At 39.4% G+C, this 144,179-nt stretch overlaps 2 protein-coding genes across 15 annotated transcripts; one reads left to right on the plus strand and one right to left on the minus strand.

Annotated features, from left to right (window-relative positions):
* Positions 1 to 9,639: 9,639 nt before the first annotated feature.
* On the plus strand, positions 9,640 to 111,686 carry LOC148803832 (fimbrin-2-like). 14 transcript variants are annotated; one of them, XM_088894236.1, is made up of 13 exons: positions 9,640 to 10,059; positions 10,181 to 10,354; positions 10,424 to 10,740; positions 10,842 to 11,009; positions 11,844 to 11,978; positions 12,697 to 12,813; positions 20,781 to 20,998; positions 106,403 to 106,534; positions 106,711 to 106,829; positions 109,931 to 110,028; positions 110,118 to 110,584; positions 110,667 to 110,748; positions 110,859 to 111,686. In XM_088894236.1, the coding sequence occupies exons 9-13, from the start codon at positions 106,823 to 106,825 to the stop codon at positions 110,901 to 110,903; spliced, it is 699 nt and encodes a 232-aa protein (XP_088750362.1). In that variant the 5' UTR covers positions 9,640 to 10,059; positions 10,181 to 10,354; positions 10,424 to 10,740; positions 10,842 to 11,009; positions 11,844 to 11,978; positions 12,697 to 12,813; positions 20,781 to 20,998; positions 106,403 to 106,534; positions 106,711 to 106,822; the 3' UTR covers positions 110,904 to 111,686. The 14 variants fall into 14 exon arrangements, with proteins under 14 accessions (XP_088750362.1, XP_088750358.1, XP_088750363.1 ...); XM_088894232.1 differs by lacking the exon at positions 11,844 to 11,978; XM_088894237.1 differs by lacking the exon at positions 11,844 to 11,978 and having other exon boundaries at positions 10,534 to 10,740.
* A 1,599-nt stretch (positions 111,687 to 113,285) lies between these two features.
* On the minus strand, positions 113,286 to 117,142 carry LOC148803833 (uncharacterized). The gene is made up of 7 exons (XM_088897992.1): positions 116,152 to 117,142; positions 115,816 to 115,840; positions 114,825 to 114,923; positions 114,634 to 114,707; positions 114,167 to 114,537; positions 113,832 to 114,077; positions 113,286 to 113,714 (listed from the first exon to the last, which is right to left on the minus strand). The coding sequence occupies exons 1-7, from the start codon at positions 117,140 to 117,142 to the stop codon at positions 113,286 to 113,288; spliced, it is 2,235 nt and encodes a 744-aa protein (XP_088754118.1).
* Between the last annotated feature and the right edge of the window lie 27,037 nt (positions 117,143 to 144,179).

Raw genomic sequence — 144,179 nt, forward strand, 5'->3', positions numbered from 1 at the left:
GCTTAGCCTTAATTCAAACTCGTTATTTCAGAAAAAATTAAAAAAAAATGAAACATATTAAAACAGGGCCCACATCTTTTTACCTCTGGTCCTAAATAAAAAAAATGTAAAAATAAAAATAAAAATACAACAGAAATTGCAATCAGCTCATTTGCACTCTCGCAACAAAAGAAAACCATTTGCATTCTCAGGTTTTGCACATTTATACTGCAAATAAATCATAGCCCTATGAATTTATAAATTTTTGTTGCTTAGGCTCAATTTGGTAGGAGTACTACAAATATATACTGTGCAAATACATACAAAATACATGGTTTTGCACTCTACAAATTTGTATTTATACTCCTTCCAAACTAAGCCTTAGCTTAAAAATTGATTTTTAAATGGTTTCAAATATTTTGCTTCAACATTTTTATGAAATCTATACTTATTATTTAACAAGAGACAAATAAATATCATCCTCATTTAAGCCTTGCCCAATTATATGGGATTGGCTACATCTACAAGAATCCTGTTTTGTCATTCATTTCTATCCATTTTAAATTATGCACCCAACTTAAATCATTTTGTATTACTTTCACTGATCAAGTTCTTCTCGCCCTGCCTCTAATTCTTCTACCCGTCAACTTGTAATATAGCACTTTTTTATTTAACAAGCTCTAAAGAATCAAGTAGATGAAATAGAACAAAATTAGGTAAGCACCATAGTTGTAATTGAAACTAAAGTCTTGATCCTTCTGTTAGTGGCTAAGCACCTTTATTTCCTAGGTTTCATAGAGTACTTATTATTCTCTACTGTCTATCACTGCCTTCCCTAATAGCTGCTAATAAAAATTTCATGACGCCCCACCCACCACTAATGGAATTTTACAGATTAATTAATAAAAATAACCCATCAAATAGTAGTTAGTGAAATGAAAACAAAAGGATAATTTATGATACCAGATTTGCTTATATAGCACAAAAAATACTAATGGTTATAAGATATTAATTCTAATAAAATTACAATATTTCTTTCAACAAATTAGAAAGTTCTAATGTAAATTAGTCCATAAGATAATTCGGAGAAGATAAGTTATTAGGGTTATTATCTAAAGCCCTACCTTTACATTTCTACCATTATCTTAAATTTACCCATACCTTCAAGGACTCCCCTCTTAGATATTTTTGTTTATAATATGCGTATCTTTGGTTAAGTCAATGTTGGTCATCATATCAAAAGTGGTCCGGATGTGCCATTATTTTTTTTAATGACAAAACTAACCTTAACTGATCAACAATTCAATTCAATTGAATGGATGAGCCTATTTTTATAATTTTGGTTCAGTTGAAAGTATTAAGGCCTCATTCACTTTTTGGTAAGTATATTTATTCAGATTAATGTTTCCTGGAATATACTATACTTGGGTAAGTGTATTTATCTATACTCTTTTATTTTCTAAATAAATAAAAATAGTCATTTTATCTATAAAAAGCTATTATTAAAAGAGGCAGTTTTGTCCCATCCATGTGTTGGCAACTTAATACAAGTGAAAGTTATTTACTCATTTGAGAGATGGGTGTGGACAAGTGATACCTAGGGGATATAAATTTTCCGTAGACCCTACATAAATCTAAAAAAAGAACATGAGTTTCTTGGTCAATGAGAACCAAATTCCCATTGACCAACTTTCTCCCCTCTTAAAATCCAAAATACAAACAGACCCTAAATGGAGGGACATCATTGAAATATTGGTGATGGTATTTTCTTCAAGCAAAAACACTGCTAACACTCTAGAGCACCTTATCTAAGCTGCACATCAGGAACATCTCCCCTTGAGTTTAACATACATTTATGAGAGATATTCTTATTGTGCAACTGGATGTCGTACTTTTAGAGTGTTGGCATGTATTTTCACTCTTTAGGTGATCAAAGCTCATAATATTGCAAACATTAATCCTTTTGTGACGATAAATGTTTGACATGGGGTTTTTGGAGGCACCAGTAAACTTGAAAAAGAAAGCTAGAAATGGAAAACAGAACATCAGATGATAACCCTCATAACTCATTGTAGTGATAATTATTCACTGTTGTACTAATCTTAGGGATGCAACATGGGTGGGCCCAACCCAAGCCCAGATCAATCCTGTTCGTAATTTTCCACAGGTTGTGCTTGAATTTTAGGGTCTCAGGCTGAGCCTGAGCCCAAAGTTTGGGTTTTTTATTTGTTGGACTGAGCCTGGGCCTAATTCTTAGATAGTCTAGATCAGGCCCGATCCAACCCTACATTATCATAACCTGAGCCCAATCCACCTATGTAATACAACTATATATATGCATTATTTTTTTATAAGCCATATGTGCATTCATGTATATGGATTGAAGCATAGATTCCTTCATTATTAATGAAACCATTCTCGCATTCATTGCTGCATTCTTTCCTTTGCATTCATGCATCCAACATCCATTCATTCATACATGCATTCATTCATATGGTTACATTCATGCATTCACCTTAATAAATGTATGCATAAATGTGAGAATGACAAGGAATGAATTAATTTTAACGAAGGAATTAAGGAATGATTCAATGTAGTACTAAATGAATGAAAAGTGAATTAATTAATTAAGTAAAGGCAAGAAGAAGAAAAATGACCTCAGGTTTCCTTGTTGATACAAATGACCTCAAGAAGAAGAAAAATGAATTAATTCATGTTTCCTTCTTTTGATACAAATCAGTCCATTAATTTCTCGTATTTCAACCCTACTTCGCCATAGCATTCGTTATGGCACCAGTATTCTCTTTAAAGCAACATGGGTCGGTTCGAATACCCCCTTTTTTGGTATAAACCAGTCAAAGTCTTCTACCTGCCCCTTCTATTCAATGGACTTTTGGGATATGATCATCCACCTCGGAACCTTTAATGCTCCCTTACTTCCTCCTTCCATCTCCTATACAATCGTCCACCGTCTTTATCCATCATATCCAAAATTCCAACCCCAGTGAACTATAATGTCCTAATTCCTCGCCAAAGGGTATGTTGGAAGCACCTTCGGGGTCCGACCACTTTTATCTTTCTCACTTTTTTTTCCATTTTATAATTCAGTTGCCTTGCCAATCCCTGAACTTTGGGTTCGATTACAAATCACTTTCTATCAACCACTTTACACCTCTTATTTCAACCATTTATACCCATAAACCTGTTAAATCAAAATGGAAAAACCTAAACACGAAAACTATTTGGAGAATAAAGCTAGCCTTGTGGTCTTAGGGATTTTGAGTCAGTTAAGTAAAAGTCAAATAATTTTTGGCACCATTATTTGGGTTATATGTCTTTTGAGTCCTTGAAGTAGTTGTTTGTAGATCTATTTAAGTCTGTGCGGCCAACGATCATCAACTTCCATTGGCCTCTAGGTTCCTCAGCTACTGTACAACCAAATGGATGATACAGTCCACCAGATCATGGACCCAAGCTGTAAGCGATGCCTTCTTACACCTTCGCCCCCTTCCTTTTTATGTTTCTCTGTGAGCACTTCCAATTGAACATCACTCCCCATCAGCTGTCCCAGTTGTCTATTAGTATGGCAACGCTCGAGGGTGACAGTTGTGAGGATGTCTCGCTCGACGTGTGTCATGAGAAGTATTGGCTCAACACCAAGAGGGAGAAGTGGTTTGGAGTCACCAAGATCGAACTGAAGTTTTCTTCGTTGGACGGTGTAGGAAGAACCGAAGTCGCCAAGAAGGAGAATCGGTTTGGAGTCCCCCTATACATAACCTTACCACACCATAACAAGTAGCCCGATGACCAAATGAGCAACACCAAATACCAAAGACAAAAATCAACAACTAAACATAAATGCTTATTGGTAAGCTCACACTTACCAATAAGCAAGGGGGTTAATAGCCCACCCAAATTAAAATTTTTTATGCATATAACCCGCCATGCACCCTAGCTACGGATAGGAACAATTCCCAGGCCTAATTAAGCATACACCCCAAGCCTGGAAACCAAATTATGGGAGACCACGAGGAGCCACAAGAACAAAAGCCCCATGGTGCCCCACACCAATCCACAGAACAAGTCCCTTACTCGGCTACAAACCTCCAAAATGAACCTGATGATGCAAATGCTTATCGATAAGTTCCCACTTACCAATAAGCAGGGGGCTAATTGTAGGTACATGTTGATCACCAAACTGCAATAGCGTAAAAGGTGCTAAACCAATGCTATTGAGACACCCGTGATGAGTTCACAACTCGACACAAAACTGCGATGAGCTCAAGAAAACCTACACAGACTTGAGATGAGCACAAAGCCCAAAATGAACTTGTAATGAGCTCACGGCCACCATGAACCTACAATAGACTCACAATTTTGATAACAACGACACTACCGAAGTCACCAAGGATCTGCGATGAGCACAAGACTATCGCAAGCCCACAATGAGCACAAAGCCATCAAACCTTGTACCAATGCCTCATACTTTGCGATGTTGTGTGAGCAAACAATTTGTAGTTCAAATGAGTAGGTTTAAGTCTCTCTAGCAGGCGAAGTCAATGTGACTGACTCGTATGGATGAGTTGGTGCTATTGCCATAAAATATTCGAATCCACTTTGCGTCATCTACTACTATGGTGAGGGGAAGTTCTCTGGGTATCTTTTCAGAGATGGGAAAATCATCACTAGTGGGGAAGACAACTAGGAGATTTGTGATTGCTTGGAATCTAATTGTCTTGGGTTGGGTGTACTCGATGCTATATTCGCTTAATTGCATCGTCCACTTTACCAATCTTCTAGAGAGTGGGGGTCTTCCGATGAAGTATTTGATTGGATCGCTTCTTGGGATCAATTTCACCTTCTACCCTATGATGTAGTCTGAATTTTTGTATAGCAGAGACTAGTGCCAAACACTGTTGTTCCATGTGTGAATAGTTTTTCTCTACCGGTTTCAGAGTTCTACTGGCGTAATAGATTGGACACTCAACTCCCTCATCATTCTCCTGGGCTAACAGACATCCTATGGCTTCTGAGTTGGATGCCATATATAACCTGAATTCTTGGCCATTCTTCAGATGGGACACGGTTGGGGATTAAACCAGTGTCTTCTTCAGTTGGTCGAAAGTTTGTTGATGTTGTGTCAACCATTTATACTCTGTGTGAGTAGGGAGGTGAGGCTACATATGGGGGTTTCCTTGAAGGACAAAGGAAAGTCGAGTGCAAGAGATTGACTAAAAGGCTAGGGAAAATGAGGTGTTACATTGATTATCTCGTTATGAGTCGGACCCCCATTTATAGGGAGAGACCCCGAGGTTCTAAAAGGAATGAGCCAAAAGTATTTGATTCCCATTAAGAAAGGGAATCTTGGATTCGACGTCAATTGTCAAGGAACACTACTAGGATTTCACCATCTGTCTTATGAGATATTTCAATGATGAACTTTCCTTTCGTCTAAGGATTCTCATAATACACATGTGCTACTTCCTTTTGTGATCCTTTTAAATTGACGTAGCGCGGGTGACGTCATTACTTAGGTCATGCATCATCGTTAGGCCCATGAAGCATCTTGTTATGCGCATTATTAATGATGCACATGCTTCTTTCATTTACTTTTGTCATGCGATGAGTTTGCACTCATCGCGGTTGTGTGATGGCTTTAAGCTCATCGCAAGTTCATGCGGGTCTAAAGTTCATTGTAACATGTTTCAGGTCATGAGCTCATCGTAGATGTGTGATGAGTTATGGACTCATCGTAGGCATTCGCGTAGTATTGGTTTGACACCTTCTATGTTCTAATGGTCTGAGTGACCATCATGTACCTACATTAGCCCCCTGCTTATTGGTAAATGGTAGCTTATTGATAAGAATTTTTGTTGTTAGTGTCACGGCACTTCGACCTTTTGCACTAGAAATATTGGGTCTAGTGATCATTCATGTTCTTGATGAGTGTGAACTTTTCGATAAGCATTTTTGCATTCGATTTAGTGATGTTATTTGGATGAGAGTCAGGAGCATTTGTTTTGGGCTAACTTTTCGTTCTCTTTGTGATTCAGCCCCCTTATCTTTTTACATGTTTCTTTTTGTCGAGGGCATCTCTGTGCTGAATTGATTGGCAGAAGTTCTCAACCAACCTGCAAATTGATAGAAAGCGACTTGTAAAAAGATAACTGCCATAGCTCAATTTGAGTATCTAGCACCCCCCCTTTAGTTAAGGGAAGTCTGTCAATTTTGATGTTTATCCCCCCTGTTTCATGATAGGGTAATGCTTTGCTAAAGATTAGATTTTCACCCCAAGCATCTAGTATTCTTAAACAAAAAAAAATGCATTAGAAATTAGGGTGCATCAATAATGTTTACATATACATGTAAAAAATTAACTTGGTTTTAGTTATCAATTCATGCATTTAGTTCATTTAATTCTAAAATAATCATAGTTCATCTCTAGGCATCACATCTGCGTATTAGGTATTTTTTAGAGTCATGTCCTACACATTTCATTAATTAATGTTGGTTTTGGCAATCACTCTTAGCACCATTATCCACTTTGTTAATTTAGTACTTTTTAATGTAGTTTTTCATTCAATATATTATTTTCTTTTCTTCTTTTTATTTTCATAATTTGATAGATTAGTTTTAGCTCCCTTACTCATTAGCTTTACCTCTTTTAATTAGTCTCATCTTTCATAATTACTTGTTCTTCAATTGAATTATTTGTTATGTTCGATCATTTACTTTTGCTCCTCTTAATTTTAATACAACTCATTAGCTCTTTTCTTGGTTCATTTGCCATGCTTAATACATGTTGCTTAAATAGATTTAAAGTCCTAAAATTATTAAATGTTCCTCGGAACTTTGGTAAAATAGAGGCCGGTTTAACCGGGCGAGTGTGGGGTGCCTAATACCTTCCCACACCGTACCTTGGTCCCTGGACCCTAAGAATCTCTATCCCATTAGGCAGCGAGTCACCAAGAAAATAAAATGTTTTTCTTGAAAAATCTTGGGTTTTCCTAAATTCCCAATCCCAAAAATTTAGGTGGCGAATTCAAACTCCATATCCAAATCCATCCCCCCCGGGTCGGGTAGCCACACGGGCCATATTGGAACTGCATGGCACTGCCTGCATGCGGATCACACAAAGAGTGGATTGTGTCGTGCTGGCCTGTGGGCCGAGCCAAATTGTGCTTCCATCCCTTGGGATAATTTGTGGGGTTGGCCCAACACGACCCACAATCCGAACCTGCATGGGCCCATGCCATGCCACGGGTCTGGGAAAAGCGAGCTACAGGTTGTATCGAGTGGGAATATGGGTCGAGCCTTGTGTCTGGGCCGAATCAGGCCAGAAAGGCCCATACTAATTTTCTATCCAAGTGGCTAGTGCTACCCTTGCTACTAAAGCTAAAGTCAATCCTACTTTTTTGGCAAATAGCTCTTTTTCCCTTCCCTTCAACTTTATCTATTTTAAATATTTGCTAAATTGGGCCAGTGAACTTAATGTTATGGAATTAGTTTGAGGAGGAGCCGACCATTTGTTTTTAATTTTAACAAATAAAAATTGATTTAATTGTAATTACTCGGATGATCTGATTACCAATTTAGAATTTCAACTTGATTTTAATGGTTGAAGTCTCAAAGCCTCATAAATTGCTAAGTGTATGACAATATGAGACAGTATGAGATGAGAGACTGAGAGTATGAGAATTGAGAAAAGAATTGCTGAATTGGTGTGATGAGAATAGTGGAGGATACGACTATTTATAAGAATTGAAAATAATTCAATTGCCCAAAATACCCTAAATACTAGCATTTTTTAGTTGCTGGGAGGGGTATTTTGGTTATTGTAAAGATATTTATCACTTTACCCAAATGCCCCCAATGTCCCAAACTAGTTGATATATAATTTATAGTTGTTGTTGATTGAGGTGGTGTGTTTGTAAAAAACCCCTGAAAATAGTTGAAGCTAGCTGTTTTTTGGGGGGGGGGGTCCCCTAAGGGCCTCAATGGCTAGTTTCTCGAACGGGCTACACTCGGCCCATTGCGGGTTCGTAGGTTGTGCTGTATAGGTCCATGGACTTGAAACCCCCAACCCAACACGATCCACATGTTGTGCCTGGCATGGCTTGCGTGCTGTCGTGTAGGGCTGGTCCAAAATCGTGTTATGGCTTGAAACAGCCCGATTTACACCTCTAATCATCTCCCTTGGAAAGATGGGTGTTCAAATTTGGATAAAAAACTGAAAACCGAACCAAACCAAACTGAATAAGCTAATTCAGGTATTGGTTTGGTTCGGTTTTTTATGTGTTAAAAATTTAATAGAACCAAATAGAAAACCAAACTACTATACTAAATATAATTATATATTATATAATTAATTATTTATATTAATTGTATTATGTTTTATTAATTTAAGGGCAAATTCTTGATTAATACCTTGTACTTTGGGCCTAGTGTCATTTTGGTCCCCAAACTTTAAAACGCGACAATTCAGTACCCAAACATTCAAAACGTGTCAATCCAATACCCACCATTAACCAGACATTAAGTGGCATTTAAAAAGACACAAATGCCCTTCGAGTGTCATCTAATTCTCTTTATCAACCATCCAAACGTTGATAAAAAATAAATAATGGCAAATCCTTGCCTTTTCTATTCAAAAAAGTTGGAGTCACTAATTGAGAATTTTTCCATAATTTTAATTATTGTTTTATATATTACTCTTTTTCTTAAATCTCCCTTTGGGCTTTGAGCCCAATCGAAATTTTTGTTAGTATCAATACTAAATGAGAACATTTATTTAAATTATTAGTATTTAGTAATTACTAGTAAGTGGGAAACACAAAAGACAATCACATTGGAGTTGCCGAGTTGGGTTAGGAGTCAAACTTTCAAAAGTAATTACTAAGTAGTATTTAGTAATTACTAACTCTTGTTTGATTTTTCCCTTTCTTTCCCTCTTTCTACTAACTCAGTTCTTTTATTTTTTAAATTCTTATGGATTGGTTCAGTTTTAAATGCTGTTTGGCTTGGTTCAGTTGAGGGATATGACCGATTTGAATGGTGGGTTAGGTCATCGGTTTAAACCGAATCAAACCGAATATACACCCCTACTTGTCATATAAATTAAACGGTTATGTAAGGGTCACTTTCGTCATATTCTGAATTCTCAAATCATACATTATATTCTGATAGAGTCCCTCTCTTATGTTCGAACGTTATCAAAATCCCCTCTCACCACTTTGTTCCGCAGTCAAAGGGCGCCAGTTTGTGGTGAGTGGCCAGCGGAATTCTTGGGTTGGGGCTCGAAGGAGATGAGAACAAGAGACAGGGAGGGGAGAGTTTGAATAACGTTAAAACTTTTGAAAGAAGCCCTGTTTTTAAGTTTTGTCTTTTTGCGGGTGGTTGAACCGACTACATCCATTAATATTAGTGTTTTTTCGAAATGCCGATGTGATCGCTTCTGGTTGGCAGGTTCACGTATCTAGTGAACCCACGGGTGCACAGAACGTGGAGTTTCACAATCCGGGCTCAGGGCCCAATTTTACACTATCTCGGACTTGAATTTCCGCCGGCCCATTATAATTTTGACAAAAGCCAAGCCCAAATCCGGCCCATGAACAGGTTTCGGACGTTCTGAAAATTCCCTCTCCCCACTCCGTTCTTTATTTCTGTTTGGCTGCTTATTCCCTTTTTTGATAACTAAGAATCTGGTTGCTTTGGATGGAGGTGAAGGACGTGGTAATTCTCGAAGGCCACCACCGCTCGATGATTTCTGTTAGAATTTTAAATATACGTTGTAAGAATCGTGGTAGTTAGTCTGTGATCTTTGATACCCTTTATCCTGTCATTTAAATTGATTTCGTAACGGTCTAAATCCTTACCAATCGACCTGAGAGCAAGAGATCATCGAGTAATTTCTATATAAGAGTTGGTGTTTTCCATTCAGAGAAGAGCTCGATATCATGCTTCTAGAAAAGAGAAAACAGAGAACAAAACCACTCGATTTTCTCAGACTTACCTGCGAATGGCGATCCATGGCTCCAGAGCCAGTTCATTCAGGTGGAGCTTCGCAGCTTGAATTCCTATGTAAGTAATCCTCAAAACCCTAAAACCCAAGTAGCTTTCTTGTTTGTGGGTTACTTCGATGTTTTGTCTGTTTTCTTGATCTTGCATTTGAACCTGCAACATTGGCGACTGATTTCTGCAGTTCCTCTCAATGAGGAGGGAGCTCGGGCAAGTGACAATCGGACACTTGTCTTCCAGGACGTCGAAGCTGAAAACCGTTGGAGAGTCTTTGACTGAGGAAGAGAGGGCTGCGTGTTTGCTCGAATCGTATCGGGACATGGACGAGGAGGTAGAGGATTTTGAAGTCTTCCTTCGGGTGAGTACTATTATAGGATCTGCAGTTTGAATGCGTAACCGTTGAATTTGAATTCATTTTTTTTTGCAGTTTATGGTTTTGGGTTGAGAAATTGGTACTGGGATTAAGGATTTTAAGTAGAGTGAGCAAATCATATCGTTACACGTCTATTTGAAACTGCAATCGCATGTTAATGCTAGAATTGGTAGCAGAGCAAAGATTTCGACTGCATTTCTGAAGGCTGCTACGATGACATTGATTCACACCATCAGTGGATCTGAGAAAACGTCCTATGTTTCTTATATAAACAACTACCTAGCAGAAGATCAGTTCTTGAAGAGATACCTTCCTATAGATCCTTCCACTAATGATCTCTTCGAGATTGTAAAGGGTGGCGTTCTTCTATGGTGATTTCTCTGTTAAGTCCTTTGCTTTAATTTGAATTTGGAGATGGTTTTCTTTCTTGGTTTTGGGGCTTTGTAATCTGAAGGCATATTCTTTGATGTAGTAAACTTATCAATGTGGCAGTCCCTGGGACCACTGATGAACGAGCAATCAATACAAAGAGGGTGCTGAACCCTTGGGAAAGGAATGAAAATCTTACACTATGCCTCGATTCTGCTAAGGCTATTGGGTGTACAGTAGTCAATATTGGCACGCAGGACTTCATTGAAGGGTAAGTATACATGCTGTTTCAGTCGTTAGTTCTTTTCAGTTTTCAAGAACATTTTGGTCCTGTCACTAGTTTTTTGATAGTTTTTTGAATATTCTGTTCCATGCCAATGTACAAAGAAGTAAAACCTTTAACCTAATATTCTATTAGGTTCTTTTCATATGAACCCTGAAGATTATCTAAAAGTTACATGATAGAAAGCCTGTAAACTTCAAACAAGATTGGAGTTTGCTATCTATGTTTATTTTATTATTCTGCCCTTGCTTGTACAATAGTTGATACCATATGCTTGGTAAGTACAATGTTAAGTTACATGTTTGGTGCTGTTGCAGTGCACATTCTTTTTTCTTTATTTGGTCCTTCTGACGACTTTGGTTGGATTTTTGTTATTTTCTTCCTCTATAATTATGTCGGCATATTGCAATCTATGAACAAATGTATATTTGTGATGGATTTTTGTTGCATCATGTTGATTTTGATTATATTCATCTTTTTCCTATACTAAGTTACGGAAGTTAGTAGGGTGCTCCTAAGTGCTTGCAGTTTCTAGTCAGTACGAATATTAATATTCTCTGTGTTTTTTATTTTTACTGTCATCTAGTGCTTGGGTTGATTTCTCAAATCATTAAGGTATGCTCTGGTTGTCATCTATAAATCACTATTATATGAATGAAAATTGAGCTTTGTTTAGACTTTAGAGTGTTAAGTCTTGATTCTGGACTATAATTGTTTGAAAGCCATTTTTCTATTTTGAGCACATGATGCTGATACAAACTGAAAATTATATAAGTAATATTTTCTGTAATTGAAACAATTACTTTGATGTTTTATCCTTAGATACAACTATGGGTGGACCTCAATTTGAAGAAAACACCTCAATTGGTGGAGTTAGTTGGTGATAGTAAGCATAGTTTTCAAGGCGCCAAGACGAGGCTAGGCGACAAGGGGGCGCCTTGTTGCCTAGTCGCCTAGGTGATGGATTTTTTTCAAGCAAAAATATGTATCCTAGGGTAGTTCCCTAGGTTCCATAATAATATTTCCTTAATAATTATCCATAATTTTCATGAGAAAAGTATAAACTTCATGTTAAAGTATAGAAAATCAACATATTCCACCATATTCATGAGAAAAAAAAAAGAAAAAAAATTTCAAAAAATATAAGGGCTGAACCCCTATTTCTGTTAAAGGAAAAGAAGAAAAGAAAAGGTGGAAGAAGAAAATTGGTATATAGTATAGACACACAAAATTAGTAAAGAAAAAGAAGTAAATGTGTTGATTAGACAACATTTTAAGTTCTTCCTTACTTATTGGTTCAGGTTTTGAAGTCTTTTAGGGTTCAATACAGCATTTAGCAATGTTTGTGTTGATTAAACCCTAACAAATAAGAAAATAATAAAAAGAAATTAGTATATAAACACACAAAATGAATATTTTAGTTTAAAAATGTCCATTTTAAAATTATAACCTCAAAAAAGTAAGAATATAAAAGTTTTGTCTAACACACTATAGAAAACTGCTTGGCGATTAGGCGAGGCGAGCCTCCAAGGGTGCCTTGTTGCCTAGGCGTCTCCTTCACAACTATTATGCGAAATAGGCTTTTTATAGAAGTTTTCTGCTTATTTGTGTTTTTTATGAAATGTTATTTGCTACTTTTTAGCTCATATGTTGTATTTTGTTCATAAATCATTAGGATGTGGAGGAGTAGATGAATCAACCACCTGAGAAGATCTTACTGAGATGGATGAACTTTCAACTGAAGAAAGCTGGCTACAAGAGAATAGTTACAAACTTATCATCTGATGTGAAGGTAAGTTAAAATTGCCTTAATATGTTCCCCTTCTCTTTATTTCATTTGTGTGTTCATAATTACTATAACCTACCTTTGACTTTCTCAGCAGCTTGAAAACTTAATATGGTAGTGTACTATCTCAATGTGGATATGAGATATCTGAAACAAGTGGTTGTTGATTCATTGAAATTTGAAATCCCATTTAGTTATATCTGGCAGTTAGAACTAAAAGATGCTTTATAACTCAATTTTATTTCGTCCCACTTGGTGCTTGAATCCCAAAACTAGAAACCAGAAACCAGGCTGAATGTTTCATTGAATTAATTGAAATCACTTAGCAGTAAGCACTTTCCAGTTTCCATACTTTGAACGCTGGAACAGGCCTCCTTTTCTGATCAGTAATTCGAAGGCCCTCTTCCTCCTCCTTGCACAAATATAACAAAAGCATGTGTGCAATTAGTGAGCATATTCAATTGCAACTTGTTTAAATCTCAACATTAGGACAAGCTCTTTGTAGTAACAGCATCAAATGCATCAAAGTTTAGTTTATGCTAATAAGTCATTTGCTCTAATTAACTTTAAAAATTCTGAAATCATTGCTGTCCAAAAGTGGTCTTTGGAAGATTTAAATAGCTGGTAAATTCTTGGGATCTCCAGAAAAGGCAAAGTGATATATTGTCTTCTATACCGAAAGTATTCATTTGGCAAGAGAGAAAAGCAAAGCGTTTTTAATAATAAGAAGATGCAAAGGGATGAAGTACTTAGGAATATCCTCCAATATCAGTGGTAGAGGCTTCATTGAAGCAGGTAAGGGATGATAGCACATGCAATCAAGGGATCGGATGTCTTGATGTGGAGGGCAGTGCTGTTCTTCAAAGGAACAACAATGTTTTCCAGTTGAGGAAGTATAATGAATCCTAGAGGATTAAGTAAATCTTATTTGGTGCATGTTACTAAGGTTTTTTTGTGGTTAAAAGAGGGACTTGCTGGGACTGGACCCAGTAATAGATATAAGAGAGTATTTTCAAGGAAGGTTGGTTCTAGAACTACGAATCATAAGGTTCTTATTGATATTAACTCCAGTGATCAAATTAACATTGATGACAGCTCTGAAGTTGGGGAGTTGAAGAAGATTGGGGTCCGTGAGGTGAAAGGAAAGGAGATGTGGGCAGAGCTTTGATAAATAATGGAGTTTTGAACTTAGATAGTGGGAAAAGGAAGAGTGGAGTGGACCTAAGGAAACTAGTGGAGAGGGATATTGAAGTTGGTAAATCTGTAGGCCTGTTCTTTTTGGGTGGTGAGGCTTTTGCTAGAAGGGCTTTTGAAAGAGTTTGAGAAAAAGAAAAGGCGAAGTGAAAGAGCAACACTCAAGAGGAAGGTGGAGAGGCATGAGATGAGGGAGAGGGTCAGGATTTCAGACGTGGAGGACTAAGTGCGATTGATGGGAGGAGTTGTGGAAGTTTGATCTGCTGGTTTTTAGAGGAGGCAGATGCTGTTGTTTGAAGTGTTCAAGAGGGTTGGTTGGAGATTTTCTCATCTTGATCTTTTGACTTTTAGGTAGTGAATGGGGTTCTTCCATTCTATCCTCTTCAGTGGTACTGGTCATTGATACTGGAAAAATTGTCTCCTTTCTTTTGTTCTAGCTCATAATCTGAACGAGTCGCACATACACCCTAGTACATGTTCCTCGGCGCTGAGGAAATCCCCGAAGGGTGGGGGATTTCGGGACATTTCTGATTGGCTGTCTTATGTTTCTAATAAGTTGTTTAATAGTTGGCATGCTGAATCGTATACAGAATGGGCTGGTTTAGATCTGCTGGTTTTTAGAGGAGGCAGATGCTGTTGTTTGAAGTGTTCAAGAGGGTTGGTTGGAGATTTTCTCATCTTGATCAGGGCTAGTGTTGCTTTGTTTAGTTCTTGGAAGATGGTTTTAGTTTGGTTTTGTGTGTTGACCCTGGATTTGTGCTGTAATTTTTTTTATATCTTTTGCTGTTTGCTGTTGTGGGAGTATTGTTTTTTCTTTAGGATGATGTTTTTTCACCTTTTAATTGTAATCCCTTGCTTTCTTTTTTAATGAAATTTACTCTTGAAAAAAAACTCCTTTGTTCTCTAAGCTCCTCATATGGTGTTAAATGATATGAGGACAATTTGTGGGGGTAGTTTTGTAGTGCCCTTGTCCACCTTACTTTTGTGTTTCTTCCATTTATTTTAAATACTTTCTCTTTTGTTTTTTTTTTGTACAGTTAATGTATAGGAGTTCCTCGAATTTGGAGTTTTTAATAGCTATTGCCCATATGCCTAATCCATTCTCAAATATATATGAAAGGCGATGTTTGCATGAATTGAAACTCAATATTTTAAAAAATGCCTTGTTTACATGGGTAATAGGAAGATAAAATTAGTTTGAGAGGAAAACTTTGTTAGCTCATTTTTTTTTTGAAGAATCAAGAAAAAGTTTATTAAAAATAAAAAGGAAAGAGGTACAATGGTAAGGTGATAAGATATCACCAGCAAAGAACACCCTCAGAGAGCCCATAAAATTGAACCCCATAGCTTACAAGCAAAGATTTACCCAATTAATTCCAAGCAAAGGACAAAGGAAAAGACCCAATGATGAACTTCTATGAATACAAAGGCCACCCACCCAACAATTAAACCAAAGGAAAAGCTCCTCTCTACAAACCACCTGAACTTTAATCTTCATCCGTGTGGATATCCTCATGGTGAGAGTCATCTTCATCCCATTCCTTGCTTCCTTCCTGAAGGATTTTATTCTTCAATTTCTCTATTTTTTTTTCTTCTTTCAAACTCCTCAAATGCCCTTCTAGCAAAGTCCTCACCACCCCAGAAACATAGACCTAGGCTTTTCCCAACCAAGACCTCTCTATCCACTAATTTCTGGAGAGACACCCCACCTGAACCTCCGTCAACACCCTCATTATTTCCTTCCAACCTGGTTGCACCAAAGCCAGATTCCATCCCACTCACTTTACTTTCTTATTGTCCCCTTATTGGAAGGGGAACAAATGACTGATCTTGCATCGTTGCCCCCTGTGTTCTGTACCGATTGTCTCATTGCCTCTTGTTTTTTCCTCCTGTACACCCATTTGAATCTTTTTGTAGTTGCAGCCCCTACCAGGCCGAGTTTTAGCCTTGAAAAGGCCTTTGTCACATGCACAACATTATGATTTCACAAATTATGCGATTTCTTGCTACTTATCCCATTCTTCTGTTCCTTCTCCTCTTATTCATGTTTGCTCTTTCGACCCAAGTCCACACTCAACCTCCACCTTTACTTCCTCAAAATGCAAACCATCCTCAAAACAACCTTCAGTGGATTTATCATCATTTGACACTTCCTTTCCTTCGGTCTCATCTTCATATTCCAACTCAAATTCTGTGCTATTATTTGCTTTCCCTTCTCCCTTCTCCCTTCTCCCTTCTCCCCCTTTTCCAGCCTCTCTGAATTGACAAAAGCACTCTCTTCCGAGGTTAACAAATCTTGGGCTCGATTTTGAATGGAAGATATTTTTTTGATGAACAACAGAAACTGATTTATTATAATAATAAAGAAAGTGTACAAAGGGGAATTCAATTATCAAAAAAAAAAAAGAAAAGAAAGTGTACAAAGGGGATAAAGGGAGTGATAAACTCTCTTAACTCTCCCTTACTATACAGCCCAAAATAAATGATCCCTTTCCACCCCCTACTTGCTAACGTACCAGAGAATGAATTAGTATTTCTTTTCACCCATTGCTCATTGATTTCTATTCCCCGAGACAACCAAGTACTCCTTTCCTAATTAGTATAGAACCACCATCCAGATTCCTCTTTCTTCTTCAACCACTCGAACTAAATTTGAGTCCCCCTCAATTACTAGCTTTTTCATTCTCTAACCCTTTGAAAACCTTCCATCACAGTCATTATTTCAGCCCTCAAAAAATCTCCAACATCCCTCAATCTCGAGTGGACAACAATGATTCTTCCTTCCTCGTTTTTAAAGACGCCCTCCCCCCCCCCTGTAGGGAATGAATATTGATTAAATTAAATAATGCCTGGTAAAAGAAATGTTGTAATGGGTAAGTTGGCCGAGGCTAGTTTAAAAGGGGTGCAAGCACATAGTGTTGTATCGATATACAAGGAACATAAGGGTTGTATCAATATTTATTCGTGTTCCCTTGAAAAGTATAAATTTCATTTGTTCGTGTTCCCTTGAAAAGAAAAGCCTATACCAATTGGCTTCTTAGACAAGTACATTCACATAATAAAATTGCAGATAAATAATGATAAAATAGTAAACAAACTAAATTAAATATAAAGCCCTTAAAATAAACTAGAATTTCAATAATGCCTTGCATAAGCCTGGAATTTATAGAAATGCACAAAGGTCCTCCAACAACACATTTAATTGTGATTAGAATTACTTGTCTGTTAATTAAAATCTCTTGGAGGGCCCATAATGCACATAATACGAAACCTTTCTTTTGTTGAATCACCAAAGGTTGATGGAATCAAGGAGTTACCATGAGCTTATTTTTGCAGACTAAAGAGAATATTGCCAACTCCTAGGTTGTTTCGAGAATGACCATACAATAATAAGGACCAATAGCCTAGTCAAGAGGAAGTGATCCCATAGTTTTATAAAAAGAATTGAGGAGAAAGGAATTGGGGGAGAGGAAAGAAAAAAGGGGGAAATGAAGGTCTTTTTATGAAAAAAAGGAAAACAAAGAAAGACAAAGAAGGTTGAAAAAAGGCTTAAATGTGGTTTAAGTCATGAGAAGGAGGATAGCAGGAGGAAGAAGAGTAGAAAAGGGGAGAGGTAAAAATAGGGTTTTTTGGGACTTATTGATTGTTGAAATGAAGATAATAAGCTGGAATGTCAAAGGGTTGGACAGTGAAAAGAAGAGGGGGGTTAATAATAAATATCTTGAGGAAAGAAAGACCAGATTTAGTTATGGTCCAGGAGACAAAACTAGTAGATATAGATAGAAAATGGATTAGGAGCATATAGGGAGGGAGTCAGCGGCCTTAGCTGGTCTTTGACTCCTTGGGGTGCATGAGGGGGAATTTTAACAATCTAGAAAAATGGGGAATTGGAGTTTGTAAAGGAACTAGTAGGGAATGGGCACTAATAGATGTTTATGGCCCCAACTCGTATAGAGATAAGCTCTATTTTGGGAGGAATTATCTACTATTAGAGTACTTTGGGATGACAATTGTTGTTTGGGGGGTGACTTCAATGTGACGAGGGTCTTGGGAGAAACAAATAATCCACACCAAGGTTTTATTACAAGCATGAGGAATCTTAACAATCTCATTGATACCTTGGAACTGAAAGAGCTTCCTCTTTTTGCAATCTGAGTTTACTTGGTCAAATTTCCAATCCTCCCAACTTTCTCTAAATTGGATAGGTTCCAAGCCTTTATTTTCTCTTTTAGATTCTTTAATTTCTTAAAAAATCTCCCTATTTTCTTTTTCCCTGGAACTCCAAATTCTTCCCACCATGTCTTTAACCTTTCCTTGAAGAATGAATTGTCGAACACTGTTTGAGGAGGAAAGGGAGGAAAGATAGAAATGGAAGGTTGAGCTGGAGGAGATAATAAGAAACGAGGAAACTTGTTGGAGATAGAAATCAAGGAGCAAATGGATAGTGGAAGGTGATGGTAACACCATAAAAAAAGTTATTAAAGTATCGAAACACCTAGTATGCCTGTTCGTGCGTATCGATACTTTGAACCTTGGATGATGCCATAAAGAAGGCTATAAGTATTTTTTATCAATAAATCAACATTTTATTAATTAAGATGAAGGATGGTACAATACATTAATTACAGTCAAACTGTGAGAGATAAAACCTCTTATCTCTCCCCCATACAATCAGATCCCTAATCCCTTACAATTATGCCCAGAAAAATGAATCTCTCTCCACCCCTTGTTTAGCTAAGGCATCTACTACAAGAAGGCTGTAAATATTTTTGTATAGGTGGTTTATAAGGGGTAGTTTTATTAAGAGTGAAGGACTAAAAAAGTAGTGTTTCATTTGATAGAAAGCATAAAATTTGAAGGGAAATTAAATACTTGATTTAAGGTGACATTCAGTCTAGGCATAAGGCTAGATATTTTTTGAGAAAAAGGGCAAATTTCATGTCAAAAGAAGGGGGAAAAGGATTCATACGAGGAGAACCGGAGATGTACATCAACGTCAAATATGACCAATGGCCAAAAACAAAAAGACCATCCTAGAATTTACGAAGGCTTTGAGGAGTCACTATGCAAAAAATCCCTTCCTTCCCCTGACTTGGACAAACCATCAACTTACACAATTCAATGCTCTGGAATCCATCTAAAATGAGAGATCAAGTTAAACTTGGTTTCCAAAATCTCGTTAAAAATGGAGCTGAATCTCCAAGAACCCTCATTGTTTTTTATCCAACTGGTTACATTCATGGAGTCACCTTCCACACCACCATATTAGTGATGTAAAGAGCCAACTCAGATCTGAAGCCCACCAACAAGGCACGTATTTCTGCTTGAGCAGGATCTGCTACACCAATAGGCCCACTAAATGCCCAGATCAGGTCCCGATTAGTCTTGATAATTTGACCCCCAATACTAGCTTGATCCCTGTGGTTCAATGCCCAGATAAGTTAACTTCTAATGGTAGTAACAACAGATTATGAGAAAAACGAGTTCACATCTGTGCCCCACAGCACATCCCCACCTTGTATTGGGAACATCTCCCGATGATGTCTCATCATCTCCCATACTTGTTACCGGGAGATGTTCCCAATACAAGGTGGGGATGTGCTGTGGGGCATTGTGGGGCGCCCCCTTGTGGGGTGCAGACGTGAACTCGAGAAAAACATCAGATTGCCAAGATATAGTCCTAGAGTTTTTCTAGGGTTTCTCCAAGAATCATTCTTAAAATTCTCCAAACCATTTCTAGATGACGTTGCATCACAAAATTTAAGAATAAGCAAGAGCTTTAAAAACTTGATTCATTTATTCTAAAATGTAAGACAATAGAACAATTTAGGGGGCGTTCTTTTTTTGGATTTTGAGAGGGGGGAAGTTGGTCAATGGGATTTTGGTTCCCATTGACCAAGAAATTCATGTTCTTTTTTTCCAGATTTATGTGGGGACCAGGGAATCTTTATTTTCCTGGGTATTAGTAAGTGATACCCATCTCCCAGGTAAACCTTATTTACCTGGGAAATAAAGGAACATGGGTAAATGCACTTACCCAGGTGTGTGACTTGCCAAAAAGTGAACGGGGCCATATAGGCAAGTGTCCAATGCAACAAAATATCATCTATTGGAACATATGGAAAGAAGGAAATAGAAGAATCTTTGAAGATAAGGAACGGAAGCTGGATAAATTAGTGGCAGCTGTGGGTAAATCCGTTGCAGATTGGGTCTTAATTTTGCTAGAGTTCTCTCAGCTTTAGAGAGAAGATTTGGGGGGAAGTTTATGGGAGGTGGAGGGGATTCAAAATTGTAATCTGGAAAATTAAATTTGTAATGTTTGTGTAAAGTTTTTTGGTTGTTTAGGTGCTATCTTGTCACCTATCCAGATTGTACTCTCTTTTATTTTAATGAAATTTTCTTTTTTTACTTTTCAAGCAAAAAAAAAGAAATTGTAGCTAGCAGCAAACAACCTTGCATAATTTTTCCCTTGGTAGAAAGACCAAAATGATAAAAAAATGGGTATGCAATGGTTTAGTTCCAGGTAGTTTTCTCTTTGTATTTTGGGTATCCCATGTTTTACAACTTGAAGCAAGGCTTTTTTTTTCTCTATTTCTGTTGATTTTTTTTATTGTCTCCAGATATGTGATAAATAACTATATGTTGATAATATTTGCAAACTGAATGTTAACAGTACATAATTTGTATGATGCTTTTGAATTTGTTAAAATAATTGCTAATTTAGCATGTTTGGTTGATCTCCTATTATAAACTTCCATTCTAATTTTGGCTGAAAATAGGAAATTATTTCACATCTTCCTCAAGCAATTCCTACTTGTATACAAGAATTGGGTGCCTGCATTTTCTCTCCAGTTGCCTGACATTGCTCTATCTACCTCTGGGGAGTATTCATCAAATTTTGATGATGTAATTGTTGGCTGCTCTGCTGGACATCCTACTGAAATAATTCTTATTCTAGCTCAAGAGATAGCACAATTAACTGCCCTTGTTGGCGAATGTAAGTTTGCACATCTTGTTCTTATAAAGATGTCTCTTTTCAGTTATAATTTTGATATTTATTGGCATATTTTACATTGAAGCGGCATGAAATAATACTTATTCTAGCTTAGGAGATAGGTCAATTATGATATTTGCTTCTTATGTGTAGAGAGTTTTATAATATCTTTTTAGAATGGCATGTTTTAAACATTTAGAAGTGTAAATGCTATGAAATATACTCTATAAGTGTCCATGCGGTTTCTGGTGTTCTATTGGGTAAAATATAGTGTCTGATTAGGTACACAATGCATGTATATATATCTAGGTAGCACAACTTATATTAATTGCTCTTGTTCCCTAGATCTTTGTGTTCTTCTTTTCTAGCAAATATTACTAGGAAATATCTCTAAATTCAGTGTTCAGACTTGCAAAGACAACTTTGGAGCATGCAATATCGACAGATGAGTCCCTTATACTATACGAGTAAATAATCAACTAGGAAAGGAGATACCCCACAAAAGTTGATTCCCCGAGGTTACTCTTCTTACAATGGTGTTAACTTGTGAGTTAGTGGATCAAGGAACCTAGTGGAAAGAGGGATTCACTTTGGATGCCAACTATCAAAGGTCACCAAGCTATGGTAAGTAGTGACTTCAGAGATCGAAATATGGTCTTAAATGTAGAGAAGGGAGACTGAAAGAAGGCTGTGATTCTGACATCAACCACAAAAGTAACAGATTGGGGAAGGGTCATGAAGGTGGTCACTGAGAATTTCAAATTGAAAGGTACTGTGAGAGTTAAACTCTTCGATGATTCTAAGGCAGATAAGGGTGGAGAAATGGTACGTGTCGTGCAACCAAAGGCTTATCACTGAAAGAGCTCTAGAGATTCAGCTTTTAGGGCTTCAGTTTAAGTACTGGGAGGAAGAAATCTTGTAAAACTTAATTCAATCCTTGGGTGGAGTTCTGGCAGCATGCAACCTCCATGACCTTCATGTAGCGATAAGAGAATAGAGGGCCTCAAACATGAAGAGGTTCCCAAATGCATAAAGATGCTGGTCGATGGTGTTTGGATTAAGGTGCGGATTCTTTTGGAAGTTGAATCGACTTGGTGGAGGAAGTGTTCCAAGGAAGAAGACGATGACATCATCCATGGCGGGGTTTCACGTAGAAGGGAAGGAAGCCAATTGACATCGGTTAGTGACTAGGAGTTGAAGGAAATTGAAGAGACTCCACGTAGGGTGTCTCAGTTGCTTTAGTGATATCTTATCACCTATTGCAGCACTTTTTCTTTTTCTATCAATACATTTCTTCCCTTGATTCTTCAAAAAAAAAAAAGAAAAAGAATCTGCAACAAAATAAGTATAAACAAACCCCATATCAAAAGATAGAAATCAACATATATATGAGAAGAAAAATAAGAAAGAAAGCATACAAAACATAAGGGCTGAGCCCTTGTTTTGGTCCTAGGAAGAACACATCGAACTTCACCCACTCTCCATTGTTGGATCCTCGTATCTCATTCTTCATCCTCAGATCAAAAGACTCCATTTTGGTTTATTGTAACAAAACAACATCAAGACTGTGTTTTCTCATAGTATTTATAACCACCTCTCTCCTCTCATCTCTCAATCCTCTTCACAGTCCTAGATATTAACTTCATCTTCTGATTCTCCCCTCCCCTCCCTTCAACAGCCCCTTATTCCTCTTCAAGTGGTCCTATTATCTTCCCTTCACCCTCCTCCCCCCTTCTTGATATTCTCCGCTATTGACCATTTTTTCTTGCTCTTCCCTTCTGTTCTGCTCGTACTGTTCTATAGCCTTTCCCATAACCTCTTCTCCTCCCAGGAAGAATAAGCCCAATGTCTTGACAACCTCTACCTGTCTTTCTATCAACTTGTCTATATCCACTTTCCTCCTCCTCAGTGGTGATTCTCTTCTATCTTCTTTCCCTTCACTTTCTTCTTGATTAAATCCTGTCTCCCCCCTTGTTTCCCCTCCTCAGTGGTCAAGGATCTATATCTTTGCCTTTTGGTCTTTCATTATTAAATGTTTTACATGTTCTAAAGTTGCCAATTAACCTGTTGTCCATTAGCAGTATTACACATGCCTTGAACTGTTCAGTAACTTTTCTTCCCCACTCTTGTGTTTTTTAGGATTTGGCCTCCGAGAAGATGATTGGTAGAGGGAATATGGCTGATGGCCTTGTAGTCTCCGGAGCTTTGAGTTAGTCAAGTAAGAGTCGAGTCATTTTGTGCTACCATCCTTTGGGCCATATGCCTTTTTAAATCCTTGAAGTACTTGTTTCTAGATTTGTTCAAGTCTGTGTCAGTCAGTGATTTTAAGTGTCAAGTGTATCAACTAAGCAAGCATTAGAACTTCATTTTCTTTACGTAATAAAAGATCAAATTTTCTTTTTCACATTGTGTTTTCTAATGTCTAGGAATAGATTAATATTCTAAATGAAAATGGCTACAAATATTTTATCTTTTTTATTAATGACTTCTCTCGATATACTCGAGTTTACCCTACGCACTCACGAGAAGAAGTCCCAAAACTTGTGAAAGATTTTCAAAGTATGGTCTGCACCCAATTTCAGACAGAGATTCAAGTTACCCTATGTGAGTGCATAGGGTAAAACCAAGTATATTGAAAGAAGTCATCAATAGGGGAGATAAAGTATTTGTAGCCATTTTCAATTGGAATATAAACCGGTTCCCAAACATAAAAAAACATAATGTGAGAAGGAAATATAAACCGGTTCTTCTTTTCTTCTTTTTGTTCCTTACCTAATTGATTCGTTCATTTCTACATTGAATTATTCCTAAATTCCTTTGTCTACATTAATTCGTTCATTCAATTATGCATTTATTCATTCCTTTGTGCATTCATGCATAGGTATTGATGCATAGGTTCATTCAATATTAATGAATTCAATCTCGCGATTATGCATGCATTCATGATTACATTCTTTCCTTAGAATTCATGCATCAGGCATCCATTCATTCATGCATGTATTCATTCATATGGTTCCATTCATGCATTCACCTTAATGAATGTTTGCATAAATGTGAGAATGATAAAGAATGAATTAATTTGGACGAAGGAATTGAGCAATGAATCAATGTAGAAATGAATGAAAGAATTCATTAGGTAAAGACAAGAAGAAGAAAAATGACCTCATCTTTCCTTGTTGAAACGTTCTCTTTTTTCTATTGATACAAATCAATCTAATAATTTCTCCTATTTCATCCCTACTTCCCATAACATTCGCTATGGCATTAGTGCTTTCTTTAAACCAACAAGGGTTGGGTCAAACGCCCTCTTTTTTGGTTTAAACCGGTCTAAGTCTTCTACCTGCCCCTCTTGTTCAAGAGACTTTTGGGATCTCATCATTCACCTCCGAACCGTCAATGCTCTCTTTTCTTCCTTCGTTCCATCTAAATCATCTTCCATCTCCTATACAACCACCCATCGTCTTTCTCCATCATTGTCGGAATTCCAACACCAGTGAACTACAACAGCCTAATCCCTCGCTAGAGGGTAAGTTGGCAGCCCTTTCAGGGTCCGACCACTTTCTCTTCCTCATTCTTTTCCCCTTTTCTGGATCAGCCGTCTAGCTAGTCTCTTAGACTTTGGGTCGTAGTACAGACCATCATTTGCGAACTGCCTGACACCTTGTATTTCAACCACTTAAAACATTAAACCTATTAAATTTGAATAGAAACACTAAACACAAGAACCACTTGGAACCTAATCCAACCCCATTCACCAAGACCTCTCTTTTGTTCTTATTTTTTGTTTTATTACTCTATTTCTTTCCTTCCTTCCTTCCTTCATTAATTCTTTCAATCCACCCCAATATTCTTCCCAATCTAGAGAGAAAATTGGGTTTTCTTGGAGGTTGGACCAAGTGAAATTGCTATGTAGTAATAGGATCTCTTTAAGTTGAAGGGTGTCCACCAAATTATTAAATCTCCTCAATCTAATTGTCAACCTTTGTCTAAAATCCATCCTCATATTCTTTGACTTCCAGATGTCTGCTTTCTTTGTCTTCTTCAATGGCTACCATTATTTTCCAATGCTTTTGCCAAAATGTTTTTATAAGAGTTCAATATTGAAACTAGTTTTGTTCAAGATATTGAGGTTTGTTTGCAAATCAATATTGCCAAGTATCACTGTATAAGTCCCATTTGACTATTCACTACACTCGTCATTTGAGCAGTCCCCATCATCTAAAAGCTTTAGGCCTTTTCGTTTTACACCTCTGTGGTTTCTTCTACTCGACAATTCCAGATTTGATTTCTTAACATGTACTATTTGAAGATAGCTATTTGAGGCAGAACCTATGGAGTGATCCGAAGCGTGTCGTTAACCACTTCGGAACACCAGTTTTAATATTTGTAAAACTCTTTTTGATTCTCAAACAATTACAAACATAGTAAAATGATGAGAATGGGTTGTATCCATAGGGAAGCGAGGGAAAAATTGTTATTTACTTAGACCCAGGAAAGAAAACACAATTGGGAGTTGCAGAAATACATAAATTAATTAATTAAACTAGAATAAAATAGAATTCAAACATTGCTGAAAATTAAAAGTGCAGAAAAATAAATAAATACAGAAATAAATAAACGAAAGAAACGAAATAAAGAATCTGTAATCCGATCAGAGGTAGCAGTCTCTGGATCTCTCCTTTGACCGTCGAACTTCTCGAGCTAGGCCTTCCGTCTTACCTGGCCAAATTCCAGATCTACAAACAAGTAAACAAAAATTAAACAAAATGAAAGAAAATTGCAGAAAGAAAGAAATGGAACTGGAAATGAAAGAACATAAATTAAAATTAAAGCTAATGGTTGGGATCCGAATCCAGAGGTGGCAGTAGTGGTTTTGGCAAACTGCAAGTAGGAACTCCTCTTGTCTAGGCAAACCTAGTTGTCGCCCCCTTCTTTCTCTCTAATCCCAGTTGTATCCACCCTTCTCTATAAAAAGGACCCAAGGGCTCCTGAGAAAGGGTTGGATTCTGCTCCAGGTAAGACGAAAGATGGGTGCCCTAGGGTTTCTAATGAAGGTTTGGATGGTTTTGGGTTGATCCTAAGGCTGAGAAGAAAAGAAGAGGGCACCCAATATTATGTAGGGCTGAGATTTGGGTGCCCAGAAATGGATGGTGAGGATTCAGGTGCCTAGGGTTGAAAGGTGGAGATTAGGAGTGGGTGGTGCCCTAGAGTGGATGGCTGAGATAGAGGATGGAATGGAGGGCTGAGATCTAGTGGTTAGGGGCTGAATGGTGAGGATTAGAAGTTAGGTGGCACCCTAGGGTTTAAAAGTTACAAAGAGAGTGCCCTAGAATGAATGGTGGAGATTGGAAGAGGTAGAGGGTGGAAATTAAACAGCTAAGGGCGGCTAGGGTTTGCTAAGGATGAAAAGAATGAGTTAAAAGGCGCTCTAGGGTTTGCTAAGGAGAGGGGAGCCTGCTAATACAGTAGGAGGTGCGCCATTCTGGGTTTAGCAGATTGGAGACGCCCTCCTGTTCTCAGTTTTTCACAAAAACACCCCCTCTCTCAGCTGGACTTGACACCAGCTTCCCAAAAACTGCAATTCAGCCATGAAACCTTCCTAGTTTTGCATAGAATTTGCACAGAGACCCTCAGAGGTCACAACATTGAAATTAGCTGGGAAAAGGACACAATTTGATTACTCTAAGGCCGAAAATACCCCTGAAATGATGCCCTTAAGGCATCAAAATGCAGAGTTATCAACCTACGCTTGAGTTGCAACTACTAGCTAAACAACTCGATGAAGACGATGATGGATGTTTTCTTTCATCTATCATACCTTTACTTTCCCCAAACACGTATATATTAAGTCACTCGTGTTTTTCCTTTATTAGCATCAATAAAAGGGCCTTTAGGCCATTTTAACTTCAGCTCTTTGGATAGTAGAGGTATTAGGCTTTGAGTGATCTACTAGCGCATTTAATCCCACTCGACTTACCTACATCCATACAAACTAACCCCATTTAAACATGCCCTCTATAGTTACCGTAGACCACACTGCTTTCTTGGGTTAGCTCACTTGACAATGAGGGGCTTGGCTTGCATAACAGAATGAGCGTCTGTTTTAACCCTTTGCCCTTCCTCGGCTTTAGAAGCTTGTATGGACTTAGTCTTTTTTTCCTTTACAAATAAGATTTCTATATTGAAACTAGGTTCATTCATCATATTGAAGTTTGTTTGCAAATCAACATTGGCTAGTATCACTATATCAATCCTGTTTGACTCTTCACTGCTATTATTGTTTGAGCAGTCCCCATCATTTATATACCTTGGGCCCCTTCGATTTACACTCCTTGGGTTTCTTCTATCCGACGATTCCCAATATGATTTCTTAACTTGTACCCACTGGAGATAGCTATTTAAGGGACAACCTATGCTTGAGTTGCAACTACGAGCTAAAGAGCTCGTTGAAGATGATGGTGGATGTTTTCTTCCATCTATCATACCTTTACTTTCCCCAAACATATGTATATTAAGTCACTCATGTGTCTCTCCTTTATTAGCATCAATAAAAGGGCCCCTTGGCCTTTTTAAATTGAAATCTTGGGATAGAAGAGGTATTGAGATTTGAGTGATCTACCGACGCATTTAATTACTGTGTTGGTACATGACCACTTAGACCAACATGCCTCGGTTCAAACCCCCTCTTTTTTGATTTGTACCTGTCTAATTGTTCCACCTGTCCCTCCTATTCAAGGGACTTTTGGGAGCTCAGCTTTCACCCCTGAACTGTCAGTACTCTCTTTTCTTCCTTCCTTCCATCTTCTAGAGAACCTCCCACCATCTTTTTGCTTCACTGCCAGAATTTCAACCCCAGTGAACTACAACAGCCCGATCCCTTGCCAGAATTCCATCTTTCTCGATCACTTCCTCTTATTTCAACCACTTAAACCCTAAACCTATTAAATATGAGATTCTGAATAGAAACTTGTAAACACAAGAACCACTTGGAAACTAAACCAACCCCATTCACCAGGACCTCTCTTCCATTCTTATCGTTTGTTTTATTATTCTATTTCTTTCCTTCTTTTTTTGATGAATGATTGAAAATTTATTCATGATAATCAGAATGATATTACAATACAGCCTGCCCAAAGGAGAGGCACGAGCTGGTACCTCTCCACAACAACAACAACAAATTACTACCTCAGACTAGGAAAAGAAAGTTTACAGTGCTGCCCAGAATAAATGTTCCCTTGATACCCCTTGTTTAGCTAACCCATCTGCTATGGTATTAGCTGTTCTACCCACCCACTGATAATTAACAGTCATGTTCCTTGAAAACCAATTAGCTTTCCTCATAAGCTCCCTGTAGCACCAAATAACTGAAGCTGGATTTTTTAACCAGCCAACAACAACTTTGGAGTCTCCTTCAATAAGCAAATTCTGTACTCCTAACTGGTCTGCAATATGAATACCTTGTATTGCCGCTAGAAGCTCAGCTCTAATAGAGTCTCCTATACCCACCTATTTCTTTCCTTCTTTCCTTCACTCGTTCATTCATTTCTATTCTTTTTATTTCTCACCTAATTGATTCATTCATTTCTACTTTGATTATTCCTTGATTTCATTAATTCATTCATTCACAGTAGTTCATTAATCCAATTTTGGTTTTATCCATTTTTTTGTGCATTTTTGCATCTGCATTGAAGCATTGATTCATTCATTATTCATGAATTCTCGTTTTTATGTATGCATTTGTTTCAACATTCTTGCATAAGCTTTCATGCATTCAAGCATTCATTCATTCATACATGCATTCATTCATATGGCTTCAATCATGCATTCACTTTAATGAATGCTTGCATAATTGCAAGAATGATAATGAATGAATTAATGTTAATGAAGGAATTGAGAATGAATCAATGTAGAAACGAATGCATTAATTTCGTAAAGAACAAGATGATAAATGACCTCATATTTCCTTGTTTAAATCTCATATTTTTTTCTTTTGATACGAAAGAGCCAATAATTTCTCCCATTTAATCCCTACCAAGCAGACGTTAGTTACTACATAGTTGCAACCTCACTAGCACATGAACTACTTCCATTAATGTAAACTATTTAAAGCAAAAGACATTGTGCTTAGCAAAACCTATTACGACCATACCATCTTTCCAACTCTACTAGAACCAAGTAAACCAATTTGAATGAATTCTATGCAAACTCACGTTGATTTATTTCAACCAAATCCATTTCACCATTGGGAGCCTATTCAAATGAAACCCACTCAGCTTACCTGTCTACACACATTAGCCCCATTTAAAGATCCTCTCTGTACTAACCCTAGACTGCATTGCTTTGTTGGGTTAGCTCTCTCGACGATGAGGGGTTTGGCTTGCACAACAGAATGAACGTCTGTTATAACCTCCTCCCTTCCTCGACTTTAGAAGCTTGTATGGCTTCACTTTTTTCTTCCTTTGCAAATAGGATTTCTATATTGAAACTAGGTTCGTCCATCATATTGATGTTTTCTTTTGCAAATCGAGATTGCCTAGTACCAATGTATCTGTCCCATTTGACTATTCACCACTATCGTTATCTAAGCAATCCCAACATCGAAAAACTTTGGGCTATTTGTTTTACACTATTCGGAATTCTTTTATTCGACAAATCCCAATCTGTTTTCTTAATATGTTCCCACTGGAAATAGCTATTTGAGGGTGAACCTATGCCTATGTTGCAACTACGAGCTAAAGATCTCAATGAAGACAATGATGAATGTTTTTTTCCATCTATCATACCTTTACATTCCTCAAACACGTATATATTAAGGGACTCACGTGCCTTCTTATATTAACATTAATAAAAGGGCACTAGGCATTTTAACATCAGCTCTCAGGACAAATAAGGTATTGGGCTTTGAGTGATCTACCAGCCCATTTAACATCAGCTCTATTTCTTTGCTTCCTTCTTTCAATGATTTATTCATTCTTCTTATTCTTCTTGTTTGTTACCTAATTGATTCATTTATTTCTACTTCAATTCATTCTTAAATTCTTTCATACATGAAAGCTAAGCTACTGTAGCCGAAGTAGCAGAAAGGAGAAGAAGAAGAGATGCTGGAATGTCGAACTGTACTAGCCAGTTGACCAGTCCTTTATTTATAGATGAATATAATACAAGGTACAAGAAATTACTGGGATGCCCCTGATTAGTGATGGGACACCCAGATGACTTAAATCATTAAACAGGATTAGGCCCATTAACACAGACCCAATTACAAGATATGTTAAACATAAGAATGGGCTAATAAGAACTCTTATCAGCCGAACATCACTCTAACATTCTAACACTCCCCCTCAAGCTAAGCATGGATATCAATCATGTTTAGCGTGCCAAGTATGTCCCTGAACTTTGTTGATGCCAGCCCTTTTGTTAATACATCTGCAATCTGCATCTCTGATGGAGTATAAGGCACATAGAGTTCTCCTGAAATAATTCTCTTTGACAAAGTGTCGATCAATTTCAATATGTTTTGTCCTGTCATGCTGCACGGGATTGTTGGCAATGTTGATAGCAGCTTTATTATCACAATACAGCTTGAGAGGACCCTCAGCCTTAATACCAAGCTCATTAAGAAGAGTTCTGAGCCATAAGAGTTCAGCTACCCCGTGTGCCATAGCTCGGTATTCTGCTTCTGCACTTGATCTAGCCACAACATTCTGCTTCTTACTGCGCCATGTGACCAGGTTCCCTCCCACAAATGTACAATATCCTGAAGTTGATTTTCTGTCGCCCACAGAACCAACCCAATTTGCATCAGTATAAGCTTCAATTTCAATTCTATTGTTTTTCCCGAAGAGAATTCCCTTTCCTGGGCAAGTCTTCAAGTACCTGAGAATCCTTTCAACTGCTTTCATATGAGGGATCTTTGGAGAGTGCATAAATTGACTGACAACATGCACAACATAAGCAATATCTGGCCGAGTGAGGGATAAGTATATCAGCTTCCCTACCAATTTTTGGTATCTCTCTCTATCACAGTAGTCCTCCCCTACTGATTCCTGTAGGCCATGATTCTGTTCTATTGGAGTATCTGCTGGCCTGCACCCCATATGCCTGTTTCCTCTAGGAGGTCAAGAACATACTTCCGCTGACATATGCAGATTCCCTCTCTTGACCTAGCAACCTCAATCCCAAGAAAATATCTCAAATGACCCAAGTCTTTGATCTCAAATTCAGAAGCTAGAAACTCCTTCAGTCTTTTTATCTCTTCCAAGTCATTCCCGGTAATTACCATATCATCCACATAAACAATGAGTGCAGTAAGTTTGCTATCTTGTTTCCTTATGAACAAGGTATGGTCTGCACCACTCTGAGTGTACCCCACTTTCTTCATGGCCCCACAGAGCCTCTCAAACCATGCACGGGGAGATTGCTTCAACCCATATAATGCTTTCCTCAGTTTGCACACCTTTCTACCAAAGTCATAGCCTGGTGGAGGTTCCATAAATACCTCTTCATGAAGGTCACCATTTAAGAAGGTATTCTTCACATCCAGCTGATGAAGTTCCCATGAAAAATTTGCTTCTAGTGACATTAGAACCCGAATTGTGTTGAGCTTTGCTACTGGGGCAAAGGTTTCTTTGTAGTCAATCCCTTCTTTCTGAGTAAACCCCTTTGCCACAAGTCTGGCCTTGTACCTTTCAATGGACCCGTCCTCCCTGTGCTTTACAGTAAACACCCACTTGCACCCAACAGTGGTCTTCCCCTCTGGCAGATCCACTAATTCCCAAGTTCTTGCTTTCATTAGGGCTTTCATCTCTTCATTCATAGCTTCTTTCCACCTTGGATCAGACATAGCCGCTGAGTACCTAGAAGGAACACACACAGAGGAAAGAGTAGACACAAAGGAGTGATAGGCAGGAGATAAATGTGAGTAAGAAACAAAATCAGCAATGGGGTGCCGGGTGGTGCAAGAGCGGATAGGCTTACGAAGAGCAATAGGAAGATCCAAATCGGAGTCCAACTGGTTGCTGTCATGAGGTTGAGGGTCCCTTTTTCTTCTGTTGTATGTAAGTATCTCTTTTTGTTGCCTACTGGAGCCTTCAGGAACATCTGCAACATCAGGAGAGGTAACCGGCACAGTGGGAGCCTCACTGGGTTGACCCGGAATGTCACAACAAGGAGTAGGAGGAGAAGATGGAAGACCCGAGGCAGATAGAGGAACAAACAAGGAGGGAGAATGAGAATCCTCTTCCGTCCCACTAGTCTCCTTCTGAAGAGGATTTTGAGAAGACTGAAAATAGGGTTGAGACTCAAAGAAGACCACATCTTTGGTGACATACTTTCTCTTGGAGACAGGGTCATAACACTTGTAACCCTTTTGTGTAGGAGAGTACCCCAAGAATATTCCCTTTGTAGCCTTAGGATCCAGCTTGGTCTTCTTTGGATCCTTCACATGTATGAAACATATACAACCAAAGATCCGAGGAGGAAGGGGAAAGTCTGGAAGAGTGGGGCACAAAACAGAGAAAGGGGTTTTCATACCCAACACCTTAGATGGCATCCGGTTTATCAGATATGATGCAGAAAGTACAGCTTGAGACCAGTATTGCTTGGGGACTTTGTGCTGGAATAGTAAGGCTCGAGCTGTCTCCAATAGATGTCTATTCTTGCGCTCAGCAACCCCATTCTGCTAAGGAGTATAAGCATAGGATGACTGATGTAGTATGCCAGCATCTTCCATGAATAGGTTCAAGGATTTTTCAAAGTATTCAGCAACATTGTCTGACCTGAATTGCTTAATCTTCTTATTAAACTGCGTTTCAATCATCTTGCAAAATGCCATGGTTATCCGTGGTACTTCATCCCGTCCTTTTAACAGGTAGATCCATGTGCAACGAGAGTAGTGGTCAATAAAACTGATAAAGTACCGGAAGCCATCAAAGGAAACAATGGGTGAAGGGCCCCAGACATTAGAATGAACCAAATCAAAAGGAGCACAAATTTCATTACTGGAAATTGGATACACAGTTCTACATTGTTTTGACATTTGACATACTTCACAGGTTAGACTCTGACTTGGAATGCCCTTAAACAATTCGGGAAACAACATTTCTAATGAAGAGAAAGACACATGACCTAGCCTAGCATGCCAAAGATGCAACTTAGCTCTTGATTCCACACTCTCCGGACTACTAGCAGCAGATGCTTGTAAGGCTGAACCGATGTCTGCATCAAGGTAGTAGAGGCCTCCATACTCGTGACCGCACCCAATCGTTCTCCTTGTCAATCTGTCCTGGAAGACACAATGAGTAGGAAAAAAGGTTATACTACCGTTCAAATTTTTGGTAAGTTTTGAAACAGACAAAAGATTGAGGTAAGACTTGGAACATGTAAAACTGATTTAAGAGAGAGGTCCTTGCTTAGGTCAACCATTCCCTTTCTAGAGATAGTGGAGAAAGACCCGTCAACAACTCTCATCTTATCCTGACCAGACAACAAATGATATGAAGAGAATAGGGAAGACATATGTGTCATGTGGTCAGTAGCAACGGAATCAATAAGTAGAGTCAATAGAGCCAGTGGCACTAAAGGTAGAGGCTGTACCTGATCTGGCAAGAGATGTAGAAGCAAAAGAATTGTTTCTTAGACGGGCTAATGCCCTGCTAAGGACCTCTACCTCACTAGCTGTGAAGCCCAAAGTACCAGTTCCAAAGGAATCAGCAACCTGTCCCATAGGAGAAGAAGACACTGTTGGTGTATTTTGCGAGTTGTCATCATTGTTGTTGGTGACAGAATTCCAACTTGCCGCAGGCCTGTTATCTCTAGAAGAAACATCTCTGGGTATTGAAGACATCTTGACTGCAGCCACTGTGCAGGCGACACTGATTAAGACTAGCCGAAGCAGTTCTGAAGGTTCTGAACCAGTTCTGTAGTAGATTTTGATTAGCCGAAATGATCACAGCAGGTTCTGACAGCACTCGACACAGTTTCAGACTTGCCGAGACTGTCACAGTTCTGAAACAGTTCAGTTACAACAGCAAGCAAGGAGTTCTGGGCTGGTAACGGACCTGAAGCTAAGGATTCTCAACTATTGTGCTATGCAGACTCCACTTGAACTTCGAGTACTGCAACTGTAAGGAGAGTGCCCCTCCTTGTGGCCAATACTAGGACTGCTGACATCAGTCCTCAACTAGGGTTCACAGTGCTGAACAACCGGGAGCTAGCAGCTCCCTAGGTAATCTCACAGCAGTGGTGAGGGGTTTCGGACTGATAACCAACCTGAACTTGGAGCTGTTTACCACTTTGCTATGCTGGTAGAAGTGTTCACAGTGCTGGTAGAACACTAGATAGACTTCACTTGGGCTGAACCGAAACTGCAACAGTTCGGGTACAGTAGCAAGTGAACAGTTCGAGGCTGCAACAGTAGCAAGTGAATGGTGGGCTCTGTAGAAGAAGCTAAGTCTGTGCGAGTCTTGCTGGAGCACCGAAGCTGCAACTGTAGAAGAAGCAAAGCCCCTTTCGGCTAGTGCTAGGACTGCTGAAATCAGTCCTCAACTAGGTCTGTCCTATACAGACCTCTCGTAGTAGCCAAATAGCTACTATTTGCTGGAAATAACCTAGTAGGACATCTACTTCTGGGTCTTACTTCCCTTGAGTCCTACAACCAAGAGAAACCCTAGGTTCGAACTTGCTTTACTCTCTTACACCCCTAGGTCTTCACTGTAGCAACCCAGAAAAGGAAGAGAGAAGATGAAAAGACAGAAAGAGAAGAGAGTGTGTGCCGGCTGAAACCAGGAAGAAGCTAATGCTCTGATACCATGAAAGCTAAGCTACTGTAGCCGAAGTAGCAGAAAGGAGAAGAAGAAGAAGAGATGCTGGAATGTCGAACTGTACTAGCCAGTCGACCTGTCCTTTATTTATAGATGAATATAGTACAAGGTACAAGAAATTACTGGGATGCCCCTGATTAGTGATGGAACACCCAGATGACTTAGATCATTAAACATGATTAGGCCCATTAACACAGGCCCAGTTACAAGATAAGTTAAACATAAGAATGGGCTAATAAGAACTCTATCAGCCGAACATCACTCTAACATTCTAACAATTCACAATAATTCATTCATGCAATTATGCATTTATCCATTTTCTTGTGCATTTGTCATCTGCATTTCAAGAATTGATTCATTTGTTATTCATGATTTCATTCTCACATTTATGCATGCATTCATTACATCATTCTTACTTCAGTATTAATGCATTCAAGCATCCATTCATTCTTACATGTATATTCATTCATATGACTCCAATCATGCATTCACGTTAGTGATTGTTAGACAGTGTATGCCGATAGCTCCAATCAGATTGATGTATAGATACATTTATTGTAAATGAATAAAAGTACATAATTGTTTTATGTTATGATTGGTTTATTTTTGTGCAATTACCCCTTAAAATAGACACTTATGAGACTCGTGTTAGTTAAGAATGTTCTCAGTTGTTGGATAGACTTGGGGAGTTTATCTTGCTAAGGCTGACACTAATGTGCTGCCAAGAAGGTTGGGGCAGCCTGTCTCAGCTGCCAGGGTTGGACCCGAAGCACATGTAGTGTGTGTTTGTTTGAAACACTAAACCTGAACCAATTTCTAGTTATGCCCTAGACCTTGGAGACTGATGGGCAAAACTGGAAAGTTACACAACCCCTAGACTCGATTATGGTTTTATATTGGGTGTCGGATTGGGTTGTCTTTGATATGCCAATTAGTGAGATCCTTTGGGGGTCAAAACTTAAGTTTGTTGGGGCAGTCTGAGAATTCACTCGAGTGGGTGATCATAGTGACAGGATCAACCCCTTTGTCAAACAAAGTGAATGATCGGGACTGCACTCTCTCTGATGGAAACCAAAACTGCCGACAGTCGATTTCAACCATGTTTGAGATTTGTTTTGCAAAATATGTTTATATGATAATATATATATATATATATTGTGTTTTTAAGAAAAATGTTTTAATTCCCAGGACCCATCCGAGCAGAGAGTGCAACACTGCACCTCATAGCCAGGGGAGAGGTCCTTCCCTGTCGAGCAGTGTTTGATCATTATGGGCTGAGAGGTTAAGTGTAAGAGACCATTAAGGGTTGTTTACCTGATGGGCTATATCTTACATAAGTCCATTGTCCTTGGGCCTTCATAGGATGGCTGGACTCAAGGATCATTTACTATAAATGTTGGGCCCATTAAGAGCCCATACTTGATGGACTTAGGGGTTCACTGTACTTGATAGTGAATTCGGCCAGGCCTTTTCACAAAGGCTGGGCCGAACCCTTATGGGCTTATGTAAGGTCATTGTTGGGATCCCACGCCATACAAAGTGAACCTAAATGGGCCAGAAACTACCTAGGGATGTGAGCCATTTGCTAAATGGGCCTAAAGCCCATGATTAATTGGATTAATCAAGATGTCACATGACATGCTTGTCATGTGACATGGTCGAATATGGGTTTAGATAAGGGTATGGAACAGCCATTAGGATAAGAAGATAAGTCTTATCCACTTAGAGAGTCCAAATCCAAATAAAGATTTGAATTAAGAACCTCCTAATTCGATTGAGTGGTGCTCCTTAAGGCTTATAAAATGGGAGGAGGCGAACTGCTTCAGATCATCTTCTTCTCTCAGTTCTCTCTCTCTGCTCTTGCCACTCAAACCCTAATTCGTTCTCTATCTTTGTGATTGATCTTGAACAGTTTTGATTTTTGATTTTTGCAACTGCCCACCGTCTCCTATACAATCGCTCACCGTCTTTCTCCATCATAGCCAAAATTCCAACCCTAATGAACTACAATATCCTAATCCCTCGCCAGAGGGTATGTAGGAAGTGCCTTCAGGGTCTGAACACTTTATCTTTCTCCTTTTTTTCCATTTCCTAATTCAACTGCCTAGCCAATCTCTTCACTTTGGGTTGTAGTGCTAACCACTTTCTATCAACCACTTTAGACCTCTTCTTTCAACCATTTAAACACCTAAACCTATTAAATCATAATGGAAACAACTAAACACAAGAACCACTTGGAGAATAAAGCTAGTCTTGTGGTCTCAGGGATTTTGAGTTAGTCAAGTAAGAGTCAAATAATTTTTGGCACCATTATTTGGGCCATATGTCTTTTGAGTCCTTGAAGTAGTTGTTTGCAGATATGTTCAAGTCTGTGTGGCAAGTGTGTTAATTAAGTAAAACATTGTAGATCTTCATTTCCTTTAGGTAATAAAATTCTAGATTTTCCTTTTCACATTTTGTTTTCTAATGTTTGGGGCCTGTTAATATTCCAACTGAGAATGTTTGCAGATACTTCTCTCGATATACTCGGGTTTACCCTATGCATTCACATAGGGTAACTTGAATCTCTATCTAAAATTGGGTGTAGACCATATGTTTTAAATCTTTCACAAGTTTTGGAACTTCTTCTCGTGTGTGCATTGGGTAAACCCAAGTATATCGAGAGGAGTCATAAATAAAGGATATGAACTATTTTTATCATTCTTAGTTGGAATATTAATTAGTTTCCAAACATCAGAAAATAGAATGTGAAAAGGGAAATCTATTTTTTTATTACATAAAAGAAATGAAGTTCTACAATGCTTGCTTAGTTGACACACGTGACAATCACTAACTGACACGAACCTAAATAATTATGGAAACAAGTACTTCAAGGACTTAGAAGACATATTACCCAAATGATGGTGTTACAAATGACTTGACTCTCACTTGATTTACTCAAAGGCCCTGAGACCGGAAATCCAATTATTCATCCAGGCTCTAGCACAAGTAAACCATGAACCATGCTCCCTCTACCAATTGTCCTCTCGGTGGCAAAATCCTAAAACACACGAGAATGAGGAAGAAAGCATATTGAACAATTCTAGGCAAGTCCAATATTGCTAATGTACAACGGGTTAATGGGAAACTTTGGAGCATGTAAAACAAATGGAGAAGAATTCATCAACTAACCACACTTTATCTTTGTTAGAGAAGGGTGCTAAGCTGAAAAACATGTTAACTTACTAGTCAAATGGTTGGAGGCACCGGATTCAATAATGCATAGGGATTCCAGGTATTAGTAGGTACATGTAAATTAGATGCTAAGTTATCTGAGGAAGAGACAAACGATGTAGAAGAGGTGGATTCAGAATCTACTTATCGGATAGCCCTACAATATTGCTCCAAATGTTCGCAGGAGTGTAGATAAACCACATTGAGGGTAATGAGTTGCAAGGTTGGCTGAGGTGAACTTTTGGTTTCGCTTCTTGCTCTGTTCTTGTGATTATTTCTTGCTTAATAATTGTGCCCACTTTAGTTTCCCGTGCAATTTCTAACATGTCTCAATGGTGTGTTTGGATTTTTGATAGTTAATACACTACAACTTTATCATCTACCCTTTTTTTGATTTCCCCTTTTTTGTTGAATTGGAGCCCTGGTGTTGCCCTCAGAAGGATTCATAGCAGATCTCCTACTCTCCGCAAATTAAATCAATACGTACACCTATTGGACAAAAGGGAGATCCTTGCTGCCCAAAATCTATACCCAAATGGGCTCTTACATGGGTTACGACCTTCTTTGAAAGCAAACACCTGTTGTTGGGAGACCAAATATTCAGTGTTTTGGTAGTAGTCCAACTCTTTCCAAACTAAGTTAGCGTGTAATAGTAAGCTGATTAGCTTCTTTCTCCTTGCTTACATGTTGACAGTTATGCCTGTAACTGATATATTCCAGCATAGTGCTTTGTTCTGGAATGCATAATATCAGCTTCCTTTCTGATTCTTATTAATGGTTCTCCTTCTAATGAGGTGAGAGCTAGTAGGGGAATCAGGCAAGGGGACCCCCTATCTCTGTATACCTATATGCTTTGTGCTAAAGCCCTCACTAATATGCTATTGAAAGAAGCCACGAGTGGGCATAAGCTTCTTGGTTGTAAGTCATCAAGAAACGACCCCACCATCCCCATTTTGTAATTTGCTGATGATTGTATGATTTTTGTGAAACTTCAAATAATGCTCGTCTTATGGTGAAAAATATCCTTGATGGTTTGCTTTGGCTTCTGGTCAGCTTCCAAACTACTCTAAGTCTTTTATTTCCTTTTCCAAGAATATTCCTGGTAGGCTTCAAAAGATTATGGCCAGAATTCTTAAAATTCCTTGGGAGAAAAAAGATAAAAGTTACTTGGGTGCTCCTGTTATTAATGGGAGAATGAAAAGAGGTATTTAGATCTCTTAGCGAGAAAATGGCTAGTAAACTTGCCGGATGGAAGAAAAATACTCTCTCCCTTGCTGGCAAGCTGACTCTGATCAATTCTGTTTCCTCTATGATCCCCTAATTTGCAATGCAATCCTTTAAAATCCCAAATAATGTCATTAGCGAGCTGGAAAAAGACTAAAGGGATTTTATTTGGTCCAATTCTAGAAGTCAAAATCCTATTCATCTTGTTAACTAGAAGAGAATGTGTATGGCCAAGAAAATGAGACGTCTAGGATTGAAAAACTTGAAATGGATTAACAAGGTCCTCCTTGCTAAACTAGGGTGCAAGATTATTACAAACAAAGATAATTTATGGGTTAAGGTGGTCAAAGCCAAGTATTTAAATAACTTAGACTTTATGGAGGTGGAGTCTTAGAGTGGTATCTCTTGGGCTTGGAGAGGTGTTCTTGCCTCCAGAGATCTTCATAGGAGTGGTATTTGGAAGATTGGTAATGGAAACTGTGTCAATTTCTGGACGGACACTTGGGCTGGTAACTCCCCTTTCCTTGAGATTGTAAATCCATAGGTTGTGTCAAATTTGGATTTTTGTGTTTCCAATGTTATTGACAATGATAAAAAGATTTGGGTTGAGGATCTTATTAAGACTCTTGTTCCTGATAGTGTTTGGCCTTGCATCAAACCAATCCTGATTCCCTCTAAGTTATCTGAGGATAGAATTGTTTGGAGACTCACTCTGGATGGAAATTTTTCTGTAAAATCGGACTACAATGAAGAGTGTAGTCGGAATAGTGAAAGTGGTTTGTTGCTAGTTGTCAAAGGTCTTTCTGGAATCTTAAGATTCCTCCAAAAATTATTCTTATTCCTCCTGTTCGATGACAAGCTTCCAACTAAAAGTAAGCTCATTTCTAGAGGCATGAATTTGAATCCCAAATGTGAATTCTGTAATGAAAATGAAACAACTGAGCATTTGTTTATTATGTGCCCCTTTACTAAGCGGATTTGGTTAAGGGTGGGATCCTTGCTGTCGATCCCAAGTTCTAATGATAATTCGATAAATGTCTAATGGTCCAATGCTTTGAGAAACCACGATTCTATTAGTGACCAGTTTGTTAAAGAAATGTTGGTAGTGTTGCTTTGGTTTATTTGGAAGAATAGAAATGACAAGTGCTTTAACAATAAATTTGCTCATCCCCAAATTATTGTAGAAAGGACTCTTGCTTACTGGGGAGAAATCAAATCTTGTTTTTCTTCTGGTCCCAATGAGATTTCTTTAGAATGGAATTTTATAAGATGGTGCAATCCCAATCCTAGGACTATCAAAGTTAATTTTGATGTGTCCTACAGGTCTGGTAGTTGGTGCTCCATAGTGTGCATTGCTAGGGACCATATGGGTTTTATTTTGGACCTCAAAGCCTATTGTATTGGGGTCTCTTACAATTAATCAGGCTGAGGCCTAGGCTGCTTGGGAGGCCATCAACATTACTTTGAGTTTTAGCTATTCCCCTATCATTATTGAAGGAGACTCGAAGCTCATGGTTGATTGCCTTAAGAAAAGAGTTAAGCCGCCGTGGAGATTGGAAAGCATCATCAGTGAGTGTCTCTTCTTGAAGACCGAGTTTAGTTCAAGCATATTGTTTCAGCATACCTATCGCGAGGCAAACTAGGCAATTGATTGGCTAGCGCGTAATGCCCTTCCTATCGTCCAGTTAGTTTAGGTTGAGTCCCAAAAGATCTTAGTCAGATTTGTTTTTTTGATTCCTGGGGAAGGGCTACCCCCGTCTTGGGTAGCCCCTCAACTTTTCCAATCAAAAAAAAAGAAAAAACTTTCATGTCTCTTCTTTATTAGCATCACCACCTGGTAACAACTTTAACTCTCGTCATAAAAGAGGTATTGGGGTGTGAGTGATCTACCAACTTCAATTCCCAAAATTCCAATTCTGGTGAATTATAACGGCCTAATCCCTCGCCAGAGGGTAGTACCCTTCGGTGTCCAACGACTTTCTCTTGCTCCTTTTCCTTTACCATTTCCAATTTAGGCACGTAACCAATCCCTCAGAATTCGAATCGGAGTACAAACCATCATCTGTCGACCGCTTTACACCTCTAAATTCACCCACTTAAACATTATAACTTATTAAATCTGAGTAAAAACAAATAACACAAGAACCACCTCGAACGTAATCGAACCCCATCCAACAAGTCCTCTCTTGCGTTCTTACGTTTTTTTTATTGCTTTGTTTCTTTCCTTGCTTCCTTCATTCTTCTTTTCTTCTTTTTGTACCTTATCTAATTGATTCATTCATTTCTTTTTCTACCTTGATTTATTCCTAAATTCCTTTATTTACATTAATCCTCTCATTCAATTATGCATTTATCAATTCCTTTTTGCATTCATGCATATGTATTGATGCGTAGATTCATTCAGTATTAGTGAATTCATTCTCGCGTTTATGCATGCATTCATGATTGTATTCTTGCCTTAGCATTCATGCATCAAGCATCAATGCACTAAGACCTAAACCTATTAAATCTAAAAAGAAACAACTAAACATAAGAACCGCTTGGAACCTGATCCAACCCCATTCACCAAGACCTATCTTCCGTCCTTTCTTCCTTCCTTCAATCATTCATTCATTCAATCCACCCCAATATTCTTTCCAATCCAGAGAGAATAGGAATCTATCGAATTTAGCGCAAATTGGGTTTGCTTGGATGTTGGACCAAGTTAAATTGCTATGCACTAATGGGCTCCCTTTAAGGTGAAGGGTGTCCACCAAATTATTAAATCTTCTCATACTAATTGCCACCCATTGTCTAGAATTCATCGTCATATGCTTTGACTTCTAGATGTCTCCTTTTTTTGTCTTCCTCTATGGTTACCTCTATTTTCCAATACTTTTGCCAAAATTTTATTATAAGAGTTCTATATTGAAACTTGTTTTGCTCAAAATATTGAGGTATGCTTGCAAATCAACATTGCCTAGTATCATTGTATCATCCCATTTGACTCTTCACTGCTCTCGTTATATGTGCATGAAAGCTGAAGTGTTGTAGCTAAAGCAGTAGAAGGAGAGGAGAAGACCAAGAGATGCTGAGAATGTCGAACTGTACTAACCCAGTCGGCAGTACTGTTATTTATATTAAAGTACAGTACAATGTTACATGAAATGACTGGGATGCCCCTGATTAGTGATGGGACACCCAGACAACTTAAAACACTAAACAAACTTAGGCCCATTAACACAAACCCAGTACATAACAACTTAAACTCAAATACAGACTAATAAGAACTCTTAACAGCCGAACCATCAATACATACAAAACCTTCAACATAACACTCCCCCTCAAGCTAAGCATGGATGTCAATCATGTTTAGCTTGCCAAGAAGGTCCATGAACTTTGCTACAACCAACCCTTTAGTCAATACATCTGCAATTTGCATCTCAAATGGAGTATAAGGAATGCAGAGTTCTCCCGAAGCTATTCTCTCTCTAACAAAATGTCGATCAATCTCAATATGTTTTGTCCTGTCATGTTGCACAGGATTATTTGCAATGTTGATGGCAGCCTTGTTGTCACAATACAGTCTGAGAGGACCCTCGGCTTTAATGCCAAGCTCATTAAGAAGGGTCCTGAGCCATAGGAGTTCAGCAACCTCGAGAGCCATAGCTCGATATTCTGCTTCCGCACTTGATCTAGCAACTACATTCTGCTTCTTACTGCGCCATGTGACCAGGTTCCCTCCCACAAATGTACAATATCCTGAAGTTGATTTTCTGTCTCCAACAGAACCAACCCAATCTGCATCAGTATAAGCTTCAATTTCCATTCTATTGTTTTTCCTGAATAGAATTCCATTTCTTAGGCAAATCTTCAAGTACTTGAGAATCCTTTCAACTACTTTCATACGAGGGACCTTTGGAGAGTGCATGAATTGACTGACAACATGTACAGCATAAGCAATATCTGGCCGAGTAAGAGATAAGTATATTAGCTTCCCTACCAGTTTTTGGTATCTCTCTCTATCACAGTAGTCCTCCCCTACTGATTCTTGTAGGCCATGATTCTGTTCTATTGGAGTATCTGCTGGCCTACACCCTATCATGCCTGTTTCCTCTAGGAGATCAAGAACATACTTCCGCTGACATATGTAGATTCCTTCTCTTGACTTAGCAACTTCAATCCCAAGAAAATATCTCAAATGGCCCAAGTCTTTGATCTCAAATTCCGAAGATAAAAACTCCTTCAGTCTTTTTATCTCTTCCAAGTCATTCCCGGTAATCACCATATCACCATTCCCACTTTTTTCATAGCCCCACAAAGCCTCTCAAACCATGCACAAGGAGACTGCTTCAAACCATATAATGCTTTCCTCAGTTTACACACCTTTTTACCAAAGTCATAATCTGGTGGAGGTTCCATAAATACCTCTTCATGAAGATCACCATTTAAGAAGGCATTTCACATCCAGCTGATGAAGTTCCCATGAAAAATTTGCTGCTAGTGACAATAGAACCCGAATTGTGTTGAGCTTTACTACTGGGGCAAAGGTTTCTTTGTAGTCAATTCCTTCTTTTTGAGTAAACCCCTTTGCCACAAGTCTGGCCTTGTACTTTTCAATGGACCCGTCCTCCCTGTGCTTTACAGTAAACGCCCACTTGCACCCAACAGTGGTCTTCCCCTCTGGCAGATCCACTAATTCCCAAGTTCTTGCTTTCATTAGGGCTTTCATCTCTTCATTCATAGCTTCTTTCCACCTTGGATCAAACATTGCCTCTTGAGTACCTAGAAGGAACACGTACAGAGGAAAGAGCAGACACAAAGGAGTGATAGATAGGCAGGAGATAAATGTGATTAAGAAACAAAATCAGCAATGGGGTGCAGGGTGGTACAAGAATGGATAGGCTTACGGAGAGCAATAGGAAGATCCAAATCAGAAATATGTAAGTCAGAATTACCTTGGATTGCAGAGACAGATTGATCTGAGTCCAACTGGTTGCTGTCATGAGGTTGAGGGCCCTTTTTTCTTCTGTTGTATGTGTGTATCTCTTTCTGTTGCCTACTGGAGCCTTTAGGGACATCTGCAGCTTCAGGAGAAGTAACCGACACAGTGGGAGCCTCACTAGGTTGACTTGGAATGCCACAAGTAGGAGTAGTAGAAGAGGATGGAAGGCCCGAGGCAGATAAAGGAACAAAAAAGGAGGGAGAATGAGAATCCTCTTCCATCCCACTAGTCTCCCCTTGAAGAGGATTCTGAGAAGACTGAAAATAGGGTTGAGACTCAAAAAAATCCACATCTCTGGTGACATACTTTCTCTTGGAGACAGGATCATAACACTTGTACCTCTTCTGTGTAGGAGAGTACCCCAAAATTATTCCCTTCGTAGCCTTAGGATCCAGCTTGGTCTTCTTTGGATCCTTCACATGTATGAAACATATACAACCAAAGACCCGTGGAGGGAGAGGAAAGTGTGGAAGAGTGGGACACAAAACAGAGAAAAGGGGTTTTCATACCCAATACCTTAGATGGCATCCGATTTATCAGATATGATGCAGTAAGTACAGCTTGAGACCAGTATTGCTTGGGAACTTTGTGCTGGAATAGTAAGGTTTGAGCTGTCTCCAATAGATGTCTGTTCTTGCGCTTAGCAACCCCATTCTGCTGACGGGTATTAGCATAGGATGATTGATGTAACATGCCAGCATCTTCAATAAGTTCAAGGATTTTTCAAAATATTCAGCATCATTATCTGACCAGAATTGCTTAATCTTCTTATCAAACTATGTTTCAATCATCTTGCAAAAAGCCATAGTTATCCGTGGTACTTCATCCCGTCCTTTTTACAGATAGATCCATGTGGTGGTCAATAAAACTGATAAAGTAACGGAAGCCATCAATGGAAATAACCCCAAACATCAGAATGAACCAAATCAAAAGGAGCTCGAATTTCATTACTGGAAATTGGATAAACAGTTCTACATTGTTTTGACATTTGACATATTTCACAAATTAAACTCTGACTTGAAATGCCCTTAAACAATTCAGGAAACAACATTTCTAATGAAGTAGAAAGCTTGCTGAATTAAAAATATGAAATAAAAGGACAACTATGCCTTTATATTAAAAATAATATAGTAGTATAAAGACAACTATGCCTTTATAGGGCGGCAAGACATAAAACAACATATATAAGACACAAAAACATAATAAAATTTGGACTCACATAACTACTGTGGTCCCCACCTCGTATATAACAACTAACATAAAACATCTATTCATAAAAAACATCATAAAACTAATTAATCTTCAACACTCCCCCTCAAGTTGGGAGTAAATGTCACACATTTCCAACTTGCGTAAATCTTGTTCAAGCTTGTTCTTTGCCACCCCTTTAGTGAGAACATTAGCCAGCTGCAACTCTAAAGAGACATAAGGCAAACAGACTTCTCCAGTTGTTACCCTTTTTCTTATAAAGTGTCTATCAATTTCAATGTGTTTTGTCCTATCATGCTGAATTGGATTGTGGGCAATATTGATTGCAGCCTGATTGTCACAGTATAACACCATAGGTTCCTCTGCTTTCACCCCAATCTCACTCAAAAGAGATCTAACCCAAAGAAGTTCTGAGACACCATGAGTCATGGATCTATACTCAACCTCTGCACTTGACCTTGCCACAACCGCTTGCTTCTTACTCTTCCAGGAGATCAAGTTTCCACCTACAAAGGTACACCATGAGTCATGGAACATAATCGAACCCCACTCAACAAGACCTCTCTTGTGTTCTTATTTTTTTCTTTTATTGTTTTGTTTCTTTCCTTGCTTCCTTGCTTCCATCCCACATTCATTCATTCTTCTTTTCTTTCTTTTGTTCCTTACCTAATTGATTCATTCATTTCTACATTGATTCATTCCTAAATTCCTTTGTTCACATTAATTCATTCATTAAATTATGCATTCATCCATTCCTTTGTGCATTCATTCATTTGGATTGATGCATAAATTCATTCATTATTAATGAATTCATTCGCGCATTTATGATTGCATTCATTGCTGCATTCTTTTCTTTGCATTCATGCATCAAGCATCCATTCATTCATACATGCATTCATTCATATAGTTACATTCATGCATTCACCTTAATAAATGTATGCATAAATGTGAGAATGACAAGGAATGAATTAATTTTAACAAAGGAATTAGGGGATGAATCAATGTAGTACTGAATCAAAGAAAAATTAATTAATTAAGGCAAGAAGAAAAATGACCTCATGTTTCCTTGTTGAAACCTTATCTTTTTTCTTTTGATACAAACCAGTCCAGTAATTTCTCTTATTTCATCCCTACTTCACCATAGCATTCGTTATGGCGCCAGTATTCTCTTTAAAGCAACATGTGTCGGTTCAAACACCCTCTTTCTTGGTATAAACCAGTCAAAGTCTTCTTCCTGTCCCTTCTATTCAATGGACTTTTGGGAGCTGATCATTCACCTCCAAACCTTTAATGCTCCCTTTCTTCCTCCTTTCCATCTAAATCACCTTCCATCTCCTATACAATCGCCCACCATCTTTCTTCATTGGGTTGGAGTACAAACCACTTTCTATCAACCGCCTTACACCTCTTATTTCAACCATTTAAACCCCTAAACCTGCTACTAAATCAGAATGGGAACAACTAAACACAAGAACCACTTGGAGAATAAAGCTAGCCTTGTGGTCTGAGGGATTTTGAGTTAGTCAAATAAGAGTCAAATAATTTTTGGCACCATTATTTGGGCCATATGTCTTTTGAGTCTCTGAAGTAGTTGTTTGTAGATCTGTTTAAGTCTATGTGGCAAGTGTGTCAATTAAGTAAACATTGTAGAACTTCATTTCCTTCAGGTAATAAAAGACTAGATTTTCCTTTTCACATTTTGTTTTCTGATGTTTGGGGACTGACTAAAATTCCAATTGAGAATGACTATAAATACTTTATCTCCTTTATTGATGACTTCTCTCGATATACTTGGGTTTACCTTATGCACTCACATAGGGTAACTTGAATCTCTGTCTAAAATTGGGTGTAGATCATATGTTGAAAATCTTTCACAAGTTTTGGAAATTCTTCTCGTGCATGCATAGGGTAAACCCATGTATATCGAGAGGAGTCATTAATAAAGGATATGAACTATTTTTACCATTCTTAGTTGCAATAGTAATCAGTTCCCAAACTTCAGAAAACAGAATGTGAATAGGAAAATCTAATTTTTTATTACATAATAGAAATGAAGTTCTACAATGCTTGCTTAGTTAATACACGTGAGAATCACTGACTGACACAAACCTAAATAATTATGGAAACAAGTACTTCATAGACTCAGAAGACATTATCAGGCTCCAGCACAAATAGACCATCAACCATGCTCCCTCTATCAATTGTCTTCTCGATGGAAAAATCCTAAAACACACAAGAATGAGGAAGAAAGCATACTGAACAATTCTAGGCATGCCCAATACTGCTAATGTACAACAAGTTAATGGGCAACTGAGCATGTAAAACAAATGGAGAAGAATTCATCAACTAACCAAACTTTATCTTTGTTAGAGATGGGTGTTAGATTGGAAAAAACGTTAACTTCTCAAATGGTTGGAGGCACCAGAATCAATAATTTACGGGGATTCCAGGGTATCGGAAGGTACGCGTAAATTAGAGGCTAAGTTATCTGAGGAAGAGGCAAACGATGTAGAAGAGGTGGATTCAGAATCTGCCCGTCGGATAGCCCTATATTAGAGGCTAAGTTATTTTTACCACTTTGAGGGTAATGAGTTGCAAGGTTGGCTGAGGTGAACTTTTTGTTTGGCTTCTTGCTCTATTCTTGTGATTATTTCTTGCTTAATTCTTGTGCCCACTTTAGTTTCCCATGCAATTTCCAACATGTGTCACAGGTGTGTTTGGACTTTTGATAGTTAATACACGACTTTATCATCTACCTTTTTCTGATTTCCCCTTTTTTGTTGAATTGGAGCCATGGTGTTGCCCTTAGAAGGATTCATAGCAGATCTCCTACTCTCCCCAAATTAAATCAATGCATACCCCTCTTGGACAAAAGGGAGATCCTTGCTGCCCAAAATCTATACCCAAATGGGCTCATACATGGGTTAAGGCCTAGTATGAAAGCAAACACCCATTGTTGGGAGACCAAATATTCAATGTTTTGGTAGTAGTCCAACTCTTTCCAAACTAAGTTAGCGCATAATAGTAAGCTGATAAGCTTCTTTGTCCTTGCTTACATGCTGACGATTATGCCTGTAACTTAAATTCCTGCATAGTGTTTTGTTCTAGAATGCATAAAATCCGCTTCCTTTCAGCTTCTTATTAATGGTTTTCCTTCTAGTGAGGTGGGAGCCAATAGGGGAATCGGGCAAGGGGACCCCCTATCTCCGTACATCTTTATGCTTTGTGCTAAATGAAGGGATGAGAGATCCATCATATGGATGGCCGAACCATGCAAGAAGGTTGGGCGAAATTTCAAAAATTTCTCTCTCTCCCATCTGGAAATCACATTCCCTATTTTAGGAAACTGCATTTTCAAGGATCGTTCTTGAATCCAAAACCGGACCATATCTGAAACCAAAAGAGATTAGAGGGATATACCTGATATGAAGGTGTTCATGCCCAAGGAGAATACCAAAACCCGCTTCCACCGAAGATGACAGTGTGTAATGAAGTAGGATCAGCAGGATGGCTCTTCAGTAAGAACCAGGATCCTTCAGCAAGAATCGAACAGGGACTGGTGAGCACGACTTCAGATGCAAGATTAGCCCATCAGGTATTACCCTCAATGGTCTTACACTTAACCTCTCTCAGCCTATAATGATCAAACACTGCCCGACAAGAGAGGACCTCTCCCTCGGCTGCAAGGAACAATGTTACACTCTCTACTCACATGGATCCCGGGAATGAAAACCTTTTGCAAACATTTTGAAACCATAATATATATAAGTATATCTCTATATAAATATATTTTGCAAAAACAAATTTCAATGGTTGAAATCAACTGCCGACAGTTTAGGTTTCCATCAGAGGGAGTGCATTCCCTGATCATTCACTTTATCTGACAAAGGGGATGATCCTGTCACTATGTTCACCCACTCAGATGAATTCTCAGACTGTCCTAACATACCTAGGTTTTGACCCCCTCTAAGGATCTCACTGATTGACATATCAAAGACAGCCTAATCTGACACCTAGTGTAATACCATAATCGAGTCTAGGGGTCAGGTGTAACATTCCAGTTTTGCCCATCTATCTCCAAGGTCTAGGGCAATACTGGAATTTGGTCTGGTTCAGGGTGTCAAGAAAACCCACACTGCATGTACTTCAGGTCTCACCCTAGCAGCTGAGACAAGCCACTCCAACCAACTTAGCGGCACATCAGTGTCAACCTTGACAGGATAAATCTCCCCAAATTTATCCAATGGCTGTGAAGATTCTAAATTAACACTGGTGTCATAAATGTCCAGTTTAAGGGTATTACACAGAAACACACCAAATCACATGAATCAATTATGCACTATATTCATTTACAATAAATGACATAATGTACATCAATCTGATTGGAGCTAAGGGCATACACTGTCTAACAATATAGAGCCATGGCACATGGGGTGGCTGAAGTTCTTTGGCTGAAAGACCTTTTAGGAGAACTTGGGGTTACTGTCCACAACCCTATGTCCCTCTACAGTGACAATAAGGCCATTAACATTGCTAGTAATCCAATCCTACATGATAGGACCAAACACATTGAGGTAGACAAGCACTTCATAAGAGAAAAGTTGGAAAAGGGAGAAATGCACTTCATAGGAGAAAAGTTGGAAAATGGAGAAATTTGCACCCCTTATGTCAAATCCAAGGAGCAACTTGCTAATGTTCTCACAGAAGGGCTTCCACACTTGCGGCACAATGAGCTGTGTGATAAGTTGGGTATGATAGATATATTCAACCCAACTTGAGGGGGAGTGTTGTTAGATTTAAATAGTTATTTCTTTATTTATGCTGTTACAATGTTGTCAGCATGTTCTTTTCTTTGTATTAGGGTGAGCCCCATGGGCCTAATTGCAATTTCTTATATTTGTTATAATTTATAATATTTTAAATAAAAGAGGAGTTGTTGCCGCTAGCTCCGAGATTTTGACTCCCACATTCTTTCTCTTCTTCTTCTCCTCCTCTCTTCTCTCTCCTCTCTTCTTCCTGTTTTCTCGTATGTTTACAAGTGAGATATATAGCCCATCGGGTAAAACAACCCTAAATGGTCTCTTACACTTAACCTCTCAGCCCTTAATGATCAAACACTACCCGAAAGGGAAGGACCTCTTCCTTGGCTGCAAGGTGTAGTGTTGCACTCTCTGCTCGGATGGGTCCCAAGAATTAAACCTTTTGCAAAACAAATCTCAAACAAGTTTGATATCAACTACCGGTAATTTTGGTTTCCATTAAAGAGAGTGCAGTCCCAATCATTCACTTTGTCCAACAAAGGGGATGATCTTGTCACTATGATCACCCACTCGAGTGAATTCTTAGACTACCCCAACATACTCAGGTTTTGACCCCAAAGGATCTCACTGATTGGCATATCAAAGACAACCCAATCCGACACCCAGTGTAGTACCATAATCGAGTTTAGGGGTTATGTGTAACTTTTCAGTTTTTGCCCAACAGTCTCCAAGGTCTAGGGCATAACTAGAAATTGGTCCGGGTTCAATATTTCTAATAAACACACATTGCATGTGCTTTGGGTCCAACATTGGTAATTGAGACAGGCTACACCAACCTTCTTGGCTGCACATCAGTGTCAGCCTTGGCAGGATAAACTTGACGACTAAGAACATTCTAAATTAACACAAGTCTCATAAGTGTCAAGTTTAAGGGTAATTACACAGAAACACACCAATTATAACATAAATCAATTCTGTACTTTTATTCATTTAAAATAAATGGATATGTACATCAATTTGATTGGAGCTAAGGGCATACACTGTCTAACAGATGATGAGCCTGATATTCCCTGATTTTTTTTGCAAAAATTAGAGGAAAGCTGATCTAAATCAGTACTTGAAAGTTGATGTCCAACTGGTAAAAAACTAGAAGACAAAAGGGTGTAGAGAGAACAAAAAACTGCAAAAGTATGAAGTTGTCTTGGACTGGTCCACCCCCTCCTCTTTTAATCTCTTATGGAGCTATCTCCTCATCTAATTAGGAGATAATCCAGATCTAAATCATAGCTGGACTCTAATTAGGGATATACCTTATCTTCTTAGAAGATTAGGTACTCCTTACCTAGATCCAAACCCAGATTTGCCCCATGTCACATGACAACTTAAACTGTCATGTGACAGCTTAATTAATCATATAGCCTTAGGCCCCAGATATAAGGCTCACGACCCAAGAGTGTTGCATGAGCAACTTAGGCCTGGTTTGTATGGTGTGGAGCCCCATAATAACCTCACATAAGTCAACATGGGTTCGGCCCAGCCTCTATGAAAAGGCTTGTCCAAATTCATTGCTAAGCATAGTGAACCCCTGAGCACATCACTATGGGCCCAACATTTCCACTTAAACGATTCTTGAATTCAGCCATCTTATGGATGGCCGAACCCTGGAGGAAGGTTGGGCAAAATTTCAAAAATTTCTTTTTCCCCATCCGGGAATCGCATTCCCTATTTTAAAAAACTGCATTTTCAAGGATCAATCTTGAACCCAAAATCAAACCAGATCTGAAACCAAAAGGGAAGAGAGGGATATACCTGATACGAAGTAGTAGTAACTCCCAATGAAGGTGTTCACACACAAGGAGAAGACCAAAACCCGCTTCCACTGAAGATGACATAGTGTGTGATGAAGTAGGATCAGCAGGATGGCTCTTTAGTAAGAACTAGGATTATTCAACAAGAATTGAACAGGGGCTGGTGAGCACAAGTTCAAATTGTTTTTTCAGCCAAGAAATAATATCAAGAACCTTTCTTGATCCATTCCACAAGAGGAGATCGAATTGGGTAGGGATGGCAAGAATAGAAGAGAATTTTGCAGGTTGTTGTATGTTAAAACTAAGGAATTCTCCCCCTATTTATAGTCTTCTTTGGATCAGCCTCCTAATCTAATTAGGAGAGAGTTTCTTGATCCAAATCTGATAATTGGATCTAGACTCTTAAATGGATAAGACTTATCTTATCCTTTCAGCTAATCCTAATCAGATTATAAATCAGATCTTGCCTCCTTTTAATTAACTAATTTAAGCCCAGTTCAAATTGGGCTTTAGGGCCATTAAGTTTATATGCACAGTTACCCCTTAACCTGTTACCCAGTTGGCTCTCTTTGTATGGCGTGGGACCCAAACATTGATCTACACATCAGTCACATTGGTTCAGCTTAGCCTTTGTTACAAGGCTTGGCCGAATTCACTATAGGAGGCAGTGAACCCCCAAGTCCATCCCCATGGGTTCTTAATAGGCCCAACATTTACACTAAATGGTCATTGGGTCCAGCCAGCTTATTAAAACCCAAGGACTGTGGGCAGATGCAAGATTATCCCATCAGGTATTACTCTCAATGGTCTTACACTTAACCTCTCAACCCATAATGATCAAACACTGCCCGACAAGAGATGACCTCTCCCTCGGCTGCAAGGAACAGTGTTGCACTCTCTACTCACACGGATCCCGAGAATTAAAACCTTTTGCAAACATTTTGAAACCATAATATATATATATATATACTCTATATAAATATATTTTGCAAAAACAAATCTAAACGTTTAAATTAACTGCCAACAGTTTAGGTTTTCATCAGAGAGAGTGCATTCCCCGATCATTCACTTTATCTGACAAAGGGGCTGATCCTGTCACTATGATCACTCACTCAGGTGAATTCTCAGACCATCCCAACATACCCAGGTTTTGACCCCCTCTAAGGATCTCACTGATTGGCATATCAAAGATAGCCCAATCCAACACCTAGTGCAGTACCATAATCGAGTCTAGGGGTTAGGTGTAACATTTCAGTTTTGCCCATCTATCTCCAAGGTCCAGTGCAATATTGGAATTTGGTCCAGTTCAGGGTTTTAAGAAAACCCACACTGCATGTACCTCAGGTCTTACCCTGGCAGCTAAGACAAGCCACCCCAACCAACTTGGCGGCACATCAGTTTCAGCCTTGGCAGGATAAATCTGTGGCATCTGCCCAGATTTATCCAATGGCTATGAAGATTCTAAACTAACACGAGTCTCATATGTGTCCAGTTTAAGGGTATTACACAGAAACACACCACAATAACATGAATCAAATATGTACATTATTCATTTACAATAAATGTCATAATGTACATCATGTTGATTGGAGCTGTGAATAAACCCTAGATGATTCTAGGTCAAAGTAGAGAAGAAGGAAGAAGAAAGAAAAGATAAAGAAGGAGAAGAATGTTCGGCCAGACTAGAAGAGAGAATGTGAAAAATCACTCTCCTAGCCGACCCACTTGACTTTTATTCATAAAACTTAAGTTACAAGAAAGACAATTTTGTCCCTCATAGAAGATGGGACACATAACTTAAATTCAGATACAATAGACATTTCACTTTCAATAAGATACACCAGAATGACCAAAATACCCCTGACTCGAGCATTCTAACACTCCCCCTCAAGCTGGAGAGTATATATCATAAAGTCCTAGCTTGTTACAAATGTAATCTATTTTTCCCCGAGACAATCCTTTTGTGAAGAGATCTGCCCACTGATTTCTTGAGCTCACATGAGATGTAGTTATTACCCCACTTATCACTTTCTCTCTCACAAAGTGACAATCCACCTCAATATGTTTAGTTCTTTCATGGAAGACAGGATTGGATGAGATGTGAACAGCAGCTTGGTTATCACAGTATAGTTTCATGGGTTTGTCAATTGAGAAACCCATCTCCTGTTGTAGGTTCTTCAGCCATACTAGTCCACATGTGGTATGGGCCATAGCCCTGTATTCTGCTTCCGCACTACTTCTTGCCACTACTGTTTGCTTATTGCTCTTCCATGTTACAAGATTGCCACCCAGGAAGGTACAATACCCTGTGGTTGACCTCCTGTTTGATATAGAGCCAACCCAATCAGCATCTGTGTACCCTACTATCTCAAGAGTTCCTCCCTTTTGGTATAACAAACCACGACCTGGAGCACCCTTTAGGTACCTAACAATTCTCAGAACAACTTCCCAGTGAGGAACTCGGGGATGTTGCATAAACTGACTCACCACACTCACAGCAAATGATATATCTGGTCGGGTAATGGTCAGGTAGTTCAACTTTCCCACCAACCTTCTGTATCTTCCAGGATCATCAAATTCTTCACCTGCATCCACACTTAGCTTGGCATTGAGTTCCATAGGAGTCTCTGCTGGTTTAGCACCTAACAACCCTGTTTCTTCAAGTAGATCAAGAACATATTTCCTCTGACATAGGTTGATCCTTTGTTTTGACCTCGCAACTTCTATTCCTAAGAAATACTTTAGCTTCCCCAGATCTTTCGTATTGAAGTGGTCCTGTAAGAATTTTTTCAGCCTGTCAATTCCATTGCTGTCACTTCCAGTTATGACAATATCATCCACATACACGACTAGCAAGATTTTTCCATCTTTTGAGTTATAGCTAAACACAGAATGATCAACCTGACTCTGTTTCATACCAAAGGCCTTCACCACTTCACTGAACCTGCCGAACCATGCACGAGGAGATTGTTTCAGTCCATAGATTGCCTTTTTGAGCCTGCACACCTTACCAGCCTCCCCCTGAGCAACAAATCCTGGTGGTTGCTCCATATACACCTCCTCAACAAGATCACCATGTAAGAAGGCATTTTTTATGTCAAGTTGTAGGAGAGGCCAATCATACATAGTAGCCAATGAGATCAACACCCGAACTGAACCAATTTTAGCCATAGGAGAGAATGTCTCCATATAGTTCACACCATATAACTGAGAATAGCCCTTGGCCACTAACCGTGCCTTCAATCGTTCCACACTGCCATCAGGAAGATGCTTCACTGTATAGACCCATTTACACCCAACAGTGTGCTTACCAGGAGGAAGGGTGGTGAGTTCCCACGTGTGATTATGTTGTAGAGCAGAGAGTTCTTCCATGGCTTGCCGCCACCCTGGGGAGGTAAGGGCTTCCTGTACAGTCTTGGGAATGGGAATCAATGAGAGTAATAATATAAACTTGCAATGAGAAACAGAAAGGTGAGCAATGGAAACATAGTCTGAAATGGGATGAGAAGTACAAGCACGTTTACCTTTCCGCAAAGCAATAGGGAGATCAAGATCTAAGGGAGAAGGAGTAGTAGCAGGATCTGTCGACAGGTGCTGAAGTGGAGGAGGGGCTGAAGCACTTCTGCGGGTATACACTTGAGTAATTGGTGCCCTATTTGTAGTAACAGGCATATGATATGCATCTGCAGTAGGAATGGGAGCTATGGGAAGAGGGTCCACAACCGGTACAGGAAGAGGAACCACAGAGGGAGAAGAAGAGACTCCGACATCTGAGAAAAATGGAACTGATTCAAAGAAGGTGACATCAGAGCACACAAACGATTTATGAAATTTTGGTGACATCAGAACACCAAATTGAGTGTGTATTTTAGCATGAAATTTCTGAAAAATAGAGAACACTTCACTACGGTCTTTCATAAGGTAGATCCATGTCATCCTTGAAAAGTCATCAACAAAGATTACAAAGTACTTAAACCCATTGTATGACACAACTTTAACTGAACCCCATACATCAGAATGAACTAAAGCAAAGGGACTAGAGACACGACTATCAATTCTTGGACTAAATGAGACTCGATGATGTTTTTCCCAACTGACATGACTCACAATCTAACGATGAAAGATGACTCAAAGAAGGAACTAGCAGCTTCAAAGACTTGAGAGAGGGATGACCGAGTTTGCAGTGCCATTGGAGTGGAGTAAGAGATGATTGAAAAGCCACTGGGGGGCCACCACCATTAAGGTAATACAAACCACCTGCTTCATGCCCTCCACCATCTTTCTTCCCCGTTTTGAGATCCTAAAACACACAAGAAGAAGGATAGAAGGTTATAGAACAATTAAGAGACTTGGTTAATCTGCTAACAGACATAAGATTAAACGAGAATTTAGGAACATATAAAACAGATGCTAAAGACATGGAGGAGAAATCAACATCACCAACACCACAAATAGGAGATATAGAACCATTAGCAAGAGTAACTGACTGAGATGTGGAGGAGCGAGAAAGGGAAGAAAATACATCAAGAGTCCCAGACATATGGTCTGGGGCTCCAGAATCAATGATCCAGAGTGAGGCTTTGGAAGCTAAGCAAGCCATACCTGAATGGGCAAGTGTAGCTGTGTTCTGCTGAGACTTTTGAAGGAACTGCTCATACACTGCCCGTGGTACACTCACCATTTCCTGCCCGGAAGCACAAGCGGGTGTGGAGGGGGTTGGGACAGTTTGCTGGCTTTCCGTAATGGTGCTACTACTCTTAGATGTAGCATGGTTAGCCCAAGTGTTGGGCGGACCACGCAAATCATAGCAGAAATTAACTGTGTGCCTCTCTAATCCACAATTTGTACATTTTCTCTGAGCATTACTCCTTCCTCTTCCACGGCCTCCCCCTGACTCTCGGCCTCCAGTCCGGCCACTAGCCCGGTTAAACATGTGTCCACCACGGTTGCTTGGAGGGCCACTGCTGCCACCACCACTTCTACTTCCACGGCCACTCCCTTTAGTCACTACCAAACCAGATCTATCAGAGAAGGAAGAATGTTCCACCGGCTCAATGGATGCCCTTTTAAGACGGGCAAAAACTTCTTCAAGTGAAGGGAGAGCTGATCCCCCCAATATCTGTGCTCTGACAGGCTCATACTCAGCCTTCAAGCCCACAAGAAACCTAGTCACATCAAGCTGTTCACTTTGCTTTTGTTGGATGTGGACATCTGATGTTAGAGGGTGATACACATTTAGCTCATTGCGGATGTTCCTCAAACTTGCATAATACTCCTCTAAGCTTTGACTTCCTTGCTTCAAATTAAAGTACTCTTGGTATAACTGATATACCCTAGTTGTGTTGTCCTGTCCAGAGTACAACTTTTTAGCATGATCCCAGATCTCTTTGGCTGTATCTAGGAACATGAAGTTCACACTAATCTTTGGTTCCATGCTGTTCCAAAGCCATGTCATTATCTGTGCATCATTTTGTTCCCAATCACTGAACTCAGGAGAATTAGTGGAAGGTTTCTCCTCCCTCACATGTTTTACTTTCCTCTTGGCCTTCAAGAACACCTCCACAGATTTTGCCCATGGTACATAGTTCTCACCATTCAACTTGATGGATGTCATTTGAACACTTATATAATCTGAAGAAAGCATGATGCTGGTTTTGTTGTCATTCCCATCTACGGAAGGAGCCATCTCCATTATTTCACTTATAGCACCACCAACCCCAGCTTTAAATACACATTACACACCACACACTAAGGCTGAAATCACTCAGTCTTCACATCAAACACTTGGGCTGCACACTGCAAAACCATTCACCACCATACACTAAGACTGAAATCTCTCAGTCTTCACATCAAACACTTGGGCTGCACACTGCAGAACTGATTACACACAAGATCTAGGACACAACCACCACCACCACCAATCACCACGACACAACCACCACCAATCTACTGCTGTTGTGAACTTCAGCAGTCGACAACTCTTCTTTCAGCATACATATGAAGAGAAATGCAGAGGAATACGACTGAAATGCATATCAGTCACACCAAGCATCACCACAACCAACTTTTGAAGCAACAAGAAAACATTTACAGTCCCTTACTTGGACAAACAACAGTAGTGTTCATACCTGTCCACATTCAGCCCTCTTCGATATTGAATAGAGGGTTTAGTATACCACTTCAACGACCACCACAGCAACGACTGGAGGCATTTTCACCTCCAGACCCACAAAACGACAGCTCCTTTTCAGCCCCTTATCGAACCTTCACTCAAGTCAATCGAAAAAGAAGAAGACGACTGTGAAAGCTGGTGGCGAACCCAGAAAGAGAACAGCAACAAGAAAGAAATAAGGATACGACCTTACAGCTCTGATACCATGTGAATAAACCCTAGATGATTCTAGGTCAAAGTAGAGAAGAAGGAAGAAGAAAGAAAAGAGAAAGGAGAAGAATGTTCAGCCAGACTAGAAGAGAGAATGTGAAAAATCACTCTCCTAGCCGACCCACTTGACTTTTATTCAGAAAACTTAAGTTACAAGAAAGACAATTTTGTCCCTCATAGAAGATGGGACACATAACTTAAACTCAGATACAATAGACATTTCACTTTCAATAAGATACACCAGAATGACCAAAATACCCCTGACTCGAGCATTCTAACAGGAGCTAAGGGCATACACTGTCTAACACCTATCACTATGATCACCCACTCAGATGAATTCTGAAACTGCTCCAACATACCCAAGTTTTGACCCTTGATGAATCTCACTGATTGGCAAATCAAAGTTATCCCAATCCAACACCTAGTGTAGTACTATAATCAAGCTTAGTGGTTATTGAAGGGATGAGGGATCCATCATATGGATGGACGAACCTTGCAGGAAGGTAGGGAGAAATTTCAAAATTTCTCTCTCCCATTTGGGGATCGCATTCCCTGTTTTATAAAAACTGCATTTTTCAAGGATTAATCTTGAACCAAGAACCGAACCAGATCTGAAACCAAAAGGTAGGAGAGGGAGGTACCTAATACGAATAAATAATATCTCCCAATGAAGGTGTTCACGCCCAAGGAAAGTCCAAAGACTACTCCCACTGAAGATGACACAATGTAGGATAGAGCAGAATCAGCAGGTGGTTCTTCCCAAGAACTGAATCCTTCAACAAGAATTCAATGGAGGGTATGTGAGCACGACTTCATATCAGTTTTTCTCCAAAAACTGATATCAAGAACCCTTCTTGATCGGTCCTACAGTGGAGAACGAACTGGCAATGGCGGTAGCAGGAGGAGGGTGCGAGAGCAGAAGATGGTGCAGTCTTACTGTAGCTGTCTTCTCTCTTTCTGTGATCTGAGATCTGAATGTATTGTATGTTGTGAATGGTTCACCCCCTCCTTTTATAGCCTTAAAGAGATCAACCCCTAATCCCATTAGGAGTTTCCTGATTCAAATCCTTATTTGAATCTGGACTCTCTTTAAGAGATAAGGATAAACCCTTATCTTATTTGCAGATTAGATCAGCCCTCCTAATCTTATTAGGAGTTTCCAAATCCAAATTTGTATTTGGATCTGGACTCTCTGAGTGGATAAGGATAATCCCTTATTCTATCTGCTGATCCAAATCCCAGATCTGCCCCTCTTTAATTAATCTAATTAAACCAGTTCGAATTGGGCTTTAGGCCCATTAAGTCAATGTGCTCACTAACCTTCCAAACTGCTGCCCAGTTGGGTTTCCTTGTATGGCGTGGGACCCAAACATTGATCTACACATCAGCCACATGGGTTCAGCCTAGCCTCTGTTACAAGGTCTGGCCGAATACACTGTTATGGACAGTGAACCCATGAGCCCATCACCATGGGCTCTTTATAGACCCAACACTTACACTAAGTGGTCCCTGGGCCAAGCCACCTTATAAAAGCCTAGGGACTGTGGGCAGATGCAAGATTAGCCCATCAGGTATTACCCTCAATGGTCTTACACTTAACCTCTCAGCCCATAATGATCAAACACTGCCCGACAAGAGAGGACCTCTCCCTTGGCTGCAAGGAACAGTGTTGCACTCTCTACTCACATGGATCCCGGGAATTAAAACATTTTGCAAACATTTTGAAACCGTAATATATATGTATATCTTTATATAAATATATTTTGCAAAAACAAATTTCAACGATTGTAATCGGCTGCCGGCAGCTTTGGTTTCCATCAGATAGAGTGCATCCCCGATCATTACCTTTGTCCGACAAAGGGGCTGATCCTGTCACTATGATCACCCACTCAGATGAATTCTCGGACTGTCCCAACATACCCAGGTTTTGACCCCCTCTAAGGATCTCACTGATTGGCATATCAAAGACAGCCCAATCTGACACCTAGTGCAGTATCATAATCGAGTCTAGGGGTCAAGTGTAACATTCCAGTTTTGCCCACTAATCACCAAGTAAACCTGGTCCGGTTTAGGGTTTCAAGTAAACCTACACTGCATATACCTCGGGTCTCACCCTGGCAGCTAAGACAGGCTACCCCAACCAACTTGGCGGCACATCAGTGTCAGCCTTATCAGGATAGATCTCCCCCGATCGATCCATCGGCTGTGAACTTTCTAAACTAACACGAGTTTCATATGTGTCCAGTTTAAGGGTATTACACAGAAACACACCATAATAACATGAATCAAATATGTACTTTATTCATTTACAATAAATGTCATAATGTACATCATTTTGATTGGAGTTAAGGGCATACACTGTCTAACAGTTATGTGTAACTTTCCAGTTTTACCCACCAAACTCCAAGGTCCAGGGCTTAACTAGAAAATGGTTTGGGTTTACCGTTTCATCCAAACACACACTGCATGTGCTTCGGGTCTATCCATAGTAGTTGAGACAAGCTGCCCCAACTTCTTTGGAAGCACATCAGTGTCAACCTTGGAAAGATAAACTCCCCAAGTCTATCCAATGATTGAAAATATTCTAAACTAACATGAGTCTCATATGTGTCAAATTTAAGGGGTAATTACACAAAAATATACCAATATCAAAATGAAACAATAATGTACTTTTATTCATTATAATAAATGTATCTGTACATCAATCTAATTGGAGCTAAGGGCATATATTGTCTAACAATTGTTCCTTACCTAATTGATTAATTCTTTTCTACTTTGTTTCATTCCAAAATTTCTTCGTTAACAATAATTCATTCATTCAATTATGAATTTATCCATCCCAATTTAAGCATTGATTCATTTATTATTCATCAATTCATTCTTGCATTTATGCATGAATTCATAAGTGTGAGAATGATAATGAATGAATTAATGTGAATGAAGGAATTGAGAATGAGACAATGTTGAAATGGAGATAAATGACCTCGTTGGGTTAGCCTTCTCGACAATGAGGGTTTTGTCTTGTGCAACCGAATGAGCTTTTGTTTTAATTCCCTGCCCTTCCTCGACTTCAGAAGCTTGTTTTAGGCTTGTCTTCAAATCTACATTTCCTAGTATCACTATATCAGTCTTGTTTTGTTTTACACCCCCGGTGGTTTTCTATCCAATGAATCTTGATTTGATTCCTTAACATGTACCCACTAGAGATAGCTATTTGAGGGAGTATCTACGCTTGAGTTGTAAATACGAGATAAAGAGCTCGATGAAGGCGATGATGGATGTTTTCTTCCATTTATCATATCTTTACTTTTCTCAAACACATGTATATTAAGTCACTCTTGTGTCTTTCAATAAAAGGGCTCTGGGCCTTTTTAACTTCAACTCCTAGGATAGAAGAGGTATTGGGCTTTCTGTGATCTTCTAGTGCATTTAATTTCTGTGTTGGCACGTGATTAGTTAAAGCAACATGCCTCAATTCAAACACCCTTTTTTAGTTTAAAACTAGGATTTGATGGGGCAGGATGTACAATAATATACAAGTGGGTTTATAGAGGGGGAGAAGGTGCAAGACTAGTCACAGGCTCCCATAGTGTAGGAAAATCTTGTTAATAACAAGATTAGTGATATTGATTCTGATACTAGTGGAACCTAGATGCCATAGGAGAATGATAGTGGTAGAAAATACTCAAGTGATGTGACCTATCAAAAAATTAGTCGACAGAGAGGTTATGGTTGGGAAAAGCTTGGGTTTGTTTTTCTAGGTTGGTGATGAATTTTCAAGGGAGGCCTTTGAGAATTTTGAAAGAAGGAAAAGGGAAGAGAAAGAGAAAACAATGCAAGTACTAAGGGGAGCAAGGTTAACCTTTGTTTTCCACGTAGCTATTGATACCCGAGAATTCCCATGTATTATTGATTCCGATGTCTCCAACCATATGATTGGTAAGCCAACCTTTTTTAGCCTACACCTTTCCCTCTGGAAAAATAAAGTGAGGTTTGCTGGTGGATTTTTGTCTTCCATTGTTGGTCAAGGATCTATATCTTTGCCTTTCGGTCTTTCATTATCAATTGTTTTACATGTTCCAAAGTTGCCCATTTACAGTATTATACATTCCTTGAACTGTTTAGAAACCTTTCTTCCTTACTCTTGTATTTTTTAGGACTTTGCCTCCTAGAAGACAATTGGTAGAAGGATCTTGGTTGAAGGTCTATATGTGTTCGAGAATAAAGCTAGCCTTCTGGTCTTAAGATCTTTTAGTCAGTTAATCATATAGAATAAAGCTAGATGATTGGTAAAAGGATCATGATTCCTTGATCTGTGTCAGTCAGTGGTTTTAACTGTCAAGTGTGTCAACGAAGCGAGCATTGTAGAACTTCATTTTCACAATGTGTTTTTCAATGTTTGGGAACCAATTAATATTCAAACAGAGAATGACTACAAATACTTTATCTCCTTTGTTGATGACTTTGCTTGATATACTTGGGTTTACCCTATGCACTCACATAGGGTTTCTTGAATCTCTGTCTGAAATTGATTGTAAACCATATGTTGAAAATCTTTCACAAGTTTTGGCTCTTTTTCTTGTGAGTGCATACCCAAGTATATTGAGAGAAGTCACCAACAAAGGAGATAAAGTATTTGTAGCTATTTTCAATTGGAAAATTGACTAGTTCTTAGAGATCAAAAAACACAATGTTAAAAGGAAAAAAATGATCTTTTGTCACATAAAGGAAATGAAGTTCTACAATGCTTGCTTAGTTGACACATTTGTCACTTAAAATTATTGAATGACACGGACTTAAACAAATCTGGAGACAAGTATTTCAAGGACTCAAAAGACATAACCCAAATGGTGGTGCCACAGAATTACTTGAATCTTATCTGATTGACTTAAAGACCCTAAGACCGTAATGCTATGTTTATTCTCTATCATATATAGACCATCAACCATGCTCCCTCTACCAATTGTCTCCTGAAGGCCAAATCTTGAAAAACACAAGAGGAAGAAAGGTTTTTGAACAGTTCAAGGTTGACTTACTTATGAGGAAGAAAGGTTTCTGAATGGTTCAAGATCCATCAGCTATCTTCACTGTCTTTGTTTGAGAAAAGGGTGTTGGAATGAAAGAAAGTTAACTTACTAGTCATATGGTTATAGGCACCGGAATCACTAATCCACATGGATTTTAGGTTATCAATAGCTACATGGAAAGTTGACGCTATGTTACTTAAGGAAGAGGTAAACGATGTAGAAGGGGTGGATCTAGAATCTGCCTATCGGATAATCCAACCATATTGTTTCAAATGGTCAACGAAGGAGTTCATAATATTCTCCTTAAGATCAGAACCAGGGGGAATCCTGAGAGAAACTGGTAGTAGAGAAACCATCATGAGGCTCATGAGATGCATGGTTGATCGAGGTGAACATCTTCTGGTTTGGCTTTTTGCAATGAACCAATGCATATCTTGGACTGAAGGGAGATCCTTGATGCCCAAGATTTGTTCCCAAATGGGCTCATAAATGGGGTCAAGGCCTAGTAGGAAAGGAAACACATGTTGTTGGGAAACCAACTGTTTATAGGCTTTTGCATCTTTCTCACTCTCCCGTCCTATGCTTTGGTAGTAATCCAATTCTTTCCTAATTGAAGTGAAGCCAGAACGGTAAGCTAATAAGCTTCTTTCTCCTTGCTTACATGTTGATGAATAGGCTTGTAACTGATAAATTCTAGCATAGTGCCTTTATTTTGTGTATATTTCTTTTGCTTGTTCCCATATTTCTTTTGTTGTCTCTACCCACATAAAATTCTGCTTGGTTATTGGTAACAACTCTCGTCTCTCTTCCTTGTTAGAATCACGACAAGGGCCTTGAGCCTTTTTAACTTCAACTCTCGACATAGAATAAGTATTGGGCTATGTGTAATCTACCAACCCATTTAATTGCTATGTTGGCTCGTAATCACTTAGAGCAACATGCCTCGGTTGAAAGCCCCTCCTTTGTGATACAAACTAGTTTAAGTCTCTCACATGCCCATCCCATTTAAGGGACTTTTGGTAGTTCAACATTTACCTCCGAACCATCAATGTCCTCTCTTCTTCCTTCTGTCTTAACCACCTTCCATCCCTCATAGATCCACCCACCATCTTTCTCCATCACTGTCAAAATTCAAACTCCGATGAACTACAACATTCTGGTCCCTTGCCAAAAGGTATGTAGGCAGTCCTTCGGGGTCCGACCGCTTTCTTTTGATCCTTTTCTCTCTGCATTTCTGGTTCAACTGCCTAACCAATCCCTAAGAATTCAAATCAAAGTATAGATTACCATCTGTCAACTGCCTTACACCTGTTATTTCACCCACATAAACTCCAAAACCTACTAAATCTGTATAGAAGCAACTAAACACAAAATCCACCTGGAACATAATCGAATCCCGCTTAACAAGACCTCTCTTGCATTCTTATTTTTTTTCTTTTATTGCTTTGTTTTTTTCCTTGCTTCCATCTTTCATTCATTCTTCTTTTGTTCTTTTTGTTCCTTACCTAATTGATTCATTCATTTCTACATTAATTCATTCCTAAATTCCTTCATTTGCATTAATTCATTAATTAAATTATGCATTTATCCATTCCTTTGTGCATTCATGCATATGGATTGAAGCATAGATTTGTTCATTATTAATAAATTCAGTCTTGCATTTATTCATGCATTGAATGCTGCATTCTTTCCTTTGAATTCATGCATCAAGCATCCATTCATTCATACATGCATTCATTCATATGGTTACATTCATGCATTCACCTTGATAAATATATGCATAAATGTGAGAATGATAAGGAATGAATTAATTTTAACGAAGGAATTGAGGAATGAATAAATTAATTTGGTAAAGACAAGAAGAAGCAAAATGACCTCATCTTTCCTTGTTGAAACCTTATCTTTTTCTCTTTTGATATAAATCAGTCCAGCAATTTCTCCTATTTCATCCCTACTTCGCCATAGCATTTGTTATGGCGCCAATATTCTCTTTAAAGTAACATGGGTTGGTTCAAACACCCCATTTTTTGGTTTAGACCAGTCTTATTAAGTCTTCTACTTGCTCCTCCTGTTCAATAGACTTTTGGGAGCTGATCATTCACCTCCAAACTGTTAATGCTCTCTTTTCTTCCTGCCTTCCATCTCCTATACAACCGTCCATCGTTCTAATCCCTTCCCAAAAGGTTTTGTGGGAAGCCCCTTCAGGGTCCAACCACTTTCTCTTCCTCCTTTTTTTCCCGTTTTCTAATTCAACCACCTAGCCAATCCCTCAACTTTGGGTCGGAGTACAGATCACTTTCTGCCAACCACCTTACACTTCATATTTCAACCACTTAAACCCTTAAAACTATTAAATCTGAATGGAAACAAATAAACACAAGAACCACTTGGAGCCTAATCCAACCCATTCGCCAAAACCTCTTTATTTTTTGTTTTATTGCTTTGTATCTTTCCTTTCTTCCTTCAATCAATCAATCAATTATTCATTCATTCGTTCTTCTTTTTGTTTTTACTTAATTCATTCGTTCATTTCTATTTCGATTCATTCCTGAATTCCTTTGTTCACAATAAATCATTCATTTAATTATGGATTTATCCATTCTTTTGCACCTTTATGCATCTGCATTAAAGCATTCATTCATTCATTATTCCTGAATTCATGCTCGCATTTGTGCATTTCATTCATTACAACATTCTTGCCTCAGCATTAATGCATTCAGGCATCCATCCATTCAAACATGCATTCATTAATATGGCTTCAATCATGCATTCACATTAATGTATGCATGCATAAATGCGAGAACGATAATTAAAGAATTAATGTGAATGAAAGAATTGAGGAATGAATAAGTGTAGAAATGAATGAAAGAAAAATGAAAGAACTAATTAGGTAATGAACAAGAAGAAGATAAATGACCTCATCTTTCCTTGTTCAAACCTCATCTTTTTTTCTCTTGATACAAATCAGCCAACAATTTCTCCCATTTCATCCATACTTTGCCATAATATTCGTTCAACATAACAACATACCTAGGTTCTTTGAACCCACATGTGATTCCCTCCAAGTAGACATTAGTTACAATAGAGTTTAAACCTTACTAGCACATGAAATACCTCCATTAATCTAAACCCTTTAAAGCAAAAAGAGTTTGTAATCATCAACACCTATTAGGATCATACCATTTGTTCCAACTTTCCTAGATCCAACCAAACCAATCTGTACCAAATCTAAGCAATCTCACGTTGATCTTTTTCAACCAAATCCATTTTACCTTGGGAGCCTACTCAAATGAAACCCACTCAACTTACCTATGGCCTTACAAACCAACCCCATTTAAACATCCCCTGTATACCAACCTCGAGAGCACACTTCTTTGTTGGGTTGGCTCACTCGATGATGAGGGATTTGGCTTGCACAATAGAATGAGCATCTGTAAATATGAATAGAAACACGTAAACACAAGAACCACTTGTAACTAATCCAATCCCATTCACCAGGACCTCTCTTCCATTCTTATTTTTTGTTTTATTGCTCTGTTTGTTTCCTTTCTTCCTTCAATCCTTCATGCATTCATTCATTCTTGTTGTTATTATTTCTTACTTAATTGATTCATTCATTTCTATTTCGATTCATTCCTGAATTCCGTCGTTCACAAAAAATCATTCATTCAACTATGCATTTATCCATTCCTTTGTGCACTTATGCATCCGCATTGAAGCATTGATTCCTTCATTATTCTTGAATTTATGCTCGTATTTATGCTTTCATTCACTACAACATTCTTGCCTCAACATTCATTTATTTAAGCATCCATTCCTTTATACATTCATTCACATTCATTCATATGGCTTCAATCACGCGTTTGCAACATCGGGATTGTGTTTTTTCTCACAATATTTATAACTACCTCTCTCCTTCTTCTATCTCTCAACCTTCTCACATTCCAAGATATTAACTTCATCTTTTGATTCTTCTCCCCCCCCTTCAACAAACCCTCTATTTACCTTTAAGCAGTCCTATTATCTTCCCGTCACCTTCCTCCTCCATTCTTCATATTTTGTGTTATTAACACTTTTTTCTTGCGCTTCCTTTATGTTCTGCTCGTACTATTCTATAGCCTTTCGTTCCACCTTTTCTCCTCCTAGGACGAATAAACCAGTGTCTTGTTGACCTCTTCCTGTCTTTCTACCAACATGTCTATATCCACTTTCCTCCTCCCCAATGGTGGTTCTCTTCTATCTCCTTTCTCCTCACTTTCTTCCTGATTAAATCTTGCCTCCCCCTCTAATTTAATCCTTTCCAATCAAAATTCATCCTTATGCATCAATGTATATTGAGAAAATAAAGTGTTTCAATTCGACTTCTTTCTCAAATCTCAATGTGGTCTCTAAACCGTCTCATTCTAATCCTATAAATCATTCCTTAAATCTCAAGATAAGTTGTGGTGTACTAACTATTAAAAATACTGGCACCCCCACGAGACCGTTAGACAGTTTTGTATGCCTTTAGCTCCAATCTGTTTTGATGTACTTTTGACATTTAGTGTAAATAAATAAAGTACATGTTTGATTCATGTTGTGTGGTATATTTCTGTGTAAGACACTTAAACTGGACACTTAATGAGACTCATGTTAGTTCAGAACATTCATAGCCATTGGATAAGTCTGGGGAGATTTATCCTGCCAAGGCTGACACTGGTGTGCTGCCAAGTGTTGGGGTGACTTGTCTCAGTCGCCAGGGTGAGACTCAAGGCACATGTAGTGTAGGATTACTTGAATCCTTGAATCGGACTAGATTTCCAGTATTGCCCTGAACCTTGGAGATTGATGGGTAAAACTGGAAAATTGCACCTGACCCCTAGACTCGATTATGATACTGCACTAGGTGTCGGATTGGGCTGTCTTTGATATGCCAATCAGTGAGATCCTTAGCGGGGGTCAAAACCTAGGTATGTTGGGACAGTCTGAGAATTCATCTGAGTGGGTGATCATAGTGACAGGATCAGCCCCTTTGTCGGACAAAGGTAATGATCGGGGATGCACTCTCTCTGATGGAAACCAAACTGCCGACAGTTGATTTCAATAGTTGGAATTTTGTTTTGCAAATTTCATATATATGATATATATACATATACGGTTTCAAAATGTTTGCAAATGGTTTTAATTCCCGGGATCTATGTGAGCAGAGAGTGCAACATTGTTCCTTGCAACCGAGGGAGAGGTCCTCTCTTGTCGGGCAGTGTTTGATCATTATGGGCTGAGAGGTTAAGTGTAAGACCATTGAGGGTAATACCTGATGGGCTAATCTTGCATCTGCCCACAGTCCCTGGGTTTTTATAAGATGGCTTGGCCTAGGCACCACTTACTGCAAGTGTTAGGCCCATAGAGTCCATGTGATGGGCTCAAGGGGTTCATTGGGCTTTCCAGTGAATTCGGTTAGGCCTTGTAACAAAGGCTGGGCTGAACCCATGTGACTGATGTGTAGATCAATGCTTGGGTCCCACGCCATACAAAGAAGCCCAACTGGATAGCAGTTTGGACCTGGATCCCACGCCATACAAAGAAGCCCTTTTCGACCTGGGCTGATATGATCACCCACTTAAGGGGGCGTATCTGGGATTAGGGTTAGCTAAAGGATTAGGGTTCTAACCCTATCCACTCTTGGAGACCAAATTCAAATGTGATTTGAGTCTGGTAGTGGGCTGACCTAATCTGCAGATAGGGTTAAGATTATCCCCTATCCAAATGCTGATTTGGATTGGGATAACTCCTAATAGGATTAGGAGGTTTCTTAATCACTAAGAAATGAGGAAACTCTAATCTTGAATTACAAGAATTCGACCTAGGGTTTTGCAGTGACTTACCCTGCAAGTTTGAGATAGGATCTCATCTTCCTAAGCTGAAATCTGCATCCACGCCACTTTCAGCCGTAGGAACTCCTCTTGCCGCCACCACCTTACTGCTTGGTTCGAACTCCTCTGAAGGGATGATCAAGAAGCTAGTTCTTGACATCAGTCATTGCTGAAAGACTGATTTGGTTTGGTGCTCTAAGCCTCTATCGGATTCTTGCGAAGAGTTCGGTGCGTAGGACGCACACTGTTGGTTCTGCTCCACCGTCGCTGTCATTTTCAGCGGGAGCGGATCTTGGACCTCTCTTTGGGTGTGAACACCGACGTTGGGAGATCTTGATTCTCCATATCAGGTATAACCCTTCCCTTGATCTTTGGTTCAGATTTGGTTTGGTTTGGTTCGAGTAGGTCCTTGAATAATTGATTCTAAAATAAGAGTTCGGTTGGTTCTGCTCCACCGTCGCTGTCATTTTCAGCGGGAGCGGATCTTGGACCTCTCTTTGGGTGTGAACACCGACGTTGGGAGATCTTGATTCTCCGTATCAGGTATAACCCTTCCCTTGATCTTTGGTTCAGATTTGGTTTGGTTTGGTTCGAGTAGGTCCTTGAATAATTGATTCTAAAATAAGGGAATACGATTCCCAGTTGATTGAAGGGAGAAAAATTTTTGAAATTCGCCCACCTATTCCGCTTCTTTCTTGGCGTCCATACGATGGATTTCTCCCTCCTTTCAGAGACATGTTGGGAATTGCACGAAAATTGAAGTGGGCACAAGAACTAAGCAAAGCTTGAATCTCATGAGCCTCAGAGTAGTTTTCTACTATGGTTTCTTCTCAAAATTGCCCCCCATCCTTGGGTTCTGATCTCAAGGAGGATATTGTCAACTCCTTCTGTGACCATTTGGTGGAATATGGTAGGGCTATCCAATAGACAGAATCTGGATCCACCCCTTCTACATCGTTTACCTCTTCCTCAGGTAATTTAGCCTCTACTTTCCATGAGGCTATGGATACCGTAGAATCCATGTGGATTTTTTATTATGGCACCTCCAACCATATGATTGGCAAATCAACTTTTTTTTTTCATTCCAACAGCCTTCTCTCTGGCAAAGATAAAGCAAGGTTAGCTAATGGATCCTTTTCCTCCATTGTTTGTTAAGGATCTATATCTTTGCCTTTTGGTGTTTCATTATCAAATGTTTTACATGTTCCAAAGTTGCCCATTAACTTGTTGAAAATTAACAATATGATGCATGCTTTGAATTGTTTAGTAACCTTTCGTCCTCTTGTGTTTTTCAAGGTTTGGCCTCTGGGAAGACGATTAATAGAGGGAACATGGTTGATGGTCTATATGTCCTAGAGAATAAAGCTAGCCTTGTGTTCTCAAGGTCTTTGAGTCAGTTAAGTAAGAGTCAAATCAATTTTGTGGCACCATTGTTTGGGCCATATGTCTTTTGGGTTCTTGAAGTACTTGTTTCTACATTTGTTTAAGTCTGTGTCTCAAGTGTGTCAATTAAGTAAGCATGTTAGAACTTCATTTCATTTAGGTAATAAAAAAATCAAAATTTCCTTTTCACATTCTATTTCTAATGTTTGGGGACCGGTTAATATTCCGATTGAGGATGGCTATAAATACTTTATCTCCTTTATTGACGACTTCTCTTAACATACTTGGGTTTATCCTATGCACTCACATAGGGTAACTTGAATCTCTGTCTAAAATTGAGTGTAGACCATACGTTGAAAATCTTTCATAAGTTTTGGGACTTATTCTCGTGAGTGCATAGGTATATCGAGGGAAGTCATTAAGAAAGGAGATGAAGTATTTGTAGCCATTCTCAATTGGAATATTAAATTGATTCTTATTGAGTTTAGGCCGATTTTTAGGTATTCGGCCCAGATTTGTTTTATTTTTATTTAAGTTATTAAGTTAGGAAGCTATTGGGCATTAGGCCCATTAGTTTATGTTATTTTAAGTTGTGATTGTTCAGCTACTTAAAGTAGCCGCCCTACTAAGGGTATTTGTGTAATGTTTCATTCTTTTATTTTAAGTATATAAATCAAGAGGGGTTGGCGGTCAAACCTAATTCAATTCTTGCGACATCCCACTCTCTTTTCTTCTTTTATCTCTTTCTCTCTTGCTGAAACCTTTCAGTCTCTTCTACTTTTCTTTACAAAGCATACATCAGAATTAGTTTTTCAGCAATTTCTACCTGGTATCAGAGCAGGCCAAAGGTTTCTTGAGCTGCTCTATCATGCAACCCTAGATCGGCCAACTGCATGATGATATGAGAGGCTGATCGAAGACCCCAGGTAAGCCCAGCTTTTGGATTTTTTGGTGGATTTGTTTTGCCCTATAGCTAGTCTAGGGTTTCCCATCAAATTTAGGAAGAATTGGAGAAAGGGGGAGAGTCTTGTTTTTGTAAGACTTCAATTTTGACCCAGGAACCCTAATTTGGAGGCCTCTGGAGTTTTCTGAAGGGGGCGGTTCAAGTCCCACTTTTTTTGGAGGCCTCTGGAGGGAGTGGCTGCTTCTCTCTCTTCTCCCATCTCATGGAAAGGGAATCTTTTGTGGGAGGATCATCTAGGGTACCAGAAGGGTGTTTGTGGTACTTGAAGGGATTTATTTCATATTCTTTCATCTTAAAGTGATCTTCTACCCCTTTTTTGGGAATTATGGAGGGTAACATAGCTAAAAACAAACCGGGGAGTGAAATGGGACTAGTGAAAGGTGTCGGAGACCTTTTCGGGGCTAGGACCCTCACTATTAAGTTAGATGGTACAAACTATTTAGAATGGTCACAATCTGCAAAGATGGCCATTGGGGCTCATGGGAAGTTGGGGTATATCACTGGCGAGGAAGTGAAACCCGAGACTAATAGCTCCCAGTGGGTACAGGAAAATTATATGGTAATGACTTGGCTGTGCAATTCTATGCTGCCCCATATAAGTAAAAATTTTTTGTTGGAAAATACAACTAAGGGAATTTGGGATGGGGTTGCAGAAACTTGCTCACAGAGTGAAAATGTTACTAGAGCCTATCAGTTGAGGAACCGGGTTATTGCTACCAGACAGGGAGATAGACCTATTGCTGTTTATTTTTCATCCCTTAAAACCTTGTGACTGGAGATTGACCATTTGGAGACAGTGGTTTGGAAAACCACTAAGGATGCAGCTGCCTACCAGAAGCTCTTAGAGAAGAATAGAGTCTTTGAATTTCTTGTTGGTCTTAATCCCGAATATGACATTGCAAGGCAACATATCCTTTCTAGGGATAGTGTTACTCTCTCTCAGGGATATGTCTTTGTATCAGGGGAAGAGAGTAGGAGGAATGTGATGATGAGGAATTCAGGTCTTGAACAGTCAGCTATGGTTAGTACTGTGAAATGATCTGATCTGTGACTACTGTAAGAAGCCTAAACATACAAGAGATACATGTTGGAAGCTTCATCCTCACCTTGTGCCGAATAGACTCAAAAACAAGAAGGGAAATGTTAACATGGCAGTCACTGGTGACTTACCTAGCCCCCCTACTACAACTACTTTGGAGTCTGTTGCAATTGCTGCAGTAAGGGTCGAACTTAAGAGATATAGGCAGTTACTAAATCAGCAAGATACAGTCAGCCCTAATCTGTTACCAGGTGGACAGTTAGGTAGAAGTGGTTCTGGTGGTGGACATTCTACTTCCTTTGCTTATACAGGTAGTTCACATGCCACTACAAACTATGTTTCTACTATAGGTAAGGAGGGACCTCCTTGGATTATAGATTTTGGAGCCTCAGAGCATATGACCCATAGTTCCACTATTTTCTCTTCTTACTAACTCTGCTCTGGCAGAGACAGAGTTTCCACAGCCGATGGATCCCATGTTCCCATTGCTAGGAAGGGGTCTGTCAAGATTACTAATTCCATTTCCCCACCCTCTATCCTTCATGTACCCAGATTGAGTACTAACTTATTATTTGTTAGTAGTTTAACTAAGAACTTGAATTGCCCAGTGATTTTTCTCTCTTGGCCATTGTGTTTTGCAGGATCTGGTTTCAAAGAGGATGATTGGGAGTGGTCATGAGGTGAATGGAATCTACCTTCTGGATGCGCTTCCTCATCATCAGAGTCATCTTGTTAGCAGGGATTTTGAGTCATAGACTGTGGGTCAAATTATGCTTTGGCATAATTGTTTGAGGCATTTGTCTTCTCCTTTTCTGTGTTTCTTGTTTCCAAAGTTATTTGAGTCTGTTAATTTGTCTAGCTTAGAGTGTGAAAGCTGTCAGCTTGGAAAACATTGTAGACATTCGTTTAAAGCTAGAAATAAAAGGTGTTCATCTGCTTTTGATGTTATTCATACTGATATGCGGGGACCATACCATGTTTCTTCTATGGGTAGCTACCGATACTTTCTTTTATTTGTGGATGATTTTTCTCGGTATTCTTGGATTTACTTTGATGAGATCCCGTGATGAGGTACCGTCCTTGGTTCGACAGTTTCATCAGATGGTGCTAACACAGCTTGGGGTACGAGTGAAGGTGTTCAGATCAGACAATGCCAAAGAATATTTTGAGAAGAACCTTGCTTCGTATCTATTAGAGTATGGTGTAATTCATCAGAGCAGTTGTTCTTACAGTATACAGCAAGATGTAGTAGAAAGGAAGAACAAACACATTGTTGAGATTGCAAGGAGCATGATGATTGCTTCTACTGTTCCAGTTTGTTTTTGGGGTGATGCAGTTCTCACAGAAGTCTTCATGAGGGGGAGATGTTCCACATCCCTTTCAGGGTTTTTGGTTGTGTTTGCTTTGCTCATGTTCTTGGTCCTCACCGCTCGAAGCTTGATTCAAAGGCAAAGAAGTGTGTTTTTCTTGGGTATGCAAACAATCAGAAAGGGTATTGTTGCTATGACCCAGTCTCTAGGAGTCAGTATGTTACTATGGATGTCACCTTTTTTTGAGTCCACATCTTTTTTTCCGAAGGGTTCTTCTCAGGGGGAGTGTTTTGGGGAAGGAAGTGAGTAGTCTATTCTTCTTTTGATTCCCGTCCTTGTGTCCACTCCTATTGTTAGACAATGTATGCCCTTAGCTCCAATCAAATTGATGTACTGATACATTTATTGTAAATGAGTAAAAGTACATAATTGTTTCATGTTATGATTGGTGTGTTTCTATGTAATTACCCCTTAAACTGGATACTTATGAGACTCATATTAGTTTAAAATGTTCTCAGCCGTTGGATAGACTTTGGGAGTTTATCCTGCCAAGGCTGAAACTAATGTGCTGCCAAGAAGGTTGGGGCAGCCTGTCTCAGCTGCCAGGATTAGACCCGAAGCACATGTACTGTGTGTTTGTTTGAAACACTGAACCCAAACCAATTTCCAGTGATGCCCTGGACCTTGGTGACTGATGGGCAAAACTGGAAAGTTTTGCTGCCAAGGCTGACACTAATGTGCTACCAAGAAGGTTGGGGCCGCCTGTCTCAACTACCAGGGTTGGACCCGAAGCACATGTACTGTGTGTTTGTTTGAAACACTGAACGCGGACCAATTTCCAGTGATGCCCTGGACCTTGGCGACTGATGGGCAAAACTGGAAAGTTACACAACCCTAGACTTGATTATGGCACTGCATTGTTGGATCCGGTTTTCTTTGATATGCCAATCAGTCAGATCCTTTGGGGGTCAAAACCTGGGTATGTTGGGGCAGTTTGAGAATTCACTCTAGTGGGTAATCATAGTGATAGGATCAACCCCTTTGTCGGACAAAGTGAATGATCGGGATTGCACTCTCTTTGATGGAAACCAAAACTGTTGGCAGTCAATTTCAACCATGTTTGGGATTTGTTTTGCAAAATATATTTATATGATAATATATATATATATATATATATTATGTTTTAAGAAAAAGATTAGCAAAAGGTTTTAATTCCGGGACCCATTCGAGCAGAGAGTGCAACACTGCACCTTGCAGCCAAGGGAGAGGTCCTTCCCTGTCGGGCAGTGTTTGATCCTTATGGGCTGAGAGGTTAAGTGTAAGAGACCATTAAGGGTTGTTTACATGATGGGCTATATCTTACTTAAGTCCATTATCCTTGGGCCTTCATAGGATGGTTGGACTCAAGGATTATTTACTATAAATGTTGGGCCCATTAAGAGCCCATACTGATGACTCATGGATTCACTGTACTTGACAGTGAATTCGGCCAGGCCTTTTCATATAGGTTGGGCCGAACCTAGGTGGGCTTATGTAAGGTCATTGTTGGGGTTCCACACCATACAAATTGAACCTAAATGGGCTAGCAACTACTTAGGGACGTGAGCCATTTGCTAAATGGCCCTAAAGCCCATGATTAATTGGATTAATCAAGTGGTCACTTGGGCGAATATGGGTTTGGATAAGAGGATAAGTCTTATCCACTTAGAGAGTCCAAATCCAAATAAAGATTTGGATTAGGAACCTCCTAATTCGATTAGGAGTGGTGCTACTTAAGGCTTATAAAAGGAGAGATCGAACTGCTCCAGTTACATATATGCTCTTAGTTCTCTCTCTCTACTCTTGTTGCCCCAAAAACCCTAATTCGTTCTCTATCTCTGTGACTGGTCTTGATCAGTTCTGATTTCTGATTTTTGCAAGAAAATATCAGAATTATTTCGTGCTCACCTCCCTTGTATGATCCAAAGAGTTGGATTGCAGTTTTGTTGAAAACTACGTTGTTGAATCGGCTTCATTCCAAGCTGTGCCATCTTCAGTGGAGGCTGGTTTTGGGATTCAATTTGGGCATGAACTACCACTTCGGGAGCCACATTTGTGTAATCCGTGTTAGGTATACTTCTCCCTGTATTTTGGTTTCAAATTTGGTCTGGTTTTGGTACAAGAACGATCCTTGAAAAATGTAATTTTTCTAAAACTGGGAATACGATTCCCAGATGGTTGCAAGAAAATTTTTGAAATTTCACCCAACTATCTAGCATGGTTCGGCCATCGATATGATGGATTTAACCTTCGCCTGTGTTTGACCCTCTGATGTCACCTACCTTACCACCTCCCTCGCATCCTGTTTCTCAGTGCTACTCACGACAGCGCCTTCACAGGGAGGTTGATTCCACTACAAAAGATCCCACATCACTTCTTATCGGTTCCACGAAGACTCTGGATTCGGCTGGCACTGACTCAGGTATTCCTCTTGATCCCTCTGATGTTTCAGTTCCTATTGATTCCACTAACCCCATTACTGAAGGGATGGGATATCCATCACATGGACACCCAAGACTTGCGGAATGGATTGGGCGAATTTCAAAAATTTCTCCCATCTTTGCAGGGAATCGAATTCCCCATGTTTTTCAATGATCAATCTTGAATCAAAAACCAAACCAAATCTGAACCAAAGGGAGTAGGAGGGAGGATGTACCTGATACAGAGAAGCAATATCCCCCAATGGAGGTGTTCACGCCCAAGGAAGGATCCAAAATCTACTCCCACTGAAGATGGTGCAGTGCAGGATGGAGCAGAATCAGCAATGTTCTTCAAAAAGAACTTGACCCTTCGCAAGAATCAACTGGATGGCTTGTGAGTACAGCTCCAACCCATCTTTTCCCAAAAGATTGGAATCAAGATCAGATCTTGATTTCTCCCAAGAACTGGAGATCGAACTGAGGGTGATGGCGGCGGCAGGAAGGAGGCGGCAAGAGAGAATTCGCAGGGTGCAGATATCTCTCTTCTTGTGATTTTCAGCTCTGAAGAGAATTGAACATAAACCACTAACAGTTGCCGCCCCTTTCTTCTTTCATAATCTTAAAGGTATCAGCTCCTAATCCCATTAGGAGTTGCTAATCCAAATCATATTTGGATTAGAAGTCCCTTTAAATGATAAGGGATAACCCTTATCTTATCTGCAGATCAGATCAGTCATCTCCTAATCTAATTAGGAGGCTTCCAGATCTAAATCTCATTTAGATCTTGGACTCTCTAAGTGGATAGGGTCTAGCCCAATCCTATCAGCTGATCCATCTCAGAATTCACCCCCTTTAATTGACTGATCAAATCAGCCCAATTCGAAATGGGCTTAAGGCCCATTTAAGGTAATGTACTCACTTAGCCTTCCAAACTGCTGCCCAGTTGGGCTTCCTTGTATGGCGTGGGACCCAAACATTGATCTACACATCAGCCACATGGGTTCAGCCCAGCCTTTGTTACAAGGCCTAGCCGAATACATTGTTATGGACAGTGCACCCCCTGAAACCCATCTTATGGGCTCTATGGGCCCAACACTTACCCTAAGTGGTCCATGGGCCAAGCCACCTTGTAACACCCAGGGACTGTCGGCAGATGCAAGATTAGCCCATCAGGTATTATCCTCAATGGTCTTACACTTAACCTCTCAGCCCATAATGATCAAACACTGCCCGACAAGGGAGGACCTCTCCCTCGACTGCAAGGAACAATGTTGCACTCTCCGCTTACATGGATCCTGGGAATTAATACCTTTTACAAATCATTTCGAAACCATAACATATATACATATATATATCTTTATATAAATATATTTTGCAAAACAAAATCTCAACAATTGAAATCGGCTGCCGGCAGTCTTGGTTTCCATCAGAGAGAGTGCATCCCCGATCATTACCTTTGTCCGACAAAGGGGCTGATCCTGTCACTATGATCACCCACTCAGATGAATTCTCGGACTGTCCCAACATACCCAGGTTTTGACCCCTACCAAGGATCTCACTGATTGGTACATCAAAGACAGCCCAATCCGACACCTAGTGTAGTATCATAATCGAGTCTAGGGGTTAGGTGTAACTTTCCAGTTTTGCCCATCCATCTCCAAGGTCTAGGGCAATATTGGAAATCTGGTCCGGTTCAAAGGTTTTATTAATCCTACACTGCATGTGCTTCGGGTCTCACCCTGGTAGCTAAGACAAGCCACCCCAACAGTTGGCCGCACACCAGTGTCAGCCTTGGCAGGATAAATCTCCCCAGACTTATCCAATGGCTGTGAACATTCTAAACTAACACAAGTCTCATTAAGTGTCCAGTTTAAGGGTATTACACAGAAACACACCACAGGAACATGAATCAAATGAGTACTTTATTCATTTACAATAAATTCATAATGTACATAATTTTGATTGAAGCTAAGGGCATACAACTGTCTAACAGCTCCCACTTGCACTTAGGTCCCATACTTTCCATGTGTTTCTCAAACACTTTCTGTGTCAGTGGCTTAGTCAATGGGTATGCTACATTCTCCGCTGATGCTACCTTCTGAATTAAGATATCCCCTCTACCAACAATCTCACGGAGTACGTGGTACTTCCTCTCGATGTGCTTCGACTTCGAGTGGGCTCGTGACTCAGCTTGAGCAATCGCTCTATTGTTGTCACACAACAATGGGATGGGTGATGTGCTGGACAGAACTACTCCCAATTCGTGAACGAACTTCTTCATCCACACGGCTTCCTTGGCAACTTCACTTGCAGCAATGTATTCGGCTTCGGTTGTGGAGTTTGCTGTGGACCCCTGTTTGTTGCTTTTCCAGCAAACAGCACATGATCCTATCGTGAAAATATATCCAGATGTAGACTTTCTGTCATCCGGATCCGACTGGAAATCCGCATCTGTATACCCTTGGATCTGTAGTGAACTACCATCGAATACCAGACAAAACTCTTTTGTCCTTCGAAGGTACATTAGTATGCATTTCACAGCAGTCCAATGCTCCTGCCCTGGGTTGGCCTGGAATCTGCTTATTACACTCACTGCCTGGGCGATGTCAGGACGAGTGCACAGCATGGCATACATGATGCTCCCTACGGCTGAGGCATAGGGAACGTCTTTCATGCTCTCGATCTCCTCAGAGGTCTTTGGAGACGTCTTCTTGGAGAGATTGACTCCATGCCTGAAAGGAATATTTCCTTTCTTGGAGTTTTCCATGCTGTATCTCTTGACTATTTTGTCAATATTAGCAGATTGGGATAATCCTATTATCCGCTTCGATCTATCTCTATAGAGTCGAAGACCCAGTATATAGGAGGCTTCTCCAAGGTCTTTCATGGAGAATTGTTGTGATAGCCATACTTTTATCGTAGTTAACATTCCCACATCATTCCCAATGAGCAGAATGTCATCTACATACAGAACCAGAAACATAACCTTGTCACCACTGGTCTTCCTGTAAACACAGGGTTCATCCGGATTTTGCTCAAAATCAAACTTTTTGACTATAGAGTCAAATTGGATGTTCCAACATTTAGAAGCTTGCTTGAGTCCATATATGGATCTATTCAACTTACAGACCATGTGTTCCTGATCCGCAGCTACAAAACCTTGCGGTTGCTGCATATAGATATCTTCAACAAGATCTCCATTCAGGAACACAATTTTGGCATCCATCTGCTAAATCTCATAGTCATAGTAAGCTGCTACAGCTAGCAGGATCCTAATGGATTTAAGCATGGCCACGGGCGAAAAGGTTTCCTCATAATCGATGCCTTCTTTCTGAGTGTATCATTTCGCCACCAGACGAGCTTTGTAGGTCTCAACCCTGCCATCGGAGCCCTTCTTCCTCTTGTAGATCCATTTGCAACCAATTGCTTTTACCCCGGAGGGCGGATCCACTAGAGTCCAGACTCCATTGGTCTCCATTGAGTCCATCTCAGCTCTCATGGCATCTACCCATTTAAGGGAGTCTATGTCCATTATAGCTTTCGTATAAGTTACGGGATCCTCTTCACTAGTCAAGGTTTCGACCAGGTAACTATCCTGATTGTAATCAAAACGGACCGGTGCCCTGGACACCCGGGTAGATCTTCTTGGTTGGTCACTACCTGGAACTTGTGGGACACCTCCCACTGCATCTGAGCTCTCCTCATCAAGAACAATTTCCTGACGAAGATTGTCCAGAATGTAGTCATTTTCCAAGAATTGTGCATTCCGACTGCAGAACACCTTCTGCTCACTTGGATCATAGAATAGGTAGCCCACTGAGCCCTTTGGGTAGCCTACAAATAGGCAACGACTGGTCTTGGATTCCAATTTGTCCGGATTCGTTCTTTTAATGTGAGCAGAACAACCCCAAATCTTCAAGTGTCGTACGGTGCCTATTGCCGTAGCTGCAACGCTTGCAGAAGTCCCCAAGTAGAGCATCACTTCTCCATCATTCAGCATTCTGCTTACCTTGAACCCCTGCAGTGAGTTACACGCATGAGTTGAAGCCCCGGAGTCAATACACCAGGATGCAGAAGCCACCAATAAATTAGTTTCTATGACACAAGATTCGAAATTACCTTTCTTGGAATCCAGGTACTGAGGACAGTTCCTCTTCCAATGGCCGGTTTGTTTGTAGAAGTGACATGCATCTGCTATCCTGTCCTTCTTCTGCTTCTTGGGCTTGGTAGTCTTCTTCTGAGGCTTCTTTGCCTTCCTCTTTTCCTTGCTCGTTTTGTTAGCTTCAACAAGCATCACCACAGGCTCATCCTTCTTAAGCAAGTCCTCGGCCCTTTGCAACATATTGCTCAGCTCTTGGACGCTGACATTCAGCTTGTTCATATTGTAGTTTAATATGAACCCATTGAAGGAAGAGGGCAAGGAGTTCAGAATGGCATCTACTTGAGTGCCAAGATCTAGCCCAGATCCAAGGGCTTCCAGCTCGTTAATGTATCCCATCATCCGAAGACAATGGTCGTGAACTTTCTGCCCCTTGGACATCTGAGCGGTCATGAACATTTTCAAGACCTTCTGTCGAGTAGAATGGTTCTGCTCTTCGTACATTGTTTTCAGGCTGTCCAATATGTCCTTAGCGAGTTCGATCTGATCGAACTGCCTCTGTATTGAGTTGTCCAAAGAAGCAATGACATAGCAGCGGCTAGGGAGTTTTTATCCTCCCAATCTTGGAATTCTCTCCTACGGGCTTCAGAAGCCCCATCACCCGGACGTTCCAGGGCAGGAGACTTGACTACTTTGTCCAATTTTTCAGATGTTAAAACCAGCATTAGGTTACGGTACCAGTCGACATAGTTTGGGCCCTTAAGCTTGTTGTCGTCAAGAAGCTTTGCAAATATCATGTTTCTACTGTAGCTACAGTAGTCCGAACCAGTAAGGAGAAGAAGAAAGAGAAGGAGAAGAAGAAGAAGAGAAGAAGAAGATGAAAGAACTGTCGAACCTAATAGCTAAACCCTATCAGTCGACCTCCTAATAGTGATTAGGCTTCTAATTAAATGTACAAGGACTAAACGCCCCTACTTAAGTATGGGACAGAGAACCTCTAATAAGATTGCCTCATAAGCTCATAACTTAACCAAGGTGAGTTGACTAATCTACCCTTATTCGGCTAACTCTAACTCTCCCCCTCAAGCTGGTGAATATATGTCATATAATCCCAGCTTGTTACATATATAGTTCACTCTCCCTGAGGTTAAGGCTTTTGTAAACAAATCTGCCCATTGATCACCTGAGCTTACATGTTCTGTGCTTATCTCTCCAGTAAGAACCTTCTCCCTCACAAAGTGGCAATCAATCTCTATGTGCTTTGTTCTCTCATGAAAAACAGGGTTGGATGAGATATGGAACGCAGCTTGATTGTCACAGTACAACTTCATAGGTTTATCCATGTGGAACCCGATTTCTTGTAGGAGATTCCTCAACCGCACTAATTCACATGTAGTGTGTGCCATGGCTCTGTACTCGGCTTCAGCACTGCTTCTAGTCACAACCGTCTGCTTTTTACTCTTCCACGTCACAAGATTTCCTCCAGGAAATGTGCAGTAACCTGTAGTAGATCTTCTATCAGACATAGAGCCCGCCCAATCTGCATCCGTGTACCCAACTACTTCAAGTTTTCCTCCTAGTTTATACAATAGCTCACGGCCCGAAGCTCCCTTCAAATATCTTACAATTCTAAGAATTGCATCCCAGTGAAATATACGAGGGTTCTGCATAAATTAGCTCACCACACTGACTGCAAAGGAGATGTTTGGTCTCGTGATAGTCAAATAGTTCAGCTTCCCCACTAGTCGTCTATACCTTCCAGGATCGTCAAATATTTCCCCTTGTATCACTGCTCAACTTAACATTTGGTTCCATAGGAGTCTCAGTTGGTTTTGCTCCTAACAGTTCTGTTTCGTCCAATAGATCGAGAACATATTTTCTTTGGCACAGGTTTACACCTGAAATACTTCAATGTCCCAAGGTCTTTTGTTTGAAAATGATTTTGCAGAAAGACCTTGAGTTTGTCGATCCCCAATTTGTCACTGCTAGTTATGACAATATCATCCACATAGACCACTAATAAAATCTTTCCAGCTTTTGAGTCATAGCTGAACACTGAGTGATCAACCTGGCATTGTTTCATTCCAAAATTCTTCACCACTTCACTAAACTTCCCGAACCAAGCACGAGGCGATTGTTTCAACCCATAAATTGCCTTTTTCAGTCTGCACACCTTACCAGCCTCCCCCTGAGCAACAAACCCAGGTGGTTGCTCCATATATACTTCCTCTATAAGGTCACCATGAAGGAAGGCATTTTTTATGTCAAGTTGAAATAAGGGCCAATCATACATAACTGCCAGGGAAATTAACATACGGACAGAGCTAATCTTAGCCACTGGAGAGAAGGTCTCCATATAGTCCACTCCATACAACTGTGAATACCCTTTAGCAACAAGTCTGGCTTTCAGACGCTCTACACTACCATCTGGCAAGTATTTAACAGTATACACCCATTTACAACCCATAACATGCTTACCAGGAAGAAGAGTAGTGAGCTCCCACGTGTGAGTATGCTGAAGAGCAGAGAGTTCCTCCTCCATTGCCTGCTTCCACCCAGGTGAACTAAGAGCCTCTTGGACATTGTTAGGTATGGAAATAGATGACAATAGTGAAACAAACTAGCGATGTGAGGCGGAAAGGTGAGATACTGAAACAAAATTGGAAATGGGATGGAGAGTAGAACTACGTTTACCTTTCCGTAAGGCAATGGGTAGGTCAAGTCCTGAAGGTTCAGCAACAGGAGCTACGACAGGATCCGTGGACAAGGTAGAAGCTGGAGGAGGGGCCGGTGTCGTTCGATGTGTATACACTTGCCGAATTGGTGGTCGTTTAGTAGGGATCTGCACTGGATGAGGTGACGAGTCAACTCCAATAGGAACACCCGGAACGGGATCACTGATCGGAAGAGGAAGTAAAGGTGGAGACGAAGATGCTTCAGTTCCTGAGAAGAAGGGAACAGACTCAAAAAATGTGACATCAGGACAGATATAACACTTCCGAGTAATGGGATTGTAACACTTGTACCCTTTTTGAGTCCGAGAGTAGCCAAGAAAAACACACTTAATGGAACGTGCATCCAACTTGTCTATTCCAGGACTCAGATTATGAACAAAGCACACACATCCAAAGATACGAGGTGTTAATGGAAAGGGAGACAAGGTGGGGAACAAGATAGAGAAGGGAGACCGACCATGAAGAATAAAGGAGGACATCCAATTAATGAGGAAACACGCAGTAAGTACAGCATCACTCCAAAACCGTTTAGGAACACTCATATGATGAAGAATAGACCAAGTTGTTTCAAGGAGATGACGGTTCTTCCGTTCAGCCACCCCATTTTGTTGAGGAGTGGATGCACAAGAAGTTTGATGAATGATGCCATGCTGTTCTAAATACTGTTGAAAGGAAGTTAGAAAATATTCACGACCATTATCTGAACGAAGAACTTTGATTGGAACACCAAATTGTGTACGTATTTCAGCATGAAATTTTTGAAAAATGGAAAATAATTCACTCCTTTCTTTCATTAAATAAATCCATGTCATTCTTGAACAATCATCAATAAAAGTGACAAAATACTTGTAACCATTATAAGACTCTATTTTGATCGGGCCCCAAACATCTGAATGAACCAAAGCAAAATGACTCAACATACGACTTTCAACTCTAGGACTGAAGGAAACATGACGATGTTTCCCAAACTGACATGACTCACATTGTAACACTGACAAATGACTCAAAGACGGAACTAGCATCTTGAGTGCCTTGAGAGAAGGATGTCCCAGTCGACAATGCCACTGTAGAGGAGTGAGTGAAGTCTGAAGTGCAACTGACGATCCACCACCGTCAAGGTAATACAATCCACCAGCTTCATGCCCCCCACCAATCTTCTTCCCCGTCCTGAGATCCTGAAAAACACAAGAGGAAGGGAAAAAAGTAATAGGGCAGTTAAGAGTCTTGGTTAATTTACTAACAGACATAAGATTGAATGGAAACTTAGGGACATATAGAACAGATGATAAAGAAAGAGAAGCCATGTCAACATTGCCAACACCACAAATGGGAGAGGAGGAACCATTGGCAAGGGTAACAGTTTGAGATGTGGAAGTTTCAGAGAGAAAAGAGAACACACTTGGAGTCCCGGTCATGTGATCAGAGGCTCCAGAGTCAATAATCCAAGGAGAGGTTTTAGATGACAGGCAAGCTATACCTGAGTGGGCAAGAGTAGCAGTAGTGTGCTGTGAAGTGGACTGAAGGAACCGCTCATACTCATCACGCGGTACACTCACCATCTCCCTTCTGGAAACAGATGTAAATGTGGAAGGAGTTAGGTCTGCCTGTTGATTATCACTGACATCAACCCCACCAACAACAGCATGATTGGCCCATTTAGAGGGAGGGCGGCCATGAAGATCATAACAGAAATTTACGGAATGTCCTTCCCTGCCACAGTGGGTACACTTCCTTGTAGAGCTGGCTTTTTCTTTGTCACGGCCTCCTCCTGAGTCACGACCACCACCACGGCCAAATATGGAACCACCACGACCTCCTCGGGAGGCATGTCCTCCCCCTTCCGTACCACGTCCACCTCCTCTGGCTGTCACAAAAGCTGATCTATCAGACTGTGTGGGATTCTCTGTCTGTCCCAAAGAAATCCTGCGAAGCCGAGCAAACACTTCCTCAAGTGTAGGAAGTGTAGGAAGGGTAGAGCCGCCCAATATTTGGGCCCTAACTGGTTCATACTCTGATTTCAACCCCACTAAGAACCTTATGACATCTAGTTGTTCCCTCTGTTGTTGCTGAACCTTAACATCTGGAGTGAGAGGATGATAGACATTGAGTTCATTTCTGAGGTTCTTCATACTAGCATAGTACTCTTCTAGGGTTTTATTTCCTTGTTGCAGACCAAAGTACTCCTGATAGAGCTGATATACCCTTAGTATTATCTTGCCCAAAATACAGCTTCTTGGCATGTTCCCATATGTCCTTAGCTGTATCTAAGAACATGAAGTTGGCACTTATTTTGGGTTCCATACTGTTCCATAGCCATGTCATGATTTGAGCATCCTCCTGTTCCCAATCATCAAACCCTGGAGAGTCAGCCGGTGGTTTATCTTTTTTCGCATGCTTCACTTTTCTCTTTGCCTTGAGAAAAACTTCCACCGACTTGGCCCATGGAACATAGTTCTCACCAATCAGTTTAATTGTGGTCATCTATACACCTAGAAAGTCAGAGGAAACCACCACACTAGGTTTCTGATCACTACAACCATCTCCCATTGCTGCCATGATACTCTTTCAATGCTGCCTCTAATCTGAATTCCCAATCACCAACTAAGTGCTGCTGTCAAGATTTTGATGTTCCAGAACCTACAACAGTCCCTAAACACAATGATAGATACACACGCCTTTTTTCTTATCCACACCACTACTAATTTCACAAAAAAAAAAAAACACAAACTACACCGACATTAATTCAGCACTTACTAACCACATGCAAGCTCTCTTACAACTACTCAACAGAGTTTATGCATCACAAGCACCACCACACAGCCATAGCTGTCACACACAATACAGACTTGCTTTAACGCTTTTAAGAGGGCACCACAAGACCAACAAAAACTCAACTAGTACCATTGCATTACACCTTGCACCATTAGACCACCTACAGTAGCAGCCCTTACACCATTTGGTCACTGTAAACACAGCCTGTTCTTGGAATTTTTCCAAGAACCAGGGCAACAACCAACCTAGTTCTCTAGGTTCTGATCAGTCCTCTCAAGTTCTTGAAGATTTTCAACACAGAAATACCAACATCACACAGAGGAGAGATAACCAACCTTCGTTTGAGAGGTTCAACCAACCATTCACTGCTGAAGTTGTTTTCTTAGGAAAGGAGGTTCTGTGCACCAGAAAAAAGAAGAGCTGTGATGTTTCAGGCCTGGGACGAACCACTTTTCTCCATTGACAGCCCAGAGAAGAAAAGGAGAGAACTGAAGCACGAACTGAAACAGGTCACGAACTGAAGTTGTCACGCTCTGATACCATGTTTCTACTGTAGCTACAGTAGTCCGAACCAGTAAGGAGAAGAAGAAAGAGAAGGAGAAGAAGAAGAAGAAGAGAAGAAGAAGATGAAAGAACTGTCGAACCTAATAGCTAAACCCTATCAGTCGACCTCTTAATAGTGATTAGGCTTCTAATTAAATGTACATGGACTAAACTGCCCCTACTTAAGTATGGGACAGATAACCTCTAATAAGACTGCCACATAAGCTCATAACTTATGTGATAAAACAGCAAATATCAGTCCACAACCTTGATTCATGTTCAAATCATAGACATGGATTTTAATCTATGTTCCATTCCCATTTGTTCATCTCTGAGTTTTCCCTCCTGCTCAGGGACGGAGACAGCGACTTGTCTCTGGAAATGTGGGAAACCATGTAGGGTGCATGGAGCCAACTGTTTCAGCTGCAAAACCCCACCACCTTTCTGTGAATGATCATATCCACTCATCATATGAGTTTTCCCTTTGGCCTCTGTCAGACAAGGTTCAGAGCCGTTTTCAGGTAAACCTTTCTGTCCAGTGAGTGCTCACCCATCATATTTGTGAACGCCAAGGTACCGTGAGAGAGTTCCCATTTTCTGGTGAAGTCCCTCCCACATCGGTCTATGACGCCCCTATCATCTTATGAAACACTTAGACAAGCCCAACAGCAAATGGATAGCCCATTTTCTGGTGCGTTTCCTCATTACTGAAGGACCCATCCTCTTGCTAATGATGGAAGGCCTTTAGAGAGTTCATTACATGAATCTCCCTATCATGTGCACTCATATTTACTGGAGGGAACAAGAATTACGCCCTAGTTTATTTTAGGTCAAACCAAAGTGGCTCCCACTGACTTTCATAAAGCCAGATTTCGGTGGGCCTAAATCGGCTAGGGTTCCGCACGTAACCTCTTCAGGAGGTGTGGGGCCCACCATTGAGGGAGGTCATCCAATGACCAGGAGGGACACCATGGCAATGATGTGCATTCAGCCATGGTGTGCGCAAGAGCCACTATCGAATCTGCATGGGCCAAGCTCTTATGGCCCATGAACGTAGCACATCACACATCCATACATCACATGCAGGGAGGAATTGATCCAATCAATTAATTATCTGTAAAAGCCCATTTGAAGCCCATTTTAATCCATAATATTAACAATTAATATCATCTAGGTATATGGGCTGAATTAGGGTTACCCAGTTCGGCCCATATAGCTTGTTCTTTTGAAGTGGGCTTTTGGCAGTTTTAATCAATTTTAAAACTGGGCCTTACAGGTTGGGCCGAATTAAATATCCAATTAATTATCAATCCTTAGGCCCATTAAACAAAAATTAGGACTGATATACAACCTTAATCGAACCCCAGATTCGGTCCAAACAATTTGAACCAATCTTGGTTCTAATGGGTCTAGGGTTTGATTTTTAATTAAATCTTTAATTCAAGAAAATAATCTGAAATTAAAGAACTGATAAAAGAAAACAAGAATCAGTCAATCCAGGGCTGTTCGTACAATCCATCCTACAAAACAGAGGTTAGATCACAGAATGCAGTTTCATAAACTGCAAATCGCAGGTAGCGAATGTCCCATCTGCGAAATCTCCTTCCTTGCGCCGCCATCTTCGATCCAAAAATAAAATGAATAGAAAACCTAATTTCTATTTAGTCTAAAAATAAAAAAAAAAATTATTTACAGGCCAAATGTAATGAATAAATCAAGAAACTGCAAATCTTGCAGATTCCCTGCACAAACCAAGAATTCGATCTCCTCTTGTACGAACAGCCCATAAATCAAGAAAATCATAAAGAACTATTCTAAACAATAATCAGATTTATATAAAATTAATTTCAGATTATTCGCCCATTAATTTTGGGAACAAATTTCCCAAAACCCATATCTGCGCAAATCGGGTAGAACACCTTCTGCCCCTTTGCGCAGGTTCAGATGTGAATTAAATTGATTCAAGATTTGAACCATGGCTCTGATACCACTGAAGGGATGGGATATCCATCACATGGACGCCCAAGTCTTGCGGAATGGATTGGGCGAATTTCAAAAATTTCTCCCATCTTTGCGGGGAATCGAATTCCCCATGTTTTTCAAGGATCAATCTTGAATCAAGAACCAAACCAGATCTGAACCAAAGGGAGTAGGAGGGAGGATGTACCTGATACAGAGAAGCAATATCCCCCAATGGAGGTGTTCACGCCCAAGGAAGGTTCCAAAATTTGCTCCCATTGAAGATGGCGCAGTGCAGGATGGAGCAGAATCAGCAATGTTCTTCCAAAAGAACTTGACCCTTCGCAAGAATCAACTGGATGGCTTGTGAGTACAGCTCCAATCCATCTTTTCCCAAAAGATTGGAATCAAGATCAGATCTTGATTTCTCCCAAGAACTGGAGATCGAACTGAGGGTGATGGCGGCGGCAGGAAGGAGGCGGCAAGAGAGAATTCGTAGGGTGCTCTTCTTGTGATTTTCAACTCTGAAGAGAATTGAACATCAACCATTAACAGTTGCCGCCCCTTTCTTCTTTCATAATCTTAAAGGGATCAGCTCCTAATCCCATTGGATTAGAAGTCCCTTTAAGTGATAAGGGCAGATCAGATCAGTCATCTCCTAATCTAATTAGGAGGCTTCCATATCTAAATTTCATTTAGATCTTGGACTCTCTAAGTGGATAGGGTCTAGGCCCAATCCTATTAGCTGATCCATCTCAGAATTCGCCCCCTTTAATTGACTGATCAAATCAGCCCAGTTCGAAATGGGCTTAAGGCCCATTTAAGGTTATGTACTCACTTAGCCTTCCAAACTGCTTCCCAGTTGGGCTTCCTTGATCTACACATAAGCCACATGGGTTCAGCCCAGCCTTTGTTACAAGGCCTTGCCGAATACACTGTTATGGACAGTGCACCCCCTGAAACCCATCTTATGGGCTCTATGGGCCCAACACTTACCCTAAGTGGTCCCTGGGCCAAGCCACCTTGTAACACCCAGGGACTGTGGGCAGATGCAAGATTAGCCCATCAGGTATTATCCTCAATGGTCTTACACTTAACCTCTCAGCCCATAATGATCAAACACTGCCCGACAAGGGAGGACCTCTCCCTCGACTGCAAGGAACAGTGTTGCACTCTCCGCTTACATGGATCTCGGGAATTAAAACCTTTTGCAAATCATTTCGAAACCATAACATATATATATATATCTTTATATAAATATATTTTGCAAAACAAAATCTCAACAATTGAAATCGGCTGCCGGCAGTCTTGGTTTCCATCAGAGAGAGTGCATCCCCGATCATTACCTTTGTCCGACAAAGGGGCTGATCCTGTCACTATGATCACCCACTCAGATGAATTCTCGGATTGTCCCAACATACCCAGGTTTTGACCCCTACCAAGGATCTCACTGATTGGTACATCAAAGACAGCCCAATCCGACACTTAGTGTAGTATCATAATCGAGTCTAGGGGTTAGGTGTAACTTTCCAGTTTTGCCCATCTATCTCCAAGGTCCAGGGCAATATTAGAAATCTGGTCCAGTTCAAATGTTCTATTAATCCTACACTGCATGTGCTTCGGGTCTCACCCTGGTAGCTGAGACAAGCCACCCCAATAGTTGGCCACACACCAGTGTCAGCCTTGGCAAGATAAATCTCCCTAGACTTACGCAATGGCTGTGAACATTCTAAACTAACACAAGTCTCATTAAGTGTCTAGTTTAAGGGTATTACACAGAAACACACCACAGGAACATGAATCAAATGAGTACTTTATTCATTTACAATAAATTCATAATTTACATAATTTTGATTGAAGCTAAGGGCATACAACTGTCTAACAATTACAAATGAGTTGGACCTTCTCCTTCTTATACCCAAGTGTACTGCTCATTATATCTCACAGTATCTCCCATAAAGTGGACTTTTTCCTTCTTATACCCAAGGGTGTCAATGAGGCTCTTTCCAAACCTGAGTGGAAGATAGCTATGCAAGAAGAATTGGCAGAATTAAGAATTAGACATGGGAGATTGTGGATTTACCAGAGGGTGGGAGACTGTTGGATGCAGATGGGTTTATACAGTTAAATACAAGGCAGATGGAAGCATAGAAAGGTATAAGGCTAGACTGGTTGCAAAATGGTACACTCAAACCTATGGAATTGATTACTTAGAGACCTTTGCACCAGTTGCAAAAATGACTTCTGTTCGGATCCTTCTCTCTCTTGCTGCTACATACTCTTGGCCCCTTTTCCAACTTGATGTAAAAAATGCCTCCTTAATGGAGATCTACAAGAAGAAGTGTATATGGATCTTCTCGTTGGTTTCTACAGTGATGTTGAAAAGGGAAGGTATGCAGATTGAAGAAGTCTCTTTATGGTTTAAAATAGTCTCCCAGAGCATGGTTTGACAGGTTCAGGAAGGCCTTGATTGCTTTTGCCTATACTCAGTCTCAATCAGACCATACTTTGTTTGTGAAGCGAAGGGGGTCCTTGGTGTCATTTCTGATAATTTATGTGGATGACATTGTAGTTACAAGAAATGACCCGAGTGAGATTGACAGTTTGAAGAAGAATCTGCACAGAGAATTTAAAATGAAGGATCTTGGGGAGCTGAGGTATTTTTTGGGCATTGAGGTTGCAAGATCAAAGCATGAAATTTTCATTTCTCAGAGGAAGTATGTTCTGGACCAGGCGGCCAGTACTCCTATTGTTTAGAATCACGGAATTAATGCATCAGAAGGTGAGATGGTGAAGGACATTGGGAGATATCAAAGACTTGTGTGGCGGCTGCTATATTTGTGTATGACAAGATTAGACATATCTTATGCAGTGATTGTGGTGAGTCAATACATGCATGCCCCACGAGTCCAGCATTGGGAAGCTGTTGACAGGATTCTTGCCTATCTGAAGGGACACCCAGGCAGAGGCGTACTATTTGCTGACCATGGATAGTTGAAGCTAGAGGCTTACACAGATGCTGATTGGGTAGGATGCCTTAATGATAGGAGATCTACATCAGGAGTTTGCACTCTTGTTGGGGGCAATCTAGTTTCATGGAAAAGTAAGAAACAGACAATTGTGGCAAGGTCAAGTGCAGAAGCTAAGTACAGAGCCATGGCACATGTTGTTTCAAAACTTCTTTGGATTCGTTCCTTGTTAGGAGAAATTGGTATTGAGGCAGAAGAACCTATGATGTTGTACTGTGATAATTAGGCAGCAATTAACATTGCCCACAATCCAGTTCAACATGATAGGACAAAGCACATTGAAGTGGACAGACATTTCATAAGAGAAAGGGTGACTTCAGGGGAAGTTTGTCTCCCATACATTGCTTTTGATTTGCAGCTTGTTGATGTTCTTACAAAAGACGTTGCAAGAAACAAGTTGGAGCATGATCTACGCAAGTTGGGAATGTGTGACATTTACTCCCAACTTGAGGGGGAATGTTGCGTTTGGGCCGATTTTAAGTTATTCGGCCCAACTTTGTTTTATTTTTATTTAAGTTATTAAGTTAAGAAGTTATTGGGCCTTAGGCCCATTAATTTATGTTATTTTAAGTTGTAACTGTTCAGCTACTTAAAGTAGCCGCCCTACTAAGGGTAATTGTGTAATGTTTCATTCTTTTATTTTAAGTATATATATCAAGAGGGATTGGCAACCAGACCTAATTCAATTCTGGCGACATCCCACTCTCTTTTCTTCTTCTATATGTCTTTCTCTCTTGCTGAAACCTTTCAGTCTCTTCTACTTTTCTTCACAAAGAATACATCAGAAATTCAGAATTAGTTTTTCAACAATTTCTACTATTCCCAAACATCAAAATGTAAAAAAGGAAAATCTAATTTTTTATTACATAAAGGAAATGAAGTTTTACAATACTAGCTTAGTTGACATAGGCCTAAACAAATATGGAAACAAGTACTTAAAGGACTCGAAAGACATATGGCCCAAATGGTGTCACAAAAGACTTGACTCTTACTTGACTTACTCAAAGAGCCTAAGGCAAGAAGGCCAGTTATTTTCTAGCACAAATAGACCATCAACCATGTTCCCTATACCAATTGTCTTCTCAGAGGCCATATCCTAAAAAACACGAGAGGGAGGAAGAAAGCTTACTGAACAATTCAAGGAATGTATAATACTATTAATTGACAACAAGTTAAAGGATAACTTTGGAACATGTAAAATATTTGATAATTAAAAAGCAAAAGGCAAAGATATAGATCCTTAACCGCCAATGGAGGAGAAGGAACCATCAGCTAAACTTACTTTATCTTTACTAGAGATGAGTGTGTTGGACTGAAAAAAGGTTGACTTACCAGTCATATGGTTGGAGGCACTGGAATCAATTATCCACAGGGATTCCAGGGTATTAGTAAGTACATGTAAACCAAAGGCAAAATTTACTTAAGGAGAAGAGGCAAACAATGTAGAAGGTGTGGATTCAGAATCTACCTATCGGATAGTCCTACCATATTGCTCCAAATGTTCATAGAAAGAGTTGATAATATTCTCTTAGAGATCAAAATCGAGGGTTCAATCCTAAGAAGAACCCATAGTGGATAAACACCACTCTGAGGCTAATGAGATGCTAGATTGGCTGAGGTAAACTTCTTTTGGTTTGGCTTCTTGCTCTATTCCTGTGATGATTTCTTGCCTAATTCTTGTGCCCACTTTGGTTTCCCATACAATTCCCAACATGTCTCATGGGTGTGCTTGGATTTTTGACAGTTGGTACACCACAACTTATCTTATCATTTATCTTTTTTTTTATTTTATTTTCCTCATTTCTTGCTAAACTAGTGTTTCCTCTAATAGCTAAAGCCATGGTCTCCCCATTAGAAGGATTCATAATAAACCTCCTACTCTCCTCAAACTTAACCAATGCATACACCTCTTGGACAGAAAGGAGATCCTTGCTTCCCAAACTTTATACCCCGAATGTGCTCTCATAAATGGGGTTAAGGCCTAGTAGGAATGCAAACACCCGTTGTTGGGAGACTAACGGTTTATAAGCTTGAGCATCTTTCTCACTTCCCCATTTAATTCTTTGGTAGTAGTCCAACTCTTTCCAATCAAAAGTGAGGGCAGAATAGTAAGCTGATAAGCTTCTTTCTCCTTGCTTACATGTTGGCGATTCTGCTTATAACTGATAAATTCTAGCATAGTGCCTTTGTTCCGAGGATGTTGCCTTCGCTTATTATCATATTTCTTTTGTTGTCTCAGCCCACATAAAATTCAGCTTGATAGATGATAACAAGTTTGGGACTCCTCAATACTCTCGTGTCTCTTCTTTATTAGCATCACCACAAGGGCCTTGAGCCTTTTTAACTTTAACTCTCAGCATAGAAATGGTATTGGGCTTTGAGTGATCTCCCGACCCATGTACTTGCTGCGTTGGCCCATGATCACTTAAAGCAACACGCCCAGTTTAAAGCCCCTTCTTTCCGGTATAGACCGGTCTAAGTATTCGACTTGCCCATCCCATTCAAGGGACTTTTGGGAGTTCATCATTCACCTTTGATCCACCAGTGCTCTCTCTTCATCCTTCCTTCTATCTCAACCACCTTCCTTCCCTTATACAACCACCCAACATCTTTCTCCATCATTGTTGGAATTCCAATTTCGGTGAACTACAACGGCCTGATCCCTCATCAGAGGGTATGTAGGCAGCTCCTTCGTGGTCCGACCACTTCCTCATTCTCATTTTCTTTCCCTATTTCTGATGCAGCCCCCAAGTCAATCCCTCAGAATTCGGATCGGAGTACAGACCACCATCTGTCGATCACTTTGCACCTCTTATTTCACCCACTTAAACCCTAAAACCTATTAAATCTGAATAGAAACAACTAAACACTAGAACCACCTGGCATGTAATCAAATCCCATTCAACCAGATCTTCTTCCATTCTTATTTTTTCTTTTATTGCTTTATTTCTTTCTTTGCTTACTTGCTTCCTTCCTTCCTTCCTTCATTCTTCTCTTCTTCTTTTTGTTCCTTACCTAATTGATCCATTTGTTTCTACATTGATTCGTTCCTAAATTCCTTCATTCACATTAATTCATTCATTCAATTATGCATTTACCCATTTCTTTGTGCATTCATGTATTTGGATTGAAGCATTGATTCATTCATTATTAATGAATTCATTTTCGCATTTATGCATGCATTCATTACTGCAATCTTGCCTTAGCATTCATACATGCATTCATTCATATGGTTCCATTCATACATTCACTTTAATGAATTCATGCATAAATCCGAGAATGATAAGGAATGAATAAATGTGAAAGAAGGAATTGAGGAATGATTCAATGTAGAAATGAATGAAAGAAAAATGAATTAATTAATTAGTAAAGACAAGAAGAAAAATGTCCTCATCTTTCCTTGTTGAATCCATCTTTTTTCCATTGGTACGAATTATTCTAGCAATTTCACCTATTTCATGCCTACTTCGCCATAATATTTGTTATGGTGTCAGTGCTCTATTTAAAGCAACATGGGTTTGTTTAACCACCCTCTTTTTTGGTTTAGACCCGTTTAAGTCTTCCACCTGCCCCTCCTGTTCAAGGGACTTTTGGGAGCCATCATTCACCTCCGAACTAGCAATGCTCTCTCTTCTTCCTTCCTTCCATCTCCTATACAACCACCTACCATCTTTCTCCATCATTGTCGTAATTCGAACCCCGATGAACTATGGCAGCCTAATCCCTCACCAAAGGGTATGCAGGCAGCCCCTCCATGGTTCGACCACTCTCTTCCTCCTTTTTCTTCTCCTTTTCTGGTTCAGTTGCCTAGCCAATCCTTTAAACTTCGGGTCAGAGTACAGACCACCTTTACCTTACACCTCTTATTTTAACCACTTAAACCCCTAAACCTATTAAATAGATGTATTCTCCAAACATAGAGGACAACAAGATCTTAGAGAGGGAGACACCCAAGAGCCTACACAAGAGTCTCCCAAAGAAGAGAAGGGAAAGCTTAGAGAACCCCATGATGATTATTAGATGATTGAAGAAACCCCCTATGAGTGTAGAGATGATTTAGAGAAAAGCTTGTCTTGAAAAACACCTTGATTCGAGAAACAATCAAGCCCAAAAGCTGAAGTGATCCTGAAGTCAATCAAAAAGCTTTAGACATGATGAAAATGAAAATAGAGAATTCCGGCAAGCTTCCTTTCCTTTGGAGTACATAACTACAACCCATGATTTGCATTATCATTCATTTTCTGATTAGGAATATCATCGTTAGATAATTTCTACATGTTTTAATGCTTCGGTTAGCATAGTTATTGTTTGCAATTTAGTTTGTTATCTTACTCATTCATTTACCTTTTCAATCTCTAGGTCATTTTACACTTCGCTTTCTTGGTTGACTTTTGCATCACTTTCTAGAATGGTTACTTAACTATTTTTAAATTTTAATTGTTGAATCTCCAATTTAATTCTAAGATTTGATTTAATGGTCATTAGGTAGATCAGTTTTAGTTTAATCCTTCCATTTTGTTTGTTGAATTCCTTTTTTTTTTCTTCTCTTTACTCTAGAATTTTTATTTTAGTTCACTTTTAGTATCTTCATCTTTATTCCAGTATGAATAATATAACTTTCAAATTTAGTAGAATCAATTTCAAGGTGCCAACCAGCTGGTTGGTAAGGTCTCCTGCTGGTTGTAGTGGAGACTTGGGATCGAATCCTGCCTGCACCTGGGTTGGGGGATGGGCTATCTGTTGTTTAGCCCTTGCAGCAAAAAAAAAAAAGTAGAATCAATTTGGTTCAAGAATTCCCATTGCACTAGGATAGCTTAATCCAACACATTCTTTGCCATTAGAGGTAGTTATGGGGTCCTCATCTAGTTTAGCATTTCACTTCTTTACAGCTCCCCATTCATCATCTATCTTTCACTAATCAGTTTTATTTTCTCTTATTGTTTCTTTTATTCTCTTATTCTTAGAGAATTCAAGTTTTCTAACACGGGTTTGTTTACCCCTTTTGTTTTGATTAGTCATCCCAAAAAATGGTTGCATCATTAATTATTTCTTAGTCATCACTGTTCATTTTACTTATTATCATTTTTCCTAATCATTTCATCCTTTTCTCATTTATTCATTTAATCGCTTTGGCATTCCATGCCATTAGATTTCTTTTACTATTTCTGTAACTTTGTTCACTATTTCAGTAACTTTTGGCTTTCTACTTATAATTTCAGTTGGTTTTCTCCTTTAACGTTACATCGGTTCCTTTGATAATAGTATTAATTGTTGCTGTAGAGAAGATGGGCCGAATGGCCCATAGACTGTCATTTCATGTTATATTATGTTTCTCTCTGTTGTGGTTCTTATTCTGGGCCCATACTCTGTAATGTTCTGTTTTTTGTATTTTCCTGCCCACTCAAGGGCCTCTCTATAATTTGTCAAAGATTAACTTATTAATAAGATGTTTAGAGTGTTAGAGAGAGGTTATGTTCGAACCTCTTATTGTCTAACACTCATTGCCGCCAGCTCTCTCTTCTCTTCCTCTCTTGTTTGTTTATTTTTTGGTTTGCATCTAAATCTCAAACAGTTCCATACATCAAGTGGACTGTTTTTCAACTTGGTATCAGAGCGGGCCATTGCTTGGCGTGTCCCTCATGTGGTTCTAGTTTAGCCAACTACATGAGGAGGTTCTAGGGCTAAAAGTTTACATCATCCGCCTGGTTCTTGGAGGTCATTGGAGGGTGCCCAAGTTTCTATACACTTGGAGAAGGGTTCGGTGACCAGGAAGAATCAGGGAGCAAGTTGTTTGGCCTGATTTGAAATCAGAGAAAAAGAATTTCGAAGTTATCTCAGAGAACAAGTGTTCGGCCTGGTTTATAGTTCAAACCAGAGACTCTCTTACTGTAAGTTTTTTTCTCAGTCCTTTGCTGGGTTATTTTTTGTTGTTTGGGAGGACAATTAAAGCATTCAAAGCCCACCTCCATTCGGCCCACTGTTGTTGGACTGATTCTAATCAGAAATTTCTGGGTTGTTTTGGAAGTGCTATTCGGCTGATTATTGGACTGCCAAGCTGCTAAAACTGATATAAACTAAGTGATACTAGTCTCATCTTCATCCCAGCCTCTTCTTGGACCTATACTGAACACTTTGAAGTGGTTTCTTCTAGTTAATAGTAGGCTTTTAACTACTCCACACTGAGTTTTCGACAAAAGGTCTCTTAAGGACTATGGCCTTTTTTCTTCTCTTTGGGACAATGGCTATTGGGAACCTGAAATACCTTGTGATTGGAGGTTTGCTGGGTGTCCTTTGAAGGCTGAAACAGTATAGAAAGAACTACCATCGAACTGGACTGTCACAGTTATCAAGATTGAACTGATTCTGTGAGCTAGTTGTTGTTGCCTATTCAGCTCAAACTAAACTCATCAAGACCCCCAGTACTTTGGGAAACCTATTAAAAATCCTAATTGGAGCCTTTACATGATGGATTTCTCAAGCCTTGAAAACAAGGATGTTGCTTTTGGTTCTACTTCTTCAGAGTCTGTCAGTCAAATTATGTTGAGTCATTGTCGGTTGGGTCATTTACCTTTTTCTGCTTTAAGTCATTTGCTTCCCAAACTGTTTAAGGGAGTCAGTGTGTCCAGTCTCAATTGTGAGTCATGTCAGTTTGTCAAAGCATTGTAGAAAAAATTACCCTGTGAGCAATAAAAGATCTTCTTTTCCTTTTCATATTGTACACTCTGATGTGTGGGGGCCTTACCACTTATCCTCTATGGGGGGTTACAGATATTTTATCCTGTTTATTGATGACTTTTCTAGATTCACTTGGATATACTTAATGAAATCCCGAGATGAAGTCCCGAGACTTGTGAGGCAATTTCATGAGTTTGTTTTAACTCAATTTGATACCAGAATTAAGGTTTTCAGATCTGACAATGCAAAAGAGTTTTTTGAGAAGAGTTTATCCTTGTATCTCTCTGACATGGGGGTTATTCACCAAAGCTCCTGTGTTAGAACCCCTGAACAAAATGGAGTTGCTAAGAGGAAAAATAGACATATTGTTGAAGTTGCAAGGAGCCTTTTATTTGCCTCACATGTTCCCACAAGATTTTGGGGTGATGCTGTACTTACTGCTACCTATCTCATAAACCGTATGCCATCTAGGGTTTTAGGGTTTAAATCCCCCTTCAGTCTTCTTCATCCAGACAAGGATCTCTTCCCAATTCCTCTTCGTGTGTTTGGTTGTACCTGTTATGTTCACATTCCAAGTGTGCAGAGACATAAGTTTGAACCAAAAGCCCACAAATGCATCTTCCTTGGTTACTCCCCCACACAAAAGGGTTATTGTTGTTTTGATCCAAAGACTGGCACCCGACATGTCTCTATGGATGTTACCTTTGATGAACTTTCTCCTTTTTATGGTTCCTCTCAGGAAGGACATTGTCAACAGGAGGAGAGTCTGTCACAAGTTTTTGCTCTTCCCCTTCCTGTCCCAGTTGAGTCTCTTGACAAACCTGTATCCTCACCAAATGAATCAAAGGAGGATCAGCCACTTCATTCCTCTTGTCCTAGTGCTCCTATTTCTTTACCTCCTCGTCGTACCCATAATCCCAAAGTGTATCAAAGGCAGAGATCTAGGAATGAGCAAGTGGTTTCCCTTACAACAGATGAGGCTCATACACTCCCAATCACAGATGAGATAACAGGTACTGCTTTTGCTCCCTTGGAATCATCCTTCCCAGATCTTGATGTCCCCATTGCTGTTAGGAAAGGAAAGCGGAAGTGTACTGCACACTGCATTTCCAAACACCTTTCTTATGACCTACTTTCCCCTTCATACTGTGCCTACCTCTCTTCAGTTGCTTCTAACCCCATTCCTAGGTCTGTATCAGAAGCTCTTGGGATTCCAGAATGAAGAGATGCCATGCAGACTGAAATGGATGCTCTACATGAAAATGGTACTTGGGAGGTGGTGGATTTGCCTGAAGGGAAGGATCCAGTTGGGTGCAAGTGGGTTTTTACCATTAAATACAGGGCTGATGGGACTATTGAGAGGTACAAGTGTTAGACAGTTTTGTATGCCCTTAGCTTCAATCAAGAATGATGTACTTTATGAATTTATTGTAAATGAATAAAAGTACATATTTGATTCATGTTCCCTTGGTATGTTTCTGTGTAATGCCCTTAAACTAGACACTTAATGAGACTCATGTTAGTTTAGAATGTTCACAGCCAGTGGATCGGTCTGGGGAGACCTATCCTGACAAGGTTGACACTGTAGTGCCACCAAGTCGGTTGGGGTGGCCTGTCTCAGCTGCCAGGGTGAAACCCTAGGCACATACAGTGTAGGATTAATAGAACCTTTGAACCGGACCAGATTTCCAGTATTACCCTGGACCTTGGAGATAGATGGGCAAAACTGGAAAGTTACACATAACCCCTAGACTCGATTATGATACTACACTAGATGTCGGATTGGGCTGTCTTTGATGTACCAATCAGTGAGATCCTTAGCAAGGGTCAAAACCTGGGTATGTTGGGACAATCCGAGAATTCATCTGAGTGAGTGATCATAGTGAAAGGATCAACCCCTTTGTTGGACAAAGGTAATGATCGGGGATGCACTCTCTCTGATGGAAACCAAGACTGCCGGCAGCCGATTTCAACCGTTGAGATTTGTTTTTGCAAAGTATATTTTATATGAGATATAAAAGTATATATTATGGTTTCTAAAATGTTTGCAAAAGGTTTTAATTCCCGGGATCCATGTAAGCAGAGAGTGCAACACTGTTCCTTGCAGCCGAGGGAGAGGTCCTCTCTTGTCGGGCAGTGTATGATCATTATGGGCTGAGAGGTTAAGTGTAAGACCATTGAGGATAATACCTGATGGGCTAATCTTGCATCTGCCCACAGTCCCTGGGTGTTACAAGGTGGCTTGGCCCAGGGACCACTTAGGGTAAGTGTTGGGCCCATAGAGCCCATAAGATGGGATTCAGGGGGTGCATTGTCCATAACAGTGTATTCGGCCAGGCCTTGTAACAAAGGCTACGCTGAACCCATGTGTAGATCAATGTTTGGGTCCCACGCCATACAAGGAAGCCCAACTGAGCAGCAGTTTGGAAGGCAATTGAGTACATAACCTTAAATGGGCCTTAAGCCCATTTCGAACTGGGCTGATTTGATCAGTCAATTATATGGGGCGAATTCTGAGATAGATTAGCAGATAGGATAGGGTCTTAATCCTATCCACTCAGAGAGTCCAGATCTGAATGTGATTCAAATTTAGAAACCTCCTAATGAGATTAGGAGAAAGCTAATCTAATCTGCAGATAAGATAAGGGTTTATCCCTATCACCTAAAGAGAGATCTTATCCAAATATGATTTGGATAAGCAGCTCCTAATCCAATTAGGAGCTGATCTTTTAGGTTAACAAAAGAAGGGGGGCGGCAGCCTAAGAAACACACAGATCTGATTCTCTTCAGAGCTAAGAAAAATCACAGAAAGAGAGATTTCTGCACCCTGCGAACTCTCTCCTGCCGCCTCCTTCCTGCCGCCGCCATTGCCTTTGTTCGATCTCCAGTTCTTGGGAGAAATCAAGATCTGATCTTGATTCCAATCTTTTGGGGAAAAGATTGGTTGGAGCTGTACTCACAAGCCATCCAGTTGATTCTTGCGAAGGGTCAAGTTCTTTTGGAAGAACATTGCTGATTCTGCTCCATCCTACACTGCGCCATCTTTAGTGGGAGCAGATTTTGGATCCTTCCTTGGGCGTGAACACCTCCATTGGGAGATATTGATTCTCCGTATCAGGTATATCTTCCCTCCTACTTCTCTTGGTTCAGATCTGATTTGGTTCTTGATTCAAGATTGATCCTTGAAAATATGTTTTCTGAAATAGGGAATTCGATTCCCTGCAAAGATGGGAGAAATTTTTGAAATTCGCCCTATCCATTCCGCAAGATTTGGGCGTCCATGAGATGGATATCCCATCCCTTCAACAAGGTCAGACTTGTTGCAAAAGGCTACACACAGACATATGGGATTGACTATCTGGAGACTTTTGCCCCTATTGCTAAGATGACATCTGTGAGGGTTCTTTTATCTCTGGCAGCTCACTTTGATTGGCCTCTCTATTAGTTAGATGTAAAGAATGCATTTTTGAATGGTGACTTGCATGAGGAGGTCTACATGTGTCTTCTTCCAGGAATGTATGGGAAAGATATGCAAGGAAAGGTATGTAAACTGAAGAAATCTCTTTATAGCCTCAAACAATCTCCTAGAGCCTGGTTTGAGAGATTTAGATTTGCACTTGTTAAATTCGGCTATGTTCAAACATAGTCAGATCATACTCTTTTTGTGAAGAAAAGTGGATCTCTAGCAGTGTATCTCCTTGTGTATGTTGATGACATTATAGTGACTGGTGATGATGCCTCAGGCATTCTGGCCCTTAAGTCTTTCCTCCGTACAGAATTTGAGATTAAGGATCTGGGGGAGTTGAGATACTTCCTTGGCATAGAAGTTGCCAGATCCAGGGATGGGATTCTTATTTCCCAGAGGAATATGTCCTTGATTTGTTGTCTGAAACTGGAAAAATGGGTGCAAGACCAGCTGCAACTCCTATTGATATGATCACAAACTTTCAGTTTCGAATGGAACTTTGTTGGAAGATAAAGGGGTCTTTCAGAGACTTCTTGGGAAGCTTCTATACCTGTGCATGACTAGGCCAGATATTGCGTATGCTGTCAGTTGCATTAGCCAGTTCATGCATGCTCCTAGAGATACCCATATGGCAGCAGCAGAACGGATTTTGTGCTATCTGAAAGGCTCTCCAGGAAAATGAATTCTATTTACCAAGCATGGTCATCTGAAACTTGAAGCCTATACTGATGCTGATTGGGCTGGAAATATTGATGATAGAAGATCTACTTCAGGGTATTGCAGTCTGGTGGCTGGTAATGTTGTCTCTTGGAGGAGTAAGAACCAATCAGTTGTGGCTCGATCCTCCGCAGAAGCAGAATATAGAGCCATGGCACATGGAGTCTCAGAATTGTTGTGGCTCAGGTCCTTAATGGAAGAACTTGGGATTGATCATGACAAACCCATGAGTTTATTATGTGACCGGTTGAGCATGTACAGCCCTGTAATTGCCTTATTTCTGGTGGGACCTCTCCTGTTAGAGAGTTGTTTGAAAGATCAATTCCCCTAGTGTAGGTGAAGACTGCATCATATTGACGGAGTGTCCCTTTGTTTACCATATCGAGTTGCACTCCATTGTACATGAATGAGATGATGTAACCCATCAAGACCCCATCTTTAGGTCAACTCTTCAGCATCTTCAAATTGCCTAATCTCTCAAGGATGGGACCAAGGAGTTTGTTGTTTGAGAGATCCAAGACTTGCAGCTTCTGTAAGTTGTTTATTTCTTCTGGGATAAACCCATCAAAAGAGTTGACGCAAGCACAAGAATACAAAAATTAGGAAGATTAGGAAGCTCTCCGTTCAAGTTAGGAACCGTTCCTTCAAAGCCATCTTTGCCCAGGTTCAAGAACTCTGATCTCTCAATATTTTGAACAGATATTGGAAACAAACCAACAAGCATGTTATTTTTTAGTTGGAAGGAGTTCAGACCTTTGGACCATGTGAGCTGGTTTGGGATGCTTCCTCTGAGGTTGTTCACACCAAGGTTTAGAGAAACACAGATTTACAGTTTCCTAAATTGGAGGTGATCGATCCAGATAAACTATTGTTAGAGAGATCAAGGTTTTGCATAACAACACTACCTAGCAGACAGAAAGAACGTTGAATGGGACCTTTAATTTTGTTCCCAGAGAAGGACAAGAATCTTACATTATGTAGTTGTTCTCCAATCTGTGGTGGGATTTCTTCAGTGGATTTATCAGCTGAAAAATCAACAATTTCTATGGTTTCAGGCAAAAGAGGAATAGGGCCATGAAGCTTATCGCTTGCTAAATTCAGTATTGTGTGAAAGTAGTGAGGTTGAAGTTGAATAGTATGTGGGCAGAATTCATGGTGCTCATTGTATGACAGATCTAGGTAAGCAAGTTTGGGAAGTTTGAACAGCCAGAAAGGGATTGTTCCAGTGAGGCTGTTGTTAGCTAAATCTAAGAATGCAAGTTGGGTTAAATTAGAAATGAAATTTGGGATGCCACCCCCTAGGTTACATGACCGCGTATCTAATACCTTTGGTTGGAACTCAGATGGAAATGAGTGTTGGTCTATTTTGACAGTTAGCCCACTTGAGCCTAAACCTACTACAATTGGGTGAGATTTCCAGAACAAAGAATGAAATGAAGGAATGATTCCATCAAATTTGTTGTAAGACACATAGAAAACTCGGAGACTAGACAGCTGATCCATGCAATATGGAATTGTTCAATTGATGTTGTTGCTTTCCATGTGAAGGTATACTAATGATGAAATTTCAGACTGATTCGGGGATTGGCCCTTCCAATCTATTTGGAGAAAATATAGAGACTGGAGACCTTTAACATTGGAGATTGAATATGGAATTTGACGTTCTATGTTGTTGAAAGGGAGGTCACGAAATAACAAATTTGAAAGGTTAAAAAGTGAAGGAGGTATTGGTCCTTGTATTCCATAGAAGCAAAGAATTCAACCAAAGAACTGATGTTCCAAATCAAATTTGGAATTGATCCAATTACATTGGTTGATGAAATAGAAAACCTCTGCAAATGGGACCATGGTTTTGCAAACACTAAAGTCAGATCAATGGTGAGATTTTTAGTTTTCACCAACATACAGTTCTTGCAATTGAGGAAGGTAGGGGAATGAGTGTTGGAGACGAGAGCTTGTCAAATCCAGGACTGAGAGAGATGTCAAATTGACTAGCTCAGATGGGGAGGCAAGAAAATTGAAATCCATTTTCAGAGAACTAGGACGAGTTAGTTTAAGAAAATGGTCTATGGGAATGGGACCAGAAATTTTAAAATCAGGTTGATAAAGCAAACTAAGATCATAAAGATGTGAAATGGGTTCTGCCCAATTAGTTACCATTGATGCCTTAGACATATCAACACCACTCAATCTAAGTTCTCTAAGACTGTCCAACTCCTGCAACCAATTTAAATTTGTAATTGATAAGTAGCCACTGGAAATGTAAGTATACTGAGATTGGAGAGAGTTCTTCTTGGAAGATCGATTAAATGAAATGGTTGGCACATCGATTATTGGGAAAGAGCATGAAAGGTCAAGGTATTCTACGGAGGAGAGGTTGGTAAACTGGGATGTAGTGGAGTCATTCAAGTTGGAATTTGAGAGGTTGAGGCGAGACTTTTGAGACTAACAAACTCAAATGGGATCTTGGAAAACTGGAAATTATTGAAGGTAAGATCATGGTAGCAGAGACGGCCAAGTGTGAAAAGCGATGGCTCAATTGTACCACTGATGGCAATAGATTATGAAGCAAAGGTGAAAACCAGTTCAGAATTAGTATCAAGAATTGTTACTATCAGTATTGGGGTTTCAGAGGTCGATGGCTATGACATGGAAGTAGTCAGAACAATGGATTCCAGTCCAATTGCAGCAGTTTAAGCCTTGCCAAGAAGACAAACGAGAAGGGTCTCTGAGAAAAGATTTGAAATTTAAAAGAGCTGCTTGTTCACTGTCATGGCAGCCCATATGCCCTCATTTAATCCTCAAACATGTTGGAAAATCCAGTTACCATGTGATAAGCCACATGTTGATGGAAGATTGATTATCTCTGTGCTTCACTTTCACACATACACAACCAATATTTTTCCTTTGTCTTATATTATTTTTATTATTATCTTCTATAAAAATTTGGTTGTTTGCTTCCTTGAAAGTGATTTTTTTTTATGCACAAGAAGCCACTATTATTGGGTTACATTGGATCCTATTTCCAATTCTTACCAAGTCAATGGAAAACTATTTGGCTTGGTCTAGGTGGGATGATCAAGTGATGAGATCCTTGGTCAATGAGACACTTGTCTCAGTCCGGAGGGGCTTGAATTAGTCTGTTAAGTGTCTTGCTCCCAAGATACAAATCAGTAATGTTCCTTACCGATTGGATAGCCCAATTCAGATTAGATAGCTCTCTATTGGGTACTGCTTTATTATTAGACTGTGTTTAGGATCTTTCTTTGTTTTATTGCAGGTTAGAGTGTTCCAGTCATAGTCAACCTTCACAGGGAGTATCCAAATTTGATCGATCCAACATATATAATGCATTTGGTCAAGCACTTGGAAGAAAATTTCACTTTATAGATGTCAGATATGTTTCTGTTGATCAGGGCGTAATGCACTCCGTCTATTGATCATCTTCTATGCCCGAATCTGTTTGGCACACTACAAGAAAATTAACTTCTAGTAACAGACAACAAAATTCGATGCTAGAGGGTGGTTTGTAGAAACAGATTTATTTATCCGTTGGAATTGGTCCAACCTTTTAATTTAGGATATAGCCACGGATGCAAACTGTTGCTAAAAACCATAGAAATATGTTAACCACAAACAAACACCGTAGCTAAAACCGTTAATATGTCAGCTATGGTCATAAACTGGAGTTAGAAATACGATTCATTGACTGCCACTATATTAAATTCCAACTCCAGATCTCCTACCACGACAACTCCAGTTTATGACCCATCTCTCATCGCTTCAGCTCTAATTTGTAAGATATTCATTTTTCTTTGCAAAGGTAATGGATTAACCATTCTGAAGCGATGAGAGAATCAAAAAAAGTTTTATTTTTCCAACTAATCAAAAGGTACGTTTTTTTCCTTTTTTTTTCTTTGTTTCATTATTTTGTTCTTTCTGATGGTAAAAGTTTCGTTTTGGATTTTGTTTTGGTAGTCTGGACGAATTTTGAGAGGACCCTTTTTCAAACTTCATGTGTGGTGGACTGGGTAGAAAACTGGAACGCTAGTCTTTGAATTGGTTTGATCTAACCAGAGGTAGCTGACTAAAGGACTTCCAATAATAAATGTAATGGGAGATACTGTTTGATTTTGAATTCTTATTTCTATTATTGCTTGTTGAAATATTTGCCACTGCCCTCAAAGATTCAGCCACCTGGATGTCAAACTTCAGCCCCACTGTGGACTTCATATGATTTTTTATTAGGGCTCTCATTTGTTTATTAATTGTAGTTTTCCACTCAGGTTTGCTCAAGGCTTCGTAGACATCCTTCAAATTTTGGATATAGGACAATGAAGAAACAAAGGCTCAAATGGATGGCTATAAGACACTGTAGTTAAGACATTTTTCTATAAGATGGAAGGTATAAGTCTTTTCTCTTTATGATGATCAATTGATAAATCAAGATTAGATGAGGACATTGGATTACTTGGGATTACCTATGACCAAAAAATCCAACCAAATCGGTGCTTCTTGGTTATATTTGTAGTTCTTTTCTGCTTGCTACAAGTTTCAAAAGCTGGTAAGGACTCAAGTATATGAATGCTGATAGGATTAGGAAGAAGATTTCCAGATTAGGTTATTCTTTACAATTGTCATTCACCCATTGAAAAGAAAAAAAAAAAAACTTGTGGGTGGAGAGAAAAAATGAACAAACTCTCAAAACATAATATCTGCAGAGAGAAACTTTTTATTGTACACAGGATCATAAACATGATATCCCTTTCAAACATAGAATACCCAAGAAAAAACAAATCAGATTGCCCAAAGATCAAGTTGAATGTGACAGGCCCAAGACATGCAAAACAAACAAACCTAAATACTTTTGGGAGTAAGACAAAAGACATGAAAGTAGTTGGTGGGCCAAATAGCAAATAGATTGGAGCAAACCCAGAGGAATTTCTTATGGAGGGGGATGGGAGGAGGAAAAGAAGATCACTGTAAATTGGGAGCAAGTGTGTCACCCAAAGGAAGTTGGTGAGTTGGGAATAAGGAATTTGAAGAAATTTAATTCTGACCTTCTTAGTAAATGGTTATGGAGGTTTGCTTCTGAAAGAAATGCATGGTGGAGAAATCTTATTGCGGAAAAATATGGGGTGGAATGGGGGTAAGGTCTATTTGGGCAGGTATTTTGAAGATCAGATTTAAGGTGGGAAACGGGGAAGGAATTAAATTTTGGAAGGATTCTTAGTGTTCAGAAGTGTGTTTGAAAGAAGCTTTCCCTCTTCTGTTCCAAATCTCTGTAAATCAGGATTCTTCTATAGCTGAGAATTTTAATGTATCAGGCGACTCCATTATTTGGAATCCGCTATGTAGGAGGAGTTTGTTTGATTGGGAGGTAGAAGAGTATGTGGCTCTGTTGGGTTTGCTTCAAAATCAGATGATTGATTTAAATTTGGAGGACGAATGGAGTTGGAAATGGAAAGCAGATGGTTATTTCTCTGTTAAATCTATGTTTCTTAAGTTGGTCAGTCCAGGTCAGAAGAACATTCCCGCCATGCAGATTTGGAATTCAACTAGCCCCTCTAAGGTTAATTTTCTGGTTTGAACAATGGTTCTAGACAAATGTCTGACCAGAGTTAATCTAGAGAGACGTGGCATTCAGATTCTGGATATTTCGTGTGGCTTGTGTGGTACTCTTGTAGAATCTACTGAGCACCTGTGTATCATTGCCCAATTTCTTCTTATGTCTGGGGGCACTTCCTTAAGCCCTTGGAAATTAGTTGAGTAATGCCAAATTCAGTGAAGGAGCTGCTGAACTGTTGGAGAATTGAGGGTCTCAGCAAGAAAGGAAAATTGGTTTGGAACACCATTCCGGCAGCTGTACTTTGGGCTATTTGGACTGGGAGAAATAACAGAATTTTCTATGGTAAAGCTAAAAGTCCAGATGAAATAGTGCAGAGAGCTGTGGGCAAGTTATTGTCTTGGGTGCGGTGACGGAGGAATTTAAACATCAGAATTTGCGTCTTTTGTTTTGTTCTCAGTTTTGGATGAGATTGTAGTCTGAGGTGGTCCCAGGCAGCCTTTAATGGCCTGGGCTCTATTGTAATGTTTCTTTGATAAATAAATTACCTTACCTATTACAAAAAAAAAAAAACAAAAGACATGAAGGTAAAGACATAGAACCTAATAAGGAAACTAAGTGAAAACATGGAAGGGACGTCTGGTTGATAAAATAAGTTGCAGTGAGAAAAACTTCTGAAAAACATAAACATTTTGGAATATGAATACTGAAGAAAAGTTGTTGAACAACTTATTATAAATTCCAGTTCTTGCATTTGACAATACTATTCTGTTTTTGGGTAAGTATCATCTTTTGAAATTAATAGTTCCTTTTTTCAGGTATAGCAAAAAGAGAAACATCAACAATTATAACTTTATCATGTCCAGAAGAAATGGAATAGTAAGAGAAGAATGTCAAGTTACCTGTCATGTGATTTAAGGCCCTAGAATTAATGAACCAAGGGTTAGGCAGAGTGGGATGAGGTAGCATGATGAGCAAAGTAGATAACTGAATGAGAAAACTAGGTGGACAGGGCCACTGTTGCACTCTTGTCAATTTTGGTTAGCAATGCATGGAATTTCTCCAATTCCTCCAAAGAGATGGTTACTCTTTCATTAGAGAATGAAGATAGAGCAATGGGGGCACACTCACGAGTGGATTCACTTGAGGTTTCTTCTCTAATGGCATTATTAGCTTTCTTCTTCTACTTTCTACCACCCATGAAGATCCTAATATATACTCTTACTATGACTTTTCTGCCACACAGTAAATGGCATTCTACTTTTTTACTCCACTTCTTTGTTGAATTTTTGACTTTTGATAGATCTGGTGTGCAATTCTCTTGCATGACTATTTTCCCATTCTTGGAATGATAAACATGAGAATGCATGCTTGAGTCTTATAGCAGCCATTTTGTGGAAGAAAATGTTGAAGGTTAGGTCTACATCCAGGCCACCACACCCAAGATTTTGGATATTTAGAACCAACATTAGGTAATGTCCTTTATGAAAGAATTAGGTATTAGTAAGTGTATCATAGTGGTTAGATCCTTCCCTCAATGAGAGCAGATAGTGCCATTTGTTTTCAAAAAAAAGTAAAGTAATTTGTATTATCAACAAAGTAAACAAGTAACTCGTGTAAAACAAGAATCTGTACACCCAGCCACAATACTAGCTAAGAGCCCCCAAAAAACTCTATAGACAAAAAAGAATGACCTATCTCCCCACAAAAACTCCATGAATGGAGATCCAGTCCCTCAGAAAACAAACAATATTGAGTTGCTTTTACCCAATTTAATCAGTTCTAGAATTTGCATTAATCACACCTTATGAATTTCAACCATAGTTTCCTTGAATTAATATTGCTTCGTCATGATTTAGCTACTATAGGGGGTATAATACTCATAGGGATTGATGGCAATAATGGAATTTTTCCTATTGCATATTCTGTGGTGGAAGCAGAAAGCAGAGACAGTTGGATATGGTTCTTGGTTAAGTTAAGAGATGCTCTAAGTATTGATGACCTGTACAGCTGGACATTTATGTCGGATAGGCAGAAGGTATGCATATATTTGTTTGGTTGAGTTAATGCATAATTTCCTTTGTTTTGATTATAAATAGCACTAATAAATGTGTTGCTTGTTTGCAGGGCATTGTTGAAGCAGTATCATGTTGTATGCCTGGTGCAAATCATAGGTTCTGTCTACGGCATCTATATAGCAACTTTAAAAAGCTATTCAAGGGGAAGGAATTGAAGGATGTTGTATGGGTTGTTGGGAAATCATATACCCAGACTGACTTTGTTCGTTACATGGAAGTAATCAAAAGCATATCTAGAGATGCATTTGAATGGCTTAGTAGAATCCCCCCCGACACATGGTCCAAGCATGGGTTTGACCCATTAGTTAAGTCTAATGACATAATAAACAACTGGACAGAGTCATTTAATGCGTGGATTGGGGAGGCCAGAGCAATGCCGATTGTTGAGATGTTGAAGGACATAAGGAAAAGATGGATGCAAAAGATTTATTATAGACACAAGGCATCCATTGCACTTAGGTCTGATCTGTTGCCTAAGGTGCAAGCAATCATTGACAAGAGATCAAGGGAAGCTAGGTGATCTTTATTGCCCTATATTTCTTGTGTTTTTGGCTTGAGCAGTTCATTGTACATGTATTTACTTATTGTGTTTTAACAGGTCTGTTAGGGTTTTCCAATTAGGACAATATGAGTTTCAAACACTAAGAGCTGACTTTGTTGAAAATGTCATCAAGATGAATGTAATGTCATTGATGAGACAAAAAAGAACCCTATTTTTATCCCCTAATAATCACTCTTTTACATTTATTTAGCACTTAAATTGACTCATTACTCTTGTATTTCGCTTCAGGGCAATAAAGAAGGCAATTGGAAGAAAACAGGGCAAATCGAGTGATTTTGCACAGTTTTGGCGACAATCAGTAATCTGGGCATAACTCTCAATTCCGAACTCCGAACTGGACAATTCAAGAAGAACTAGAACGATGAAAGGAAAACCCACAACTTTTATGTTTTGGGTTTTTGCAGATTCGGTCCGCATCGAGTCCAAAACCGGGCCCGAAGTCGAAGCAAGTTCATAGTCGGACCCATTTCACAGCTGAAGCCCAACTCGCAAAAGAACATGGAAGCAGCCCAAGTTATCAGAGAAGCCCAACTCGAATGCGAGAGCCTAGAGTCCTAATTCGAATGTAACCTCCAAGGAGGGAAAGAGTCTTATTAGATCTAAATTCTGAATGTAATCCTATAAAGATAAAAAGGATGGGGATTAGATAAGAGATATGATAGGATTAGTTCAAAGAAGATCAGGACTCCCTTAAAATAAGATGATCTCCTAGAAGGAGTTGGAAAACAGCCCTCTCCTTTGGCTATATAAAGAGGGGGGCGGACCAGCTCTAGCATCACTCACTCCAATATCCAAGAGATCACCAAGCAACTCAAGAAACTCAAGAGAGCAGTTTGGCCATGGAGAAGCAGAGCATGGAGGTTTCGCAAATCATGAGCAGCTAAGCTTCTTTTTCTGGTTCAATGGGGGAGGTTCGATTGTGTCATTGTAAGGTTCTGTAGTTAATTTATTTTCTTGCTTTTTAATTCAAGTATTTATTGGTTATTGTGCACATTTTTATTGGATGTTAATGTTAATTAGTCTGACAAACTGAATTAATGTTGATTTTCCTACTGCTATCCATGATTTCGGTGATCCGTAATTGTCACGAATAGTGGCACAAGTAGCAATTAGGTTAATATTTTTTTGGGTCAATTGTTCGTAACAGCCTTTGACCAATGTATTGACATGGTTTAACCTAAAAGGAATCGATGGAACAAGATTCAATAATTGCATCTATCTCAATTATTGTTGTTTTGGTTTAACTGTTTTCACAAAGCTTAATGCTATCATTAATTAATATGGAGTGCTATCGTACTCAGTTGATTAAAGATAAGTGTTGATCGAATGCTGGGTTTGGTCAACTGATTTAGGAAAACACAAGGTTTATTATGGCTATCATAATAAATCTAAGGTTAAATGCTTGAATTGCAAGACTGTTGAATTTTACCTAGGATCGATGGCCAATTGATTCAACCCGAACCCTTGAACCAAAATTCGGTAAGATTGATTTTCTCTTATTTGTTTAGTTTGTTATTGCTTTCTTATTCTTTTAATTTTAGTTATTAAATTTTCCCACTCAATTATATTATCCATTCGGCTAAGAGATTATTGTCTAGCTCCTTGTGGGATTTGACCTAGTACCACTATTACTACAAAGATTTTATTGTGGGACTAGCATTAATTTTGAGGGCTTCGACAATCCGTCAGTCATACACATGTAAGGTTTGGGATATAAGTGGCCGCACATGGATTTGCAGTGCTTACCTTTACAAGAGGTAGGGTGGAGGACCTATGTGACAAGGCCTTCCAAGCAACATATGCAAAAGTGTACAGTCATTTTATTCATGCTCTCCCGATACGGAAATACTGACAACAAGTGTAACACCACCTAGTTAGACCTCCCATAGTGAGGAGGAGGCCAAGTCGACCCCCAACCATGAGAAAAAGAGAAGAGGATGAAGCAGCCCCATTAAATCGTGCCCCACTAGAATGGAAGACAGTCAGGTGTTCCATTTGTGGTATAACTGATCACAACAAAAGGAATTTCAAAGTCCCTATTCCGAATATGAACAGAGAAACTCCAGTGGTAAAAATCACTCAAGACAACACAAATGAACTTATGAATGATATTTCATTTGTGTATGTGATAGAACAAGAATTGGAAGAAATTGATGTCTTTCTATTGAGAAAGTAGTACAGATATATACAACCTTGTAGATACTAAAAAGGAAGAAAATCATACAGTCTTGCAAATACAAAAAAGGAAGAAAATCATACAGCCTAGCAGATACTAAAATAGGAAGAAAATCAAAGAAAGAATAATTCCTATAATCAAGCTATTCTTAATTAGGCTAATACTACATATTTACAGCCTATAATTTCGTAACACTCCCCCTCAAGATGGAGCATAGATGTCAATCATGCACAGTTTGTTACAAATATAATAAATCCGAGTTTCATTAAGAGCTTTTGTAAAGATATCTCCTAACTGCTCTCCAGTCTTCACATATGCTGTAGAGGTCAAGTTTTGTTGAATTTTCTCATGAACGAAATGACAGTCTATCTCAATATGTTTAGTTTGTTCATGAAAAACTGGATTCGAAGCAATATGAATCGCAGCTTGATTATCGCACAATAGCTTCGCTGGAACTGAGACTTTAAGACCGACCTCAGTTAAGAGTTGAGAAATCCACATAACCTCACACGAAGCTTGTGCCATTGCTCTATACTCAGATTCTGCACTAGATCGCAACACCACATTTTGCTTCTTACTCTTCCACGAAACCAGATTACCACCAACGAAAACACAATAGCCAGTAGTGAACATTTGATCAATCTTGGAACTTGCCCAATCCGCATAAAAAAAACACTCAATGTTACTGTGACCATGATTCCGATATAGTATCCCCTGTCTCCTTTCAAGTAACACAAGATTTGTTCTAAGGTTGCCCAATGATGCACTGTAGGAGATGACATAAATTGACTTACAATACTAACTGAGTAAGCAATGTCTGGACGAGTCACTGTAAGATATTTCAACTTTCCAACTAATCTTCTATATCGTTCAGGATCATCAAAAGCATCTCCATCCTTTGTGAGTTGCTAATTATGAAGCATTGGAGCATTGCATGGTTTGACTCCCAGTTTCCCAGTTTCTGTTAACAGGTCCAAAACATACTTTCTCTGAGACAGGAAAATGCCTCTTTTACTCCTTGCCACCTCAATCCCCAAGAAGTATTTTAGGTGCCCCAAATCTTTGGTATTGAGCTGGCTCTGCAAGAAGGATTTCAAGGATGAGATTCCCTTCGTGTCACTTCCAGTGATAACAATATCGTCTACATATACAACAAGTAGAATGATGCCAAATGTGAACTGCTTATAGAAAGCAGTATGGTCAGATTTGCACTTCCTCATCCCAAACCTCTCTACTACCTGACTGAATTTTCCAAACCAAGCTCGAGGACTCTGTTTTAGTCCATACAGCGATTTTCGAAGACGCAAACTTTCCCAGACTCCCCCTGAGCAACAAACCCAGGTGGTTGCTCCATATAAACCTCCTCCTGAAGAACTCCATGCATGAAAGCATTTTTAATATCAAGTTGGTAAAGTGGCCAATCATATGTAGCTACTAGAGAAATAAATAATCGAACTGAAGTCAATTTTGCCACAGGGGAGAAAGTATCAGAATAGTCCACTCCATATGTCTGTGCATAGCCTTTGGCCACCAGGCAAGCCTTTAGGCAAGCCACTAATCCATCAGAATTAAATTTGACTTCAAAGACCCACTTGCATCTAACCGCTTTCTTTCCAGCAGGTAAATCGACTAGATCCCAAGTACCATTCTCAGTCAAGGCATTCATTTCCTCAAGCATGGCATCACGCCACCCAGGATGGGATAAAGCTTGGTGAACAGTTTTGGGAATCCCTACAGAATCAAGAGAGGCAACAAACGAACAAGAAGTAGAGGACAAATGATCATAGGTAACATAAGAGGAAATTGGATAAGTACACTAACGTTTACCTTTCCGAAGAGCAATAGGTAGATCAATATCACTGGGCATTGGATCCGATGACGAAGAAGAGACCGGTGCTGGACTTGTCACATGAGGATTAGGTCATCGAGAATAGACTTGAGTAATAGGTAGTTTTGGTTAAGAAGGTGGTGGTGGGGGTATTGGAACAACACTAGCGTTTGGATCGGTGACATGATACACTAGTAGATCATTATCCTCTTGTGGACACACAGGTGTAGATGGAGCAGTAAAGAAAGGAAGATGTTCATGGAATGTAACATCAGCTAACACAAGATACCTATTCAAGAGAGTAGAAAAACACTTGTACCCTTTTTGGAGATGAGAGTATCCCAGGAAGACACATTTTAATGACTTGGGGTCCAATTTGGAAACCCGCGGACGAACATCACGAACAAAACAAGAACATCCAAAGATACGAGGTTCAACAGGAAACACAGATTTATTAGGAAACATAATCTTATAAGGGATTTGATCATTTAGAACAGTGGAAGGCATGCGATTAATCAAAAAACACGTTGTAGAAACAGCATCAACCCAAAATTGTTTAGGAACATGTGTTTGAAATAAAAGATCCCTAGCAGTTTCAAGAAGATGTCTATTTTTTCTCTCAGCCACTCCATTTTGAGATGGAGTATCAACACAAGATGATTGATGGAGAATTCCATTATGAGCCATGTAAGTCTAGAAGGAATTAGAGAAATATTCTTTGGCATTATCACTTCGTAATGTTTGTACAGACACATCAAACTGGGTTTTTATTTCAGCACAAAAGGTTTTAAAATGTGAAAGTAACTCAGAACGAGATTTCATTAAATAAAGCCAAGTCATACGAGAAAAATCATCCACAAAGGTAACAAAATATCGAAATACAGTCTTAGACATAATAGGACAAGGTCCCCAAACATCTGAATGTACTAACTCAAAAGCATAACTAGCCCTTTTATTAACTCGAGAAACAAACGATAGACGATGATGTTTTGCAAACTGACAAGACTCACAATCTAAAGAAGATATATCATGAAACTGAGGAGATAACTTCTTTAACAAAGGTAAAGATGGATGCCCCAACCGACAATGAGCTTCAAATGGAGATAAAGTACTGGAACAGGCAATGGTTTGAGGTTCCTGGGTATCCAAAATGTACAGACCTCCTGATTCTCATCCTTTACCAATAATCCTCTTCGTCATAAGATCCTGAAACAGACAATGATCAGGAAAAAATGACATACAACAGTTAAGAGTACGAGTGAGTTTGCTAACAAATACCAAATTAAAAGAAAATTTTGGTAAACTCAATACGAATGACAAAGAAAGTGTTGGTGTGGGATTGATAGTGCCAGAACCAATGATAGAAGAAATAGAACCATCTGCTAAGGTGACTGAAGAAGGAAAAGTGTGTGATTGAAAAGTGGAAAAGAGACTAGGATTACCTGTCATATGATCTGTTGCACCAGAATCAATGACCCACTGAGAGGAAGAAGAAAGAAGACATGTATTGGTTTTACCTGACTCAGCAAGGGTAGTGATGGACTGAGAGGAGTTCTTTAATGCCTCTTGATACTGGGTAAATTTCGCATACTCATCTACAGAAATTGTAATGGTCTGATTTGACGATGGATGAGGAGCATCACTCGTAGTTACAACATGAGATGACTGAGATCCAGAAGACTTCTGGTTTTTCTTTAGCAATTTCTGGCAAGTCCTTTTAGTGTGTCCTGGTTCATGACAATAGTAGCAAACTACTCCCCTTGTGGCCTGAGTTTCAGCATTCCAACCACTATTACTGCCACCTCTGCTACTTTTCTGAGAACGAGACCGGACAGTTGATCCACTATTCTGACTGACAAGTGCACTAGGTTGTTGTATAGGTGAGGTATAGGAACCAGTATCTGTACGAAGGACCCTAGTAAAGACCTCTTTTAAAGAGGTAATCTCAGGATTAGACAGAAACTGTGACTTAGCACCATCAAATTGAGGATTAAGGCCAGCCAGAAAACTCATAATAGTCATATGTTCACGTTGAGTCTGTTGAACTTTGATATCAGTACTGAAAGGTAACAAGGCGTTCAATTCCTCATAAGTGTGTTTGAAATTCATGAAATAGGTCTGAAGAGACCGATCCTGTTGTTCAGCCCGATAAAATGTCTTGCAAACATAAAAAATACGGGAAACATTTTCTTTACCAGAGAACAGAAAAGCCAAATATTCCATTAGTTCTTTTACAAACTCACAATGAGAGACATGACCGACGTACTCATTCTCAATAGAATTACAGATTTGCAAAAACAATTGAGCGTCAATCCTTAGCCATTCAGTGCGGTTGTCATCAGTAGGAGGGTCCTTAGTTAGATGGTTGTCCTTAGAGATACTCCATAAATACAAACGAAGATTCTTATTCCAGTCTAAATAATTAGTTCCGTTTAATTTTTGTTCAGTGATCTTAGACAGAATGGGAATAACACTAGGCATAGCCAAGTTCTTTTGTTCAACTGCCATCATAAGCACAGGAAAATAAACTTTTAACAACCAGCAAAGCCAATAAAACACACTTAAACAGAATCGGCAGCAGATGCAACACCCAAACAGCAAGAAACCACAACTGGCAGCACCAAAATATCAACTGTATAAAAAGAACAGAGAAGAAAGACTTTCCTGATGGGCAAACAAACACCACAGGAGTAACACCGAAGTTGCTGTGCTACTCTCTGACCTGTTGTAGACTTGAAAGCCCTCTCCCAATCGAAATGAAGAAGAGATGGGTGAAGGTGGGTAGGCCGATCTGGGATTCCACTTCCATTGGTAGGGACGGTGAGATGCAGATGTCACTCGGAATGGGTGACCTAGAGATCACAGCTGCTGCTCACTTGGGCAACGTAAAGAATTCAAAGCTGCTCAATTGGGCAGTAGAGGGAAGAAAACCAGAAATTAGTTTCAGACTCGAATTGGTGTCTCCAGCTCTGATACCATGTGATAGAACAAGAATTGGAAGAAATTGATGTCTTTCTATTGAGAAAGTAGTACATATATATACAGCCTTGTAGATACTAAAAAGGAAGAAAATCATACAGCCTTGCAGATACAAAAAATGAAGAAAATCATACAGCCTTGTAGATACTAAAATAGGAAGAAAATCAAAGAAAGAATAATTCCTATAATCAAGCTATTCCTAATTGGGCTAATACTACATATTTACAGCTTATAATTTCGTAACAATGTACTATGTACTAAGTAGGGTATTTGAATTGTAGGGTGGAGGGCCTGTTGCTGATCATGATCCTACTCAGACTGCAAGAAGGAAAGTCTTGCCACCTAGGAGAGGGGCTATTTCTACACAAGTTGTTGCTAGCTCATAATGCCCCATTACACTCCAACAATTTATCAAGTTGGGTCATCATCAAGAGCAGCAGGTGGTAGTGCAAGTGGAATGTCTAATAGGGGTGGTAGAACAAGGGGGAGGGGGGGGGGGGTTGTTAGGGGAGGTATAGGTGGTATAGCTGATATGGGGAACTTCCAACATCTAGACATTGCTTCACTAGGAAGATAGGTGATGACATTTTTGTTATCATAACAATTTAGTATTTCTCATAACAGTTTAGTATGTCAGTTGAAGTTTGTACTGACTTTCATTCTAATTGGTGTGTGTAGGCAGAGGAACTGAGTAGTCAGGATTTGAGATACTCCCAACCATGAGAGGGCCCATATAATGACATGGGTTATTTCAGACATATAACATTCAGTTGTATTATTTTTTGAACTTTGATATATTTTGACACATAGAACTTGTTAGTGATTATATTTTGAACTTTTAGTTGCTAGTGATTATAGGATAAGTACTTGTTAATAAATACTTATCCTACCAAGTGCTTAAGTGTTTGGTGAAAAAAAATGGTTCTTTTATGTTTGCTTCAGGAAACATATAGCTTCCTACTTATTGGAGCTGGTTTAAATTTATAATTCATTGGAATTCCTTAGATTTAATGCATATGGATCTTGTTAAAATGATGTAAGAGACAACACAACAGCTTCTGCATATCATCTTGTTGGGTTTGATGCAAGTGTTTGAAACTATCCTAGTGTGTCAATTGATACAGTATAGGGTGAAGTAAACAATTGATACAGTATAGGGTGTTCTCTTGTTGCTTTAAACTTGATCCAAGAAGAGAATGATAGGGTTTGAGCATGGCTTCTATTTGGGGGTACATGATAAATAAGGAAAAACAGAGCATAGAACCAGTACAAAACTAGCTAGTATAGACTAGTTCAGATGGTGGTTGTAGGGCCTTCATTTTGTAGTTGAGATTAATTGCATGTGTGTGTGTGTGTGTGTGTGGGGGGGGGGCATTTCGTCGAACAGATGACAGTCAATGATTGCATCTATTCGAAATCCCACTGTCGTTCTCCTCTCTCCTCCCCCACACCTAGTAGCAGTGGTGCAGTGCATTGGGGTCACCGCCATTATCCTCCCCCACACCGCAGTTCCAAAACATCACGGATTTTAAAACCCTCTTGGGGTTACCAACAACGGTGCCGGCGCTGCCGACACTGCAAGTTAAAACAGGTTTCAAAACCCTCCTTGGGGTCACCGTTCTATAAGAGGACTTCGGTGACAAGCCCTACTCTAAGAAAACGTCCACCGCACCGACGATGCTGATGCTGACAATCAATGGTCCAGTGCCGATGACTAGCAACAGGACGCCAGTGAGCCTTACACCGCAATCAATGGTTCAGTGCTGACATAGCCAGCGAGCCCAAACTAAAACCAAAAGGGTATTTTTTACCGTAAAAGGGTAGTTTGGGAATTATGGAAAATTATCAATCACGTGGTGTCACATGCAAACAGGACTTGACGGTCGAGTAACGGCAAGGGAGGATTTGGACAATTGTCAGAAAACTTAAGGGTACCACAAGACAATAGCTAAACAGTAGGAGTACCGCGTGTCATTACGCTAAACAATAGGGACAGTTTAAGAGATTTACCCAATTTAAAATTTAAAAAGTAGAAAAGTATGTTGAAGAGATGTATTGTATCAAAATATAGTGTGGAAATGTTGTGGATAGGCCACATTCATGAGATGCATGCGTGGCCAAGATTTTGGACTACGGACGGGGATAGTCCACAATATATTATGGACCAGTCCTGTCCATGACCAACTGGATAGTCCTATCCATGACCAACTGTCCAGTCCTGTTAGAGAGGACGGTTGGAGATGACACAATATCTTGATTTCACCATCGTGGCTGTTAGAGAGGACGATAATCAGGTAAGCTTGCTATCGCCCCCCAATGGATAGTGTTCTTTAATTTATTATTATTTTTTTTTTGTGTTTATTGCTTATCCTATATTTAGCCACTATTGTGACTTGAGAGAGAGTAGGAGAGCTGATGGAGCTGGTTCTCCACATCAACCTATGCCTGTCATTGTTTTCTTTGATAATTGTATAGATTTGGGTTCTAAAATCTCAACTGTTTAAACATTGAATCATGTTGTTATTCATTATTTTCCCATTTTTTAATTGATTTCTTTTTTTTTTTGTTCCAATGATTGTCGGGGTTAATTGTATAGATTTGGATTCCAATGATTGCTAGATTCTAAAATCCCAACTGTGTATAGTTGAATTTCAAATTATAAAGTTTTGATTGTTGGATTCTAAAGTTTCGATTATAATTGGATTGAGGGCGTCCTTTCTCTTTCTTCCATTGAATTGTCCAAATATCTCTGGAAGAGTACTTTGTTTTATTTTCTAAAGTTCTGATTAGGTGGTTCATAAACCTGGATCTGATTCAGGTAAGATTCAGTTTGCCAAGTCCACATATTTCACTCACACAAGTTCTGGAGTCAGATTTTGGTTTTACCATCTCAAACTGGGAGAAGCAATGTGATGGGGATCGGTCTATGCATTATAAGGCCTATTCTTGTAAGAAGGCCAACAAACAGGTTCTGATTTGGCATGGAGAAGACTCTTGGGACTTGGATTGATCTGGTCTGGGATATTTTTATCATTTTGACCAGCCCAATGTGGACTTGGGCTATAGAATTTTGTTCCTATAGCTTAGTAGTGCTTGTCTTTCAATTTTCAGTTTATTTGCATTAGTAGATAGAAAGTTATTGTGTTTCTTGTTGCACAAGACAAAGAGTGGCACTTTTTGTAATTATGGTGAACATTGTTCTGGGCCACACAAGTCACTCTATAAATAGATGTATTCTCTTCCTTTTGAGGCTAATGAATGAATGAAGATTTCTTAAGAGCTCTCTTGCTGTATGGAGTGATTCCTACAAACCCTAGAGTGATTTTAGGACCCCTTGGAGTGATTCCTTGGGATTTCTCTATTTTTTCTCTTTCTGTCTTGTGTTAGTTTGTTCCAACCCTACTGCATCAGTTTTGGTATCAGAGCATCATGATTCAAATGGCCCATTACCATGGTAGAAACATGAGAGGAAGATTAAGTGAACAAGCTAAAGAAGAGTTGTTGCTTGCACTTATTAATCGAGTGGACATCCTAGAAGCTCAAGTCAAAGTGTTGATGGAAGAACAAGAGAAAAAAAAAGCACTAATGTTCCACATGGAGGAACTGAAGCAAAGGGTTCTAACACCAATAACCCTACTGGTCCACATGTGAACCACCTACTAAGGAATGCCATGAAGCCCCTAAGGTCTCGAACTCTACAAACTCAAGGTACTTTAAATGATTTATATGATGAGTTGGTGGAGCATTCTAAGACTAATATAGATGACTATCGGGATGATATTACTAGTAAAGTGAAGATAGTTCCTAGTTTTAGAGGTGACATCAATCCACAAGTTTTCTCCAATTGGTTAGTAGAACTAGAGGAATACTTTGATTGGTTTGATATGTCAGATGAAAGATGGGTTAGATTTGCTAAACTTAAACTTGTAGACCATGCAAAAGTATGGTGGAGGAGTGTGGAGAATAGATTACAGAATATGGGTAAGAGTTCTATCACCCGTTGGGAAGATATGAAGCATTTCTTGGAAGAGAAATATTTGCCTAATGACTTCCAATATGCTCTTCATGATGAGATGATGACATTGAGGCAATGCAGCTTATCTATGTCTGAGTACATGCAGAAGTTTGATGAGCTTACTATTAGATGTCAGTCTACAGAAAGTGAGAAGAAAAAATTAGCCCGATTTCGGAATGGTTTAAGGGTTGATATTCAAAGGAAAATGATGACTGCACAATTTTATGATGTAGATGATGTTTTTCAGATGGCTCTTGAAGTGAATAGTAGGAGGTTTGGTATTCAAGCTGGGGAGGCAGTAGCACGTAAAAGTTTAGATGAGGGTAGAGTCACTAGACCTACATCATCTCATAATGTGGTTCCAGTAAGGTCTAATGGTTCCAAGTATCAGGGTGCTGATAACAAGGGGAAGAACATCATGATTGATGCTAATAAAAGGGGAACAATAGAAAATACTTGTTTCAAGTGTGGTGGAAAGGGCCACTATGCATTTCAATGCCCTAATAAAAGTCTACAGATAGGGTGTGAGAAGGAAGGACAAGTGGAAGATGATGAAGGAGGCATTGGTGAAGAGGGGTACATTGGGTCTGAACATGAAGAAGAAGATGACAGCAATCTTGTTGGAGTGTTAGACGCATTTTAGCATCCTCTAAAGAAGAAAAGAAAGAAGATTGGCTTCATACAGCGATCTTCCTCACCTTTGTCAAGAGCAGAGACAAGCTTTGCAAGCTAATAATTGATGGTGGTAATAGCATGAATGTGGTTTCTGCAGCAACTGTTGAAAGGCTCAATCTAGTTGCATAACCTCATCCTGAACCATACAAGATTGCTTGGTTAAACAAGATGACACTTCAGGTAGAACAAAGAACTCTTGTTTCTATTTCCTATGGGTCTTATGTTGATGATATTTGGTGTGATGTTGTTCCTATGAATGTTACACATATTTTATTAGGCCGACCATGGCTTTACAATAGGGATGTATACCATTGTGGAAAAGAGAATACATATTACTTTCTATTTAATGGGAAGAGAATTGTTATCAAACCTATGTCACCTGATGAGATCAAGAAGCGAACTAAGACCCCTCAAAAGAGAGCTCCAGCCCAAAAACCAGTAGTTGAACAAAAGAAGCAACCTTTCTTGTTGTCCAAGAAGCAATTTGAGGAGGAAAGCAAAGAATTAGGCCTTGTTTATGCCCTAATAGTGAAAGAAGTGAATAAACCAGCACATGCCCCTATTTCAAAGGTGCCAAAAGAGGTTGAAGACTTGCTGGCTGATTTTTCAGGTTTGATCCCAAAAGAGTTGTCTAATGAATTACCACCTCTACGTGATGTCCAACATGCAATAGACTTGATTCTCGAGTCTCAACTACCTAATTTGCCTGCACACCAGATTAATCCCATAGAACATGCTGAGTTGAAGAGGCAAGTGGATGATCTATTGAAGAAGGGCTTCATTAGAGAGAGTCTCAGCCCATGTGTTGTACCGGCTCTACTCACTCCTAAGAAGGATGGCTCATGGAGGATGTGCGTTGATAGCAGAGCGATCAATAAGATTACAATCAAGTGTCGGTTTCCTATTCCACGCTTAGATGACATGCTGGATATGATGAGCGGAGCTACAATATTCTCTAAGATTGATCTTAGAAGCGGATATCACCAAATTAAGATTCGACTTGGAGATGAATAGAAAACCGCTTTTAAGACAAAGAATGGCCTCTATGAGTGGTTGGTTATGCCTTTTGGCTTAACTAATACTCCTAGCACTTTCATGAGAGTTATGATTCAGGTATTTCATCCTTTTATTAGTCGTTTCTTGGTTGTTTACTTTGATGACATTCTTATATACAGTCATACTCCTGATGATCATCTTGACCATTTACATCAAGTGATGAGAGTTTTACGCCAGGAAAAGCTCTACATCAACTTAAAGAAGTGCTTGACACCTACTGTTATCGTTTTAGGATTTGTAATATCCTCTAAAGGTGTCAAGGCTGATCCTGACAAAGTGAAAGCTACACTTGATTGGCCCATTCCCACTAACATCCATGAAGTGAGAAGCTTTCATGGATTGGCTACTTTCTATAGGCGTTTCATAAGGAATTTCAGCACTATTATGGCACCAATTACAGAAGCTATGAAAAAGGGGGAATTTGTTTGGTCTAAGGCTGCAACTAAAGCCTTTGAGACTATCAAGCAATGACTAAGACCCCAGTGTTACATTTGCCCAACTTTTCAAAAATCTTTGAGGTGTTTTGTGATGCTTCCCAAGTTGGAATAGGTGGTGTGCTTATGCAAGAAGGACATCCTATAGCTTTTCACAGTGAAAAACTTAATGAAGCTAGACAAAAGTACTGTACATATGACAAAGAATTCTATGTTGTTGTGCAATGTCTTCGACATTGGCGTCATTATTTAATTTCCCAAGAGTTTGTTTTATATTCAAATCACGAGGCACTCAAATATCTCAAATCTCAGAAGCATCTTAGTAGTTGACATCAGAAATGGGTTGAATTTTTAGCAGAATATAACTTTGTCATTAAGCATATAGCTGGTGCCGAGAACCGAGTAGCCGATGCATTGAGCCGAGTGGTGTATATACTTCATTCTATGTCTGTACAGGTTGTGGGGTTCGATCATTTGAAGAAAGATTATGATGGTTGCAAGGATTTCAACATCATTTATAGTTCTTTACAAGCTGGACAGCACAACAATCTGAATATCCTGGCTTTTCTATCCATGATGGTTATTTGTTCAAAGGAACTTGCTTGTGTGTTCCTAACACTTCACTACGTGATTATGTTATATGAGAGTTACATGCAGGTGGAATTGCTGGGCATTTTGGTCGGGACAAGACCATTGCTATGGTAGAAGATCGCTTTTATTGGCCTAGCCTTAAGGTTGATGTTAATCATGTGATCAAACAGTGCAGAATTTGTCAATTGGCAAAAGGGAGAAAGAAAAATATAGGGTTGTACACTCCTTTACCAATTCCACATGAGCCTTGGCAAGATCTCTCTATGGATTTTGTCCTAGGTCTGCCCAAGACAATAAAGGGTCATGATTCAATTTATGTTGTGGTAGACAGGTTCTCAAAAATGATCCACTTTATTCCTTGCAATAAGACATCAGATGCCTTACATGTGGCAAGTCTATTCTTTAGGAAAATTGTTCGTTTACATGGTGTTCCTATTACTATTGTTTCTGATCGTGATGCTAAGTTTATGAGTTACTTTTGGAAGACACTTTGAAAACTCCTCAATACAAAGTTGAAGTTCTCATCTTCTTTCCATCCTCAGACTGATGGCCAAACTGAGATAGTTAATAGGAGCCTCGGTGATTTGCTACGTTACTTAGTTGGTGACCATACTTCCAGGTGGGATCTCATCCTACCTATGGCTGAATTTGCTTACAATAGTTCAAGTTAACAGGTCAACTAGAAGAAGTCCCTTTGAGATAGTTACTGGAATTCAGCCTAAGAGGCTTATTGATTTAGTGTCTTTGCCACAAGAAGCCAGGACTAGCATAGAGGATGAAGGCTTTGCTTGCCACATGAGAGAAATCCATGATAAAGTTAGACGCAAGATTGCTCTTAGCAATGATGCATACGAAGCCAAAGTTGATTTACATAGGTGCCTAGCTGATTTTCAAGAGGGTGATATGGTTATGGTGCGTATACGTCCTAGACGCTTTCCTAAGGGCTTTTATAAGAAGCTTCACTCCAAGAGTGCAGGTCCATATAAGATCACTAAGAAAATCAGTTCTAATGCTTATGTTCTAGAGCTGCCAAGCAAAATGGGAATTAGCCCAATCTTTAATGTTGAAGACCTAAGTGCATATCATGGCCATAGTAATTGTCCCATAGTCCCATTGCCTAAGCTACCTTAGGTTCCACCTACTAATGTGCCTGAAGACATCCTTGATGAGAAGTTGATTTCTACAGTAAGTGGGGGTTATCAAAAGTTTCTTGTAAAGTGGAAGAATCTACCTCTTTCAGAATGTTCATGGATTACAGCTGAAGATTTGTATCATCTTAATCCATAACTTTATGAGCAATATCATGCCTTTAACTCGCTAGGGTCGAGTTCTTTCAAGCCGGGGAGAGATGATGGGGACCGGTCTATGCATTATAAGGCCTATTCTCGTAAGAAGGCCAACAAACAGGTTCTGATTTGGCATGGAGAAGACTCTTGGGACTTGGACTGATCTGGTCAGGCGTATTTTCTTCATTTTGACCATCCCAATGTGGACTTGGGCTATAGCATCTTGTTCCTATATCTTAGTAGTGCTTGTCTTTCAATTTTTAGTTTATTTGCATTAGTAGATAGAAAGTTATTGTGTTTCTTGTTGCACAAGACAAAGAGTGGCACTTTTTGTAATTATGGTGAACAGTGTTCCGAGCCACACAAGTCACTCTATAAACAGATGTATTCTCTTCCTTTTGAGGCTAATGAATGAATGAAGATTTCTTAAGACCTCTCTTGCTGTATGGAGTGATTCCTACAAACCCTAGAATGATTTTAGGACCCCTTGGAGTGATTCCTTGGGATTTCTCTCTTTTTTCTCTTTCTCTACCCTTTCTACAAACCCTAGAGTGATTCTAGGACCCCTTGGAGTGATCCAGCCCTACTGCATCACAGTGCTAATGATTGAATTGGACAATACACAACTCATCTAAAACCAAATTGATTTGAGCCTCAGATTTTTATCATGATATCCATTGCACTTAGTTTATCAATCAAATTGGCTGTTTTGGTCATGTGCTTTTTAAGCTCATGTATTGTGTCTTACTCTTTAATTAGGAATAGGGGCTGTAGTTGTTTGGTATACTGAGTCACCACCATACATACTCCTTCAAATACTCTCTCTCTCTCTCTGCGCCTGCAGTACCAATGGAACATTCAAACACCCTTCTTATCAGGGGGCCTTGGTCTAGGAGTGTGGATCATATCTGCTGTACAAACAATCAGATCCGGACATGTATTACATTGAGGACACATGTGTGGCCTGGGCTGAGCTCTGTGAATGAGATTGGAGGGCATTTAGTAGGTCCTTTCCACATGTGTTTTGGAAACTTCAAAGGTAAATACTAAATAATATTATTTTTGAATATGGTAGAAACTTGATTCTTCAAATTAAAGGGTTATTACTTATTAGCTAGGAATAATTAGATGACCCTATGCCACATTTAACCAATCTCTCTCTTCTTCCTCTACATGCAAGTAGTTGTACGACTAAGGTACTAAGCTAGCTAGAATCGATCATATACAACCTTTATCTTTAAAGGATCATTAATTGAACTGGCACCGTTTCATCTGTTCTTTATTGATCAATTTATTCAAAAGTCCTACATATATATACAGGGTCCTTTGGAAGCATATGATCAGCAGAGAGATGGGTAATGGTGTTCTTCTCCCCCCTGCTTTCTCATTGACCTTTGTAAACTCTTAACAATTTTTTTTTTTTTTTGAAGCTCAATCAATGCATGCATCTTCTTTACCAAAAAATCAAGGATGGGTAGAAAGGTAATTTTGCATATTCAGTTTGTCAATTTTCCAGACTGTCTTGTAACTAGGGGACCCTTGGAGGCACTTAAAAGTTAGAAGAAACTTTTAAAGGTTGCAGATAAAGTCAAGAAAGACTTATTTTAGATTAATGTGGGATTTCCAAATTTTCACCAAACATAAGAGTTCACATCGACCGGCGCTGCACATCACAACTGTGTATTGGGAACATCTTTCAATGATAATATGGAAGATGTTTCCAATGTACGGTGAGGTGTGCATGTGGGGGATGTGATCTCCATACATAACTTATGGTTTTTTATGTGGGACCTATTTCAAGGGGCTGTCTGAAAGTCCTCCCAAAGAGACACTCAGTTCGGTTAATATTTGTTTCAGGTATGAATCTTATCATAAGAATCTCTCTCTCTATATATATATATATATTTTGTTTTTCTTGATATTCGGATGGACCAGGTCCAATCCAATCTAATCTAATACTCATTGTCCACATCACATTTTCCTTTTCTTAGCCAAGAAATCACTTCGTACACATCAGAAACCTAGCCACCTCTGTAATGAATTGGTCAAGGCCTGCAACTGGTTAATCTTATTGCATCAATCAAAGACAGCTTTACAACAGTAACACACACACCTGCTTGATATGAAAGTCAATTTATTGTCATGCCATGAGTAGAAACCTGCTGAATTAAAAAATATGAAAGAAAGTAGTTTTTTGAAGAGAGAAGGAAGAGAGAAGGAGAAGAAAAGAAGAAGAGAAGTTGAGAGAAAAGAGAGCAATAATTCTAGCCGCCCCCTTCACTTATTATTTATACTAAAATAATAGAACAGTACAAAGACAACTATGCCCTTATAGGGCGGCACAACATAAAACAGCATATATAACACTCAAAAAACATAATGAAATTTGGACTCACATAACTACTGTGGTCCCCACCTCCTATCTAAAACAGTATAGTATACTTGTCTGGAGTTTCCTGGTGACAATGATCTTGTGTGATTCTGTGCAGTTACTTTTCTCTCGAGAGTCATTCACAAAGACCAAGTTTGCAAAGGAGTATGTAATTGCAGGGTGGGTACCAAAGGTTAATGACAGTTGGAACTAGAAAGGGACATTAGGTCCTGCTTCTTATGTAGTTGTAGGGAATTGCTAGTGTTGTTGCTGCAATGAGCTAATCAAGATCTAGTTTACATCTAACCACTCCTCCCTCTTAGTGATCAAACCCTACTCTTAATGATTCAGGACCTTCTTAGGAACCAGTAGGCCATGTCTAGCTGTACTAATAGATATCACAGTGAACCAATTCTCTTACCTATCAAAATGATGACCAATTTACACAAAAAACATATCATATCGCTGTTATGGACCCGGGAATAGGATCTTGTCACGGGTCGGTCCACGGGGAAAACCTCTTGTTTTCCCTTGTTCCTTCCTGCTCTTGATGAACCTATCTTGGCACCTCTGGTGATTTGTCCAAGAGATCACCAGAGGCGCCAAGATAGGTTCATCAAGAGTAGGAAGGAACAAGGGAAAACATGAGGTTTTCCCCATGGACCGACCCATGACGAGATCCTATTCCCGAGCCCATAACAACTTGGTATCAGAGCCAACCGTCATGGGAGATCTGGAGTAGCTATCATCCAGGGTCCACGAACTGGAGCATAGGCTCATGGAAACCAGCGTGGAGGTTCGTGAGGTCAAAGACGATGTCCAGGAGTTGCGATGCTTGCTGGAATCGTATTTCTCTAACAAGGAGAGGAATCCAGAAGGGGCTGTAACCACAAACAGCCGCCGACCAGACTTGATGGAGTCGTCCGACGAACAGTAGGTCGTTGCCCTAGCGCAAGTTATCAACACCCAGAATGTTTCGATTAAACAGGAATCCGGTGTCCTCGAGGATTCCATCGACGAGAACTCAAAGAAGAATAAGAGCAACTACTCCAAGGTCGTCATCACTGGTGAGGGAGCTTGTATGCCTCATGTTGCGGCTGCAAATGTTGCAAAAGATTGTTAGATGCAGTCAGATCAGATCCTAGGGCTGCACATATCTGGGCGAATCTTGCTAATGCATACTATTTGGCTAGTGTTCATAGGAGTGCTGGAAAGTGCCTGGAGAAGGCAGCAAAACTGGAGCCTAATTGCATATCAAATCGATATGTTGTTACGCTTCATCGTATTAAGGATGCAGAAAGTTCTCAGGATCCCACTGAACAACTTTCATGGGCTGCGAATGAAATGGCTTCAATACTCAGAGAAGGGGACTCTACAACAATTGAGCTTCGGATAGCATGTGCAGGACTTGCCATGGTTAACAAGGCTCAACATGAAATTGCAGCAACGTTTGGCTGTGTTTCAAGACACCCATCCTGAATTCGAGCTTGAGGACAAGCTCGTAGTCCAGGAGGAGAGTAATGATGTGGATGCCGGTAGCAACAATTTAGTGCAGCAGCAGCAGTGATTCGGTGTTCTCATCCTATCCAATGCGACAACAACAATTCTTATCCATTCGACAGATTGGATTAGATTATCTTGTTATTCTTATCTTATCTTATTAGATTAGTAGATTAGATTATCTTATCTTAATAGATTAGGATTAAGAGAGACTTATCTTATCTTATCAGTCCTATCTTATCAAGATAGAGTAGTTATCAAGATAGAGTAGAAGGGGGGGTCTCCCTAATCAGCAAGGAGTCTCCCTAAGATTAGGACTCTTGTAATCTCCTATTTAAGGAGACACCCTTATTGAATGAAGATATCGAATATTCAGTTAAAGAAGTGAATTAGGAGAGTTGGTGATCTCTTGAACAAATCACCAAGGCGCCAAGATAGGTTCATCAAGAGCAGGAAGGAACAAGGGAAAACAGGAGGTTTTCCCCGTGGACTAACCCATGACGAGATCCTATTCCCGGGCCCATAACAATCGCCCTATTAGAATGGTCTGAGATCAGAATGGCTTAATGGCTATAGAACCAAAGAGGGGTTGCTTCACACTTCAAGGCAAGTATGAGTGTCGGTTAAATTCAAAGGTAAAAGGAGCAAAACAGGCCTAATGTTTGCCATCAATTGGGTGGAACAAAGGCCTAAACAAAGTCTACACCTGATTGCAAGTATGGATCAAGAAGGAACTAGAACAGAACATCATCATTGAGGGGACCAAGTGTGGTTACCTTTTGAGCACAGTATGAAGAGGATTTGAGTTGTCCTACTATGACATACAATAAAAAACAAAATTCTAACCCTGCAAAGAGAACTGGCAGGTATAACAGCTCTGAGTTTCTTAGTCATCTAACAAATCCCTTCCAAAGGTACCCATGCTAGGATCATTCATCTTTTTAGAAATGAAAACATAGCCTTTGCCCACTACCTTATAAACAGTAAAAACAAAAATAATCAGCAGTGAGTCCCTTATGGAAACATTCTTAATCATCAAACTCTTGAACCCTTGAACTACAATTATGAATCCTAGCCTTTTTTTGTGTATATGTCTGATATAACCAAGGTAGCAACCTGAAACTCTAAGAAAGTACAATGCATTCACAATAAATTTTCACATAAACTTTAGCACTTTTAAACCTTATCCCATTGCATACCTTGTCTTTCATCTAATTCCATTTTCAGTAGGCCAAAGCAGTTGTTGTAAGCAAAGACTCATGTAAAAAAGTAGGAGATATTGAATTGGGTCAAGATTTTTGGGAGGAATATGTTGAGATACAATTAATTCGTGAGGAGCCTTTAATAAGACCCCATGGACGTTATAAGACAATTGGAATATTTGTCGAAGCTACTATTGCATGGCCTTCATTTTTTGTAATATTACAAATTTACGTATCAGCCAAAAATGTCGTTAAAACATTTTAATTGAGATTTTTCCTTTTCTTAGATCCCTTTTAGTGACACATAAAATCACCGCAAAATCATTTAAAGGCATTCAAATGTGCCTCTAAATTGAACTTTCAGAGGCACTTGTAACTGCCTCTATATAGGACTTTTAGTGTTAGTGCAATAGAGGCAGTCATATGTGCCTCTAAAAGTCCAATTTAGAGGCAGATTATAAATCTGCCTCTAATGCTCAACCAAGCGCCTCTAAAACATTTAGGTTATGTTTGGTTTGAAGGAAAAGGTAGGGAAAGGAAGGGAAAGACAGGGAAACCAATACAATAGCCTTAGCGGCAGGGCTTTTAGAGGCACTCACTTGGCCACCTCCTATTTCTTTATAGGCATTTTTTAAGCTTTTAGAGGCAATTATGGCTGCCTCTATAGATGAATTTTTCAGTAGTGGCAGGGATTCGCGAGGGAAGACGGTGGAGCAGATGGGAGAAAGAGGATGTCTCTGTGGCAAAGAATGAAGTGGACGAACAACATGGTGAGGCTTCTCATCATGGTGGTTTTCTATGTCAGTGACGGTGGCTCTGAAGGCAACGACCCCTTCGGCGGGCTCCTGCAGAAGAAAGGCAAGTGGAAATCGGTGTTCAGGGCCATGATGGAGAAGGGTTTCTATGTTTCTCCGCAGTAGTGCGAGGACAAATTCAATGACCTAAGCAACAGGTATAAGAGAGTTACAGATATTTTGGGAAGAGGTACGGATTGCAAGGTTGTGGAGAACCAGAGCTTGCTGGACACAATGGACTAGCTCTTGCCTAAGACGAAGGAGGTCCAAAAGCTTCTCAATTCTAAGCATCTCTTCTTCAGGGAGATGTGTGCCTACCACAACAGCTGTGACAGTGGTGGTCTGGGAGGTGGAGCTGGCAGTGGCCACCATTCGTCGGAGGTGGCGACGGAATCGACAAATCATCAGCAGCAACAACATTGCTTCTATTCGTCTGAGGGTCCTTCTGTTATTAGCAACCCGAAAGGCTTAAGCAGGGGGGAGATCGAGGGGTTAAAGATGAGGATTGGAAGTGGCTGTGAAGAGGAGGATTGCAACGATGAAGATGACGATAATGATGATGACGAGGAATTTATGGAAAATGATGGAAGGGGCCATAGTAGTGAGCATGGAGGAGCAGAAGAAGGGGGTGGACGTGAGGACGAGGAAGACAACAAGAAGTTGGGTTCGAGGAAGAGGAAGAGGAATTCGTCGCCACCATTGATACAGTAGTTGGATAGTGAGATGATGAGCATGCTTCAGGATGGATAAAATGGTCTGTATATTTTTGTAAAGGTTAGTTTTGGTATTTCAAAAATATTTAACCCGCACCTGATATCACGTGATTCTTCTAACTAACGGTGAGTTAACGCTGGGTACTAAATTATCGCAAAATGAAAGTTCAGATACTAGATTGTCACGTTTTAAAGTTTGGGTACTAAATTGGCCCTTGGCCTAAAGTACAGGGTACCTATCGGGAATTTTCCCTATATATTATTATGGAATGGGTGTGTTCTCCTTACGCTAAATGGAGTCTACTCGTACGAGTAGATAAACACTTTCACATGCGAGTGATTTAAATGTGTCTCACCACCAATCTCGCGAACTCTCTTGGCTTCTCGAATGGGTTCTTTCCCCTTTGCTATGGTAGATTTGCATTTATTGCATGGGAGGACAAGATGAGTCGAGCTTGAATAGTCGTGAAAAGCTCGACTCGTGACCACTCCTAGTCGTGCTAGCTCACGGGCCACAGGCGGCACGGCATGGCAATGCGGGCCATGCCAGCCTGGCCTGCCAACCTAAAACCCCGAGCCTGGCACAGCTCGTAGACCATCGTGCAGGGTTGCGGGTGGCACGACCCGATTTACACCTTTACCCTCACTATCTCGAGCCAAAAAACCAAAAAAAAAACTTGCCTAGTTCAAAAAAAGCCCCATCCACATTCACTTGCAAAACACCCTAGGTTGAGGGAAGCCAAAAACTTTGGGTGTCATCTTTATTCCTCGAACTGGAATAGCTTGCCAATTCCAGAGGCAATAGCTGAAAAGTCTCCATTGTTAACCTGTTAATATCGTTAACAGAGGCAATCTAGCATTAGAATTTTCAAAATAAAATGCATTCCTATCTTTCCAAATCAACCACAGACAAATCACCATCCTAGCCCCAATCTTAGGATTAAATGAGCCATTTTGAGTGATAGATTCCAAGAACCAATTACCAAAACCTATGAATTGTGACACCAAGTCGGTTTTCAGGCCTAATCCTAACCTAAACCAAATGCACCTAGGCTTACAACATTGAACTAGAGCATGAAGAGAAGATTCACAATCTGCCACACATGTCACAGGCCTTGTTCATGTCCAACTTCACAACCATTAGACCCCTTATATATTTGGTGTGATTTATATAATGAATTAACTCATGTGCTAAGAGTATGTTGTTCCTATAATCTTGTAAACGGTGTTGCATGGACTGATGGGTTTGAATTGAAAGGGGGAATCTGGATTCTTGACCTTGGGGATTAGGGTGATAAAGGTCTAGTTAACTTTCTAGTTTAGTACTCTTTCATTGAAGAAAGTAAAATTTTCATTTATCACATCCTCCTTTATAATACCCCAATATTTTTTGAAAAAAATAAATAAATTTGAGCATCCATCCTGGGGCTTTTTTGGGAGCCATTTGGAAAAGAGCAGCTTCAATCTCATCTACTGAGATGGATTTCCGAAGGTTCTCATTATCCTCACTAATTCAAGACTGAACCTTTTCTAAGGTTGCCTCCATCTATAAGGGGTAAGAGGAGGAATAAATAGACTCAAAGTGATTAACCATTACTTTTTCAATCTGATCATGCCCTTCTACCCAATTCCCATCCTCATTTTTTATTTTGAGGATTCTGTTTTTGGCTCTCCTCATGATAGTGGCATTACGAAAAAATCTTGTATTTTTATCTCCTAGTTTTGGCCAATTAATTCTAGATTTTTTTGCCTACGAAGTTTCTTCTCTTTTCAAAAGGATGTCCAACTCCTTTTAAATGTCTTTAACCTTTTTGGCATCAAAGTTTGAACCCATTTTCCTTTTTCAAATTCTGCCTTTTTTTTTCTTTCTATATTCTCTTGGACTTTTCCAGATTTCTCCTTATTCCATTGCTTTAGGATCTGTTTCAGATTTTCACACTTGGTACTAACATCCCTTACCCTTCTATAGCTTGAACTTGCTTCCCAAGAGTTTTGGAGAACTATTTCACAACCCTCATGAGTCATCTACAACCCCTCAAAATGAAACATATTTTTCTTGATTTATGGTAAGGGAAAGAGGTTAAGGCAGATAGCTAGGTGGTTTGAATGATAGATTCCAAGAACCAATTACCAAAACCAATGAACTGTGACACCAAGTCGGTTTTCAGGCCTAACCCTAACCTAAGCCAAATGCACCTAGGCTTACAACATTGAACTAGAGCATGAAGAGAAGATTCACAATCTGCCATACATGTCATAGGCCTTGTTCATGTCCAACTTCACAACCATTAGACCCCTTATATATTTGGTGTGATTTATATAATGAATTAACTCATGTGCTAAGAGTATGTTGTCAGAGATTACTCTTCTCAAAAGGAAAGCACTCTGGTTTTTTGAGATAATTTTTTCCATGATTGGCTTGATTCTATTGGTTAGAACTTTTCCTATAATCTTGTAAACAGTGTTGCACAGACTGATGGGTTTGAATTGAGAGGGGGAATCTGGATTCTTGACCTTGGGGATTAGGGCGATAAAGGTCTAGTTAACTTTCTAGTTTAGTACTCTTTCATTGAAGAAAGTAAAATTTTCATTTATCACATCCTCCTTTGTAATACCCCAATATTTTTGAATAAAAACAAATTTGAGCATCCATCCTGGGGCTTTTTTGGGAGCCATTTGGAAAAGAGCAGCTTCAATCTCATCTACTGAGATGGATTTCCGAAGGTTCTCATTATCCTCACTAATTCAAGACTGAACCTTTTCTAAGGTTGCCTCCATCTGTAAGGGGTAAGAGGAGGAATAAATAGACTCAAAGTGATTAACCATTACTTTTTCAATCTGATTATGCCCTTCTACCCAATCCCCATCCTCATTTTTTATTTTGAGGATTCTGTTTTTGGCTCTCCTCATGATAGTGGCATTACGAAAAAACCTTGTATTTTTATCTCCTAGTTTTAGCCAATTAATTCTAGATTTTTTATCATACAAAATTTATTCTCTTTTCAAAAGGATGTCCAACTCCTTTTAAATGTCCTTAACCTTTTTGGCATCAAATATTGACACATTTGACCTAAAAATTGAACTATTGACCTAGACCAAATAGGAAATCAATTTCATTTTTTATTGGTTTTAAAATTTGTATTTCATTTGCATTATTAATTAAAATAATTCTTGCTTATGACACTTATTTTTTCATTAATATGATTAATATAAAATATTAGAGAAATGACCCATGTTATCTACATTTTTATTTAACTATGACATCATGGATTCACCCAATCGACCTAGATGGTTGGATTGGCTTACCCCCCACTTGGATGGAAGAATGTTTTTTTTTTTGGTTAATTTGAAAAAAAAGGATAAATTATTGAAACCTCCCCTAAGGTTTTTTACCTTTGCTAAAATCTCCTATGAAGTTTGGTAATTGCAATCGCTTCCCTTGAATTTTCTAATGCAGTTGCAAGTAGACCCCCTCTCTTAGAATCCTCTAAAAAGAGTTAAATAAATGTCCAAAAATACCCATGTGGTTACTATTGAGGCTAGATTTTGCATAAAAAACAATATTAACTTTAAACAACAAAAAGGTTGAAAATTGCAACTTTACCTTTGAGGTATTCATATGAAGGGAAAAGTTATAAAATAAATCAACTTCATAAAAGATTGGAAGGGTTCTGGGTAGTGATTGACATGAAGGAAAAACTAGGAAAATAAACATTTTAGTCAAAGTAACTACATGGTTATTTTTGACATTTTCATGCTTCTTATTAGAGGATTATAAGAGAAAGGTTCCACTTGCAACTATGTTAAAGTTCAAGGGAGATGATTGCAATTACCAAACTTCAGGGGAGGTTTTCAATAATGGTTAGAAATTTTAGGGGATGTTTTAGCATTTTACCCTTTAAAAACATGGGTTTCATATTGTTAAAAAATATTTATGTATTTGATAAATATCTAATTATTAGAATTATTAAATAAAAAATACCTTAAATACAAGATTTAATGTAAGAGAATGTGAGTTAATACCTTAAATATAAGACTTAATGAGAAGGAATTAAATAAGGTGAAAATTAGAAATGATATTACATTGTTAGCCCTTAGAATTAAAGAGGGATTAAATTTAAAAATAGGAGTAGTTTAGTAAAGCTCCACCCCTCATCGGTACTTTTAGTGGTATATAAATAAATATACTATATGTATGTATGCATGTGAACAAAAAATTTTGACTTCACGTGGATTCCATGTGGAAATTTTAAATTACAATAAAAAATTATTATTATTAAATTTTGTATTCCATTTTCATCATAAATAAAAATAAATTTATTTTAACAATTATTTTTATTTAATATGATGAATATATAACATTAGAAATGTTCCCAAATGTTTTAGACAAAATTCTATATTTTTTCATTTTTTGTATTTTATCTTTTTTTAATTATTTATTATTCAATTAGGACACCATGAGTTTATTTGAAAAGTTGGATAGCTGACACACCATCTAAATAGGAAAATAGATTTGCTTTTAAATCAGTTTTAAATTATATATTTCATCTACATTATATAAATATGTTTTACTTATTATACTTAATCTTTGTTTGATATAATTAATATATTAGAGATGTGTACAAATTTTTTATATATATTTGTTTGATATAATTAATTAATAGAATTTAATTATGAAAAAAATATATCTCAAATATAGGATTTAATGAGAAAATATAACTTAGATATGAAATTTAATGAGATAGAATAGGAAATTAGTTTTATTTCTAGTTGGTTTTAAATTTTATATTCAATTTCTATATTTAATAAAAATATTTCTTATTTATCATAATTATTATTGTTTAATAATAATTATTAAAATATTTCTTATTTATATGATATTAAAAATGTTTCTAAACTTTTCTTTAATTTCTATATATTTTCTTTTGCATTTTATCTATTTTTGAATTTTTTTTACTATTTAATTGTAGCAACATGAGTTGGCCCATTTGACCCAAAATGGTTTAATTTCTTACCACCACCTAGATGAAACACTATTCTATCAATGTAGATTTTAAAAGCATAAGTTTTTATGTTATTGGAATTATTAATTTATTATGTATGGATTTAATTAATATAATTTAGTGATAAGAATAAATAAAAGTGATTTAAATATATGATTCAATGAGGGTGAATGGGAGTTAATACCTTAAATGTGGGATTTAATGAGGGAATTGAATGCATTGAATAATAGTATTGAATTTATATTTTTACCCTTAAAATAAAGAAACCATATTTCAAAAAAGGGGTACTTTAGTCAAAAAACTTCCAGAAATTTTAGAGGTTATTTGTACTTTTTATCGTAGTATAGATATCTCTATCCTAGAATAAAGCCAATCCATCGGATAGGCTAATCACATCCACCCACAACAATTCCAAGAAAGAAGATTCCTAAACTTATTTTTATAGGCATTGAGAGAGAATTTTGTTTCACTTAGAAAGATTATACTAGGTTTCTCTTTTCTTAGGAACTCTTTTGTTGCTCAAACTATCTTGGGGGACCCTATCCATTGACAGTTCCAACACCAAATTTTCATTGGCACCAAGGGATAGAGGTGTAAATCAGGTTGTTCCGCCCATGGCCTGGCATGATTTTGAGTCGGCCCAACCCAATACGATTGTTTTACAGGCACGCCACAATTGTATAGGTTGTGTCGGGCTTGGGGTTTCACGTCCGCGGGCCAGGTCGGTACGACACGACTGAGCGGACTGTGTAGCCTACGACACGACCCATATTTATATATTTACATACATAATATTAATAAAATAATCAATTATATACATCAAAATTCATATAAAATAAAACTTTTAAGATTTTTTTTTCAATTTTTTAAATAAATAGCTTTGGCCACGGGAGGGAGGCACGACCCTGGATAGCCTGTGGACCAGCACTGCAAGACATGCACTTTGCGCGGGCCACACGCGGACCATGTCGTGACGGCCCAACACGACCCATTTTACAGCTCTACCAAGGGAGTGTTCAATGACAACTTCACAAGCCCATTCTTATTGACACTCAAACTGAAGATTTTAAGCAATAAACACAGTAAATCCACAATAGTTTCACTGGTTTCTACTCTTGGTAGCGGATGACTGAACACCAGAAGACTATTCATCTTAGGCTCAGACTCTTGTTTTACATTGGTATTAGGAAGAGAGTTGAACCTTTTGGGTTCTAGGCACTCAAGAAAGTACAATGAGTTCTTCATTAATTTTTTTTCTTTTCCATTTTCTCTTTTTTTGTTTCCTTTAGTTTGGACTTCTTTTTCGAGGGGCACCCTTCTTTTTCACCAATTGAACAATCAGGGTGAGGATGATGAGCACAGGGGATCTTAGGATTCTGAGGGACTTGGTAACAAATATTATCCAAAAAAAATATTATCAACTGAATGAAAATATTGCTACAAATTTCTAACAGAAAACAGTTTTGTACCTCCATTAGTCGTTTCTAAACAAATTATGTGCCTTCCTTCACCTAAAAAAGGGGAACACCCGAGCTGAAACATTTTAGGACCTCACGTTCGATTTCTTGACCATCACAATGAGATCTCTTCGTCCCTTACGCTCCTTCATTCTCAATCTGTTGTTTATCTTTGCCCAATAACCCTTTATGGTAGGGGTGGTTCGGGTCCTAAGCAGATAAAGCCTAGATCCTTACCCGAGTTTGGGTTTGAGATCTCATTTATAAAAATCAATATTTTTTGGGGGTTAGACCTTCCTCAGTTTTCTTCGTAAAGGAGTAGTTCTCAGTCTGAGCAAATGATATTTTTTTACCTCTGTCTTCTGTTCGAGGAGCTAGGAGCTTCGGGCCTATAACGACGCTGCTTGATTCCATAATTTCTTCTATCACAAGATTTCGGCTTTTCCTTAACTAGTTAATAAGGGAAACTTAGACCTGATCTTCGTAAAGGAGTGATTTTCAGTCTCAGCAGAAGCTATTTTTTTACCTCTGTCTTCTATTCGAGGAGCTAGGAGCTTCGGGCCTATAACGATGCTGCTTGATTCCAGAATTTCTTCTATCACAAGATTTTGGTCTTTCCTTAACTGGTTAATAAGGGAAACTTGGGCCTGATCAATTTTGCAGTCTCTCACCAAAAAAGTAATGTCAGAGGCTGCACCATTGTTTCCACCTCAAGCATAGTTCCCATCGAAAAGGAAAGTTGGTTCTGGCCGGAAAACTTTCATTGGAGAGATAACCACGTTGAAGTTGCCTTGGAAGTTGTCAGAGCTTAACAGATCTCTAGCTTGGTCATTGTTTTCTCCTTGAAATTGATCCTTTCCGGACCTAGACATCTTGGTTTGGTTTTGTTCTGTGCTTGGGACTTCAACTGTCCTTGGATTCTTCTCTACTTTCCAAGTCACATCCTCACCTAGGTTCTTCTCATCTCAAAGCCCTTGTTTTTTTTTCCTACCTACTTCTTTGAGATTAGCATTGATGAACCTATCTTCTTCGGTCCCATCATCTGCCTTGAGCCATAGCCCGTAAGCCAAGGGGCCTCTTGATTCCTCCATCATATTTGATCCCAATCTTTTAATTAGTCGTTCTACTACTGTGTCTCTTGAGTCATTTTTCATAGAACAGTTCTTCTTAACATGACCAAGCCTTCCAAACCTATAGTAGAATAATGCTAGCTTCTCGTATTGAAAAGGAAACCAATCTTCCTTCCCTTCTTCAAGAACTCCTCAAGACCCTTTGGCCAAAGGCTCCTTTACATTAATCCTAACTCGAACACACAGCCCCTTGTCCCACGAAGGCCTTCTTCTACTATTCCTAGACTTTGCCTCATTCATTGGCACTAACCTTCTAGCATCCTTGGCTAGAAGGTCTGTAGTCTCCTCCGACCCATATTCCACCAGAACATCTAATACTTGAACCCAAATATCCATCGAGTCAGAGATTACAGTGCTATGTTTCATTCCCGGTGACCATCTATGCAGCAGAAGAGGGAACTCATCGATGGTCCATGGTTCATTGGAGAGAACATCCTCCATGTCCTTGGAGTTCCCAAAATGAATCCAAAGGATGTTACTATCGATTTTTCCACATAGTAATCTGTTAGACAGTTGTATGCCCTTAACTCCAATCAGAATGATGTACATTATGACATTTATTGTAAATGAATAAAGTACATATTTGATTCATGTTCTTGTGGTGTTTTTGTGTAATACCCTTAAACTTGACACTTATGAGACTCGTGTTAGTTTAGAATGTTCACAGCCGTTGGATAAGTCTGGGGAGATTTATCCTATCAAGGCTGACACTGGTGTGTTGCCAAATGTTGGGGTGGCCTGTCTCAGCCGCCAGGGTGAGACCCGAGGCACATGCAGTATAGGTTTACTTGAAACCCTGAACCGGACCAGAATTCCAGTATTGCCCTAGACCTTGGTGATGAGTGGACAAAACTGGAATGTTACACCTGACCCCTAGACTCGATTATGATACTACACTAGGTGTCGGATTGGGTTGTCTTTGATATGTCAACCACTGAGATTCTTAGAGGGGGTCAAAACCTAGGTATGTTGGGACAATCTGAGAATTCATCTGAATGGGTGATCATAGTGACAGGATCAACCCCTTTGTCGAATAAAGGTAATGATCGGGGAAGCACTCTCTCTGATGGAAACCAAGACTACCAGTAGCCGATTTCAATCGTTGAAATTTTGTTTTGCAAAATATATTTATATAAAAGATATACATATATATATTACGGTTTCTAAATGTTTGTAAAAGGTTTTAATTCCCGGGATCCATGTGAGCAGAGAGTGCAACATTGTTCCTTGCAGCCAAAGGAGAGGTCCTTTCTTGTCGGGCAGTGTTTGATCATTATGGGCTGAGAGGTTAAGTGTAAGGCCATTGAGGGTTATACCTGATGGGCTAATCTTGCATCTGCCCACAGTCCCTAGGTGTTACAAGGAGGCTTGGCCCAGGGACCACTTAGTGTAAGTATTGGGCAGCAGTTTGGAAGGCTAAGTGAGTACATAACCTTAAATGGGCCTTAAGCCCATTTCGAACTGGGCTGATTTGATCAGTCAATTAAAGGGGGCGAATTCTAAGATGGATCAGCTGATAGGATTGGGCCTAGACCCTATCCACTTAGAAAGTCCAAGATCTAAATGAGATTTACATCTGGAAGCCTCCTAATTAGATTAGGAGATGGCTGATCTGATCTGCAGATAAGATAAGGGTTATCCCTTATCACTTAAAGGGACTTCTAATCCAAATATGATTTGGATTAGCAACTCCTAATGGGATTAGGAGCTGATCCCTTTAAGATTACGAAAGGAGAAAGGGGCGGCAACAGTTAGTGATTGATGTTCAATTTTCTTTAGAGCTGAAAATCACAAGAAGAGAGATTTCTGCACCCTGCGAATTCTCTCTTGCCGCCTCCATCACCTTTAGTTCGATCTCCAGTTCTTGGGAGAAATCAAGATCTGATCTTGATTCCATTCTTTTGGGAAAAGATTGGTTGGAGCTGTACTCACAAGCCATCCAGTTGATTCTTGCGAATGGTCAAGTTCTTTCGGAAGAACATTGTTGATTCTGCTCCATCCTGCACTGCACCATCTTCAGTGGGAGCAGATTTTGGATCCTTCATTGGGCGTGAACACCTCCATTGGGAGATATTGCTTCTCTGTATCATGTACATCCTCCCTCCTACTCCTTTTGGTTCAGATCTGGTTTGGTTCTTGATTCAAGATTGATCCTTGAAAAACATATTTTTTTAAATATAGGGAATTCGATTCCTTGCAAAAATGGGAGAAATTTTTGAAATTCGCCCTATCCATTCCGCAAGACTTGGGCGTCCATGTGATGGATATCCCATCCCTTCAGTGGTATCAGAGCTATGGTTCAAATCTTGAATCAATTTAATTCAGATCTGAACCTGTGAAAATGGGCAAAAGGTGTTCTACCCGATTTGCGCAGATATGGGTTTCGGGAAATTTGTTCCCAAAATTAATGGGCGAATAATCTGAAATTAATTTTATATAAATCTGATTATTGTTTAGAATAGTTCTTTATGATTTTCTTGATTTATGGGCTGTTCGTACAAGAGGAGATCGAATTCTTGGTTTGCGTAGGGAACCTGCAAGATCTGCAGTTTCTTGGTTTATTCATTACATTTGGTCTGTAAATAATTTTTTTTTTTATTTTTAGACTCAATGTATTAGGTATTCGATCTGATGTAAATATAATAGAAATTAGGTTTTCTATTCATTTTATTTTGGATCAAAGATGGCGGCGCAAGGAAGGAGATTTCGCAGATGGGACATTCTCTACTTGCGATATGCAGTTTATGAAACTGCATTATGTGATTTAACCTCTGTTTTGTAGGATGGATTGTACGAACATCTCCGGATTGACTGATTCTTGTTTTCTTTTATCAGTTCTTTAATTTCAGATTATTTCCTTGAATTAAAGATTTAATTAAAAATCAAACCCTAGACCCATTTGAACCAAGATTGGTTCAAATTGTTTGGACCGAATCTAGGGTTCGATTAAGGCTGCATATCAGCCCTAATTTTTGTTCATATGGGCCTAAGGATTGATAATTAATTGGATATTTAATTTGGCCCAACCTGTAAGGCCCAGTTTTAAATTGTTAAAACTGCCAAAAGCCCACTTCAAAAGAACAAGCTATATGGGCCGAACTGGGTAACCCCAATTCAGCCCATATACCTAGATGATATTAATTGTTAATATTATGGATTAAAATGGGCTTCAAATGGGCTTTTACAGATAATTAATTGATTGGATCAATTCCTCCCTGCATGTGATGTATGGATGTGTGATGTGCTACGTTCATGGGCCATATGTGCTTGGCCCATGCAGATTCGATAGTGGCTCTTGCGCACACCATGGCTGAATGCACATCATTGTCATGGTGTCCCTCTTGGTCATTGGATGACCTCCCTCAATGGTGGGCCCCCACACCTCCTGAAGAGGTTACGTGCGGAACCCTAGCCGATTTAGGCCCACCGAAATCTAATTTTATGAAAGTCCGTGGGAGCCACTTTGGTTTGACCTAAAATAAACTAGGGCGTAATTCTTGTTCCCTCTAGTAAATATGAGTGCACGTGATAGGGAGATTCATGTGATGAACTCTCTAAAGGCCTTCCAGCATTAGCATGAGGATGGGTCCTTCAGTAATGAGGAAACGCACCAGAAAATGGGTTATCCATTTGCTGTTGGGCTTGTCTAAGTGTTTCATAAGATGATAGGGGCGTCATAGACCGATGTGGGAGGGGCTTCACCAAAAAATGGGAACTCTCTCATGGTACCTTGGCGTTCACGAATATGATGGGTGAGCACTCACTAGACAGAAAGGTTTACCTAAAAATGGCTCTGAACCTTGTCAGACAGAGGCCAAAGGGAAAACTCATATGATGAGTGGATATGATCCTTCACAAAAAGGTGGTGGGGTTTTGCAGCTGAAACAGTTGGCTCCATGCACCCTACGTGGTTTCCCACATTTCCAGAGACAAGTCGTTGTCTCCGTCCCTGAGCAAGAGGAAAAACTCAGAGATGAACAAATGGGAATGGAACATAGATTAAAATCCATGTCTATGATTTGAACATGAATCAAATAAGGTTGTGGACTGATATTTGCTGTTTTATCAGAAAATGGCAAACGGACAATTTGCAAAGCTTCTTGACGACCACAAGCTTAAGGGCCCAAACTATGCCGACTGGTACCGTAACCTAATGCTGGTTTTAACATCTGAAAAATTGGACAAGGTAGTCAAGTCTCCTACTCCGGAACGTCCGGGTGATAGGGCTTCTGAAGCCCGTAGGAGAGAATTCCAAGATTGGGAGGATAAAAACTCCCTAGCCCGTTGATATGTTGTTGTTTTTTTGGACAACTCAATACAGAGGCAGTTCGATCAGATC

This window comes from Nelumbo nucifera, chromosome 1 (assembly GCF_055504915.1).
Source record: "Nelumbo nucifera cultivar China Antique chromosome 1, China Antique-T2T, whole genome shotgun sequence".
In the NCBI taxonomy this organism is placed as follows: domain Eukaryota; kingdom Viridiplantae; phylum Streptophyta; class Magnoliopsida; order Proteales; family Nelumbonaceae; genus Nelumbo; species Nelumbo nucifera.

What these genes read in the sequence shown, in the direction of transcription:
- LOC148803833 (XM_088897992.1), bottom strand. Translation starts at nt 117,142, where the DNA reads ATGGCAGTTGAACAAAAGAACTTGGCTATGCCTAGTGTTATTCCCATT. An exon ending in ACCTATTGCTCTTCGGAAAG is followed by an intron (nt 114,538 to 114,633) that starts GTAAACGTTAGT and finishes TTGATTCTGTAG; the next exon opens with GGATTCCCAAAACTGTTCAC. An exon ending in AATACTTCTTGGGGATTGAG is followed by an intron (nt 113,715 to 113,831) that starts GTGGCAAGGAGT and finishes CTTCATAATTAG; the next exon opens with CAACTCACAAAGGATGGAGA.
- LOC148803832 (XM_088894236.1), top strand. An exon ending in TTATGTCGGATAGGCAGAAG is followed by an intron (nt 110,029 to 110,117) that starts GTATGCATATAT and finishes GCTTGTTTGCAG; the next exon opens with GGCATTGTTGAAGCAGTATC. An exon ending in AAAATGTCATCAAGATGAAT is followed by an intron (nt 110,749 to 110,858) that starts GTAATGTCATTG and finishes ATTTCGCTTCAG; the next exon opens with GGCAATAAAGAAGGCAATTG.